The following is a 101178-nucleotide window of genomic DNA, read 5'->3' as shown; positions in this document are numbered from 1 at the left end:
TAACATAATGTGGAAAAAGTCAATGGCTTTGAATACTTTGAGGGCACTGTACATATCCCCAATAATATGGTGTGAACAGCTGCAGTGATTGCTCTCTATCCAATAGCATAGACTGATAGACCTGGCCAGCAGCCTGTTTACATAAAACACGTTGCACATTTTTCACTTGCGAAATACTGCACCAAACCTGAGATTTAAAGATGTTATTAGCAAAAGAAACGCATGCCAATTGGCGGGTTCGGTGGCTCTTTAATAAGCTAGATGTTTTTTTGTTGTTGCATGGGCTGCGGCTCAATCCACCGCACCTGCCGATTTTGGCCATCCTCATTTGCGGTGAAGGATAGCAGAGCTAAAAGTGGTGTTTGGCAGACCAAAACATCCCAAAAATCTGCCAACTTATGTCTGTAGCATCCAAACAGTTTGGGATACACACTAATATTTTAACTAGGCAAGTCAGTTAAGAACAAATTCTTATTTACAATGACGGCCTACCCCGGCCAAACCCTAACTATGCTGGGCCAATTGTGAGCCGCCCTATGGGACTCCCAATCACGTCCGGTTGTGATACAGCCTGGAATCGAGGGGGGGGCAGAAGTGCATAGAAAGTTCAGCATCCTCCCCTAGGGTATATCCATAAACCATAGCCGCCCAGAGTCAGACAAAAACATGACTCATCCATTATTTATTATTGTACTATAGTGCAGCTCAACACAAAATGGTTTTCCCTACCGAAGAACGAAAACTGAAATATTTGAAACAATTTTATTTCACCTCAGTGACACACAACTCCCCTTCATAAGATAAAATATTTGATAAGGAAACTATAATTAACCAAAAAACATGTCCTTCATTTAACATGACATTCATGTAAAAAAAAACAAATCCAAAACTAGAGTACAGATACAAATTTTGGACGTTAGTCGGGAATGGGATGAGAGTTATGTGCTAACTGGTATTGTTTGCATTGACTTTCAAAGTATTACTACTGGTTACCATTACTACGGCTGGTAGAACAGAGTGCTTAGTATCAATTTTGATATCAACTAACATTGTACTAACCAATCTTACAATTCCTATGTACTGGATTCACTTCCCCATCACCTGTTCAAGCACCACAATTCCTATACTGAAAATCAAGATGATCAACAATGGGTATTATGACATCAAGAAAAAAAATGGCTTTGACTTAAGGGGTTTGAGTGACAGTATTTTTATTTTAATGACAGAAAACTGTCAGAGGCTGGACCATTTTGATGTTCACAGAAAGTGATGAACCCAGGCCAGAGGGCAAAACATACATAAAAATCGAGCAAAAATGTCTATCAAAGTAACACTCAGTCGGCTGATCAATGGCTCTGTAGTGCTTCGAGAAAGAACGATATACTAACGCTCACTTACTAATGCTAGGTTGTGCCTGCAGCAATGAAACATGATAATAAGCTTTATTATACTATGTAGCTGTGTTCTTGAAAGAGTTTGTAATATACCACATTTTTGATACATCTTAAAGCAGGTTTATTCTGGAGAATAATAATTCTTGTTCCAAGAGACTATAATACATTCATGTTTCTCATTTGCATAGAGAAAATGGCATATGGGGCAGTAGTAACTAAGCGTAAAGACATTGAAACAAACCTACAAGCTAGCTGCTTAAAAAAAAAAAAAAAACTTTGGGATGGCCATTGGGTGGAGATGCTGAATTCTCTACTTCCAACCATTTCTATTTCCTGTTCTACCCCAATTGAACCAAATTAAATCACTTACAACAAAAAAAAACATACAAAATAAATCTCCTGTCCCTTGTCCAGTTTCCATTAGGTTGTTTGTTCCTCTTATGGAATGTGCTGCAGGTTAGGTTGTGTGCTGGAGTGAGGGACATCAGATCAGTGCTGCATCCTGATTGGCTCAGAGTCCAAATCAGTGCTTCCCGATTTTAGCTCAGTCAAAACGGAACAAAGTCCCTCTTTTTGTCGTGGCTGTAGAACATGTCCCAGGTCAACTCAGCCTGCTGGGAGCAGCCTCCCCGCTCCAGGTCACATGTGTATCCCACGGGGCAGCAGTGCCTGGTGTCCGCGCAGCATATGGCCTGTGAAGAGAAAGCGAGTTTAAAGGATTAGTTCAGGATTTTACAAATTGATGGATCAGTAGAAAATAATCCATGGTTATGTTCTTTAAAACAGCCACCAAACTTCAACTAACTTTAGCCACCCCAACCTAACAATCAATGGAAGTGATGGGGTCATTTGAATATATAAAAAAAAAAATACAGCATCACCAGACTCTGACGTCTCTTTCTGATGGCTAAACAACCTTCCGTGCATTTGCTACTTTATGCACAATTATTTTACATACAGTGCCTTGCGAAAGTATTCGGCCCCCTTGAACTTTGCGACCTTTTGCCACATTTCAGGCTTCAAACATAAAGATATAAAACTGTATTTTTTTGTGAAGAATCAACATCAAGTGGGACACAATCATGAAGTGGAACGACATTTATTGGATATTTCAAACGTTTTTAACAAATCAAAAACTGAAAAATTGGACGTGCAAAATTATTCAGCCCCTTTACTTTCAGTGCAGCAAACTCTCTCCAGAAGTTCAGTGAGGATCTCTGAATGATCCAATGTTGACCTAAATGACTAATGATGATAAATACAATCCACCTGTGTGTAATCAAGTCTCTGTATAAATGCACCTGCACTGTGATAGTCTCAGAGGTCCGTTAAAAGCGCAGAGAGCATCATGAAGAACAAGGAACACACCAGGCAGGTCCGAGATACTGTTGTGAAGAAGTTTAAAGCCGGATTTGGATACAAAAAGATTTCCCAAGCTTTAAACATCCCAATGAGCACTGTGCAAGCGATAATATTGAAATGGAAGGAGTATGAGACCACTGCAAATCTACCAAGACCTGGCCGTCCCTCTAAACTTTCAGCTCATACAAGGAGAAGACTGATCAGAGATGCAGCCAAGAGGCCCATGATCACTCTGGATGAACTGCAGAGATCTACAGCTGAGGTGGGAGACTCTGTCCATAGGACAACAATCAGTCATATATTGCACAAATCTGGCCTTTATGGAAGAGTGGCAAGAAGAAAGCCATTTCTTAAAGATATCCATAAAAAGTATTGTTTAAAGTTTGCCACAAGCCACCTGGGAGACACACCAAACATGTGGAAGAAGGTGCTCTGGTCAGATGAAACCAAAATTGAACTTTTTGGCAACAACGCAAGACGTCATGTTTGGCGTAAAAGCAACACAGCTCATCCCCCTGAACACACCATCCCCACTGTCAAACATGGTGGTGGCAGCATCATGGTTTGGGCCTGCTTTTCTTCAGCAGGGACAGGGAAGATGGTTAAAATTGATGGGAAGATGGATGGAGCCAAATACAGGACCATTCTGGAAGAAAACCTGATGGAGTCTGCAAAAGACCTGAGACTAGGACGGAGATTTGTCTTCCAACAAGACAATGATCCAAAACATAAAGCAAAATATACAATGGAATGGTTCAAAAATAAACATATCCAGGTGTTAGAATGGCCAAGTCAAAGTCCAGACCTGAATACAATTGAGAATCTGTGGAAAGAACTGAAAACTGCTGTTCACAAATGGTCTCCATCCAACCTCACTGAGCTCGAGCTGTTTTGCAAGGAGGAATGGGAAAAAATTTCAGTCTCTCGATGTGCAAAACTGATAGAGACATACCCCAAGCGACTTACAGCTGTAATCGCAGCAAAAGGTGGCGCTACAAAGTATTAACTTAAGGGGGCTGAATAATTTTGCACGCCCAATTTTTCAGTTTTTGATTTGTTAAAAAAGTTTGAAATATCCAATAAATGTCGTTCCACTTCATGATTGTGTCCCACTTGTTGTTGATTCTTCACAAAAAAATACAGTTTTATATCTTTATGTTTGAAGCCTGAAATGTGGCAAAAGGTCGCAAAGTTCAAGGGGGCCGAATACTTTCGGAAGGCACTGTAGCTGCCGCTTCCCCCTCCTTTCCTGTTCTCACTAACCCCACCGTTCTCACTAACCCCATAAAGTTGGTTAAGATGATGTCTCATGGAAACCTAACATGCGCAGTTTGAGCTACTCCAGGAAGAGAAGTTGCAGGCTAGCTCAGTCCTGCCCCCTCATTGAGTAACTTAAATTGAAGGCAGACTAGAGTACTGCAGGATGCCATGAGCAACTCAATTATCGGTATAACACCCTTGTATTCAAAGTCGGGGGAACTGCAGTGGGATCACCCAAAAAAATACAACAAATGTTTTTTTAACCCAAAAATTGAGTACAGATTGTATGGGAAGAATTTTGTTTGAAAAATAATAAGAAAAATATGTTAGAGTAAATGTATTAATTGGTTTCTTTTCATTTGGATAAGAGATGTAATGAATTGAAGTATTATTTGACGTAACAATAGAAATGTAATGATTTTAAGATTGTCATATTTGGTGTGGGGTGATGAAAAACAAATTGGGTTCTGAGCAATTCTGATGGGAAAGAAAGTATCCCTGCTGAAAAAGTTTGAATACCAAATGGTATAACACCTTTTCTGTGTGTGATTTTAAAATAATCCGTTCATGCATCTGGTGGATATTTTTTATTCATACAATTGACCACGAAGATTGACGTTTTTCCATTCACTATAACAGGGATCCTTTTTTCTGCTAACAATGTCTGCAGTACCACAGTTGGCCTTGAACTTGTGTCTTAGGGGCAGTCATTTGAATGAATTTCAAATGATGTGCTGACCATCAAATCGTGCAGTGTTGCATGATCATTGAGATGCGCAGTAAATTGAATGTTAGTTATGGTTGAAATGCCGATGGCTTTGCCTCAATGCATCGTGTAGACAGTGTAGGCTACACGTTACATGTAGACTAAGTATGTTGACATATAGGCAGGAGTGTAGTGCAGCTGGAGCGTACGGAACGACGCCATGCCACTTCTCAGAATGTTACTGGTTTCAATAAGTCGGAGCAAAGTTTCAATAAATTGGGAGAAAAGTTGAATCAATGTCTCACGAGATCACTTGATGACTAATTAATATCAAATACCAATATAACAGCATAGCATAACGCTTATGTTAGACAGACATCAGGCGATTCCTTATGCGATTTTAGGAGGACTGTGGTCATGTGCCGATTTCTCTTTCATGCAGCCAAAACTCAGTGCACACCACTATGTGGTTTGATTGAAACAAAATACAGATTTGCTAGCTTATTCACACCATCGGCTCTAAGTCACTCACGAAATAGTACTTCTACATCATGAAGGGGGGAAGCAGCTGCTATGTTAAACAAAATAATAAAAAGTGGGTAAAGTAACAAATGTACAGAACGTTTTAAGGTTGTTTATATATGGGGAAGAGGTGTCCTGGGGGACAGGGCAGTTCGATCTGGTCGCGCATCCTTACAAAAAAATAAAAGGCTACATTTCCTTTATGTACCAAATATGGAGTTGATTAAAGAACATCTCAACTTGTCAAATGTACACACATTTCTCATCTACATCCAAAGTCAAAGTTCATTATTTCAAGTTAGGATTTTCATTCCAAGTAGCCGTTTCACTACCTTTGGTGCAGGGCAGCAGGACCATTCCGTGGGTGAAGTCTTGCAGCAGGTTTCCAGTTTGGGACAGCTGTACTCTCCAGTGCTGTCACAAGTCACATCTATACTCATCTCTGCTGCCCTCTGCTGGGACTCTGCTACCTTTGTCAGGGGCACCGTACGGAGGAGTATAGCCTCTACCAGTTTCTCACAGGTCCCAGTCTGCATGTTGCAGCTGTAGCCTTGGGGGCAGCAGTGCTCATGGTCTGTACAGCAAACAGCCTGCAGATTGGGGACGATAAGGAGAGAGTCAACAAGATGTATCTGTGAGGCGAAACGGGGAAGTAGTCAGACCCCTTCCCCTTTTCCACATTTTGTTACATTACAGCCTTACTCCAAAATGGATTCCATTTTTCCTCATCAATCTACGGTACACACAATACCCCATAATGACGACAGGTTTAGATTTTTTTGCAAAAATATATATTTTTAAAACTGATAACTTATTTACGGTAAGTATTGTCTTTGCTATGAGACTCGAAATTGATCTCAGGTGCATCCGGTTTCCATGAACCATTCTTAAGATGTTTCTACAACTTCATTAGAGTCCACATGTGGTAAATTCAATTGATTGGACTGTTGTTGGGTATGTTTTTCAGCAGCAGGGACTGCGAGACTAGTCAGGATCGAGGCAAAGATGAACAGGGAGCAAAGTACAGAGAGATCCTTGATGAAAATCTGGTTCAGAGCGCTCAGGACCTCAGACTGGGGCGAAGGTTCACCTTCCAACAGGACAATGACCCTAAGCACACAGCCTAGACAACGCAGGAGTGGCTTCGGGACAAATCTATGAATGTCCTTGAGTGGCCCAGCCAGAGCCTGGACTTGAACCTGATCTAACATCTCTGGAGAGGCCGGAAAATAGCTGTGCAGCGAAACTCCCCATCCAACCTGACAGAGCTTGAAAGGATCTGCAGGGAAGAATGGGAGAAACTCTCCAAATACAGGTGTGCCAAGCTTGTAGCGTCACAACCAAAAAGACTCAAGGATTTAATCGCTGCTTCAACAAAGTACTGAGTAAAGGGTCTGAATACTTGTGATAAACATATTTTTTATACATTTGCTAAAAGTTCAATTTAAAAAAAATCTACTTTTTGCTTCGTCACTACAGACAATAATAATAATAATAATAATAATAATGTCTGTAGATTGAGAGGGGGAAAAAACAATTTAATCCATTTTAGAATAAGGCTAACGTAACAATGTGGAAAAACTCAAGGGGTCCGAATACTGAACGAATGCACTGTATATAAATCCAATCCATTCTCAATGGAGACACACCTTGACCAGGGGACAGCAGCCCCATTCGCCTGTGGGCAGCTTGCAGCAGGTGGCCCCCGAGGCACAGCTGCTCTTGTCGTCACACTTTACGTCTTTCAACATGGCTCCCTCAGTCAGGGCCTTCACTTTGCGGTACCAGGGAATGGTCAGGGGGCCCTTAGTGCAGGAGGTCTTGTGGCCATCACAGCTGTAGCCGCTGGGGCAGCAGTGGTCTCCGTTGGCACAGCACACCGCCTGGGGAGGAGCAGACCATTTACATAGAGGTCATACAGAGATGACTACTGTATAATCACTATAATTTCAGCTGCAAATTCTGTTACATTGCCACTGCTTTGTTCATCATCATCATAATAATATCTTGAAAAGTTGCCACGGCCTAAGTCCCCAGTGTAGCCTACTTACCTTTGGCAGGGGGCAGCATCCCCACTTGCCAGCCTTGTTCATGAAGCAGCAGGTGGTATATTTGGGACAGCTGGTGTGGGGGTCACACATGTTCTTGGCTAGGGGGAAGGAGGGGGCAATGGCCTGAGGAAGCACTCTGTGCAGGAGCAGGGCTGGCACCCTGGGGATCCAGGGCAAGCTGAGGGTCCCGGCTTTGTCACAGGTCTGCTCGGCCATGTTACACGTGTAGCCTTTAGGGCAGCAGTGCTCATGGTCGTCGCAGCACACCGCCTAAGGGGCAACAATAACATTATTTCAAATTCCTGAGTTAAGAGCCCTTGTTTTGCGGTCACCAAAAATCGAGGCTGGTATTCACAAAGAGGCCTGCTGAGCCCACAGGAGGTTTGTGGCACCTTAATTGGGGAGGACGGGCTCGTGGTAATGGCTGGAGCGGAATAGAATGGTATCAAATACAGCAAACACATGGAAACCATGCGTTTGATGGCATTCCATTCACTCCGGCCATTATTAGGAGCCGTCCTCCACTCAGCAGCCTCCTGAGACGGTTTATGAATATGGGCCCTTATCTACAGTATATGGTGTCTTAAATTGCAAAAACATAAGTTATGTTTCTGTAATACACACCCAGAGCCAAGTCGTAAAACAAAAGTTCCTTCAGAATTATACATAACTCTTCAATTAATCTCAGTCTACGAATAGAGTCCTTAACCAGGTTTCCAGCCAACCTTTTTGAGAGTAAAGCACATAAATGTCATGACAGGCCTGGTGGAAAATGCATTTTTCAATAAACTTCTGTGCAAATATTGATATAATAAACATCATATCAGAGTAAACTTGGAGTCAGGAGATGACATGTGTGGTCCTCCCACTACGGCTCGTCGGGAAAGCATGCAGTTTATTAGGCTACAGATTAAGTTATGGTGAACTTCACAGGGTGGTGAAAGTGCAAGGTGATGAGCTTGATGTTCCTTTCCAATAAATATTGAGGGTGTTATTCTGGTAACATGATCATCGATGCTTGGCTGCAGTTTGGCAAACAAAAATTATTGCGCTCTTTCGTCCATAATAAATCTCATGTGGGCTATACGTGTATCTGTGCGCTGTTGACTGGAACGGACGTGCCATTACCAGAGTGGGCACACTCGCTATATAAAACACTTTTTGTGAGAGAACCAAAATAGTTAAATGCAATGGAAACCCATTTAATACATACATACATACATACATACATACATACATACATACATACATACATACATACATACATACATACGAAGTCTGACAGTTTACATTAACATAGGTTGGAGTCATTAAAACTCATTTTCCAACCACTCCACAAATGTCTTGTTGACAAACTATAGTTTTGGCAAGTCGGTTAGGACATCTACTTAGTGCATTTTTGCAAATAGTTTACAGACAGATTATTTCACTATCACAATTCCAGTGGGTCAGAAGTTTATATGCACTAAGTTGACTGTGCCTTTAAACACCCAGAAAATTCCAGAAAATGATGTCATGGCTTTAGAAGCTTCTGATGGGCTAATTGACATCATTTGAGTCAATTGGAGGTGTACCTGTGGATGTATTTCAAGGCCTACCTTCAAACTCAGGGACTCTTTGCTTGACATCATGGGAAAATCAAAAGAAATCAGCCAAGACCTCAGAAAAAAAATTGGAGACCTCCACAAGTCTGGTTCATCCTTGGGAGCAATTTCCAAACGCCTGAAGGTACCACGTTCATCGTTACAAACAATAGTACGCAAGTATAAACACCATGGGACCACGCAGCCGTCTTACCGCTCAGGAAGGAGACGCGTTCTGTCTCCTAGAGATGAACGTACTTAGGTGCGAAAAGTGCAGATCAATCCCAGAACAACAGCAAAGGACCTTGTGAAGATGCTGGAGGAAACAGGTGCAAAAGTATCTATATCCAGAGTAAAACGAGTCCTATATTGACATAACCTGAAAGGCCGCTTAGCAAGGAAGAAGCCACTGCTCCAAAACCAACATAAAAAGCCAGACTACGGTTTGCAACTGCACATGGCGACAAAGATCGTACTTTTTAGAGAAATGTCCTCTGGTCTGATGAAACAAAAACAGAACCGTTTGGCCATAATGACCATCGTTATGTTTGGAGGAAAATAGGGAGGCTTGCAAGCCAAAGAACACCATCCCAACTGTGAAGCACAGGGGTGGCAGCATCATGTTGTGGGGGTACTTTGCTGCAAGAGGGACTGGTGCACTTCACAAAATAGATGGCTGCATGAGGTAGGAAAAATATGTGGATATATTGAAGCAACATCTCAAGACATCAGTCAGGAAGATTAAAGCTTGGTCGCAAATGGGTCTTCCAAATGGGCCACGGCTCCAAGCATACTTCCAAAGTTATGGCAAAATGGCTTAAGAACAACAAGGTCAAGGTATTGGAGTGACCATCACAAAGCCCTGACCTCAACCTATAGAACATTTGTGGGCAGAACTGAAAAAGCGTGTACGAGCAAGGAGGCCTACAAACCTGACTCAGTTACACCAGCTCTGTCAGGAGGAATGGGCCAAAATTCACCCAACTTATTGTGGGAAGCTTGTGGAAGGCTACCCGAAACATTTGACCCAAGTTAAACATTTAAAGGCAATGCTACCAAATACTAATTGAGTGTGTGTAAAACTTCTGACCCACTGGGAATGTGATGAAAGAAATAAAGCTGAAATAAATCTCTACTATTATTCTGACATTTCACATTCTTAAAATAGTGGTGATCCTAACTGACCTAAGACAGGGAATTTTTACTAGGATTAAATGTCAGGAATTGTGAAAAACTGAGGTGTAAGGTGGCTAAGGTGTATGTAAACTTCCGACTTCAACTGTACATACATACTTTTTTATGCGGATTTGAGAATATTCGCATGAAAATCTGTCGCCAATTGAACGGTAAGATCGTTATTTAAACCACCAGATGGGGGAAAAAAATTAACTCACATGAGGTAGAGGACAGCATGCCCACTGTCCTGAGTTCTGTCTGCAGCAGGTGGTGCCCCCGGGGCACATGGTCTGTTCGTCACACTTCTCAGTGGCCAGTTGTGCCTGCGTGGTGAGTGCTGCCACCTTGGTGACCCACGGCATGTTGAAGCCTGAGGGGTCATCGCAAGTACTGGCCTCCAGGTTACACACAGTGCCGTGGGGGCAGCAGTGGAGGTGGTCATCGCAACACACTGCCTGAGGGCCACAGAGAATGCATGGAGTTGTTATTACTGATACAACAGCTAGGCTACCTTTAGGCTATAAACGTGATGCTTATATGCCTCGGATTTAATTAAAATGACTCGCCGAGATGATTGGAAACAAGGACTATTCATAAGTGTCTCAAATTAGCACCACTTGGAGTGACTGTACCAGGGACAGTAGCGGTTTCCCAATTAGTCAATTCAAATCCAGTCACTTTAGGAATGTAATTTAACATGGACGTCATTTAATCAAATACAACCGGAGGTAAAGTTACCTAAAGTGAACTAAAAGGTTAGACTCTTAACAAGGACTGGACTTAGCAAATAAGTCAGTGGGGGAGAGGGGGGTAAATGTGGAAAAGTTCATACATTGGGCAGGGGGCAGCATGCCCAGTTTCCTGTGGTGGTCTTGCAGCACGTGGATTTGCCCGGGCACGACGTGGATTTGTCACATATGCTGTTGGGCAGCGGCTCCTCCTGCGACACATAGCTAAAGGCGGGCTCCTTGTCCAGCATGGGTACCAGGGCAGAGCCCGAAGTGGGGTCATCACACGTACTCTCTGCCAGGTTACAGATGGTCCCGTGGGGGCAGCAGTGGAGGTGGTCATCACAACACACAGCCTAGAGGGAAGTCAAGTGAGGGCGGGGGGGCGCGGGGGGGGAGTCTACAGTGTTTCTGTTCTCATATCTGTAATGCTACAAGACAGATGTAACACCACTGACTGAAAAAAAGAGCGGCACTCACTTTCAACATTGATAAATGAACCTAATAAATCAGGTCAGGATCTCAAGGGCTGAGCACTACTGTCAAGTGTGGCAGGAATTATGGCTGACACACACATACACAAATTGTTTACAGTACCTTGGGTAAGGGGCAGCAGGCCCAATCTCCATTTAGTAATTTACAGCACGTGGTTCCATCAGCGCAGGCCACAGAGTCGTTGCAGGGCACAGCATTGACTGAAGGGCATAGAGCGCACACATTCACATGTTAAATGTTTGGACATTACACTTCTGTCGCTATGCAACTTTTCATCTTGAATATATCCCCACTCTGGGTCTGTTGCAAATCGATGTTAACATCATGCGCCAATGTTTGATGTGTAACTTTGTCTCTGACCGGTGCTTTGTAGGGATGTCGTGGTCAATGTGGCGGGGAATTTGACAGCCATGGAAGTTTGGCCGTGTTTAGACACACAGGTGCTCCGTTCCAGGTCACAGGTGGTTCCCCCAGGACAGCAGTGGAGGTGGTCCGGACAACACACAGCCTGAGGAGAGCAAGAGGGGTCTTGATACAGCTGAATCCTGCAGGAGCTGATATTTCCTGGCAGCTGAATATGGATGTGTGGTGAGTTATTGGGTTGAGAGCAGATGACTCACACTTGGCATAGGGCAGCAGCCATAGCTCCTATCCCCCAACAGGCAGCAAGTGGTCTCATCAGGACACGATGACACCTTGTCTGGGCAATCCACTAAAAAGAGATGCACATTAAAAATGATAAATAAATATCAACATAATTCTTATTCTTTTCTTAGAGGACTACAAGACTGCATAACCACCGATTCAGCTGGAAAATTACAGGTTTACACTACAAAATCAATTAGTAACATTCAGTAGCCAGGGATTAGGGGGAGAAGCGGTTGTTGTTAAGTTCATGTTTTAAAATGGTAAATTGTAATTATTTCACCTCCATGGCCTATTTATTGCCTTACCTCCCTATATTTGCACACACTGTACATAGATTTTTCTATTGTGTTATTGACTGTACATTTGTTAATGTGTAACTGTTGTTTTTGTCACACTGCTTTGCTTTATCTTGGCCAGGTCACAGTTGTAAATGAGAACTTGGCCTACCTGGTTAAATAAAAGGTGAAATATATATTTTTAAATTATCCATGTATTTATGTTATCCCGGTGCTACAATGTGACACCTCGCTTCGACAAGAAGAGGTCGTATGAAAGTGTATGAACAGTGTAATTGGAATCTGGACACGGGTAACTAACCTGGACGACAAAAAGAGAGTACTTGCAGTGGTATTATCGCTCAAGGGAAGAGCGAGAGACACAGAACTGGAAATATCCCTGGAGGATTTGAACAAGGATGACGGTGTGTGAACTTTGATCAGAGCACTGGGCCTGTGTTTCTTAAAGAGAAAGACAGTGCCTACATAGAATATTAAAAACTGGCAGTGTTAGAGACATTTCAGTTGCAATGACAGACTACATAATTGCTTACAATAGGATGCGCAAGACAGACATGGTTCTCTCGGATGCAGTGTTCATTTTCAAGTTGCTAGATACTACCTGGATGTTAGGGAGAAAGAGTTGGCGCCATTGCCCGGCACAAATCCACTGGACAGACATGGAAGGACCTCAACATTTTCTATTTGTCAAAGCACTTACCATTGGGTTAAAGACTGTCCTCATAAAAATGAAGTTAAACTAACAGAGGAAAATGTAAACAGAGAGCAGTGTAACATTACACTGTTTTCAAACAAATCTGCTTCTAATACAGAGCTCTTCATAGTTGAATCCTTAGGATCTGCTGTGATTGATACTGCATATACAAGCACAGTGTGTGGTGCAAAATGCCTTGCTAGCTATGTCAAATAACTAAATATGAAAGGAGTACAAAATATGATTGACACACCAAGCAACAGAGCGTTCAAATGTGGATATGGGAGAATCGTCCATTCTACCAACAGAGTCAAGATACCAGCAAAAATGGGTCTGACCAAGAGTCACATTGAAACATAGGTGGTCCCTGCAGATATCCCCTTACTATTGCATCACTGCCTGGTATGGCAATAGCTCGGCCTGTGACCGCAAGGCACTACAGAGGGTAGTGCGTACGGCCCAGCACATCACTGGGGATAAGCTCCCTGCCATCCAGTACCTCTACACCAGACGGTGTCAGAGAAAGGCCCTAAAAATGGTCAAAGACCCCAGCCACCCCAGTCATAGACTGTTCTCTCTACTACCGCATGGCAAGCGGTACAAAAAGGCTTCTCAACAGTTTTTACCCCCAAGCCATAAGACACTCCTGAAGAGGTAATCAAATGGCTACCCGGACTATTTGCATTGTGTGCCCCCCCAACCCCTCTTTTACACTGAAGCTACTCTCTATTTATCGTATATGCATAGTGCCTTTACTATACATTCATGTACATACTACCTCAATTGGCCCGCCAACCAGTGCCCCCACACATTGGCTAACCGGGCTATCTGCATTGTGTTCTCGGTCACCCACCAACCCCTCTTTTACGCTACTGCTACTCTGTTTATCATATATGCATAGTCACTTTAACCATATCGACATACTACCTCAATCAGCCCGACTAACCGGTGCCTGTATATAACCTTGTTACTGTTATTTTTCACTGTCTTTTTTACCCTTGTTTTTATTTCTTTACTTACCTATTGTTCATATAATAACTTTTTTTGCACTGTTGGTTAGAGCCTGTAAGTAAGCATTTCACTGTAAGGTCTACACCGGTTGCATTCGGCGCACGTGACAAACTTTGAATTGATTTCATTTATTCAGCAAAGCTTCCCTCAAGAAGGCAGGGGCTGCACTAGACATAAAAAAATGACAATGAAGTGATGTTTAAACAACCAGTGACGCTTGAACTTACTACCTCTGTCTAAAATGTTTACACAATAGTAGCCTAAGACATCACACAGAGTCCATGTAAAAATGAGATTCTGACAGACACAGAGCACATGGAGATTGACAGTCCCAGAGAACATGAACACACTGGAAAAACAAAGTATTAAAACTTCAAAACAGTTTTGACATGCTACAGTTGAGACTTCAGAAATGACTCAGCAGTTCTGGGAATAATGAGTGTATTTACATTCTACGGCAGATAGTTAAGTTGTGAGACATGTCAGAAATATACAGCAAACCTAAACTGTTAGTTTGCCACTGGCTTCCAAATACAATGAAACGGTGGCTGTAGATCTATATGAGCTTGGACCAAGTGTGTGGCACCTTCACATTGTCGACCACTTCACACGCTTCAGCGTTGGAAGCATTGTGAATACAAAGAAACCCAATGAAATCATCCAGCATTTCATTCATTCCTGGATAAGTGTGCCTGGCCCTTCCCATAAATTGTACAGTGACAATGGAGGAGAATTCAATAATAAGGAACTAAGAGAAATGGCTGAGAAATTCAACATGGAAGTAAAGACAACTGCTGCATACAGTCTATGGAGCAATGGACTTCTGGAAAGACAATCAAAACACTCACAGATATCGTGTTGAAAGTGCATGGGTGGGACAGCACCTTTCAGTACCACATGCAACGAGAAACACGTTCACTAAAGCAGAGTGTTCAGAGAGAATTCGCAAAGCTCTGCGTAAACAGCTTCGACCAACCGATGAGAAGTAGGACACTGGAAACAAAGTGTACTACAAACGAGTTGACTGTCATGAGTGGAAAGGACCGGGAGTAGTCATTGGCCAAGATGGTGTGGTGATATTTGTGAGACACGGAGGCACCATTGTCCGGGTGCATCACTCAAGACTGCAGAAAGTAAAAATGGTCAACAAGATGGAGGGGCTGTTGCTGAGAATCAGCCTCCTACTGAAAATGAGGACACATTAAAAAAAGACACAAACCTACCTGATATCGCATCCAATGATATGGACACAAACTGACACAGGAAATGGAGCACAGACCTTCAACTATGACAAAGGTAATACTGTTGAGGGTTCAGAATTAGGAAAATGTTCAACAGCCACATGTGTTAAGGCAACATGGTTATTCCATTCTGAAATGGCCAGAGAAAGTGGTATTCCACACAAAGCAACCGTCATTGGACAAGCAGGAAAAGCCAAAGGAAAACACCAGAACTGGTACAACCTGTAGTACTCTGAATCTGGAGGGAGTTTCAATGCACTGGCAGAACAGTGATGCTACAGAGAAGCTACGCCTGGTAAGACGAGGGGTGGGGGTGTGTCTTTTTGTCAATAACAGCTGGTGCCCGATGTCTAATGTTAAAGAAGTCTTGAGGTATTGCTCGACTGAGGTAGAGTATCTTATGATAAGCTGTAGACCACACTATCTACCAAGAGAGTGCTCATCTGTAATATTCATAGCCGTCTATTTACCACCACAGACTGATGCTGGCACTAAGACCGCACTCAACCAACTCTATAAAGGCCATAAAAGCAAAGAAGAAAATGCTCATCCAGAAGCAGCGCTTCTAGTGGCTGGGGACTTTAATGCAGGCAAACAAATCAGTTTTACCTAATTTTTACCAGCATGTCACATGTGTAACCAGAGGAGAGGGGGGAAAAAAATAAAATAAAAAAAATAAAAACTCTAGACCAGCTTTACTCCACCCACAGAGATGCATTCAAAGCTATCCCTTGCCCTCCATTTGGTAAAACTGACCAATATTCCATCCTCCTGATTCCTGCTTACAAGCAAAAACTAAAGCAGGAAGTACCAGTGACTTGCTCAATACGGAAGAGGTCATATGGCGCGGATGCTACGCTACAGTACTGTATTGCTAGCACAGACTGGAATATTTTCCGGGATTCATCCAATGGCATTGGAGTATACCACCTTATTGATGAAGCCAATGACTAAGTGCATCAACGACATCGTCTCCACAGTGGCCGTACGTACATATCCCAACCAGAAGCCATGGATTACAGGCAACATCCGCATCGAGCTAAAGGCTAGAGCTGCCACTTTTAAAGAGCGGGACACAAATCCGGACACCTATAAAAAAAAAAATCATGCTATGCACTCAGACGAACCATTAACCTGTTGAGTGTAGGGGGCAGTATTTTGATATTTGGATAAAAAACATACCCAAATGAAAATGCCTATTTCTCAGGCCCAGAATATGCATATAATTGTCAGATTAGGAGATAAAACTCTAAAGTTTCCAAAACGGTCAAAATATTGTCTGTGAGTTTAACAGAACTGATATTGCAAGCGAACCCCTGAGGAAAATCCAACCCGGAAGTTGTTTTTCCTGAAAGCTCTCTGTTCCATAGCCTGCCTTCGCTCCATTTAAAAGGCATATCAACCAGATTCCTTTTCCTATGGCTTCCCCATGGTGTGAACAGTCTTCAGACATAGTTTCAGGCTTTTATTTTGAAAAATGAGCGAGAAAGATCACATCGCGTCATTGGATGCTCCAATTGAAGAAGCTACAGTCCCAGTTAAAATATTATCGATGATATATTGCAAAAACAAACTGAGAATTGATTATAAAATACGTTTGACATGTTTCTACGAACTTTACGGATACCATTTGGAATTTGTCTGCCCGGTCTTGACCGCTCGAGCCTGTGGATTTCCGAACATAACGCGCCAACCAAATGGAGGTATTTTGGATATAAAAATAATCTTTATGGAACAAAAGGAACATTTATTGTGTAACTGGGAGTCTCGTGAGTGCAAACATCCGGAGATCAAAGGTAAGCGATTCATTCTATTGCATTTCTGACTGTTTTGTCTACTGAGAGATGTCCTTACATAAACGCTTGGTATGCTTTCGTCGAAAAGCTTTTTTGAAATCTGACACGCCAGGTGGATTAACAACAAGCTAAACTGTGTTTTGCTATATTGCACTTCTGATTTCATGAAAATTAAATATTTTTTGTAATTTAATTTGAATTTGGCGCTCTGCAATTGAGTGGATGTTGACGAAAATGATCCTGGTAACGGGATGGGTGCATCAAGAAGTTACAAGCAAAGCGTCAATACAGGATTAAGATTGAATACTACTACACCGGCTCTGATGCTCGTCGGATGTGGCAAGGCTTGAAAACTGTTACGGACTACAAAGGGAAACCCAGACGCGAGCTGCCCAGCGACGCAAGCCTAACAGACGAGCTAAATACCTTTTATGCTCTCATCGAGGCAAGCAAAACTGAAGCATGCACGAGAACACTAGCTGTTCTGGATGACTATGTGATAATGCTCTCGGTAGCCAATGTGAGCAAAACAGGTCAACATTCACAAAGCCGCGGTGCCAGATGGATTACCAGGACGTGTACTCAAAGCATACACGGACCAACTGGCAAGTGTCTTCACTGACATTTTCAACCTCTACCTGACGGAGTCTGTAATACCTACATGTTTCAAGCAGACCACCCTAGTCCCTGTGCCCAAGAAAGCAAAGGTAACCTGCCTAAATTATCGCCCCATAGCACTCACGTCAGTAGCCATGAAGTGCTTTGAAAGGCTGGTCATGGCTCACATCAACAGCATCCTCCCGGATTACCTAGACCCACTCCAATTCGCATACCGCCCCAACAGATCCACAGATGACGTAATCACACTCCACACTGCCCTTTCCCACCTGGACAAAAGGAACACCTATGTGAAAATGCTGTTCATTGACTACAGCTCAGCGTTCAACACTATAGTGCCCACAAAGCTCATCACTAAGCTAAGGACCCTGGGACTAAACACCTCCCTCTGCAACTGGATCATGGACTTCCTGACGGGCCACCCCCAGGTGGTAAGGGTAGGCAACAACACGTCTGCCACACTGATCCTCAACACTGGGGCCCCTCAGGGGTGTATACTTAGTCCCCTCCTGTACTCCCTGTTCACCTACGTCTGCGTGGCCAAACAACTCCAACACCATCATTAAGTTTGCTGACGACACAACAGTGGTAGGCCTGATCACCGACAATGATGAGACAGCCTATAGGGAGGTCAGAGAAATGGCAGTGTAGTGCCAGGACAACAACCTCTCCCTCAATGTGAGCAAGACAAAGGAGCTGATCGTGGACAACAATAAAGTGGGCCAAACAAGCCCCCATTAACATCAACGGGGCTGTAGTGAAGCGGGTCGAGATTTTCAAGGTCCTTGATGTCCACATCACCAACGATCTATCATGGTCCAAACACACCAAGACAGTTGTGAAGAGGGAACGACAAAACCTTTTCCCCCTCAGGAGACTGAAAAGATGTGGCATGGGTCAACATATCCTCAAAAAGTTATACAGCTGCACCATCAAGAGCATCCTTACCGGTTGCATCATCGCCTGCTATGGCAACTACTCGGCATCTGGCCATAACTCGCTACAGAAGGTAGTGCTACGGACCAGTACATCACTAAGGCCAAGCTTCCTGCCATCCAGGACCTATATAATAGGAGGTGTCAGAGGAAAGCCCATAAAATGATCAGACTCCAGTCACCCAAGTAAGACTGTTTTCTCTGCTACCGCACGGCAAGTGGTACCGGAGCGCCAAGTCTAGGACCAAAAGGCTCCTTAACAGCTTCTACCCCTAAGCCATAAGACTGCTGAACAACTAAATCACATGGCCACCGGACGATTACATTGACCCCCCCTCCATTTGTTTTGTACACTAATGCTACTCGCGGTTTGTTATCTATGCATAGTCACTTCACCCCTACCTACATGTACAAATTACCTCTAACCCGTACCCTCGCACACGGACTCAGTACCCCCTGTATACAACCTCGTTATTGTGTTACTTTTTACTTGAGTTTATTTGGTAAATATTTATTTAACTCTTTCTTGAACTGCACTGTTGGTTAAGGGCTTGTAAGTAAGCATTTCATGGTAAGGTCTACACTTGTTGTATTCGGCGTATGTGACAAATAGTTTGATTTGAGACATTGGCCAAAAATGTGTCTCAGCAAAGCGGGTGTGTACTCTTAAAGAATCCTTAACTTGAAATAGTGCCAAAAGCACATCTAGAGGTTGAGGAGCTGGCTGCTAAACAACTCCCAAAAGACTCACCGACATGCACCACAGAGTCACTCAGATTGCTGCTGACAGCAGGGAACATAGCTGAATTTTTTGCAGGGAACATAGCTGGTTAAGGGATATTCAGATCTGACCTCCGCCTGAAGCTAAGATTGAAGGAACACAAACTAAAAAAAAGTGTGTGTGTATGACCTGGCAGGTGCATCACTCTACTGGTACAACAAAGTCAAGCCAACAGTGCTGACTACAGGTGGAAAAATGTCACAAGTGGATCCTGCAGTCTTCTATTGGCTTGATCAAGACTTACATGACTGGAGTACTTGCCTGTCATGTTGATGACTTCACATGGGGTGGCTCACAGACCTTTGCTACAACTGTGAATCCACACCTCAAAGTTGTTTTTCAGGTCGGCCGTGAGGAGCATGATAGTTTTTGTTATGTTGGCATTGAGTTTATTATTGTTGATGGAAAAATACTGATGCAACAAAGTAGATCTGATTTAAAAATGTTTGATGGCTACAACTTGGCATCCAACACAAAACACGCCACTGTACAAATCATTCATGAGGCAAACAAAGTAGTTTGTAAACTGATATCACAACAAGTGACTAAAGTTTCAGCATGTTCCAAAACATGACTCTGAAATGAGTTGTCTTCTGTGATGCTTCGCTAGGGAACCTTACAGATGGTGGCACACAAGGTGGACATCTAATCATGTTAATGGGTGAAGGATGAAGATTCTCACCTTTCTATTGGCAGTCAAAAAGGATCCGAAGGATTGTCTGAAGCAAACTTGCTGAAGAAACCCTTGCTTTTGCGGATGTAATTGACAATGCCATGTTTCTGGCAACTCTGTTCTCAGAGCTTACCACTGGTGAGACAAAACAGCACATTCTACCTGTAGTTTGTGTCACTGACAACTACTCCTTAGTTGATGCTGTGAAGTCAACCGAGTCTGTCACAGAGAAAAGACTTTCGTCTCGAGATTAGTAGCATTAACAATCGTATTGAAGTAGAGAATCCAGCAGATTCTGTGGTCGGCTTCAAAAGGAACAGCTTGCTGACTGTCTGACTAAAAAGGGAGCATCTGGTATTGTGCTCCTAAAGGCACACCGTAATGGAAAGTTGCAGCTTGAATAATACAAAATGGTTAACCTTCTCACACAAATGTTGGTCAAAATTGTCATCCGGTGACTGTCAAGCCAATAACTGTGTCTCATGGTAATTGACCGTTAATAAACGTCAACACATTTAGCATCTCCTGGCTTCCACACACAGCATACAAGCCACTGATGCATGATGCGACTAACGATGATTTGAAAAAGGTAGCTTTAAAAAAGGCATGAGCTCTGCTTATTTTTTTTGCGCAGGCTGTACACACTACAGCATTCATGGCGGCATCCCCTTTGTGTGGCTGTAATGCACCCTAAAAAAAGCCATGCCTTTTGCTGCCAGTGGCCATTGGGCTCGGAATCACCTCACTCACATGGCTCTCCAGCACGTGATCGGGTCTTTCTCACAAGCTACAAATCAAGAGACACGTTGGGGACTCAACTATGCGCGTCCTTGTCCAACTCCGAGGTGCATATTGAAGATATTGGAAGAACTGTCCACATTTACATGTCGTCAGCCAACAAAATGTGTAGGCCTAACGAACAACAAAAGCAATCTACTTATATCAATCTACTATCCAAGTTCACCTATTCTATTCAATAAATAAATATTCCAAACATAGTCTGGGACAGTTGTGCGATAGTTCCCAACTTAATACAACCACTAGCATCCCAAAAACGTTTTTACGCAATGTGGCTGACGCAATAGATCAGAACGTTTAGCCTAAAATGTTGATAAACTATTAGGCTATTTCTTCACATTATAAACGCAGCAATGCACACTTGGTAGGAGGCTATAAGTGCGGGGGGGGGGGGGGGGGGGGGACATAATTGACTGCAAAAGCAATTATGCATGTAATGCTTTTATTATAAAGGTGCATTTTTTTATGGTGAAAATTATCTTCCCAAACTTCAAACTCACACACTGCTTGTATTAGAGGTCGACTGATTTTTCAACGCCTATACCAATACCGATTATTGGAGGACCAAAAAAGCAGATTAAATCGGCAGATTTTTTATTTTATTTAATTGTAATAATGACAATTACAACAATACTGAATGAACACTTATTTTAACTTAATATAATATATCAATAAAATCAATTTGGCCTCAAATAAATAATCAAACATGTTCAATTTGGTTTAAATAATGCAAAAACAAAGTGTTGGAGAAGAAAGTAAAAGTGTAATATGTGCCATGTAAAAAAGCTAACGGTTAAGTTCCATGCTCAGAACATGAGAACATATGAAAGCTGGTGGTTCATTTTAACATGAGTCTTCAATATTCCCAGGTAAGAAGTCTTAGGTTGTAGTTATTATTGGACTATTTCGCTCTATACGATTTGTATTTCATATACCTTTGACTATTGCACTTTAGTATTGCCAGTGTAACAGTATAGCATTCCGTCCCTCTCCTCGCCCCTACCTGGGCTTGAACCAGGAACACATCGACAACAGCCACCCTCGAAGCAGCGGAACAACTACTCCAAGTCTCAGAGCGAGTGACGTTTGAAACGCTATTAGCGCGCACCCCGCTAACTAGCTAGCCATTTCACATCAGTTACACCAGCCTAATCTCGGGAGTTGATAGGCTTGAAGTCATAAACAGCTCAATGCTTGAAGCGCACAAAAGTGCTGTTTGAATGAATGCTTACGAGCCTGCTGGTGCCTACCATCGCTCAGTCAGACTGCTCTATCAAATAATAGACTTAATTATAACATAATAACACACAGAAATACGAGCCTTTGGTCATTAAAATGGTCGAATCCGGTAACGATCATTTCAAAAACAAAACATTTATCCTTTCAGTGAAATACGGAACCGTTCCGTATTTTATCTAAGGGATGGCATCCTTAAGTCTAAATATTGCTGTTACATTGTACAACCTTTAATGTTATGTCATAATTATGTACAATTCTGGCAAATTAACTACGGCCTTTGTTAGGATTAAATTGACTTCAGAGTTCACAATGAGCCAGGCGGCCCAAACTGCTGCATATACCCTGACTGCTTGCACGGTTTCGCAAGAGAAATGACACAATTTCCCTAGTTATAAGAAATTCATGTTAGCAGGCAATATTAACTAAATATGCAGGTTTAAAAATATATACTTGAGAAAGGCATTGATGTTTATGGTTAGGTACATTGGTGCAGTGCTTTTTTCGCAAATGCGCTTGTTAAATCGTCACCTGTTTGTCGAAGTAGGCTGTGATTCAATGAGAAATTAACAGGCACCGCATCAATTATATGCAACGCAGGACACGCTAGATACACTAGTAATATCAACCATGTGTAGTTAACTAGTGATTATGTTAAGATTGATTGTTTTTTATAAGATAAGTTTAATGCTAGCTAGCAACTTACCTTGGCTTCTTGCTGCTCTCGCGTAACAAGTAGTCAGCCTGCCACACAGGCTCCTCGTGGAGTGCAATGTAAGGCAGGTGGTTAGAGCGTTGGACTAGTAACCAGAAGCTTGCAAAAACGAATCTCCGAGCTGACAAGGTAAAAATCTGTCGTTCTGCCCCAGAACAAGGCAGTTAACCCACCATTCCTAGGCCGTCAATGAAAATAAGAATGTGTACTTAACTGACTTGCCTAGTTAAATAAAAGGTGTAAAAAATATATATTTTTTTTAATTAAAAAAATCAGTTACCAAAAATACCGATTACCGATTATTATGAAAACTTGAAATCGGCCCTAATTAAATCGGCCATTGTGCACTCTTCAAACAATAGCATGTTATTTTTTCACTGTAATAGCTACTGTAAATTGGACAGTGCAGTTAAATTAACAGGAATTTAAGCTTTCTGTCCATATAAGACATGTCTATGTCCTGGGAAATGTTCTTGTTACTTACAATGTCATGCTAATCACATTAGTGCACGTTAGCTCAACCGTCCCGAGGGGGGGGTGACACAGTGATTCCGTAGAAAAGTTGGGAGATTATGTTAATGTTTTAAGTATCCCTATATTTCTGTTATTACGGTGCCATTACTCTGTTATTAATACCCATGCGCAGTAGTCTCACTGTATATGGACCTGCCCTGAGTGCAATGGCAACTATGTACTGTGGAAATAGTGACGTAAACGTTGTTCAACTGGAACCTAGTCGCGTCATTTTGCGTTAACAGTTGGTGCCTCACCATCGTTGGAGATGGCAGGGGTCTTCTTAGCCAGTGGGGTCTGTGTGTTGGGGGAAGTGCACATATCATGCTCCAGGTCACAGGTTGTATTGCCAGGGCAACAGTGGAGTTTGTCGGTACAGCACACAGCCTGTACAGAATACACATTGATTAAACATGTAGTTCATCAGTTTTGAAATGCTCAACCTCTGCATGTCCCCATCTCTCTTTAGCTACCCTTTCCTCATGTTGAAACTCAGACTAAGAACTGTCTGTCACATGTATCTTACACAGACTGTGTGCAACACATATTGTGCAATTTGTTGTGTAGGAACAAAATGCTTGAGATTATGTGACCCAGGGTCCTCTGTACTGCTCCAGTTCCACTCACCTCCAGGTAGGGGCAGCAGCCATAGTCGCCACTGGTCAGCAGGCAACAGGTGGTTCCATTTGGGCATCTGCTCGTACCACCTGGGCAGGTCACTGCTTGTCCAACCACCAGGAACAGAGACACATGGGGAAAATTAATATTAAAATGGATTAGGCCCAAAGAGAACGGTGTTCATTAGGCACCAAAACAAAGGCAACAGACTGAAAAGTTTTTTTTCATTTGTAGAATTTAAATATTTTTTATTCCCATTGTTTGCCCTAATGGAGACAAGCCTGGAACATAAATCAACAACAACTTCACAATGATCTTGTTGTTTATTTCTGTCTGTTCCTTCAGTACCCGTCTGCTTCTTCATTGCAGGCCCCTTTTCCCTCATGACAAATGTCTCCAGGGTGGGAGACACACACTTGGAGTGGGCTAGGTCACACTTGGTGCCCTCTGGACAGCAGTGCATCTTGTCCTCACAGCACACTGCCTTGAGAGAGAGAACAGAAAACAAAAGTTTAGAATGCTTCAGAATAGGGTTATTAAAGAGCAAATCCAACTCTGCCATTAGTTTGGTGTGTATTATGCAGAGATGGCAAAGATACATTTTAATGCATCTTATTACAAAATAAAGTCTTCAGAGCTTTGTGGCCAGCAATTACCCACCCCAAAAAAATGTTTGGGGCAGAATTGGTATTAGAAATGAGATCCTGTGTTACCATTACGTAAATCAGAGGTGCAATGGAGGCGCAAAAATGTGCGTGAAAGAAAGTTGAGGTATAGGACTCACTTCCCGAGTTCACTTCCCCCTTTTGGAACAAATTCACTGAAATATCCTCGCTCTGGAAGCGCATCCTTGTGCTTCAACTTTCTTTTCATGGTCTTTCACCAACACCTCTCATGTCTTCACATAATAGTGCCATAAGACTTCTAAGATCAGGGGTGGAAGTATTAATTGATTCCCAGTATGGTACCCCCCTGAGTGTGCACCCTGCAGTACTAAACATAGATTTACACATTTCCCTCTTCATTTAATAGGATCTCTGTGCGCCAAACAGTAAAAATTTGTTGTTTATTACCTTTTAATGTTGCAATAACATTATAACTGGCTATGTTGTCATCTGATTGTCAAACAATCACTTCAGCAGGCTCCTCCTGTAAGCCTGGCTACCTGCGCATGTTCGCACACTCTAAAATAATTATTGAATCCATACAGTGCACCCGACATTTGACGAATGAAAAGAGACGTCTAACAAGACACCAAGAAGGTGTGACTGCCATTCATTTGGCCTACATTTGAAACCTGAATTGATGCGCCCACTGTCCGCGCACGCCTCTGTCACTCACCTCTGCCTTATTATTGTCGAAACACACCGCATTATGGATCGTATTTCACACGTTTTTCAAGTCCATTTGGAAATGGTTCATGCAGGTGACATGCGGTAATGATAAATAGAGTACAGTTCTTGGCATCTTTGTTTAATTGTCGTCATAGGCTCAACATAACGTTGATGATGTGGTTGTTACAAGGAGCACATGAATGAACTCTAAAAATCACCAGTCCTATTCGACTATTCATGCCTCATTGTCCAACATTTACTCATCTCCCACCCCTTCTAATTCGACTAGCCCCGATGCTCCTCCCTCTTTTCCCCCTGCCCAGCTACAAAGTTCCTCCTTGCAGGTAGTCACTGAGTCGCTAAAGGAGCTCTTTAAACTTGAACCCCCCCAAAAAACATCTGGGTCAGATGGTTTAGATCCTTTCTTCTTTAAGGTTGCTGACCCTATCCTCACCAAGCATATCTCCTTTCCATTGCTTGGAAGGCAGCCACGGCTCGTCCTTTATTTAAAAGGGGAAGATCAAGCTGATCCTAACTGTTATAAGCCAATTTCTATTTTGCCCTGTTTATCAAGTGTGTTGGACAAACTTGTCAGTAATCAACTGCCTGGCTTTCTTGACGTCTATAGTATTCTCTCTGGTATGCAATCTGGTTTCCGCTCACGTTTTGGATGTGTCACTGCAACCTTGATTCTAAGCAATGTTGTGCTGTTATTTTTATTGACTTGGCCAAAGCTTTTGATAGGGTAGACCATTCCATTCTTGTGGGCACGCTAAAGAGTATTGGTGTCTCTGTGGGGGTCTTTGGCTTGGTTTACTAACTACCACTCAAAGAGTCAGAGTGCAGTGTACACTCTTCTCAATTTACATCAACATAGCTCAGGTATTAGGAAGCTTTCATCCATTTATACGCAGATGATACAGTCTTCTAATCAGCTGCCCCCTCCCCGGATTGTGTGTTAAACACTAATTGCTTTCTCTGAGGGTTTAGAGCTTGAGGTAAATCAAATCAAATTTTATTTGTCACATACACATGGTTAGCAGATGTTAATGCGAGTGTAGCGAAATGCTTGTGCTTCTAGTTCCGACAATGCAGTAATAACCAACAAGTAATCTAACTAACAATTCCAAAACGACTGTCTTATACACAGTGTAAGGGGATAAAGAATATGTACATAAGGATATATGAATGAGTGATGGTACAGAGCAGCATAGGCAGGATACAGTAGATGGTATCGAGTACAGTATATACATGAGGTGAGTATGTAAACAAAGTGGCATAGTTAAAGTGGCTAGTGATACATGTATTACATAAGGATGCAGTCGATGATATAGAGTACAGTATATACGTATGCATATGAGATGAATAATGTAGGGTAAGTAACATTATATAAGGTAGCATTGTTTAAAGTGGCTAGTGATATATTTACATCATTTCCCATCAATGGGAAGTCACCTCACACAAGTACTTGGGAGTATGGCTAGACAGTACTGTCCTTCTCTCAGCACATATCAAACCTGCAGGCTAAGGTGAAATCTAGACTTGGTTTCTTCTATAGTAATTGTTCCTCTTTCACCTCAGCTGCCAAACCAACCCTGATTCAGATGACCATCCTACCCATGCTAGATTACGGAGATGTAATTTAACTGTAAACTGGTAATCTCTGTATACCTGTAGCAAGACCCACTTGATGCTTATTTATAAAACCCTCTTAGGCCTCACTCCCCCTTATCTGATATACCTACTGCAGCCCTCATCCTCCGCATACAACACCCATTCTGCCAGTCACATTCTGTTAAAGGTCCCCAAAGTCTCCGCTTTTCAGTTCGCTGCAGCTAGCGACTGGAACGAGCTGCAAAAAAAACCTCAAATTGGACAGTTCTCTTCATTCAAAGACTCAATCATGGACACTTGCTGCGTGATGCATGATGTATTGTTGTCTCTTGCCCTTTGTGCAGTTGTCTGTGCCCCATAATGTTTGTTCCATGTTTTGCGCTGCTGCCATGTTGTGTTGCTGCCATGTTGTGTTGCTACCATGCGGTGGTGTCACGTGTTTCTGCCATGCTGTGTTGTTGTCTTAGGTCTCGCTCTATGTAGTGTTGTGGTGTCTCTTGTCGTGATGCGTGTTTTGTCATATATTATTATTATTTATTTTGTATCCCAGCCCCCATAGGAGGTATTTTGGTAGGCAGTCATTATAAGTAAAAATTTGTTCTTAATGGGCTTGCCTAGTAACATAAATAAAATAAACCGGTACGACGTACCACCACTATTACGTACCGGACAGTACCGGCTTACTTTCACCCCTCTTTCTGATACCAATGCAGAAAATGTGGGTGATATGGGACCACAAAATTGTGAATTGTTATAAAACTTAAAGAGTACTTAAAAAAATACAAAGTACCCTTCTCTGAAGTATCGTGTTACAAATTACATGGTGACTTATTCCAACGCCTTCAAATACAAATGTCCCAAAAAATTGCGGAATATTTACTCTATGCTTATGGTAAATCATATATTCATGTTAATTCTTAATCTGAACAATAAATGAACTTTTGCTGAATAGTAAAATGCTTATGATCGGTAACTTGAGGGTAACCAGCTTTGCAGAACTACCAGAGGAACCAGGCGAAAACATGATGTAGGGAGGGTAATTGGCAGAAAGCCCAGAATATTGTGTGTTTGACTGAGAACAGGTGCTGTGGGAACACAAACAGTTTCTGCAAGAAATAGACACTCCCTATAACTGTAGAGCATGAACAAAGGTTTACGCAGTCCTACTTTAGATGTGTCTGGAGTGAGTCTCCCTTGCTGCAGCTTGTAATAAAGTAAATGAACAGCTCTTTCTGATATTTGCCACAACACTGTATATGCATACCCAAATCAACTACATTTGCCACCTGGAACAGGGTAAGCCGTTTCAAATGATTAATACCGTAATACAATAAGTAACATTTTGCCCCCTGAAGTGTTAAGCATTACAATCACATATTTACAATAACAATTCTGAGACAGAGCGAGTACTACACAAAGAGAGCCCACTTTTGCAAGTACTGTAGAAAAAGTCAAACCTATTCTATATTAACTGAATGTAGCCAACTCATTAACCCCTTGATTCCACTTAGTGAAAAACCACTCCAGCAGCCACGGTGACTCACTTCATTAACTATGTTTAATCTGTTGCCTCGTAGTCAGGTCAGGTCACTTTCTACGCAAATGTACGTTCTATTAATAGCTGAAGCAAAGCATAAGGGGGCATTGAAACTTAACATGTTATTTATGACGCTCAAGAAGACGAGAGGGACTTGAATCAATTCTCTCAAAAGGGTCGCTGGCGTATTTTAGTGTGCATTGTCGACAGTTGCAGAATCATCTGAAAGATCTTTGCAACACATTACAGTGGTGGTTCCGGGTGAACATTGTACAACCATAGGCAATGGACCCGAGGCAACAGTTAAACGCAAAGATCCTCATTTTGACAGCGCTAAAATATGCAAACCTCTACTGTATTATTCACATCACCTACAGACATCTCTGCAATTTAAGACTGTCAAAATTGCACTCAAAGGACTTCCAGATAAGGAATAAGGGACAAGTGTGTAACGTACCTTGGCCAGCGGACAGCAGCCCCAGGAGCCTTCTGGGAGTTGACAGCAGGTGGTGTCGTCCGGACACTCCGACTCGCCGTCGGGACAAATTACTGCCCTCACTCCCTCCACCATCTAAATGGAGTGACAGGCAATGCATACCAACGAGGGTTGGGTTGACACATATGTCCCATTCACGCAACTAGTTAAATAACATTGTTGAAAAGGCTTAAAAATAATAATTAAGAAATATAATCTATATTAAACAAAACAGACACTATAGTTTATAATACACAGAGATACAGAGAATAATGTTGCATTCCCTTTACCAGAGGGCTGATGATGTGTTGTGCGGGGACTCTTCTGACCCACGGCAGAGAGACTGTTTTATTGAGGCACTTGGAGTGGACTAAGTCACACACTGTCCCCTCATAGCAGCAATGCAGGTGGTCGGAACAACACTCAGCCTGGAGATGGGTTTTAAGACAGTGTTATCTTTGAAAAAGTCATGAGTTGACAGTAAAACAGTCCATTTTATAGCTATGTTACAACATTCAAATGAATAGAACCCCCACAGAATTAGCAATACCATCAAAACACTGTGTTGCTGATGATGATGTTGCTGGGCTATGGCCATAAAATTAGCTTTGTTCTTTCACACTATGGTGCTGAATAAGCATTTTCACACTACTAGTTCAAAGCAGGGTCAGCTGGACCGAGACTGTCCTGCATACCTCATTTAACCAAGCAGTCACTCAGATACAAACTTTAGACGACTAGGCACTAATCACTTACATTTGGTAATGGACAGCAGCCATATCCACCACTGGGGGTCTTGCAGCAGGTGTTGCCATCGTCACACATCCCACCATCGGGACAAATCAGGGCTGAGGTCAGGCCTAGGAGGGCCAAACACACCACCCCTATCTGCACAGTTTTGAGAAGAGGGGTTAAGAAAACCTAAGGCCATGTGCTCGCGTTGTTGACGAAGTTGGCTATTACCCCGTGCACATAAAAAGTTTTCTTGAAGCAAGGTACAGTTTAACTCCAAAAATTTTTAATTTATTTAAATAAAAAAATACAAATGACGGGTTAAAAATCAGGCTTTGATCTAAAAGGCTAAAAACAGGGATAAGTTCAAAAAGTTAAGAGCATAAAATGTAGCAAACAAATGCCCTCCCTCATTGCTGGCCCTATAACAAATAAACAAACACAATAAGAAATGTATGAGTCTTTAGGTGAGGATGTGCCATCATCCTCACACGGGTGTATATTTGACTTATTCTGCTACGTCAATAGGTGGTGGTGATGAATAACGTTGTGCACATGGTGAACTATTGTTTCAGCAGTAGGCCTATATACAGTAGACGAATTTGCCCAGTCTAGGAATGCAGAAATCTGTTCATAACTCCATACATTTGCTCTGTGGTTCATGTACTTTCAAAGCAAATATTTATACATACTGCATCACACTGAAAATGAAATCGCCAATCTAGGTCTTTATATCTACATGGCACAAAACGTTCACATCTAGTTTGTTATCTGTGGATGTATTAACCTGAAATGGCCTACTTCACTCTGATTGAGTGTTTAATAGTCACATGTACAGTTGAAGTCAGAAGTTTACATACACCTTAGCCAAATACATTTAAACTCAGTTTCACAATTCCTGACCTTTAATCCAAGTAAAAATTCCTCATCTTAGGTCAGTTAGGATCACCACTTTATTTTAAGAATGTGAAATGTCAGAATAATAGTAGAGAGAATGGTTTGTTTCAGCTTTTATTTATTTCATCACATTCCCAGTGGGTCAGAAGTTTACATACACTTAATTAGTATTTGGTAGCACTGCCTTTAAATTGTTTAACTTGGGTCAAACGTTTTGGGTAACCTTCCACAAGCTTCCCACAATAAGTTGGGTGAATTTTGGCCCATTCCTCCTGACAGAGCTAGTGTACCTGACTCAGGTTTGTGATGGCCACGCCAATATCTTGACTTTGTTGTCCTTAAGCCAAAGTTGTGGCAAAATGGAAGTATGCTTGGGGTCATTGTCCATTTGGAAGACCCATTTGCAACCAAGCTTTAACTTCCTAACTGATGTCTTGAGATGTTGCTTGAATATATTCACATAATTTTCCTTCCTCATAAAGCCATCTATTTTGTGAAGTGCACCTCTCCCTCCTGCAGCAAAGCACCCCCACAACATGATGCTGCCACCACCGTGCTTCACGGTTGGGATGGTGTTTTTTGGCTTGCAAGCCTCCCCCTTTTTCCTCCAAACATAACGATGGACATTACGGCCAAACAGTTCTATTTTTGTTTCATCAGACCAGAGAACATTTCTCACAAAATTACGATCTTTGTCCCCATGTGCAGTTGCAAACCGTAGTCTGGCTTTTTTTATGGCGGTTTTGGAGCAGTGGCTTCTTCCTTGCTGAGCGGCCTTTCAGGTTATGTCGATATAGGACTCGTTTTACTGTGGATATAGATAATTTTGTACCCGTTTCCTCCAGCATCTTCACAAGGTCCTTTGCTGTTGTTCTGGGATTGATCTGCACTTTTCTTACCAAATTACGCTCATCTCTAGGAGACAGAACCCGTCTCCTTCCTGAGCGGTATGACGGCTGCGTGGTCCCATGGTGTTTATACTTGCGTACTATTGTTTGTACAGATGAATGTGGTACCTTCAGGCGTTTGGAAATTGTTCGCAAGGATGAACCAGTCTTATGGAGGTCTCCAATTTTTTGGCTGATTTATTTTAAATTTCCCATGATGTCAAGCAAAGAGGCACTGAGTTTGAAGGTATGCCTTGAAATACATTCACAGGTACACCACCAATTGACTCAAATTATGTAAATTAGCCTATCAGAAGCTTCTAAAGCCATGGCATCATTTTCTGGAATTTTCCAAGCTGTTTAAAGGCACAGTCAACTTAGTGTATGTAAACTTCTGACCCACTGGAATTGTGATACAGTGAATTATAAGTGAAATAATCTGTAAACAATTGTTGGAAAAATTACTAGGCTTCGAGCTCCTACATGCAGGACTAAGGGAAACACAATGAAGGACTAAGGGAAATACAATGACAACAAAACAATATAAATAATACCATATACATAACTGTGGCAATGGAGAATAAATAAATGGCTATTGGGGGGAGGCAGAGTAAAGACTTGACGGGATGGGGGATCATAGGGGAGCAACTTAACCATTGAAGGGGTGTGGGGACCTACTATCACATACCAGAAAAATTCTATAGCTTGAATGTTATCAGTGGATTTTCAGCACATTCGTCTCATTTCAAAGTAATGCAGCTAATTTAGTTAACTAGTAAGCTAGTTACAATTATTTTAATTGTCTAAACCAACCAACATCTATTGATCCAAAGAATCTCGTACCATTGTGTTCAGAGAATCTGAGAAGAGTAAGAGGGTAGATGAGGGAATATCGTCAGATGTGTTATTCAAGTTGGGAACTGCAATGCATAGTCTTCATATAGTCTAAAGATAGAGGCAAAAAAACAAGTTCATCATTATTAGCTGATCAAAACAATGAATGACAGAGCTGACAGTTGTCGCTAGCTAATTTAGCTAGCATAGCAAGTTAATAAACATAAAATAAAATGGGTTAGGCGTAACGCCAGACAAAATTAATTACATGTGTTATTTACCTTCGTTAGTGTGCGAAGTAAAAGCTCAAACTAGTTAAATTATCTTTCATTCGAAGCGACGCTGGAGTATTTTGCAATCTGGAGTGATTTCACATGTTTTTTCTCCCAGCAACGGTTATCACATGATATTCGCACCTTATGACCAATGGCCTGTTCCAGGGTCGACTTTACATCAGGCGCGCTGCACATAATGATCAGCTCTCTCAACTCTAGAGAACTGACGTCTCAGGAACATCAATAAAATAAATTATTGCTAAATATCTTTGTCAATAGTGTAGCTCAGGGTTGCCCAAACTCGGTCCTGGGCCTCTCCCTGAGTGCAACTTTTGGCTTTTGCCCTAGCAATGCACAGCTGATTCCACCCTGAACACACTGGAGAAGATGTTTGACATGCTTCTAACCGATTGGGTTTTTATGTTCGTTTTTTTGTGTTGTTCGTAACTTATTTTTTAAACTTATTTTATACATAATGTTGCTGCTATCGTCTCTTATGACAGAGAATAACTGCTGGACATCAGAACGGCGATTACTCACCACGAACTGGCAGAAGCTTTTTTTTTCCTTTAACAATTCCAACATGAACGACATACTGCTTTCCCGGGGACAGGCCAAATCCCCGTCATTTGTTTGAAGAGATGACAGAGGAAAAAGAGGACAAAGGTCAACTGCCTTCTGAGAATTCGCAGGCGATCGAATAAACTCCCACTGCCTTCAATTCTTCTAGCTAACGTGCAATCATTGGAAAATAAAATTGACGACCTACGAGGAAGATTAAACTACCAACGGGATATTAAAAACTGTAATATCTTATGGAGTCGTGGCTGAATGAAGACATTATCAACAGACAGCTGGCTGGTTATCCGCTGTATCTGGTAAGACAAGGGGTGGCAGACTATGCATATGTAAACAACAGCTGGTGCACGATATCTAAGGAAGTCAAGGTTTTTCTCACCTGAGGTAGAGTATCTCATGATAAGCTGTAGACCACACTATCTACCTAGAGTTTTCATCTGTATTTTTCGTAGCCTAATTGAGTGCAGTCTTTTCGAAGACTGCACTCAATTAGCTTTATTTCACCATAAGCAAACAGGAAATGCTAATCCAGAGGCGGTGCTCCTACTGGCCGGGGGACTGCAGGGAAACATATCTGTTTGACCAAATGTCTATCAGCATGTTAAATGTGCTACCAGAGGGGAAAAAAACTAAAGACCACCTTTACTCCACACACAGAGACGCATACATAGCTCTCCCTCGCCCTCCATTTGGCAAATCTGACCATAATTCTATCCTCCTGATTCTTGCTTACAAGCTCAAAATGACTCGGTCAATAAAAAAGTGGTCAGATGAAGCAGATGCCAAGATACAGGACTGTTTTGCTAGCACAGACTGGAATATGTTCCGGGATTCTTCCTATGGCATTGAAGAGTGCACCATTGGCTTCATCAATAAGTGCATTGAGGACGTCGTCCCCACAGGGATTGTACGTACACACCCCACCCAACCAGAAGCCATGGATTACAGGCAACGTCCGCACTGAGCTAAAGGCTAGAGCTGCCACTTTCAAGGAGCGGGACTCTAACCCGGATGCTTATAAGAAATCCCGCTATGCCCTCCGACGAACCATCAAACAGGAAAAGTGTCAATACAGGACTAAGATCGAATCACACTACACTGGCTCCAACGCTCGTCGGATGTGGCAGGGCTTGTAAACCATTACAGACTATAAAGAGAAACACAGCCGAGAGCTGCCCAGTGACACGAGCCTACCAGATGAGCTAAACTACTTCTATGCTCGCTTCGAGGCAAAAAAACACTGAAACATGCATGTTCCAGATCACTGTGTGATCACGCTCTCCGCAGCCGATGTGAGTAAGACCTTTAAACAGGTCAGAATTCACAAGGCCACAGGGCCAGACATTACCAGGACGTGTACTGCGAACATGCGCTGACCATTTGACAAGTGTCTTCACTGACATTTTCAACCTCTCCCTGTCCGAGTCTATAATACCAACATGTTTTAAGCAGGCCACCATAGTCCCTGTGCCCAAGAACACAAAGGTAACCTGCCTAAATGACTACCAATCCGTAGCACTCACGTCTGTAGCCATGAAGTGCTTTGAAAGGCTGGTCATGGTTGATATCGACACCATTATCCCAGAAACCTTAGACCCACTTCAATCTGCATACCGCCCTAACAGATCCACAGATGATCCAATCTCTATTGCACTCCACACTACTCTTTCCCACCTGGACAAAATAAACACCTATGTGAGAATGCTGTTCATTGACTACAGCTGAGCGTTCAACACCACAGTGCCCTCAAAGCTCATCACAAAGCAAAGGACCCTGGGACTAAACACCTCCTCTGCAACTGGATCCTGGACCTCCTAACAGGCTGCCCCCAGGTGGTAAGGGTAGGTAACAACACATCTGCACACTGATCCTCAACACAGGGGCCCCTTAGGGGTGCGTGCTCAGTCTCTTCCTGTACTTCCTGTTCACTCATGACTGCATGGCCAGGCACGACTCCAACACCATCATTAAGTTTGCTGATGACACAACAGTTGTTGGCCTGATCACCGACAATGACAAGACAGCCTATAGGGAGGAGGTCAGAGACCTGCCGCCGTGTGGTGCCAGGACAACAACATATCCCTCAACGTTATTAAGACAAAGTAGATGATTGGAATACAGGAAAAGGAGGCCCACGCACACCCCCATTCTCATCGATGGGGCTGTAGTGGAGCAGGTTGAGAGCTTCAAGTTTCTTGATGTCCACATCACCAACAAACTAACATGGTCCAAGCACACCAAGACAGTCGTGTGGAGGGCACGACAAAACCTATTCTTCCTCAGGAGATTGAAAAGATTTGGCATGGGTCCTCAGATCCTCAAAAGGTTCTACATAAGACTGCTGAACCTTTTACCTTTTTCACCTGCTCCACGACGGAGGCCAGCCTGCCCAGCGCCAGGCCGCACTCGTCACCACGGGTTACCACGGCGCTTCCCAGTTTGACCACAATCCTCTTGGCCTGGCGCAGCTCCCCACGATGAGCAAAGGAGTTACCGTTGGCACGTGCCAGGGACACTGAAAGAATACAAGTTACTACCCTGCCTTATGGTGGTGCCAATCTGAAGCACTGATCGAGCACTTTATAAAATGTATGCTTATGCCTCCCCCCTTTACACCGCTGCTAATTCTACCTACATGTACATATTACCTCAATTACCTCGACTAGGGTACCCCTGTATATAGTCTCGCTATTGTTATTTTACTGTTGCTCTTTAACTACTTGTTACTTTGATATAAAAATAATTTAACTGCATTGTTGGTTAGTGGCTTGTAAGTAAGATTTTCACTGTAAGGTCTACTACACCTGTTGTATTCGGCTCATGTGATTAATACAATTTGATTGGATTCAAATAATCAAAGCTTGATGATGAGTTGATTCATTGAAACGGCTGTGTTGTGCTAGGGTAAAAAATTATAACGTGTGAGATGTGAGGGGGTGGTGGTTCAAATGAAGATAACCTGGAACGCGCCCAGTCTTTGCGTAGAGCTGATTTCTGACCAATCACTGCGCTAGGTGTATGGCTCTGTAACTTCCGTTTACGCCAAGCTATTCGTTCCCAATGCCTCCCCCCAACTGTTATTGTTTCCCTCTCACCGGCCTGAAAGAGAAGAGAACACCTGTAATTTCCATCAACTAAATCACTGCGCGCGTACTGTAACGTGTGAGTGTGTTGTGGCGGTTGAAGTTTAGCAAGAATTTGCAACGAATTCTGGTGGTGAGTGAGTGAATGCACACATAGCCACCTGACCTGTATAGTAAGTAACGTTAGCTAGCTATGCTGGAACAGCCATGTGGTGGTGCCGGAGCCTCTGCTGCCTGAGCATGATACAGATCAGTCTGTCTTGGGCTACTCAGTGACAAGTTGTTGACAATGACAGCTTTGAGTGGGTGATATGTTTTGTTTGAACTATCATCTGTCATTCTTGAGAAAACACCGACATGTGTTGCTCTGCCTTTTTTTCCCAATAAGGGGCACATAATAAGTGATCCTGCAAGGAGCAGGGCTGGTTTCATCAGCAACATAAAAGCACATGAAAGGGAGGAGTTTCTGTGATTTAGACCGGATTCAGCTCTCCTATTGGTTGAGGGCAGGCCTTGTTTATACTGTATGGAATGTGGAATAGAAAGGTTGGAGAGTAGTCCTTTTTTAAACGACATGGGCTTGATAGACGTGGCTGCATAACAGACAAACAGGACTTGGAGATTAAGCAAGTATTACTGTGAGTTTTTCTGTTCTTTATCCAAATGCAAAAAATACTGACATTATGCCGTTTTATTTATATATATATATGTATGTATGTATGTGTAAAACTATATAACCTTTTATTTAATTATGCAAGTCAGTTAAGAACAATTTCTTATTTACAATGACGGCCTACAAAAAAATGTAATCCTTTTGTGACTTTTAAATGTTGAACTGTGATTTGAATTCTTCAAGTGCAAAAAATGAAAAAAAGAGAACTTGGAACATTGAACATTTGATAGTGATTAAATGATTCTCTCTCCTCTCTAGCTGTTGGAAGTGCGGGTCAGTTGACCATGCTGCTACAGAGGCTGTCTCTGTGTGCTGGGCTCCCCTTGGGCCCTAGGACTCGAAGCACCTTCATCTGCCCTCGTCTTGCTAAACCACTGACACAAGGCAAGTGGGACTGGCAAACATGCATACATTCACATACCCACACACATGCATGCATACAATACAGTAGGCTACACCAGCGATTGAGGAGTGGTATAGATATCTATGTAGGATACATTTAGAAAATAGTAGGCTATTATTCCAGTGATTTTCAATAGTTTCTGTAGCTTGAGATTTTAGTAATGGCATGATAACTGCATAGCATATGTATGGGACCACAAGCCAGTGATGTATTTGTTTGGTTTCTTCCCTCACGCAAGAAGGATAGTCTAGTTCCCTAAATGTATCAAGTCCTAATTGTTTAATGCTATCATCTTGCATACCTGTGCATACTTGTTTATGCTCCTGTTGCAGGATAAACCAGGTTGATTGCATCAAGATAATGGAGGCCTATCCCTTTCTGGCCATCCTCTCTCTTTGTTTCTGTTACCCCAGACTTTGACTCTCATACTCACTCACGCACGCGGTTGACTGCACTTTAGTGGAGAGATGTGTGCAGTCAGCGATGGCTTTGCCGGTTGCCGTGCTGATGTGGCAATTTGCACCCTGCGTTTTTCATCTCCGTGGATACCAGGGAATTTAGGAGGGGGGTGAGGGGGTCCTGGCTGCTCTGTTTGTCTAACTCTTTATATAATCAATGATGGAACAAAACCGAACCCAGCTCACACCCACTTACCACATGATCATACTGGTAGGAGATGTACTGATGTGTGTGTGCGCTAATGCTGGTTAGGAACAGTGTTTATGAACATTGCCTCAAGTTAAACAAGGGAAGCCATAAGCATACATTTTATAAAGTGCTCGACCAGTGCTTCAGATTGGCACCACCATAAGGCAGGTTAGTAACTTGTATTCTTTCAGTGTCCCTGGCGCGTGCCAACGGTAACTCCTATGCTCATCGTGGGGAGCTGCGCCAGGCCAAGAGGATTGTGGTCAAACTGGGAAGCGCCGTGGTAACCCGGGGTGACGAGTGCGGCCTGGCGCTGGGCAGGCTGGCCTCCGTCGTGGAGCAGGTGAGGAAGGTCAAAGGTAAAAAGGCTGAAGGGAGAACAGGACCTTCACTCAAGACATGGCTTAAAGCTTGTATTTTAACAGCTGTCTGCTTACTGTAGTTTATTCGTTGTTGCAAGGCTACTTGAGAGGCTTTAAATGCGGGTCACTGAGATAGTTTGTGTTTGGTTGCAGGTTGCCATGCTACAGAACCAGGGCAGAGAGATGATGATCGTCACCAGTGGGGCGGTGGCCTTCGGCAAACAGAGACTGAGGCACGAGATCCTGCTGTCCCAGAGTGTCAGACAGGCCCTGCACTCTGGACAGAACCAGCTCAAAGACATGGTGAGACCAGGGCCCATTATCCACAAAGCCTCTGAATAGGAGTGCTGATCTAGGATCAGTTTTTGCCTTTTCGATCATAATGAATAAGCTTATATGGAAAGATTAGCACTCCTTTCTGAGACCCAAGTCTTATACAAACTGCTCCAAAATATGGTGAAATCAACTTTATTATAAAACAAATCTATTCATATCATTCCTTTCTCTCTCTCAATCTATCTGTCGGTTTCAGTCAGTACCTGTTCTGGAGGCACGGGCCTGTGCGGCAGCCGGACAGAGTGGCCTGATGGCCTTGTATGAGGCCATGTTCACCCAGTACAGCACATGCACTGCACAGGTATGCACACCTTCTCTATGTATTTGAATTCACACTGTTACCCAGGACAATTACCTCTCAATAAAGTTGTATTGAATCGAAAAACAGGATTTGCTCTGATTTAATCCCAGGTACTGGTTACAAACTTGGACTTCCACGACGACCAGAAGCGGCAGAACCTAAACAGCACATTACAGGAGCTGCTCCGCATGAACATTGTGCCAATCATCAACACCAACGACGCCGTGGTGCCCCCGCCCGAGCCCAACAGCGACCTCCAGGGGGTAAACGTGGGTACAGAGCACAGGGGTGGTCCGGAGAGGGCAGGACAGGGGCAAGGGGTGTGTATAGCGGTGTAGTGTTAGCAGCTAGCATACTACCATACGGCTGGTACTCTTCACTGGCTCGCTCTACCCCCCCCCCCCCCCCCCCAAAAGGATGTGCGTGCAGGGAGGGCTGGGGAGATGGGAGAAGGTGGCTGTCTGGTCTCACTCCTGGAGGTAGACGCATGCTTCTTTTCTCCTTCCGCAAGCTTAGGCGGAAACGAGCAAGTTCTTCCGGTGTAGAAAAACACATTAGTACTAAACAACTAAAGATTGTAGTGCCAGTAGCTTTGCTAACCCACACAATCGGAAAACCAATATCAACGATAGCCAATCTAGTAGTGCTTCACTTTATAATAAAATGCTTGGATTTCAATCGCACCTTTTCTTTTACGCTGACCTCAATTTCGACTGACAACACTCTATTACTTTACCCCGATCTTTTTCGATGTCTTTCTGTGAGACTTAGTCGGTGTTTTCCTCCACGTTAGGTCATCAGTATAAAGGACAATGACAGTCTGGCTGCACGCCTGGCTGTGGAGATGAAGGCAGACCTGCTCATTGCGCTCTCTGACGTAGAAGGTAGATTGCTAACACAGCTACACATTAACACCCATTAGGTAACGCGCCATCTGCCTGCGCTCTGGCTCAAAACAATACACGGTAATTAAGGAGCATTACTGTAAGAGGGGGAACTACAGAGGGGTATACTGCAAAGTAGGATCAAGGAGTTAGCCAGCTAACTTTCCTAACTATTATGAAATAACTTTACTTTTTTTTTGAAAGATACAGTAAGCTTGAAATGGGCATAGTCTTATTGACTCAACTAAAAACACGTATCCAAGTTTAGCTTTCTTAATGAACCAGAAATCAGTAGTTGTTTATCCTACTTCGTGGGTATACCCCTCGGGTCCTTTTGGTTGTGTTCATTAGGCACTGAATGGAAGAAAACAGACTTAAACTGGCCGTGACTACCTGAACTTGTACAATAGGAAACACTCATTTTTGTTTTCTGTCAGTGTTCCATTAAGTACCCTAATAAACACGACCCTGGTTGTATTTGGAAATCACTGATGGATTGGGCAGGGAGGGAATCTTTGTGCATGTTAGGCTAGCACCACAGGAAACAATCATGTAACCATAGTTACCTCCTATCTCTTGTAGGACTGTACGACAGCCCTCCTGGATCGGATGACGCCAAACTCATTGACATCTTCTACCCTGGCGACCAGCAGTCGATCACCTATGGGACAAAATCCAGGGTGGGTTTAGGAGGCATGGAGGCAAAGGTAATTACAAAGACACGTGTAGATTAGAATAGAAAACTGTGTCGTTCAATACATGTAAGAGTTGAGGACTACATGTAAGAGTTGAGGACTACACATCTGTAATCAGGTTTTAAGAAAGTCTTTGTAATTAGTTACAGACTTTGGAACTCTGTGTGTCAGAGTGATATTTGGCATCAACCCGCAGTGCAAGTCTTTCCATTTGGGGCCAAATCCTTACTCGAGAAACAAGTGGGGAATTCAAATAGCCTACGTGTATCCCACCTCTACCCTCAGGTAAAGGCTGCCCTGTGGGCCTTACAGGGGGGCACGTCAGTAGTCATCGCCAACGGCACCCACCCCAAGGTGACGGGCCACGTGATCACTGACATCGTGGAGGGCAAGAAAGTGGGCACCTTCTTCTCCGAGGTCAAACCTGCCGGTGAGTTCTTCTGGGGTCATCTCTTTGGGACGGACACCGACGATGAAGGTTATTAGAATGATGATGATTATGACAATAATGAGCATAATGGTGATAATCATGGTGAGGATCATGATGATTGTACTTCTTATGAAGACAATTAGGATTATGATCACGCATGCTCATGTCCAATAGTCCCTTTTGCTATTTTGTGTCTGTTGTCATCTCATCCGCGGTATTGTGTCCATCTCCAGGCCCCACCGTGGAGCAGCAGACTGAGATGGCCCGGAACTCCGGCAGAACCCTGGCAGCCCTGCACCCGGACCAGGTCAGACACTCATACACAGTTATATAGTATACGTGATCCCAGGTGTGTCTGTGGTTAGTTGAATCTTTAATGAATCGTTCCCACCCCAGAGAGGCGCGATCATCTGTCACCTGGCAGACCTGCTGGTTGAGAAGAAGGAGGAGATCCTTGCTGCCAACAAGACGGACATGGACCTAGCAGCCAATGCGGGTAACTATTCCCGTCACGTCCATCTTCTCTCTGATTGAATCGATGGTGTTTGTCAAAACAGGTCCTACTCGTCAGGGCGTTTTACTTACCAACATCCCGTTGTGTGACTGTGATAGGATGTTGATCATTTGAGGGTGCTGTTGCATATGAAGGTGTATAAGAGCATCACTTGAGTAGTTGAAGGGATAGTCAGGGGTTTTCAACTACATTTAATTTCTATGTGTTCTCCATCCTCCTATCAGGCCAGTTGTCGTCAGCCCTGCTCAATCGTCTGAGCCTGTCCCCGGCCAAGCTAAATAGCCTGGCTATAGGGCTGAGACAGATAGCCTTGGCCTCTCAGGACAGTGTGGGCAGAGTCCTGCGCAGGACAAGAGTAGCCCACAACTTAGAGCTGGAGCAGATCACTGTGCCCATAGGAGTACTTCTGGTCATCTTCGAGGCCCGCCCCGACTGCTTGCCGCAGGTAATGTGTTTGTGTGTGCGTTTGGGCTCGTCTATGTGTGTGAGAGTTGTGCTTGTGCATCGTGGACCATCTTTTGGTAACGTGGGGTGGTGTTCGTGCTGGTGGTTATGCAATTCTGTGGGTAAAAGGCTATTGTTCTCATTTGTGTGTAGGTATCAGCTCTAGCCATAGCCAGTGGTAATGCTCTGCTGGCGAAGGGGGGTAAGGAAGCAGCCAACACCAACCGCGTCTTACATGAGCTGACCCAGGAAGCACTGGACATCCACGGGGTCAAAGAGGCTGTACAGCTGGTAATCATAGCTGGAAAAAACATCCCATTTAAGAAAAACGGCATGGAAGATATTTAAATACAATAATTTATACTGAAATCATAGTATTCAAAATCGTGGAACACTAGGTATGAGTGAATTCTGTGTTACTCTGCCAGTAGTAAATATAGTCAGACACCATCCAAAAGAATCCTTTCATTCCTCCTTTCCTAAGGTGAGTGCTGTCCTGTACGTACTCAGCGGAGAATTGAATACAACGTAGCAGTGTATTCCCCCTATAGAAAAAATAAATCCCAGAATGCAGTAGGGTTTATTTTGCGTGCTCCAGGTGAGTACCCGTGAGGAGGTGGAGGACCTGTGTAGACTAGATAAGATGATAGACCTGATCATCCCGCGAGGCTCGTCTGCGCTGGTCAGGAACATCCAGAGAGCAGCCAAGAGCATCCCAGTGCTGGGCCACAGTGAGGGCATCTGCCACATCTACGTCGACTCGGAGGCCGCCATCGACAAGGTCATCAAGATCGGTCAGTGGGAAAATACGCGCAGACACACACATTTTAATTTACTACCAATGAAGGAGAAGGAGTGATTGATTGATGTTTTCTCTCTCCAGTCAGAGACTCTAAATGTGACTACCCTGCGGCCTGCAATGCCATGGAAACGCTGTTGGTGCACAGGGATATCCTCAGGACCACTCTGTTTGACCAGATCATAGACATGCTCCGCACCGAACGGGTAAGACCACACACACACGCACTCAAATACGCAGGTACAGACACATTGACATAAACAAGTGATATTATCCTCCTCTTCATCTCCTCTTAAATACAGGTTCAAATCACTTGGCTAAATAAGATACAGTAAGGACCGACTGGCTGCTTGTTTGGTGGAATGGTTGGTTACATTTGACTACAACTTCAAATCAAATATTTATTTTCTTTCACTGAGGTTGGATTGAGGTGGATGGGTTTAAACATGTTGATTAAGTGCATTTTTCATGTCTCATTGTTGACGGTTTATGCTTCTAAAACCCAATTCACAAAAATGAACATTAACAATTTACAATCCAATTGATCATAATCATAACAAAAAGACTTCCAAGTATCACTAAAACTTTTGTTGTGATTCGTTATGACAGATCTATCTATGGCAATCTATGGAAACTTTGGTAATTTATATTCTTAACTTTAAAAATAAAAAAATAATCTATTCATATAAAATATTCATTTTTTTTCTTGATCTGTAAAACTGTGTTCATATTGCCTAAGAGTCTCTCTAGCAGATAGATCATATGGTTAAAGAGAAAATAGCCTGATTATTGAAAAAATAATCTCATCAACATTGACAGCATTTGCAATTATTTCTGCAACTCTTCCAACTACTGACTTTTCACAACTGCCAACGGTTTGGCGTCTAAACATTTACAAAAGACATATAGACATCGTAAAATAAATGAAAGCATGTTCAAATATAAAGGATATTCCATGCTGAAACCCTCATATTAAACACTAATGGTATTCACTAAATTGATGGGTTACATTTAGGATCATGTTTTACAGCTTTGTCATTCTATTCTTTTAAAAAAAAATTAAAGTCATCTTATTTTATTATCTTTGTCATGTTGTGAAAATTGTGTCTAGTTTACTGGTAAACTTAAAAGTTACCGGTAATATACCCTCCCTTTCCAACCCTAGATGCAATCAAACTCCCCGATTTGATTGATTAATTGACCGATCGCCGTATGTAATGATGACCCCCCCCCCTTCCCAACCCCTTTAGGTGAAGATTCATGCTGGCCCCAGGTTCGCCTCCTACCTGACCTTTAGCCCATCTGAGGTCAAGTCTCTGAGGACAGAATACGGGGATCTGGAGTGCTGCATCGAGGTGGTGGACAGCATGCAGGAGGCTATAGACCATATCCACAGATATGGCAGCTCCCACACCGACGTCATTGTGACTGAAAACGGTAGCTATGACTGTCTGGTAATATAATAGTTGTGAGAAGTTTCTCTCTCTCTCTTTTGTCTTCACTTTGATTCACCCAGGTTAGTCTCTCTTTCAGGAGAGACCTGTCTGTCTCTCTTTTTCACCCTTGTCCCTTTCTTCCTCTCTTTCTCTAATAAGTAATGACAGCATTTTTTGGCTTCGTGTAAAACCTCCCCATGAGACTACTTTGAAGAGGACAGAACTGATTTGAATGTAAAATAGGTTTTGCTAAGGGTTCTTTGTTATTAATTTATATGTAGTTATATGATTGATATTCTTCTTGAATGTTTCTTGAATGTTATTTTCCCCTCAAGTTTTATAATACATTTTGATGGAGTACTTTACTGACAATCTCTAAGATGGGTTGAATTATAGATAGATTTTGAGTTGGTTCCGTACAGAGGACAGAGCATTTTCTGTCTTTGTTCTACCATCTAGTGGCCACAGATTGTATAATATGTTGATCTAAATTGAATGATCCATTGTGTGCATTAGAGGAAATATAGCTGAGAGATGATGACAGTGACAATGATGGTAGCTGTGATGATGATTCTTACAGAGGACACAGCGGAGCAGTTCCTGCAGCAGCTGGATAGTGCTTGTGTGTTTTGGAATGCCAGTTCACGTTTCGCAGATGGCTACCGCTTCGGACTGGGTATGCATCATTTTTATTTTTATTATTTTATCACTGACTTCCTGTTCAACTATCTCACTCACTCCCTGTCTCACTCCCTCTAGGTGCTGAGGTAGGCATCAGTACAGCTCGTATCCATGCCCGGGGCCCCGTGGGCCTTGAGGGTCTCCTCACCACCAAGTGGGTTCTGAGAGGAGACGGTCACACCGCAGCAGACTTTTCTGAACACGGCACCTTGAAGTACCTCCACGAGAACCTGCCAGTCACACAGCCACAGCCAAGACAGATGACTGCCCAGCGTGAGGACTGACCGAGGACCTCCGAATAAGAGACACGCTCAACCATTTCCCCGAGAGCAAAGCTATCCCCTGGTACCAAAAAAACACTCCCATTGTCTTATTCATTCAGTCTGGATCAGAGTTTACATCGATTTTTAATTCTAACTCGGCTCTCAAAAGTTTAATTGCGGTGCTTACCTCACTCAGTATTCCAGTCACTGCTTGTTCGTGGGCCCTTCCTGTGACCAAGCGGTGAATACACTCAATATTGGTTGCATTGACCCTGTTGGAATGTAGAAGGTCTCACATCCTTGGTTCAGGCCTTAATTGGTCTAGAAGATATTATACGCAATTGTTGCTTAAGCTAGTTTACATCAGCGTTATTATCACTATCAAAAGGTTTCCCACTTGGTTTTAGTTCCTTTTGATTGGTCTGTCGTGCTGTACATTTATGAATGGCTGCTCAATCAGGTCAGACCCTTACCCTGAAAGTATTGATTTGGTCTCACACCAGAGACTAACGTGTACATTTACTCTAATTAGAAGTGATACAAGTGCATAACCAAACCAGCTAAACCTAATTTGGGAAAGGTACTGATGTGTAATTTTATATAGTGCTGTATGAATTGCTGTTACCATTACTACTAATCCTTATTTATATGTGGTTAAATGACTAGTGATGAACCACTGGATAAACAATATTTAAGTCTTAAATGTATTTTGTCATAAAAATATGAGATTGATGAATAAGAAATTGACCCGATCTGATTTGTAAGCCTTCAAGTTAGATTTTATATATAAGACTTTATGTTCTTCTTTTGAATGCAAATGATTTATTCTCCTGCTTTTGCTTTTTTTTCATGCTGTCTATTAATGTGGAATTTACAGTGCCCAGAGCCTCTGTCAAACACAAGAGCAGTAATTGACAAGCTGCTTCCCATCTCATCCAAGGGACTACTGCCTTAAGATACAGTGCCGCTGTAACATTCCAGCCTATGAGCTTTTATATCTGATGTCAAGTAACGCACTCTACAGATCAGTTCAGGTTTTTTGTCATTCATAGACCGTATTGTAGAATAAAAGTTTTTGTTGAATATGAATTGGATTGATTTTGTATGGGATTTTACATGCATACCACCACTCTTTCTACTTCCACAAATAACAAATTAGCACCAAAGAAGTCATACTGATCTGAAAACAAACGTCTAAAAAGACTTTTTAATGGTTCTCATCTGGGAATAGGATTTTGCTGTAAGTGGGGCATGGAAGATTGAAGACAATACTATAGAGGTTTAATTATCCAGCTATCAGGAAAGAAAGCGGGAAAGAACTGAGACTAATAATGGAATCACAGAGTATTTTCTTCTGTGGTTTTTCTACTCGCAAATAAAGAATTCATCCTCCAAAATGCACTACTTACCCTTCAATCAGCCTCCCATCACAAATACAAAGGGTTCATAGATGAAGAATAGACAGGGTCTACTCAGATCTCACTCTTTTTTTGTACTCTTTCTTTGGAAGGAGCTTGATATTTGTAATGCGAAGAATGACTTGCAGAGGTAGAGAGTCTGATACATGGATGTTGAGGAATATTTAGCAGGTCTAGAATGGCCAATTGAGGGATCATGCAGCTTTAGGCCTATTAGAGAGATGTAGCTTTTGACCTAGTAGGTTCCTATACGTTTTTATTTCATTACCATAAAGAGGTAAACATACTGAAACACATACAGCACATAATGTACTGATACTAGATTGAGATCACTGCATCATCATGACCTCCAGCATGAACTTCCATTTACGACAGACGTCAAGCACCCTGTGAATCTCCTGTCATCTTTTCTCTGGCGTTTCTCCGTTTAGGCAGTGCCAAATCCCATGTTGCACCCTGTTGACACACTGACGACCGTGGGGATTGGAGTCCACATATATCAGAGGACGCAGGGCAAATGACTGGACTTTTACTGCAAAGTCGACAGTCCTTTAATTGAACATTACTCAAGGCCAAAACTCATATTTCTTATTTTGCTTGATCTTAAGAGACTCTCAAAAGTGTTCCCTGCTGAGCTTCACATTTTTTTGAATCAATAATTAACAGTCAAAGTTATTTATTCATGTGTATCTTTGCCAATTATGGGCGTCTAATTAACAATTTCAATAATTGATATTTATTTCTGAAAGGGTTTCGTATCTCTGGCTGATGAAAAATGCATGAGCAGGGATGCAAACGTGGTTTTGTTTTTTTGGTTCTGAGAGGGCTTGATGCTCGGGGCTAGTACCAGGACACTTTGACTCTTCCTCTTTGAGTTGACGCTATCCCTGTGATGTGGGTCTAATACGGGCTTCTTTCATGGACCCCAAGCGCCTGCTCTGTACCATGTGATCTCATAAAAACTCCTACAAGCCTATCCTCATATAGCCTTTTTTTTGTTCTTTAATAACCGGCTTCAAAGAATAATATCAGTTTCCATGATCATTTTGCTTTGTGTATGGGGGGGGGGGGGGTGGAGAAAGATCTCATATCAGTCTGCAGAAACTGGTTGAGTTGGACCTTTTTCCTCTGTGGCTATCCAACTCCATGGCTAATGTTTGAAACTCCAAAGAAAGATCGTTAACAAAAGTATGCATAAAAGTGTGTTCCTGTAACCTCTTTTGATAATGAGGGTAGTTAAGAAGGATCGGACCCTTTTTTAAATTTTTGCCTAAATCTAACTGCCTGTAGCTCAGGACCTGAAGCAAGGATATGCATATTCTTGATACCATTTGAAAGGAAACACTTTGAAGTTTGTGGAAATGTGAAATTAATATATAACACATTAGATCTGGTAAAAGATAATACAAAACAAAAAACATGCGTTTTCTATATATTTGTTCTGTCATCTTTGAAATGCAAGAGAAAGGCCATACACTGAGATAGGATCTTAGGTGTAAAATAGATGTTGTCCACAATATGAGATCAGTGTGTGCAAAGTTTCAGTGAATAATTACATCGCTACACAATATCTGCCAGGAGTTTGCCCAAATGTGCCAAATTGGGTATGGAGCCAGAGACAGCGGTGGAGTCAAACTGTTGAACCCAGTTCCTACATTTCAATATAAAAATAGATTTTTTTTCAAACAAAACTACACTGCATTTTATCTCTGGCACCTTCAGGGGTGAATCTTTCAAACCATTTGCATTATAAAAGTGTTTTGTTGTTGTGCACTATCCTCAAACAATAACATGATCTTTTTTTGGCTGTAATAGCTACTGTAAATTGGACACTGCAGTTAGATGAACAAGAATTTAAGCTTTCTGCCCATATAAGACATGTCTATGTCCCGGAAAGTTGGCTGTTGTTTACAATGTTTTCTAGTCACATTATTGCATATTGAGCAACAACTGCCCCGGTTTAGGGACACCGATGTCGTAGAGGTTAATAACAAAAAAAGGCCCTTTGGTTGACTTTGATCAAATTTTCATTTATTTTGCTTATAATAGGACAGGAGGTTGAGGACTGGCAAAGCACATCATTCTGCTCTGTAACAACAAAAGCCAGAGAGTCCATCACTGTTACCATACGAGCATCGCCTGAGCCCCGAGGTCTACTTTCCCAGTCTAAGCAAAGCAGCAAAGACCCAACACCAACTGGTCCAAAACCCCCAATCACGCTAATGTGATTTCAGGGTCAGAAGACCACAGTAGATACACCACAGTAGATACACAACAGTCAAACAATGCTAGCAATAAAGGGTAGGGGTACAGTACAGGATTTATAATCGGATTGCATTAGGAGAGGATGAGGGGGTCTCAGTTGACCTTCAGGGGATCTCGGTGACCCGTCTCAGGGAGCCGATGGTGGGGCTGGAGCTTCCCCACTCGCTGTGCCTCCTGTACTCGCCAGGACGAAGGAAGTACTGACGACCCCTGTAGTGGGGGTGCTCGTGGAGGATCCAGTAACCCTCTATGACGTTGGCGGAGGAGATGTCTCGGCTGTGGAAGCGCTCGTGAAGGTCGGGGCAGTCCTCCATCACCTCCATGTTCTGACCACCGAAGTCAGAGCGCTCGTAGATCTTCATCCTATAGTTTCCATGATACTGGGAAAGAAGAAGACAGACAAAATGGAGAATGGATATAGTTAATGATACTGTTGACTTGACAAACAATATATAGATGGTAATGTAAATGTTCCATAATGAGAATGAAACATAACTTCAACCATGACATTTGTGAAGAAGAAATGCACCATGTGTTTTAAAACAAGGTTGGCTGGCCCTCGCTTCATGCTCGTCGCCAAACCCACTGGCTCCATGTCATCTACAAGACCCTGCTAGGTAAAGTCCCCCCTTATCTCAGCTCGCTGGTCACCATAGCATCTCCCACCTGTAGCACACGCTCCAGCAGGTATATCTCTCTAGTCACCCCCAAAACCAATTATTTCTTTGGCCGCCTCTCCTTCCAGTTCTCTGCTGCCAATGACTGGAACGAACTACAAAAATCTCTGAAACTGGAAACACTTATCTCCCTCACTAGCTTTAAGCACCAACTGTCAGAGCAGCTCACAGATTACTGCACCTGTACATAGTTCACCTATAATTTAGCCCAAACAACTACCTCTTTCCCAACTGTATTTAATTTATTTATTTATTTTGCTCCTTTGCACCCCATTATTTTTATTTCTACTTTGCACATTCTTCCATTGCAAAACTACCATTCCAGTGTTTTACTTGCTATATTGTATTTACTTTGCCACCATGGCCTTTTTTGCCTTTACCTCCCTCCTCACCTCATTTGCTCACATTGTATATAGACTTGTTTCTACTATATTATTGACTGTATGTTTGTTTTACTCCATGTGTAACTCTGTGTCGTTGTATCTGTCGAACTGCTTTGCTTTATCTTGGCCAGGTCGCAATTGTAAATGACAACTTGTTCTCAACTTGCCTACCTGGTTAAATAAAGGTAAAATAAAAAAATTTAAAAAATGATGAAGTAAATGCTAAGATAGAACAAATCTGTAGACACTGCGGCCCTCAACTCAAGGGACTGAAAACTATGTGGGACTGAGGACACCTGATGTAGTACACTCACAGGGGGCACCATACGGCAGGAGCGGATGCAGTCGTTGAAGCCAGCCCATCGCTGGTAGTCAGGGTACTCGCCCTTGTTCAGCATGTATTGGTAGCCAGTGTAGTTGGGCTTCTCGTAGGCCACCCAACAGCCACTGTCCACCTTTATGGAGTTACAGCGGCTGAAGTGGTTGTGCATCTCAGCACAGTCGCTGCTGCACTCATAGTGCCGGCCCTGGAAGTTCTTGTCCTCGTAGAAGATTATCTAGAAGAGAGAGATGGAAACTTCAAATCAAAATGATACACGCATATTGAGGAAATGTTTTACAACATATCACAGAATAAAAACAGAATTCCATTTTCATTCAAATGATTTTTATCATGAACTCTATTCCAATATACACCATTTATGATGTATAATTGAAATAAAACAAGCTTATCATCATAATATATATTTTTAGTACATGTGACTAAGAAGAGAGTGTTATTGGACCAATAATAAATGATCCACTTCTCATTTTCATATCCCAAAAACCACACATCCTTGAGGCCCTAAGCCCTGCCCACAGGTGATGCTTCATTGTTGCGTGCACTTCACCCGTCACAGGTGGTGATGCTGCTCTTTACCACGTGACCCATTTGATGTTCATTGTTTTTGATAGGCTAGAAAGTATGCCAGCAATTTAGTAAAATCATTTTTAAACGGCAACAGAAAGCAAGCAAAAGAACCCGACAAGAGGAGCAAATTACTTCCGTCTTCTGGTTTCGTTATATATCTGGAACATTTTATTGCTGACAAGCAAAACATTTGGGGATTATGTCATCAATGGACTAATGAAAAAAACAAAGTTTTCCTTTAAGTTTAACTGCAAGACTGAACAAGTGAAAAACGTTTGTAAAATGTAAAAAGATACGCTACTTACACAAGTAGGCGCCTAGCATTTATTGAAGTCCACATAGGTCTAAATGTGAATTAAATTCATCTGTTAATTTACAAAGTGTTAACATACCAAAAGTGTTCATTTTAAAATACAAGAATAATCTACATAATGTGTTGCACAATGTAAATGTATTGTCGGGCCACAGTTAACCCATTCATAGATGCTGGTTGGGGGAGTTTTGTTAAGTTCCCCGACGCTCATTCTGAACTTTAAAACGCGTTACTTGTGATACGGTTTTGGAAATATAAGGAATATATATTTCATATCAGCGAGAAATAATGATACAAAAAATATTCAATTACTACACACCTTTAAAGGGGCCATTAGGGTTAATGTTTTTTTTTTCTCTCATTAGGGTTAATGTTTCCACACGGCCATATCTCACGTTACATCACTTGTTTACGGAAGACCACCTATGCTAATTAGCTATCTAGCGAGCTCCGAACACCTGTGTGGAAGCGCAAGGGACACGCTCTTTTCACGCCACTTTGATACAAAGTAATTTTCCTAACCATAACTTCAGTCTCCTAACCTGCTAAGTTAATTCTCCCACGTTAAGCTGTTATGAAAAAGTTACTTCAGTATCGAAATATATATTTCACGTAAGTGTAACTTGGGAGGAATTGTAGTTTGTCAACTGGAGGCACACACAGTTTGTGGCTCTGTGCTAAACTGCTACAGTGAGTGTATCTTTATTATTAGACAATTATTTCTCGCAGATATGAAAGATAAGGGGCATTGCAGCATATATATTTCGAAAAAGGTTTGAAAGCGATGATTATTGACGTTTCTAACCGCGAAACAACGTCGGAATTGAAGTTGACATGGTGCTAACGGTGGCGCGAATGTAACCGCTGAAAACCCTACTGACGGAGAAGAATGGTTTTCGAGAGCTAGGTCGCAGTGTGCAATTAGCAGAAACAGAAATCAGGTGTGCCAACTCTCACCCCAGTAACGTTATGATTCAACTAAGTAACCAACAGCAGCAAACAAACACTATTTTGCCCATATAGTTGATTATTATTAATAATAATAGGTATGTTGTCTTGGCTAAACATGCATTATGTAGGGACATTGCTGCCTTTGAGGCATTTGTGTGGCCCTCCTCTGTCCAGTCCACTCATGCTTGCACATTAGTTTTGAGCCTTTGACACATTCTATTCAACATCTCCTAAAATCCCCATCCATTATCATTAATGGCCATTAATTTCTGCATTAATTGCAAGATGATTAGTTATTTATAATAGTATCCAGCAAATCTAAATATGAAACGTATTCTGATGACGGGTTTATCATAGAAAATAGTTAATTGAGCCTCATTCCTGTATTTCCCTGTGTAACGCATAGTGTGTTCATGCTTACCTTTCCCATTGTGACTGTGTTTAGTTCGGACCGGACTAGGTAGCGAGCATTACTGGACCTCTTTATAGACCCTGCAGGGATCAGGGCTTTGAAATTGTGGCACAAAGCTTTGTTGCGTCAGCACAATGTGCTCTACAGACTACAGAATACTATAGGACTGGCCCACAGCAGCAGCTCTTTGTCTCTGTCAAAAGCGCTCTATCTCTCTCTCTGTGGAAAATACTATAACTGCACTTTCCCGAAGTCCCACAATAAGAGTTGCCACATCTGCCTTTATTGGCATTGAGGTTAGCAATGTATAGACAGAAAATTACTATGGCCTCCTAAACAGCTTTTGAATAGATTTGAATGTGTTGCAATGAGTTTCTGATTTGCAGTTAATTCAGTCAATCAGTTAGTTAATCAATAATATACTTAAGAGTATATTTTGTATGTTGATTTGGTTGTGCTTATGACATGCTTGTTCACAACTGATTTGTCCAGAAAACATTTAATGAGGGTGCAGATGACTTTTAGTGCATCTAATTTCCCTGTCTAATAACCATACAGTTTATCCAACACTGAAACTGAAACTTAATTATTAACACACAAGGTAACTTTGCTATATGTTTTTCCAATGATTTTAGATAGAAAGAAAATCACACAGAGAAGCCATGTTTTAAAACCAGCACGTTTAATCACTTTGTTACAGTCCATAGGTGAGAAGCTTACAGGCCACTCCTCATTCTCCTGAAGGAGCCCACCATGGGGTTGTGGCAGCCCCAATCGCTGCAAGCCCTGTACTCGCCGGGGCGGAGGAAATACTGACGACCCCTGTAGTTGGGGTGCTCATAGAACACCCAGTAGCCTTCCATGACATTGGAGGAGAAGATGTCACGGTGGCGGAAACGCTCGTACACGTTGGGGCAGTCGTCCATGAACTCCATCATGTGACCAGACATCTCGGGCCTGTTGTAGATCCTCATCCTGTAGGCTCCTCTGTACTGTTGGCGGAAGAGAGAACGGCGGGCATAGAGAGGACAAGAAGGGATTTGGGGTAAAATTATCACAGCGGGTCACAGTAGAGTTTTTTACACTGGGTGAACTAAGCAGAGGTAAACATACATACATTTCTACACATCAAATAATACCAGAGACTTGCTTCCCTTAGAAACAGATTTTCAGTCAAACTGTTCAAAATAGCAGCATAATATATTTTTTCTTAACTGACAAAAACACTGAGCGATGATGAATAGAATGAAAATGAATAAGTCTTTTTTGGGGGGGGGGGGGGGGGGTGTAGCCCATTCCTTTAAAAAATGACTGGATCTCCTTGTGGACTTCGCCACGGAGACTTTCATGCTTTGACTCCTCCTTATCTATCAATGACATCAAGAGGCTGGTGATTGATGCTGATTTCTAAAGCACTGTTTGATGTGTGGCAGGGTTAACCCTATCAGTTTGATTGACTTACGGGGGGGAACATCTGGCAGGAACGGATGCAGTTGTTGAAGCCCATCCAGTGGTGGTAGTCTGGGTACTCGCCCTGGTTCAGGATGTACTGGTAGCCGTTGAAGTTGGACTTCTCGTAGGCCACCCAGTGACCGCCGGTCACCCTGATAGAGTTACAGGAGTTGAAGTGCCTGAAGGTGTCAGCACAATCGCTGTTGCACTCATAATGACGGCCCTGGAAGTTGTGGCCTTCGTAAAAGATAATCTATGAAGAACAGAAATGTATAAAATTGTTTATATATAGAGTTATTTAGACTGAGTCAAGGATGATGATAGTAAAAGGCGAATGGCTTGACTGAAAGCAGTACTCGTGCATGTGGTGTTGATTGGCCAATAGGGGACACATTTCACTTTACCTTTTATATATGCTGTAAACTATGTAAGTGACGCAGGCAACTTCACTTTTGAGAAAGTTAATGCAAGGCACAACAGTTCAGTTTAAATTAGAAACCAACATTACTATACTAGTACTAGTATGGTCTCCATAGGTTAGTGCCCCAAATCAGAGATTTGAGAGCAGTTTTTTCTCCATTAATATTTTAAAGATGCACTCTCAAACGTTTTTTTTGTGTACAACGTCATACAATTGTGTACTACGTCATTCATTTTGTGTAATATATTACGAAATGCTTTCTATGATATCATACAAATTTTACAATTGCCGTGATATGTTACAAATCCAATTTGTACAATATGTTACGAATTTGTTGTGCTCCTGGACTGCATCTAAGGATCTACGGGATTGGTGTCCCTATACCGGGACGGTTGTTAATGTGACAAGAATGACGTTGTAAGTAACAGCAAACTTTCCAGGACATAGACATGTCTTATATGGGCAGAAAGCTTACATTCCTGTTAATCTAACTGCACTGTCCAATTTACAGTAGCTATTACAGTGACAAAATTGCCATGCAATCGTTTGAGGAGAGTGCACAACAACCAAAACATTCTATCACGGCAACTGGTTTGATACATTCACCTCTGACGGTAAATAATGTACTTACATTCAGTAATCTTGCTCTGATTTGTCATCCTGAATGTCCCAGAGATAAATGGTAGCATTGTTTTGTTTGATAAAATCAACTTTTATATTCAAATATAGGAACAGTTTGAAACCCTGCTGTCTCTGGCCACACACCCACCTCGCCCGGCCATCTAGATGTGTGAAGGTTAGTGTTTTTTTTTCTGTAGGGAAGCTAACTATCCATCATGTATGACATTCCTGGGAGTATGTAAACTTAAACTTTGTATTACCGTATCATTTTTGTATGTTCTCTATACTTCAAAATGTATCAATTGACCAATTCAGCACATTTGGGCAAACTTGATAGAAAATATTGTGCAGTACTGCAATGCTTCACAGGACCAGTCTGAAACTTTGCACACACACTGCTGCCATCTAGTGGCGAAAATCGAAATTCCACCTAAACCCCTAACACAGAACCCAAACCGGCTGCGCGTGTGTGCCATCGTGCGTGCCATCGTGCATACGTTTATTTTGTCCCCCCATACCAAACGCGATCACGACACGCAGGTTAAAATATCAAAACAAACTCTGAACCAATTACATTAATTTGGGGACAGGTCGAAAAGCATTAAACCTTTATGGCAATTTAGCTAGATAGCTTGCACTTGCTAGCTAATTTGTCCTATTTAGCTAGTTTGCTGTTGCTAGCTAATTTGTCTTGTGATATAAACATTGAGTTGTTATTTTACCTGGAATGTACAAGGTCCTCTACTCCGACAATTAATCCACACATAAAACGGTCAACCGAATCGTTTCTAGTCATCTCTCCTCCTAGGCTTTTTCTTCTCTTGACTTTATATTGCAATTGGCAACTTTCATAAATTAGGTGCATTACCGCCACCGACCTCGTTCGTCTTTCAGTCACCCACGTGGGTATAACCAATGTGGAGATGGCATGTGGGTACCTGCTTCTATAAACCAATGAGGAGATGGGAGAGGCAGGCCTTGCAGCGTGATCTGCGTCAGAAATAGAACTGACTTCTATTTTAGCCCTTGGCAACACAGACGCTTGTTGGCGTGTGCGAGGAGTGTGGGTGTGCAATAATTGAATAATATATATTTCTACATTTTGCAACGCGAGCGGTGTAGTCAGCCTGTAAGCGATATTATGGCCTTTCTCTTGCATTTCAAAGATGACGGAACAATTATTTTTCTGAAAACGCATGTTTTTTTGTTTGTATTATCTTTTACTAGATCTAATGTGTTATATTATCCTACATTAATTTCATATTTCCACAAACTTCAGTGTTTCCTTTCAAATGGTATCAATAATATGCATATCCTTGCTTCAGGTCCTAAGCTACAGGCAGTTAGATTTGGGAATGTCATTATAGGCGAAAATTGAAAAAAAGGATCTGATCCATATTAACTACCCTCATTATCAAAAGAGGTTACCTGTTCCCTTTTTCCCGATCCTTAAGGTTAATTGACCTTTTCTTTGGATTCCTGTTTTATCCTATGGAGTATAGATGGGATTTTTAAAAATATATAATCCAAGTAATACAATTTTGTGGAAAAAAGTATCTCGCATCCTTCCATGTATTGGTATTAGTTCCACGACTGAAATCTTAGACAAATCTTTGACAGCTTCATAAACTGTATGCGTAGCTTACTTGCCAAATCGCTTCACTATACGCCTTGATAGCATTTGGTGCTCTACATAATTTTATCAGCAGTCATCAAACAAGTAACCGAAATGTGTGTTAGCTCATACCTTTCCCATGGTTGGAGGGCTTGATCGTGGCACCGTAGCCTCCAACAGGGTCATAGGGCCTTTTATACTCTTCTACTGACAAGAGTGCTCTGTTGCGTCATAGTGACTAGATGTTACCTTTTTAAACGTCACTGACCATTCCCATTGTCTCTCAAACCATAGGCTAATCTTTTTCCCCCGCAAGTGCTAGTTTACCTATACAATATATAACATCCACCCCATATAGCTGCCCCATTCTATGTTTTCTGTACACAGACCCTTGTTCAGCCATGGCCTAGTGATGCACCCATTGAAACATCACACAAAAGGCCTTTAGGTATGTAGTGTGAACAACAGAACCTTTAACGTTTACAGGAGGTGAGACGGTTCATGTACTCTCTAGTAAACAAAACAAAGCCATATCTTCTACAAATATTTGGGGTTGATGTGAAAAAGATTATTGAACGTTGGTAATAGAATGTTATGAAAATGCAAATGGTTTATCAGAGTTTATTTTGGTGTGGGTTCATGTTTTCCCTCTCCCTGATCGCAGGTCACGAAGTCTCGGTTGTGTTCTGTTCATAGACCTGTGTGTGTGTGTGTAAGTGATTCTGATGATATTGATTGAATCAAGCTCTTGTGTTGATGTAATCTAGAGTGATATGTTCTCTTTTTGCTTCCATAGCCTGCAGACCTACTCTGATGCCATGTACAGATAACAGTGTTCTGTGGTGTGTGTGTGTGTCAAAAGGAGGGCATAGTTGTGTGTCTGAGTCTATGTGAAAAGCAATAGTGCTTTGGACTTCTGTCTTTGGCTTGTAAAACATACCCCAGAGCGGAAGGGAAAAAGCCAGAAAGAGTTGCCCCTGTGTGTTCTGTTCCCAAAGCCCAGCTGATGCTAGAAAGGTCAGTCTCATCCTTTAACCTTTCATGAGGATAAAGAGCCCATGTCCTCTCTCTAAAATTGTATGCTTCTTTCTGCTTCAACTCTGCAGAAAGACAATGCTTTCTGAAACACAATAGCCTTTCGGTTCCCGGGCAAAAACCTGCTACTCTGGTAGTTTCTCTAACCAAATGTGACTCATGTTGATAAGCTTTTATTTTTTTAATCAATCATTGCCTTGAAATTCCCATAGGCTTCAATAGATTTAATGTTTCAAGTAGCTCTCTTTTTCCACAACTGAAGTAGCTCATTGATATCCTTTTATCACATTGTGCAGTGTAATTTATCTGATTTATCAGATGGTTTGTCTTCTTTGTGTTTTTTTTAACGTTTTTGGGCAACAGAGTAGAAAATGTGACCAAATTGAGGTATTGGGTGTATAATATATATATATGAGAGAGAGAGAGCCACTGCCCCAGAGAAGCCAGTAAAACAGCCACCTCAGACCCGGACCACAGCCTCAACACCACAGTGGGACAGACAACACAGGACCCAGCAGATAGCCCCTCTGACAACCCCCCAACACCCAATGAAGACACACAAAAGCCAGAGATTGTGCTTAGACTCTAATGGGAAATACATTGATGAAAATAAATTATTTCCCAAACACAAAGTGGATAAACTCTGGTGCCCAAACAGTTGACACCCCTACAAACAAACCCTGGCCACACCCTATATAACCCCTTCAAATCAAATGTAATTTGACACATCCGCCGACTACAACAGGTGTAGTAGACCTTACAGTGAAATGTTTACTTACAAGCCCTTAACCAACAATGCCGTTTTAAGAAAATACCTATAAAAAATAGTAAGAGATAAGAATAACAAATAATTAAAGAGCTGCATTAAATAACAATAGTGGGGCTATATAAAGGGGGTACCGGTACAGAGTCAATGTGTGGGGGCACCGGTGTTAAGGTAATTATGTACATGTAGGTAGAGTTATTAAAGTGGCTATGCATCGATAATAACAGAGAGTAGCAGCAGAAGTGGGGAGGCAATGCAAATAGTCTGAGTAGCCATTTGATTAGCTGTTCAGGAGTCTTATGGCTTGGGGGTAGAAGCTGTTTAGAAGCCTCTTGGACCTAGACTTGACGCTCCAGTACCACTTGCCGTGCGGTAGCAGAGAGAACAGCATATGACTAGAGTGGCTGGAGTCTATGACAATTGTTCAAGCCTTCCTCTGACACCGCCTAGTATAGATGTCCTGGATGGCAGGAAGATTGGCCCCGGTGATGTACTGGACCGTACGCACTACCCTCTGTAGTGCCTTGCGTCCGGAGGCCGAGCAGTTGCCATACCAAATATTTATTTTGTGCCCTCTTCATGACTGTCTTGGTGTGCTTTGACCATGTTAGTTTGTTGGTGATGTAGACGACAAGGAACTTGATGCTCTCAACCTGCTCCACTACAGCCCAGTCGATGAGAATGGGGAAGTGCTCAATCCTCTTTTTCCTGTATTCCACAATCATCTCCTTTGTCTTGATCACATTGAGGGAGAGGAAGTTGTCCTTGCACCACACAGTCAGGCCGTCTCATCGCTGTCGGTGATCAGGCCCACCACTATTGTGTCATCAGCAAACTCGTTGTGCCTGGCCGTGCAGTCATGAGTAAACAGGGAGTACAGGAAGAGACTGAGCACACACACCTGAGGGGCCCCCGTGTTGAGGATCAGCGTGGCGGATGTGTTGTTTACTTACCCTTACCACCTGGGGGCGGCCCGTCAGGAAGTCCAAGATCCAGTTGCAGCTTAGTGATGAGCTTTGAGGGCACTATGGTGTTGAACGCTGAGCTGTAGTGGCTATGAATGAATAGCATTCTCACATAGGTGTTCCTTTTGTCCAGGTGGGAAAGGGCAGTGTGGAGTGCAATAGAGATTGCATCATCTGTGGATCTGTTGGGGCGGTATGCAAATTGAGTGGGTCTAAGGTTTCTGGGATAATGGTGTTGATGTGAGCCATGACCAGCCTTTCAATGCATTTCATGGCTAAATACGTGAGTGCTAAGGGTCGGTAGTCATTCAGGCAGGTTACCTTAGTGTTCTTGGGCACAGGGACTATGGTGGTCTGCTTGAAACATGTTGGTATTACAGACTCAGACAGGGAGAGGTTGAAAATGTCAGTGAAGACACTTGCCAGATGATCAGTGCATGCTCGGAGGACACGTCCTGGTAATTTGTCTGACCCAGCGGCCTTGTGAAAGTTGACCTGTTGAAAGATCTTACTCACATTGGCTGCGGAGAGCGTGATCACACAGTCGCCCGGAACAGCTGGTGCTCTTATAAATGTTTCAGTGTTACTTGCCTCAAAGTGTGAAGTGATTTAGCTCGTCTGGTAGGCTCGTGTCAGTGGGCAGCTCTCAGCTGTGCTTCCCTTTGTAGTCTTTAATAGTTTGCAAGCCCTGCCACATCCGACGAGCGTCAGAGCCCGTGTAGTACGATTCGATCTTAGTCCAGTATTGACGCCTTGCCTGTTTGATGGTTCTTCGGAGGGCATAGCGGGATTTCTTTTTCTTACGCTTCCAGGTTAGAGTCCCGCTCCTTGAAAGTGGCAGCTCTACCCTTTAGCTCAGTGCGAATGTTGCCTGTAATCCATGGCTTCTGGTTGGGGTATGTATGTATAGTCACTGCGGTGACGATGTTCTCGATGCACTTATTGATAAAGCCAGTGACTGATGTGGTGTACTCCTCAATGCCATCGGAAGAATCACAGAACATATTCCAGTCTGTGCTAGCAAAACAGTCCTGTAGTTTAGCTTCTGCTTCATCTGACCACTTCTTTATAGACCGAGTCACTGGTGCTTCCTGCTTTAATTTTTTATTGTAAGCAGGAATCAGGAGGACAGAGTTATGGTCAGATTTGCCAAATGGAGGGCGAGGGAGAGCTATGTACGCGTCTCTGTGTCTGGAGTAAAGGTGGTCTCAATTTTTTTTCCCTCTGGTTGCACATTTAACATGTTGATAGAAATTAGGTAAAACTGATTTAAGTTTCCCTGCACTAAAGTCCCCGGTCAATAGGAGTGCCACCTCTGGATGAGCGTTTTCCTGTTTGCTTATGGCGGAATACAGCTCATTGAGTGCGGTTTTAATGCCAGCCTCAGTCTGTGGTGGTATGCAGACAGCTACGAAAAATACAGATGATAAGATGATCTTGGTAGATAGTGGTCTACAGCTTATCATAAAATACTCTACCTCAGGTGAGCAAAACCTTGAGACTCCCTTAGATATCGTGCACTAGCTATTGTTTACAAATATGCATAGGCCCCCACCCCGTGTCTTACCAGAGGCTGCTGTTCTGTCCTGCCAATAGAGGCATGTATCAGATGCTCAGCATACTCTGCTCAAACCTAATCCTCCGAACCTAAACCACAGAAACAGCAACACTGGACACTATGGAACGCAAAGCTTTTACTAAGCTGGAATATACAAGGTCTGAGGTCATCTGCCTTTGGCCTAAAGAGCAGGAGCCCAGACTTTACCAAAGGAATCAGAAATACAGACATTGTCATCCTACAATAAACATGGAAAAGAAGAAATGGGCCCAAAGGTTGCCCTCTAGGTTACAGAGAGCTGCATCCACCAAACTACTAGGTGTGAAATCAAGGAAGAGAATCGGGGGTATGTTAACTTGGTATAGAGCAGAGCTAATTTACTTTTAAATTAATCAAAACAGGAGCATTTTGCATCTGGTTAGAAATAAGGAGGGGGGGGGGGATTACGTGACCCTTGAACGAGATGCATAAATTGTGCACCACACAAGTAATTTCCAAATATTAATCTTACCTCCACTTTGAGTTAAAACCCACTAGCTTTATTCAAAAAAAGTAATGGCAGCTACGAAAGGCGACATTGCGTGACATTTTTACCCGGGCTCGAACAAAAGCTGCAGAAAATGCTAGCGCCTTTAGTCAGGAGCAGGAGGACTCAACATTTCCCGAGGCCCAACAACTGCGAATCACATCAAATAAATGATTTCCCGAGCTGAGATCCCACCATACAGAACTCCACGACAAACTAGATGGCATTAACTCCCAGCTCAGTGAGATAGGGGGAAAAGTGACAACCCTGGAAAATGCCCTGCCTGCCATCAACAACAAGATAGCCCTCAACGCGGTTCGCCTGGTTGAGGTAGAGAGGAGAATCCTATCCTTGGAAACTCACTAATAAAGACTCAATAATCCATGCTTTCTGACAATGTTATGAAGTCCAGAATTTGTGGACACAGCTAGAGAGTTGGCTGTCAGAAGTATTACAATGTAAACTTACTTTTAATCCATCTGTCTGCATTTGAAGCATGGCATAGTGAGATACCCAACGGGCAGGACGATTCTCTTCTCATCACTCATCTTGAAAAAACGTATAATAAAAACGTGGAAATCAATCAGCCATCATTATCACAATGGAAAACTTTAATGATTTATTATAGAAATATTGAAATAGCATGGGCGACTGAGAAAAACAATTGATCAAATGTAAGGCCAAGTGGCTAACAATAATGCAGGCACTAGGGATGGGGGTGTGAGCATGCCGGTCTGGGCAGATGAGATGTATAAGTCTGTATATGGAGTAAAAATAAATAAATATATATATACAGTACCAGTCAAAAGTTTGGACACGCCTACTCATTCAAGGGTTATTATTTATTTCTATTAATTTCTACATTGTAGAACAATAGTGAAGACATCCAACTATGAAATAACACCTATGGAATCATGTAGTAACCAAAAAAGTTAAACAAATCCAAATGTATTTTAGATTCTTCAAAGTAGCCACCCTTTGCTTAGATGACAGCTTTACACACTCTTGGCATTCTCTCAACCAGCTTCATGAGGAATGCTTTTCCAACAGTCTTGTTGGCTGCTTTTCCTTCACTCTGCAGTCTGATTCATCCCAAACCTTCTCAATTGGGTTGAGGTCGGGTGATTGTGGAGGCCAGGTCATCTGATGCAGCACTCCATCACTCTCCTTCTTGGTCAAATAGTCCTTACACAGCCTGAAGGTGTGCTGGATCATTGTCCTGTTCAAAAACAAATGATAGTACCACTAAGTGCAAACACGCAGCGCAAAATTGGGAGGATATCCACTATCTAGAAAAGAGCCGTTAAATTCTACAACCAGCGATTACCAAACCTTCCATAAAGCCATAACCTATAGAGAGATATACCTAGAGAAGGGTCCTCTCAGCAAGATGGTTCTGGGAATCTGTTCACAAACAGAACCCACAGAGCCCCAGGACAGTCCTAAACAAAGAGACACCGTGTCAAAATACCTGACCAAAATATTTGACCACATTAGAGACACGTTTCCCTCCGATTACACAGTTCCACAAAGAATTAAAAAACAAATCAAATGTTCATAAATTCCCTTATCTATTAGGTTAAATACATCCTACAGGGAGTAGGTGAGGGCCCTGGAAGTGCGGTGCCAGGAAAATAAACTATCACTCAACGTCAACAAAACAAAGGAGCTGATTGTGGACTTCAGGAAACAGCAGAGGTAGCACCCCCCTATCCACATTGATAGGACCGCAGTGGAGAACAAGTTCCTCGGCGTACACAACACTGACAAAATGAAATGGTCCACAACAAATGGTTCACCACACAGACGGTGTGGTGAAGAAGGTGCGAAAGCGCCTCTTCATCCTCAGGAGGCTGAAGAAATGTGGCTTGGAACCTAAAACCCACACAAACTTTTACCGATGCACAATTGAGAGCATCCTGTCGGGCTGTATGACCACCTGTTACGGCAACTGTACCGCCCGCAACCGCAGGGCTCTCCAGAGGGTGGTACGGTCTGCCCAACGCATCAATGGGGGTAAACTACCTGCACTCCAGGACACCAACATGCACCCAATGTCACTGGCAGGCCAAAAAGATCATCAAGGACAACAACCACCCGAACCAATGCCTGTTCACCCTGCTGTCATCCCGAAGGCGAGGTCAGTGCATCAAAGCTGGGACTGAGAGACTGAAAAACAGCTTCTATCTCAATAGCCATCACTAGCACATTAGAGACTCCTGCCCTATATACATAGACTTGAAATCACTGGCCACTTTAATAATGGAACACTAGTCACTTTAATAATGTTTACATATTTTGCATTACTCATGTCATTTGTACAGTATATACTGTATTCTAAACTATTCTACTGTATCTTAGTCTATGCTGCTCATCCAGATATTAATTCCATTAATTTAATTTGGGTGTATTTTGTGTATTGTTGTGAAATGTGTGGATATTCTTGTTAGATATTACTGCACTGTTGGAGCTAGAAACACAAGCATTTTGCTACACCTACAATAACATCTGCTAAACACGTGTATGTTATCAATAAAATGTTATTTAATTTTATTTGAAATACCACAGTGTGCCATCACAGCAGCAATATGTGTTACCTGTTGCCACAAGAAAAGGGCAACCAGTAAAGCACAAACACCATTGTATATGCAATCTTTATCTGTTTATTTATTTTCCCTTTTGTAGTTCAACTATCTGCATATTGTTACAACAATGTGCATAGCCAATAATATAACATTTGAAAGTTCTCCATTGAGGAAAGGGGGGAAGGGTTGATCTGCATCTCCATCTTATCCAAGGATCACATATATATTTATTATTTAACCTTTATTTAACTAGGCAAGTCAGTTAAGAACAAATTATTATTTACAATGACGGCCTTCCTCGGCCAAACCCTCTCCTAACCCGAAAGATGCTGGGCCAATTGTGCGCCGAACTATGTGTCATGAGGTTGGCCTGGGGGTAGGTTTATGACAGTCATAAATACCTCTTTCCCCCTTTTTCCTCTCTCTACCCTACTGATGTTATATTTGCAAAACTCTTGGTTAACATAGAGATTCTGGGAACATCAGAAGGTGGGGGGGGGAAATGAACTATATTCTGATAATCCGACCAATGGAACATATGCGGTGGTACTTAATGAATATGTCAGTTCGGTTGTCATCTGAGACATTCTCAACAATGATAAGATGACATAAACTCTACAGTGGAAAGTCTACACATCAGAGTTATCGGATTCACATGGAATTGTTGTTCAATTTAAATGTTTGAATATGAAATTATTCGTGATGGGATGAAATGTGATTTTAGCTTCTAAAATGTGAGATTTGGGTTTTCATAAGATAGGGAGGGCTCTGCTCAAACAGTGGCCCGCCACTGTGAAGGGACATGGGCTATAAAACTTTTCAAACACACCCTCCTCTCCCTTCCTATATAAGCCCTTGACGACAATGTAACCTCCTGTTACGAGGACGTGAGGACGATGGTCCGATGTCAGAATGGTTCAGATAATAACTACAGAACGAAGCCAACATCAGCGTGAGCTTTGGTTGCGAATGGTATGAACTTTGAACTCTTATTCAGTACAGAAGTGATACCTCCTAGCCGTTGAGTTAGCAACAGCCGCTGCAAACGAGGGTTAGGAAGGAACAGACAGAGTATCCCGTCTACCACACAACGACGTTACTACAACGTATTCAATTTACCAGCAGAGACATTCTTCAAAAGAACAAAGGGCTCAGTTGGGCAACACGGCCTTCCATCTACCACCAACCTACCGAAGCGCAGCTCAGAGTAAATATTTATTGCATTTTCCTTTTCCAAATGGGCGGTAATTTAGAATGCATAAGATACTGTATTTACAACAGCACAGCTTCGCCCTTTGTTCCTCAGTCTTCCTGCTCTTCCACTCAAACCCAGACCCTTTTCTTTTGTGTAACAAGCTGTCATATCTGTTCCGCCCGCTAGCGACGTTTTCCTTTATGACGTAATTTGTAATCAAGTTATGATTTAATTATGTGTATGTGTAATTCTGTGTGATTAGTTAGGTATTTAGTAAATAAATAACTCAACCCAATTTTGTATTGCTGGTTCAACTTGTTAGCCAGGGTTTGTGCAGATAACCAAGAATTTACAACTTTCAGATAAGACTGAATTAAGATGACGATTAATATTGACTGCTATTGATGTAAAATATTACTAGGTCTTTAAGAGTTTATTCGGAAGATAACAGCTCTATAAATATTATTTTGTGTTGCCCGACTCTCTAGTTAATTACATTTACATGATTAGCACAATCAGGTAATATTAATTACGGAGAAATTATTTTATAGAATAGCATGTCATATCACTTAATCCGGCATAGCCAAAGACACGACATATGGGACTCCCAATCACAGCCGGTTGTGATACAGGCATCTGTAGACCACTGCGCCACTCGGGAGGCCCATACATATAGTGCAATATGTTTAATCACATAGGAGATGACAACACTATTAGCCTACTGACAGTCATAAAGGGGCCTTGGTGATTGATTTGCACCCTGCAGTTCTGAGAAATCAAAATGTTGACAGACGTCAGCCTAATGCTGGTTAACTCTTAATTTTTTTTGTTATCTTACAGGCTTGGGAAAGAAAGAGCCATACCACATAGTTGATACCTAATTAAAGTGAGACTATAACATCCTGCAAAACAGATTAGTAAAAACAAAGAGACATTGAATTGCACACAAAAAATGAATTTGGCTTCAAATTACAAATCATGATGTATTTAACTCCCTGTCAAAAATCATCACAATAGCCTAACCACAAAATATTGCAGGCAGAGATAGGACCACTTAAGTAGGCCTCCAATGTGGCCCTTTCTAAGCAGTAATTTAAAAAAACGCTACCGTGCTGACTCTGCTGAGGTGTAAACAAGGGGTCTGTATGAATTTGATGGAGTCTTCTCTTCAGAATTCGCTAATCTGGTGTTGAAAACGCAGCGTGATCAGACAGTGCTAGCCAAAGCCGCCCACGTCGGGAAAGAGAGCGAAGACCTGTTTTGCTGAGAGATCATCCTCCCCATTCTTCCGTTAAAAAATCTCCAGGCGGATTCTCTCTCTCTCTGTCACTGCCAGCGCGCGCTCTCTATCGGAATTGCCAGACGCGGACGCAGGAACTGCTATGAGCTCGTGCCAGAGCCGGGATTTACCGATGCGTCTGATGTGCTCCATCTTTTTGCTTGGGGATAATTAAAAGAGGAAATGGTACTGGAAGAACAGAACAGAGGAGGAGATGGAGAGGGGGCTGAGCAAATGTATGCAGCTGTCATTTATTTTAAGTAGTTCACGTGTTTTTCCCTCAGTGTGACTTTGTTTAAAACTTTTCTCACCTGAGGATTTTGTCCAAAACAACACATACGTGGACATTTTAGCCAATGTGTTTTTGTTTTTTTGGGGGGGGGGGGGGGGGCTTAGGCCAAAATTAGGCTTAGGCCTAAGCTTTATTATAGGCTTTACAATGCAATGTTCCTGAAATAACCATGTAATTACATGACTACTTGGAAAGGCCTAGTCTACAATCCAAGCACATAGCTTGAACCTTGTACCATGAACTAGGCTAACTGAATAGTAAACCTACTTCTTCCTATCCAAACATTCACATCAGTTTCACCTGAAGGAATATATCCTAAAAGGATCCTGGTCTCTGAAAGTGTTTCCCCATCTCTAAACTCTATAGTTTTGATGTGACATGTCTCCCATGACCCAAAGCTGACAGTAGCCTATAATGAACAATGTTTCTCCGTTTGATCCATGCACTGTTTTGTTAGGCCTAGCCTAAGACATGACCAAAAAGTTGAAATGCTCTTTATATCTCCTCTTACAATACACCTCACACATCTCTAACTTTCACCAATCCCTAAATGTATAATCACATGTGATGCCATTTCTTTCTTCCCCAAAAGTTGTCTTCAAAGCAAATGTGTTCTGACAACAGTTAGTGACAAGTGCGTCAACGGAGAGGCGGGAAATCAGCCGTTGGCCTTGCTATCAATTATTGATTGCGTCGCCCCTGACCAGCCAGCAGACTTCTTGTGATAATGAAATACATGAATAAAAAAATACAAAATGGACAAAGGTCAGCCCCATTGTTGTGTGAAGGCTTATGAGTTTGATTGACTGCCTGCACATTTTCCTAATTCGATAGTGCGGCAGAACAAAGGAGGGCCCTTCTTATTGCCCAAGGCCACTTGCAATTTATTTAGAGGGGCTGTGCCGCTGTCCCAGCAGGTAACAATACTGAACCAAGCCACTCAGGATAATCATAGCTTTGAGGTGTCCGCCCACCCACCCCCACCTCCATAGGCCACACAAACACACACACATGCACAATTAAGGGGAACATCCATATTAGGCTGATTAGATTCAATTGGTACACAAGGGTGTATTTTGCACTCACATTCTGAATAGCCTCAAAGGAATACCCACCTTACCTAGGCCAAGTTTTTGTTTTATATCATTTATTTATAGTTCATTTCGAACCCATGTTCTGATTTCCAATAGGCCCATATCTGCTGAAAATACCACATGTCAATTCTCCCCCCTAATTAAATAAAAATGATAATTCGTTGTTTACTTTGAATACAGTAGCCCTGGCCTGATAAATTACTGGCTGCCCGATACTAAGCAGTTGAATAGCATAACCTGGCGTTAGAAAAGAAGGACAAAACGTTCAGTGTCACAAGAAAAAAAGATTATTGGATATTAGAAATGAAAGGAAAATGCTTTCTATTGAAAAAAAAGTTATTCACAACGGAATTCTTGGAATAGGTTACATCATTTAATGGGGGTAAACATATTTGAGCAGGTGCGAGACATATCTGGAAGTGGAAAACAAGTTCCATTTTCGCAGGAGCATAGTGTTTTCTTTGTAGTAGGCTACATCTGCATGGCACCTTGATACGTTATTTTAAAAAGTGTGTTTGAAAACCCGTCCTGTGTGCCGCATAAATAATACACGACAGATAGCATATTGAAAGGTGCTCATATTCTGCATCCGGATGCACTCCGGTGCTTACGAGCATGTGCCAAACACAATAGGGGTCTCAGATCTCTTCCCTATAGGAACCCGTCAAAAAACAAAAGGATGAAATACCCCACCAGTTTTACTCGTATCTTTTATCTCTCAATTTCCAAATTACAGTTAGGCAATTATTTCAGAACTGTTTTTAATAACCAGAACCCAAGAGAGACAAATATTTGAAAATTTTTGCAAGCACTGCTTTGAGTTCAGGTAGCATGGATACACTATTGTATTGCATTTTGTTGTATTGTGTTATATGTAATATTAGTATTGTAAATGTAGTCTGCCTACATTATAAGCATAGCCTAATTGGCTGCGTTGAAACAGGCAGCTCAATGATGATCTTTTTTTCCCCCACTAATCGGTATTTTCACCAATCGCATCAGATCTTTTCAAAACAGATCTTTTTCAGAGCTGATCTGATAGGTCAAAAGACCAATTAGTGAGAAAAAAAGATCATAATTGGGCTGCCTGTCTAAGCCATATTGGTCAAAATTATAGCTCTAGGATTACTAGGTGTCATGGTTTGAGAAGAGGTACAAACTTAACAACATTGTAAACAGTCTTCCTTTTTGCTTGCATGGTAAAACATCTGTTTGTTTTTTATTCACTTTTTATAATTTTATGCAAATAGGCTAATTTACTATCATTTATTGGGTAATATGTTTCATAGGACAGGAGATTTAGGATTCAGTAATGTAGCCTAATATTGACTGATTGCACAGCTTGTGACACATGTTTTGCTATTAAATAGGTATATTTGGGTCAAGACTTTCCTTCTTAAAGCACCGTAAAAATATAGAATGTTTTTTTTGTCTCATACTAAGAGGAAGATGGAATATGTAGGCTAGGCTACAATCAATTTATTTTAAATAGAGGTGAATTTCAGAATCATGGTTATCTTACCTTGCTGCTGTCCTCCCATAACTGTGAGCTATTCAATCTCTTTGTTTTAGAGATTGAATAGTCTCCGATTAATTCATTCAAAGTCTATGTGATGTGGGATCACTTTCCTCTCACTGTTTTTTTTTTTTTTTGTCCTCTCATTTGTCGAGCAGAAACACTTGATGTGGAGGGGTGAATAATATAATAATATTGCTTTTAGGGGTTTATCTTTTTTGGTGAAAATGACAGATGAGCCAGACCATGTGTTTCACTCAGTACTCAGCGCTCAGTAAAACACTACCTACTGCATCTGTATGGAACCTCCTCTTTTATGATATGTTTTTTTTTTTTAAGTACATTGGTCAACGTTTTATTGCTCATTGTAGAATTCAATGACATAATCCATTTGGGATCTATGTGTCATTAAGACTCCAATGCTGTGCTGCAATTTATGGTTCCAACTTGTTAGAACAAGCATTCTTTACCATTAGAGGGCACTAGAACCCAAAACATAGGCCTTTCTCAGAAATCTGTCTCCTGCCTTTATACCTGAGGCAGTTTATGGAGAGAGAGTGAGACTTTGGGCACTCAGTCACAGATGTATATTTGCTGAGTTAGACATGGAGTACATATATGTGTGTCCTCCAGGGTAGATGTAGGGACCACACAGCACAGATCTGTGTTTACTTGCTCTGTGGTCCTTCTCTTTGCACAAAATCCTATCAATGTGTGCAGACACGGTTTTGCTCAGTGGAGGTGGCACCAGATCGTTTTAACCAGCCACTGAGAGAGGTGACCTGTCACAAGGAATATAACAAGCAAACTTTTGCTGTCACACTGGCTGCCACAAGACTGTTTATCTATGGTACAGTAGATGTTCACCAGACCTGGGTTCGAATGCTATTTCAATTACTTTAAATACATTTGGAAGTAATTATTTAGATATTTTTTATAAAACAATTGTTGGATATTGGAATGTATTTGGAAATATACTTGGAAAATACTGAAATACCCTGTCTCAAATACACTCCCATACATTTACCCTAGGTAAAATACTTTCAAAATAGTTGGCTATATATCTGAAATTATTAGAAAATACTTCCAATAGAGCCACATTATTTGAAAATTTTAAAATACACAGAAAACAAGTATTTAATAACAAATACGCAAATACACATGTATTTGCAACCAGGTCTGACTCTCACCTGATGTATACAGTCACCTCCAAAATTATTGGCACCCTTGATAAAGATTAGCAAAAAAAGACAGTATAAAATAAATAATACAAATACTGAGCTATATTGTATGCTCAAAAATGTTGTAAAATGTTATTATTTTATACTAATTCAAATGCACAGATAAAGAGATTTTGTTTAAAAATAAAAATAAATAAAAAAGGGTCAATATTTTTGGCAACCCTAAAGAGTCTTATCAATAAAATCTGACAAAATGTAATCTGCATTAAGTTAAAATTCTACTTTGTTAAGTTTATTTCAGTTTAAAGAACTGTACTGGGGTATACAAATTAGGTAACACGTGTAAAATCTATTTGTCATCCATCAACATGGGGAAAGGCAAAGACCTCACAACCGAAAATAGACAAATGGTGGCATTGGCAATGGGTTCAAAAAATAGCTAGACTAAAAAAGAAATATACCACTTATCACTATTAGGGGAACAATTAAGAAGTTGAAAACCACTGTGGTAAACTTGGCTGTTAGAGAAACAAGTGGATGTTGTCCCCACGTTCAATGAGGAAGATCGTTCTGGAGGCAAAGAAAAATCCAGGGGACACAGTTGGAGAATTACAAATCTTGGTCGCATCTTGGGGTCACCAAGTCTCTAAATCTACAATTAGATGCCACCTCCATGTCAATAGGCTCTTAGGAAGGTTTGCCAGAAAAAAAATGCCTTTAGTGAGAGCAACCAACAAATGTAAACGCCTGGAGTTTGCTAAACTGCATTGGCACTTTGATTTAACCCGAGCTCTATGGTCAGATGAGACGAAAATAGAGGTCTTTGTCCACGCAAACTAGCGGTGGGTTTGGCGTTGAAAGGATGCATATGCAGAAAATAATACCATACCTACTGTAACAGATGGTGGTGGTTCTTTAATGTTGTGGGGCTGTTTTGCAAGTTAAAGGTCCGAGGCAGTGGTTTTTATCTCAATATTAAATTATTTCTGGGTAACAATTAAGCACCATACTATGATTAAAATTATGAAAATGGTTAAAAAATAAATAAATAGCTTCTTGGCAAAGAGGAATTTCTCAAGCAAAAAATGTTGCCAGGACTATCTGGGAGTGGGCTGAGTAGGGAGGGGAAAATTGAAAACTAGCTGTTATTGGCATCAGTCTAGTAACTAATTTAACGCCTGGTGATGTCGTCCCACTAAAACAGGCTGACAATTCAGGGGGCCTTTTCAAACAGCTCTTACAATAAAGGAGCATTATCATGATTTTCACAATTTCTCAGTATTATTCCAACCTCAAACTATGGATACATACAGTTGAAGTCGGAACTTTACATACACCTTAGCCAAATGTATTTAAACTCAGTTTTTTCCTAGTAATAATTCCCTGTCTTAGGTCAGTTAGGATCACAACTTTATTTTAAGAATGTGAAACGTCAGAATAATAGTAGAGAGTATGATTTATTTAAGCTTTTATTTCTTTCATCACATTCTCAGTGGGTCAGAAGATTACATACACTCAATTAGTATTTGGTAGCATTGCCTTTAAATTGTTTAATTTGGGTCAAATGTTTCAGGTAGCCTTCCACAAGCTTCCCACAATAAGTTGGGTGAATTTTGGCCCATTTCCTCCTGACAGAGCTGGTGTAACTGAGTCAGGTTTGTAGGCCTCCTTGCTCGCACACGCTTTTTCAGTTCTGCTCACAAATTTTCAATGGGATTGAGGTCAGGGCTTTGTGATGGACACTCCAATACATTGACTTTGTTGTCCTTAAGCCATTTTGCCACAACTTTGGAAGTATGCTTGGGGTCATTGTCCATTTGGAAGACCCGTTTGCGACCAAGCTTTAACTTCTTGACTGATGTCTTGAGATGTTGCTTCAATATATCCACATAATTTTCCTACCTCATGCAGCCATCTATTTTGTGAAGTGCACTAGTCCCTCTTGCAGCAAAGCACCCCCACGACATGATGCTGCCACCCTGGTTGGGATGGGATTGGGATTCTTCGGCTTGCAAGCCTCCCCCTTTTTCCTCCAAACATAACGATGGTCATTATGGCCAAACAGTTATATTTTTGTTTCATCAGACCAGAGAACATTTCTCCAAAAAGTACGATCTTTGTCCCCATGTGCAGTTGCAAACCGTAGTCTGGCATTTTTTATGGCGGTTTTGGAGCAGTGGCTTCTTCCTTGCTGAGCGGCCTTTCAGGTTATGTCGATATAGGACTTGTTTACTGTGGATATAGATACTTTTGTACCTGTTTCCTCCAGCATCTTCACAAGGTCCTTTGCTGTTGTTCTGGGATTGATTTTCACTTTTCGCACTAAAGTACGTTCATCTCTAGGAGACAGAATTTGCCTCCTTCCTGAGCGGTATGACGGCTGCGTGGTCCCATGGTGTTTATACTTGCGTACTATTGTTTGTACAGATGAACGTGGTACCTTCAGGCATTTGGAAATTGCTCCCAAGGATGAACCAGACTTGTGGAGGTCTTCAATGTTTTGGCTGATTTCTTTTGATTTTCCCATGATGTCAAGCAAAGAGGCACTGAGTTTGAAGGTAGGCCTTGAAATACATCCACAGGTACACCTCCAATTGACTCAAATGATGTCAATTAGCCCATCAGAAGCTTTTAAAGCCATGACATCATTTTCTGGAATTTTCCAAGCTGTTTAAAGGCACAGTCAACTTAGTGTATGTAAACTTCTGACCCACTGGAATTGTGATACAGTGAGTTACAAGTGAAATAATCTGTCTGTAAACAATTGTTGGAAAAATGACTTGTGTCATGCACAAAGTAGATGTCCTAACTGACTTGCCAAAACTATAGTTTGTTAACAAGAAATTTGTGGCGTGGTTAAAAAGCTAGTTTTAATGACTCCAACCTTCCGACCTAAACTGTATATAAAACACAGGAAACCACGTTTTTGACTGCACTGGGCCTTTAAGGTCAACAGCATCATTAACCTTTATTGTTTGTTGAGTCATTGCGTTCTAGGAATATGGGACAAATACTAAACTTTTGATGACTTTAACACACATACAGTCCATTTGGAAAATATTCAGACGCCCTAAAATGTATTAAATATTTTTTTCTCTCTCATCCATCTACACACAATAGCCCATAATGACAAAGCAAAAACAGTTGTTGTTTTTTTGGTGCAAATTGATAAAAAATAAAACATTTACATAAGTATTCAGACCCTTTACTCATTACTTTGTTGAAGCACGTTTGGCAACGATTACAGCCTTGAGTCTTCTTAGGTATGATGCTAAAAGCTTGGCACATCTGCATTTGGGGACTTTCTTCCATTCTTCTCTGCATATCCTTTCATGCTCTGTCAAGTTGAATGGGGACTGTCGTTGCACAGCTATTTTCAGGTCTCTCCAGAGATGTTTGATCAGGTTCAAGTCCGGACTCTGGCTAGGCCACTCAAGGACATTCAGAGACTTGTCCCAAAGCCACTCCTGCATTGCCTTGGCTGTGTGCTTAGGGTCGTTGTCCTGTTGGAAGGTAAACCTTTGTCCCAGTCTGAGGTCCTAAGCACTATGGAGCAGGTTTTCATTAAGGATCTCTCTGTATTTTGCATCGTTCATCTTGCCCTCGATCCTGACTAGTCTCCCAGTCCCTGCCACTGAAAAACATCCCCACAGCATGATGCTGCCACCACCATGCTACACCGTAGGGATGGTATTGGCCAAGTGATGAGTGGTGCCTGGTTTCCTCTAAACATGACGCATGGCATTTAGAACAAAGTGTTAAATATTGTTTCATCAGACCAGATAACCTTGTTTCTCATGGTCTGAGAGTCCTTTAGGTGCCTTTTGGCAAACTCCAAGTGGGCTGTCATGTGCCTTTTACTGAGGAGGGTTTTCTGTCTGGCCACTCTACCATAAAGGCATGATTGGTGGAGTGCTGCAGAGATGGTTGTCCTTCTGGAAGGTTCTCTCATCTCCAAAGAGGAACTCTGGAGCTCTGTCTTAATTTGGCCGGGCTGCCAGCTCTAGGAAGAGTCTTGGTGGCTCCAAACTTCTTCCATTTAAGAGGCCGCTGTGTTCTTGGGGATCTTCAATGCTACACTACTTTTTTTGGTACCCTTCCTCAGATCTGTGCCTCGACACAATCCTATCTCTGAGCTCTACGGACAATTCACTCAACCTCCTGGCACTGTCAACTGTGGGACCTTATATAGACAGGTGTGTGCCTTTCCAAATCATGTCCAATCAATTGAATTTACCACAGGTGGACTCCAATCAAGTTGTATAAACATCTCAAGGATGGTCAATGGAAACAGGATGCATCTGAGCTCAATTTAGAGTCTCATAGCAAAGGGTCTGAATACTTATGTAAATAAGGTATTTCTGTTTTTTATATTTTATAAATTTGCTAGCATTTCAAAAAAACAGTTTTTACTTTGTGATTATGGGGTATTGTGTGTAGATTGATGAATAAAAACATGTATTTAATCCATTTTAGAATAAGGCTGTAATGTAACAAAAAAAGGGAAGGGGTCTGAATACTTTTCCAATGCACTGTATAAGTGAATTTGTCCCAATACTTTTGGTCTCCTAAAATGAAGGAACTATGTAAAAAAGTGCTATAATTTCTAAACTGTTCACCCAATATGGATAAAAAATACCATCAAACTAAAGCTGAAATCCAAAGTGATGAAGTAGAGAGATAAAACGACAAAACATTTGTCACTGTCCCAATACTTTTGGAGCTCACCGTAGCTCAGTATTTGTGTCATTGATTTTATACAGTATTTTGTTTCTTGTCTTTATTAAGGGTGCCAATACATTTGGAGGAGACACACACACACACACACAAACACACAGTCAACCCTACAACAATGGGTGGTTGGCTTTGTACCAGTATGCAGCTCAGTGTGTTTTTGAACTGTGAATGTGGATGCTGATTGAGAGATCTGTGGAAAACCTGCAGGACTGCAGAGATGGCAGTTCTCCCATGGAGAAGGGCTCTGTCCAGGCCTTTGTGCTGTTGACCGTTTACTCCATTCATTTTGCTTCGTTTTCTCACATGTGCAAAAGCACCAGTATGGCCAATTCATCATTCAAAAGTATGTCCTCTAGCCAGTTTATCTGTGCTCATAGCATGCCATATGTACTGTGTGCCATATGCATTCAGTCAAAATTCTGGATATGGAATAGCTGGCTAGCAAGAATACTCTTGTCGTACATCATTGAGGACCACATGATGTATCTGAATTAAGTCATCCATGTTCCCTCAGGATGCTCCCTGCATTGTTGGAAAAGGACCCGTAAGTAAGCATTTGCACTGTTTACATCTGTTGTCTACAAAGCATGTGGCAAATAAAAATTGGATTTGATTAATTGCAAACTCACATACTCTCTTGTATAGTCTTTTCTGTAACAAAAAGGCACATTAAATTGGTTGTTGTATGTGTTTGCCGGTGGGAATCAATTGTCGGCTCGTGCCTTAAGATGGTAAGATGGGGTAAAGCAATTGTCATTACATTAGTGTGTGCAGTTGTTTTGTGTCTGTCGATATGGTAATGAGATGCACAGGATGCCTGACTACATGCGAGAGAGAGGTCTCAGAGGAATTAAGAGCAGCGCTCCCCATCCCTGGACTAAAGCTGATAGAGGTCCTCAACACAATCCCTGGAAAACACACTGCTCCACTCACTCACTAGGGACTTTCAAACAAATTAAGAAAGCAATGGGACGACGAGGGAGAATCCAATGCCTATTCCCACCATCAAGACCCACATTCCTCTTCTTGTGCTTTTAACTTTTGTTTTCTCTCACTATCTCTCTCTCTCTCTCTCCCTTTATCTATTTTTCCCTCCGCAGTGTTGTTTCCTTAGTTTGCTTTCCACTCGTACTCCTCTGGCAGTCGCAGAGCGCTGCAGCCACTTTCAAAGGCTCGGCTGTCACGCACCGGCTTTGAGTCGCGTTTGAATTTTTAACGTACATGTTGTCAGGGTGCCGTCAGGAGTGATTGACAGGTTCGTCCCAGAGCAGCACCGGGCTTGGCAGGCTGGCTGTCTTTTGTCAGAAGCAGTTGAGGAAAAGCAACAAAGGAAGGAGCATAGGAGGGAAAACACACATAGGCCTGAATAAAACACTGCTCTTACCCATTTCTCAATAAAGACCAAATTAGATTAAACTTAAGGCAGGCAGTCGTCAGGCAGACTTGATATTTTCCGTCCGTTGTTCCTGTAGTATTGTTTTGATGGTAGGCTCAATAGCTCTCTCAACGGGACACAAACGGAGCTCAGAAAGAGTTGCTTATCGGAATGGATGATGTTTACGCTGTTTGTTATAAGGAATGCGCTATATTGATTTACTTGACTGATTTCAGTTCAGCCTACACTCACCTCGTTTTGTAGATATGAGCTATAGCCTCAGAATGGCCTTGTTCTGAATAAGAGACTGCTTAATACTTTGATACGGGATGTAAAGCTGTTACTAGGAAACAGAAATATAAGACTAGTTCCTAGGAACATGATGGCACCCGCTTTACCCATAGGCCTACTAAGAAATAATCAATGGTCAAAGAGTTTATTGAATCGAGGGCCACAACAGCAAGCATAACATGATTGCTCAATAGCCTGTATACTTGGCATCAATAAGATGGAGAAAGTCATCCAAAGACAGCCAGCCATGCATTGTAATGTTGTCAGGGGCAGAGATTAAGCAGGAGGCAGAAGGTTCAGGTGCATACGTGTCCATATTTATTTACAATGCTCAAGTACAGTAGGTGATAAAGACGATGAGAAATACACCTAGACAAAATACCTACTTGCCTTCATTACAAAACAACAAAACTAGCTGAGCCTCAAGCAGGTGAACCCCGTAGCTTCCATAGGTATTACAGGTTGGATGTGTACCTGGCTCGATCCGCACTTGAATTCAAAACCAGAACTGAATTGTCACCTAAAACAGGCTCATGCCCGAGGACACTCCCTGGAAGATATCAACAGGCACGGCAACATGTAACACCAAAACTGGCAAATTATACAAATGCAACTGGCATTCTCATAATAAGCACATTACATAATATTGCATCTCAGTAGAAACACGTTCTCTGGAGTGATGAATCACGCTTCGTCATCTGGATACCAGCAGGACACTACCTGCCCCAATGCATAGGTGGTGGAGGAGGAATAATGGTCTGGGGCTGTTTATCATGGTTCGGGCTAGGCCCCTTAGTTCCGTGAAAGGAAATCTTAACGCTACAGCATACAATGACATTCTAGAGGACTCTGTGCTTCCATCTTTGTGGCAACAGTTTGGGGAAGGCCCTTTCTTGATTCAGCATCACAATGCCCTCACGCACAAAGCTAGGTCCATGCAGAAATGGTTTGTCGAGATCGGTGTGGAAGAACCTGACTGGCCTGCACAGAGCCCTGAATTCATCGAACACCTTTGGGATGAATTGGAACAGCGACTGCGAGCCAGGCCTTATCGCCCAACATCAGTGCCCAACCTCACTAATGCTCTTGTGGCTGAATGGATGCAAGTCCCCGCAGTAATGTTCCAACATCTAGAGGAAAGCCTTCCCAGAAGAGTGGAGGCTGTTGTGGCAGCAAAGGGCGGACCAACTCCATATTAATGCCCATGATTTTGGAATGAGATATTCGACATGCAGGTGTCCACACACTTTGTCATGTAGTGTATGATCCGTGAGCCGTATATGATACAAAAACATACAGTAATTATACTCCTTATAGTGTGCTCTAAATTATGGAGTATGTCTAGATTCTGAAATACACATTTTCCAATTAATTTATTCAACATTAAACATATTGATATGAATATCTCAAAAGTACCCTTTTTGATTTAGCTTTTTTTTTTCATATATTCAATATACTCTTCAAAAATGTCAAATTTCCAGAGTGGGCTCTATGGTACATTTATTAACCAATCACAGCTCTCCTTTAGGATTGCATATTCAGCATATAACCAGCAGAGGGAGTTCCCTTTTGAAATATTTTTTTCATTGGTAGTTTAAGTTATCACCATTCAATCTACTCATAACATTAGGAATAGTAGGCTTGCATTTGTCTGCAAATGCGATGATAGAGGCATGCATACATTTGGTATAAAGGTTCCTTTTTATGATGAAAAATAGCTTCCCCAAAACTTTAAACTCATGCGACACATGCTAGTTGCTGGACTACAAGCTATCTAGCTAGAAAATGTTGGCTAGCTTAGTGTTGTTGTTAACACCTGGTTAGCGTAAAAGCTAAACTAGACGTGAAATTGATCTGACTTGACTTACCCGTGATGAAATGATCCAGGCAGACCTGTTACTGACAGCTGTCTGGGTTCAAGTCTTGACGGGTTAAAAGGTTTCTTTGCTTTTCTGACAGTTATTATCTTGGTGTCACTAATGGTGTTTCGTGTTTGCGGAGAATCTTTAAACATCTTTTTCCCCGTTGTATTTCCTGCAGCCAAATGCTCTACAGAAAATGACCATGGTGATGAATCAGTGTTAGGCACTGTTGTCATGCAGTTTGGGGTAGCCACTTGGCTGTTGTTGTCAGAAGAATGAATGCGGTAGTCTTCCAACATGGCCATCAGGAGGCATCGTATGTCAACTGCTATTCACTGTGTTGGTGGTGCAGATAAAATGAATTATAACTTCAAAAGTAGCAGAAAGCCGGCTCTGGAAATGTGATGTACTTGTAAAGTATAGTGTGTCAAATGTAACAAAATCAAAAGGGGTACTTTGGAGATATGAATATGAATATTTAAAATTTTGTATACATTTATGGGAATTTTTTATTTCAGAATCTAGACATACTCCATATTTTAGAAGACACTATAGGAAGTATAATGACACCAAGATGTTGTCTGAATTATGTACGGTTCACGGATCATAGGGTCTTACAGAAGGCATGTTTTGGTCTAAACAGGCCAGAAATGGCCACTTTCATCACGATAAAAAAAGAACAATTGTGATACAAACTTCGGGATCGGTGTCCCATCCACGGGACGGTTGAGCTAACATTGGCTAACGCGATTATTATGAGGTTGTAAGTAACAAGAACATTTCCCAGGACATAGATATATGTGATATTGGCAGAAAGCTTAAATTACCTACACTGTCCAATTTACAGTAGCTATTACAGTGAAATAATACCATGCTATTGTTTGAGGGGAGTGCACAATTTTGAACATGAAAAGTTATTAATAAACAAATTAGGCACATTTGGGCAGTCTTGATACAACATTTTGAACAGAAATGTAATGGTTCATTAGATCAGTCTAAAACGTTGCACATACACTGCTGCCATCTAGTGGTCAAAATCGAAATTGCACCTGGACTGGAATAATTTCTCTTGCATTTCAAAGACGATGGTACAAAAACAATACAAAAGAACAGTTGTTTTTTTCTTTGTATTATATTTTATCAGATCTATTCTTTTGAGCTACATGCAGTTAGATTTTGGTATGTCATTTTAGGCATAAATTGAAAAAAAGGGGCGGATCGTTAAAGGTTTTAAAAGCTAGTCAAACATACTTCCTCACAATTAAGTTTCTATGTGAGAATTGACAGAAAAATCTGAGATAGCAAAATTATTTTCGGCCCACACTGGCATGGAATCACCCCATGGTAGCCAAGGACTGTGCCATGATTGCTGCTGTTTAGTCTTGTCAGTGCTGCTGAGTGCTGCTGAGCCACATCATCACATTTCCCCATGCTTTACAAGCGTTCTGTATGAGAGGAGTCCAAGCAACATCAGTGTTTGCTGGGGATTTAGTTGTGAACAAGTTGTTCCTTTCAGCCAGTCCAGGCAGATGGGGTGTTGTACATGCAAGCATAATGTGGGAGCTACTTTGTAGTGTCAGACACGTGACGGGGGGGGGGGGGGGGGGGCCTTGAGCCCCATCAGTGGTGAGGAGAACCATGTGACGAGAGGGGAGGAGGTGGGGCAGGGACGGCATAACTAAGACCCCTCTTTGCCAATTGTACAATGTACAGTATTTAGACTGCCATTTTTGTGTTTATTTCATGTTTTATTATTGGCCTATCCACCAACTCCCCTCTCAAAGTACATTTGTTTTAAATCAAATCAAATCAAATCAATTTATATAGCATCAGCTGATATTTCAAAGTGCTGTACAGAAACCCAGCCTAAAACCCCAAACAGCAAGCAATGCAGGTGTAGAAGCACGGTGGCTACGAAAAACTCCCTAGAAAGGCCAAAACCTAGAGAGGAACCAGGCTGTGTTTTACATTTGAGTTTTTTACAGGTATGTTGATACGTATACAGTACGAGTCAAAAGTTTGGACACACCTACTCATTCAAGGGTTTTTCTTTATTTTTATTATTTTCTACATTATAGAATAATATTGAAGACATCAAAACTATGAAATAACACATATGGAATAATTTAGTAACCAAAAAAGTGTTAAACAAATTGAAATGCACTACTGTTCAAAATGTTAGGGTCGCTTAGACATTTCCTTGTTTTTGAAAGAAAAGCTAATTTTTTGTCCATTAAATTAACAACAAATTGATCAGAAATACAGTGGAGACATTGATTGACAGTTAGTCAATCCGGAAAATTTCTACCTTCAAATGTCAAAGTTTCTTCAATTGCAATTGTAAAAACGATCATTCACTATGATGAAACTGGCTCTCATGAGGGCCGCCACAGGAAAGGAAAATCCAGAGTTACCTCTGCTGCAGAGGATAAGTTCATTAGATTTAACTGCACCTTAAATTGCAGCCCAAATAAATGCTTCACGGAGTTCAAGTAACAGACACATTTCAACATCAACTGTTCAGAGGAGACTACGTGAATCAAGCCTTCATGGTTGCATTGCTGCAAAGGACACCAATAAGAAGAAGAGACTTGCTTGGGCTAAGAAACATGAGCAATGGACATTAGACCAGTGGAAATCTGTCCTTTGGTCTGATGAGTCCAAATTTGAAAGTTTTGGTTCCAACCGCCGTGTCTTTATGAGAAGCAGAATAGGTGAACGGATGATCTCTGCATGTGTGGTTCCCACCGTGAAGCCTGGCGGAGGAGCTGTGATGGTGTGGGGGTGCCTTGCTGGTGACACTGTCAGTGACTGAGTTAGAATTCACATTTAACCAACATGGCCACCACAGCATTCTGCAGCGATACGCCATCCCATCTGGTTTGCGCTTAGTGGGACAATCACTTGTTTTTCAACAGAACAATGACATAAAACACAACTCCAGGCTGTGTAAGGGATATTTGACCAAGAAGGAAAGTAATGGAGTTCTGCATCAGATGACCTGGACTCCACAATCACCTGACCTCAGCATATGTGGGAACTCCTTAAAGACTGTTGGAAAATCATTCCAGGTGAAGCTGGTTGAGAAAATGCCAAGAGTGTGCAAAGCTGTCATCAAGGAAAAGGGTGACTACTTTGAAGAATCTACAATATAAAATATATTTGATTTGTTTAACACTTTTTTTGGTTACTACTTGATTCCATATGTGTTATTTCATAGTTTTGATGTCTTCACTATTATTCTACAAAGTAGAAAATAGTAAAAAATTGGTTGGTGTGTCCTAACTTTTGACTGATACATTATTCATACATCTTACATACACATAGACTGCTGTTGTAACATTAAGAAAAGTCTGAGAACTTTCTGAGAACATACTCTGTAATAACTTACTCTTACTTGGCAATTTAAGTAAAATGTCTGGTGTATCCCTTCTATTGCAAAATGCATGCGTTTCTTTCTTTTGTGGTGAAAGTCTTTTTTTTGTGGCCAGGCAGTGAATCCAACCAGTCAAGTGTCTTTATAATTTGGAAGCATTCCATGGTGTGGATTTTTGTCCAAATGGATTTAATCATCTCAAGCGAATCATCTCAACAGTCTATGTCAACAGCCGTAGATTTCAATTAGCGGTGAAAGTGTACGCCTGGTAAAAAGGACGTGTTTTTTCTTATCTATTCTAGAGGGCCGCACATGATGGAGAAAGAGTGACTTCCACTCCCTCACTGAAAGGTTATGCTTTTCGTTCTCCCGGCATCTTTCTAAAAGAACACATTTCTGCCCGTTTGATAACTCCTTGACATTTGACAGTCTTTTCAGACCAATCAGTCAGCGCTGACAGTTTTTTTTCAATGCTACCCGTCTCGAGGAGTAGCACTTGGGGAAAAACCGTCCTGCCACTTTTCTCAAGCCTATCAAAGGCAGCCCTTCGCCACGACGATCAACATCTGATACCACCACCACTGCCATCAATGTTTTTGGACTTCTTTCATTTTTATTTATTTCATTTTTTCTCTTAAACCAGTCTTCTGAGGCTTCATCACGAACATCAGAGCTGAACCCTGATGGAATGAAGTGCCCCACTTTCCAGTGTCAAATGGTGGCAGATTATTCTCGCCGCCCTAACCTTCTCCCAGTGTTGCCAGAACATTACAGTGACGTGGTTTTCACCAGAGGCCTCACGACTCAACTAAACTCTTCCATATTGGCGCTTACTGCTTTTATTCTCAGACGATCATTTTCCCCATATATTTTCTATATAGTCATACAATTAGACCTACTGTGCATTATCTACTGTATAGCCTATTATCCCGGAGGAGAGCGAGGGCTATGGGAACGCAACAAAGCTGTCAGTCTCTGGTTACATAATTCATATCAGCCACATTCAAACAAAATTTAACATTGTCATTCATCTAGGCAGGCGTGTGTGTGAAAGCACAGATAACTCCAAAGTAATAAATTAATAACGCTCTACCATGGGAGCATGTGAATGAGCATGTTTAGTCATTCTGTTTGACAACAAAAGGAAACGGCCTATTCCGGGGAGTGGAAATCAAATTCACACTGATATTGTTGCCTCCTCCAAATGAGTCTGAGCCTGTACTGGCAGTAAAATGGCTCAAATTAACTGTATGGGAGCAATTTTTGTTTGCCCGGAAAGAGAGGAAGATATTCAAGGAAAACAGTATGCAGTCAGAGTGTCCTTGTTCTTAGAAAGCATTGTTTGTTGAAGAAAACATGAGTTTATGATTGCTTATAAAACTTGATAAAGGATTGGGAACCTTGAATCTGGAGGTAGCAGGAAGTGCATGTTTATTTGTTGATGCCTAGCATTGTAAACAACCAGCACAATTATTTGAGAAAAGTTGCTCTGATACACTCAGGTGCAACCTCAGTATGAGCAATTTTCGGCTTAGCCAAATACATTTAAATGCAGTTTTTCACAATTCCTGACATGATATACCAGTAAAAAGTCCCCATCTTAGGTCAGTTAGGATCACCACCTTATTTTAAGAATGTGAAATGTCAGAATAATAGTAGAGAGAATCATTTATTTCAGCTTTTATTTCTTTCATCACATTCCCAGTGGGTCAGAAGTTTACATACACTTAATTAGTATTTGGTAGCATTGCCTTTAAATTGTTTAACTTGGGTCAAATGTTTTGGGTATCCTTCCACATGCTTCCCACAATAAGTTGGGTGAATTTTGTCCCATTCCTCCTGACAGGTCTGGTGTAACGGAGTCAGGTTTGTAGGCCTCCTTGCTCGCACACGCTTTTTCAGTTCTGCCCACAAATTATCTATGTGATTGAGGTCAGGGCTTTGTGATGGACACTCCAATACCTTGACTTTGTTGTCCTTAAGCCATTTTGTCACAACTTTGGAAGTATGCTTGGGGTCATTGTCCATTTGGAAGACCCATTTTCGACCAAGCTTTAACTTCCTGACTGATGTCTTGAGATGTTGCTTCAATATATCCACATAATTTTCCTACTTCATAATTCCATCTATTTTGTGAAGTTCACCAGTCCCTCTTGCCGCAAAGCACCCCCACAACATGATGCTGCCACCCCCGTGCTTCACGGCTGGGATAGTGTTCTTCGGCTTTCAAGCCTCCCCCTTTTTCCTCCAAACATAACGATGGTCATTATGGCCAAACAGTTCTATTTTTGTTTCATCAGACCAGAGGACATTTCTCCAAATAGTACAATCTTTGTCCCCATGTGCAGTTGCAAATCGTAGTCTGGCTTTTTTATGGTGGTTTCGGAGCAGTGGCTTCTTCCTTGCTGAGCGGCCTTTCATGTTATGTCGATATAGGACTCGTTTTACTATGGATATAGATACTTTTGTACCTGCTTCCTCCAGCATCTTCACAAGGTCCTTTGCTGTTGTTCTGGGATTGATTAGCATTTTTCGCACCAAAGTACGTTAATCTCTAGGAGACAGAACGTGTCTCCTTCCTGAGCGGTATGACGGCTGCGTGGTCCCATGGTGTTTATACTTGCGTACTATAGGATGAACCAGTCTTGTGGAGGTCTACAATTTTCTTTTGATTTTCCCATGATGTCAAGCAAAGAGGCACTGAGTTTGAAGGTAGGCCTTGAAATACATCCACAGGTACACCTCCAATTGACTCAAATTATGCCAATTAGCCTATCAGAAGCTTCTAAAGCCATGACATCATTTTCTGTAATTTTCCAAGCTGTTAAAGGCACAGTCAACTTAGTGTATGTAAACTTCTGACCCACTGGAATTGTGATACAGTGAATTATAAGTGAAATAATCTGACTGTAAACAATTGTTGGAAAAATTATTTGTTTCATGCACAAAGTAGATGTCCTAACCAACTTGCCAAAACTACAGTTTGTTAACAAGAAATTTGTGGAGTGGTTGAAAAATGAGTTTTAATGACTCCAACCTAACTCCGACTTCAACTGTATGTACTTACAAATGTGGCTTAAAAAAACAGTATCTTAACTTAACTGAAGTGAACTGAATCAACTGTTTATTGGCACAGTAAATTCTCACGGAAACACGTCATATGACGCAACACATTTTTTCCGAAACTTTCCCTGGCTGACACTACCATTGCTCAACTAAAAATGTTATCTGTCTCACCTAAATTGTTTAGGTCACTCTAACAAAACCATTCTGAGGTATGTTGATAAAACATTTCTTCATTTTGAACAAGTTATATAGATAATCTAATTAAGTCAGATCTATTCACTTTTAATACATCTACTATAAGGGGAGCCTAAGGATACATAGATCCATAATCCACTTGTTAAGAGAATTAAATTGTAAGCAGTAAAATAAAGCAGTAAAATGTAAGTTGATTGTGTTGGGGGTAACTGCCCCCCACCCCTCGGTACTTGGGAAAAACACCCCTTTTCTAAAAACAACATTTAATTAAATAACTAAATAAGTGTCAACCGTAGACACTTATTTCCCTACATGGTTCGTTCACTTGAACATGACCATCATCCACATACCAATTTTTACCAACTTTGCTTTTTTTGTGTCAGTAAATGGACATTGTTCTTCGGGGGGTTACTCCACCCTATACAAAAACGTTTACTCTATACACGCACACACACACACACACACACACACACACACACACACACACACACACACACACACACACACACACACACACACACACACACACACACACACACACACACACACACACACACTCACTCACTCACTCACTCACTCACTCACTCACTCACTCCCTCCCTCCCTCCCTCCCTCCCTCCCTCCCTCCCTCCCTCCCTCCCTCCCTCCCTCCCTCCCTCCCTCCCTCCCTCCCTCCCTCCCTCCCTCCCTCCCTCCCTCCCTCCCTCCCTCCCTCCCTCCCTCCCTCCCTCCCTCCCTCCCTCCCTCCCTCCCTCCCTCCCTCCCTCCCTCCCTCCCTCCCTCCCTCCCTCCCTCCCTCCCTCCCTCCCTCCCTCCCTCCCTCCCTCCCTCCCTCCCTCCCTCCCTCCCTCCCTCCCTCCCTCCCTCCCTCCCTCCAGACCTGGGTTCAAACACTATTTCAGATATTTCAATTACGTTTTAATACATTTCTAAACAAGTATTTAGATAACCTTTATTTGAAGAAACTAGTAGTTTAATATTGGAAAGTATTTGGAAATACACTTGGAAAGTACTTAAATACTCAAATACACTGACTCAAATACACTCTCATACATTTAACACGGGTATTTGAAAATAGTATAATACATTCAAATACAATTTGGTTGACTATTTGGTTTCTACAAATAACCATTCAAATACTCAAATTATAGTACTTGTTTTTGGCTGTGTATTTGAAAATATTCAAATACACAGAAAAAAATATTTAAATAACAAATACTCAAATAGTCAGACACAGATACAGATACTGACACGGACACGGACACGGACACGGACACGGACACGGACACTGACGGAATTTGAAATTGTCTGAATGCTGGTTTGCACTTCATGTGAGGTGTGACTGAAGATTTGATTAAAAAAGACCGCGAGGGAGCCTACTTCCACTTATCACAGACTCTGAAGACAACCAGGTGGCAAATGTTTCTGAGAAGTCATATGAAATCCTTGTGAGAGACAGAGTGAGAGGGAGTGGAAAAGGGAGACTGAGCTAGTGAAAGACTCTCATCCCTCCCAGACAGAACGGTTATGAGTAAGAACAATGAGCTACAGATAAACAAACCTTGCCATCTCAAACGGGAAGTCTCAAATGTGTACTGTACATTTGATATTTTATAGCATCAGCAGTGTTTTTGCTCTTATCGGCATGAAAGGCATCTTTCAGTGCGCTCCCCTACCATAGACAGCCTACCACCACATGTTCTTACATACTTCATGTGCTCTTGTTTGGATGAGTGCACTGGATAATGGAGCAATGGCCTCTTTCTAAACGGAAGAAACTCTTCCTCTCCTTTTCTTTCTTTCCCTTTTGTCTGAGGCTGCTCTGACCCGTCTTGCACCAGGTGTAGATTTCCTTGATCCCTCTCTTACCTCTCCTGATCCCCAGCCCACCACCCGCAATGAATGATTCACTTGGAAGACCCCCCCACCCCCCCACCCCACCCCCGCCTCCTATCACAACCAACCATACACTACAGCCAAGCTTCTGCCTCTCTGATCTCATTGTGTTGTGTAACACTTGAAAAACCTTTGCGTTCCTCACACTCTCTCTCTCGCGCGCGCTCTCACGCTCACTCCGAGTTACATTCAGTATTGACTGTTTATGCTTTTTAATGTTGTGGAGAGGGCCCCGGGCCTGCGGATGGGGGGGAAAGCGTTCGTCTTGACACACTTACGCCCCCGTACTGAACTCTAGCTGCCAGCGCTCTCGCAAGTGCACAGACCCTCTTTCTCTCGCTCTCTCTCTCTCTCTCTTTCTCTCTCTTTCTCTCTTTCTCCAACTGGGAGTTCTTCTCAACATCGACACCCGGCGTTCCTCCTCTCCAAAGATCACCCAACGGAAGATTAAGACGCACAAACACTAGCACAGAATATTCACACAATAACCCCTTTTTGCTTCAAAGCGGAGGCAGTTGGGTTTTGCTGAGTTTTCTCAGGGGGGCTTGTAAAGGCTTGTATTGTAGAGTCACCCAAGAAAAGGCCAGGCCTCGGTCAAACCTGACTGGGAACAACAAACGGTGGTCCTTCTTCTTCTTCCTCTTCTCCTTTTCTATCCGTCTGTCCGTCCATCTTTGTGTCAGTCTTTGAGGCATTTTCTCTTACTCTCCATACTTCATCTTATCGATCCGCTGTGGTATCTTTGGACCAAGTCTTGTGAGAAATACGCCAGACCTAGGATTAGACATTTTAACCCACACACAATCATGAAATGTGTATTAGGCTATTTGCAAACACAATTTCATTTTTTTTGGTCCGTCAACATGCATCATGCTGCATTAGAGAAAGCATCAACTTGCGTGGGCTTTCTAAGAGAATCTGAGTGTGGCGAAATGAAATGTGTAAAGATGACTTTGTTAACTTCCAGCAAAGTATGACCGAGCCATACATACAGCACTGTGGGCTGCTTGACTCTGGTTCTCTGGTTCTCGAGACTACACATTTATAATAGCAAATTCATCCTAATTTGACCCCCAACTGTTATCATATTCCTCAGCGTAATATGCACAGACAGATGGTAACTCGCTTAACGCACAGCGTTTGCTCTTGGTGTCGAATCAGTCCACCATGGCCAACATGAAAGGCAGTCTGAATACACAGCCCATGGTTGTTGTATCGTTGGGTTGTCTTGTACTGTACCCGGGCGCTTTGATATCCAGTGATTGGCTCCTAACTGGCATTTCAGAAAGAAAACACTTTTCAAGCCCCTGCACATATGCATAAAAAAAAAAACATTTGATAGTAAGATCTGGTGTGCGTCCTTTACGGCAGAACAGAGGACAGCCTCTAATGGAGTCGGTTTGAAGGCTACTTGGTGTGTGTCTTAATGAACGCTGGTACACAGTCAGATCCATCAGTGTGGCACTTTGCGGTGACAAGGAGATGCTGTAATGTCACTGTTCAGAGATTATGCTACAAATTAAACAAGCGCTTCTGTCCTGTCATGCCCACAAGGGAATATATGTTACAGCCCAACAACAACAAAAAAACATCTCCATCTATTATAGGACCAGATAGATTCAGTATGTTCTAACTAAGTGGGATTCTAATGTGAAAATAGCCAGGGTCTGTTTTGCTCCTTCATCATCGAGTGTGATGACAGACGAAAGACGATGCTTTCACAGACAGACAAAGGAAAGAGGGGTCCTGTTCTGTGGTGGCCAGTGGGGTGCCACCAATGCTTCCCCACGGCCACCCCCTCTTAAATCAAAGGAAGACATCATTATGAGTCAATGACATGAGGCAGTTAATGCCCCTCCCTGCCTCCACCCCCAGGACTCCTTGCCCTCCCAGCCCTTGTTACTGCTGGCCACCGGCCTTCTAAGCCCAGGCCTAGACTGCGACTCAAAGGGATGGCCACTCACGCATTATCGATCTGCCGCTCGATAAAAAGGTCACGGGAGCCCTCCTCTGCTGTGGGGTCCAGCTCTGGGAGTAAGCCCTCTCTCCCTCTCTCTATACGCTCCTCCACACACACACACACACACACACACACACACACACACACACACACACACACACACACACACACACACACACACACACACACACACACACACACACACACACTGTTGTCCCCCCTAGTCCCTGCCTCTGCCTCAGCCACCTGGGGGATAAGCAAACAAGCTAATCATCTTTCTCTCCACACAAGCACACACACACACACACACCTCATGACTAGCTGACAAATGTCAGGGTGACTTGTATGGGATTTTAATGAAAATTATTTATTAATTGAACTGGTTAATTAGGTCCCTGAGGCCTGCACGCTAATTGCGAGCCACAGAGTGGGCAAGTTAAGAAAGCCCAAACAAAAGAGGATGGCTCAAACAGACAAGCGCTCAAGAGTTAACAGACACACACATACACACACACACACACACACACACACACACACACGCATAAACACATTAATCCACACATAAATTAGCACACAAATAAACACACACAACTTTTCATTTTCTACTCTTCTAGGGCTTCCCCTTCTCCTCGCATAATACTGTGACCTGCCAAATGTTCTCGCCTTCTTGATGTGCCGAGGAAGGAGAGAGACACGCAGCCACTGAAATCTGCCACATTGCACAAAGCATCTGTCTCCACACAACACCCTGCATTCATTAAGTTTGTACCAATTAGCGGCAATAACTTTGCACAAACATCAATTTGTGCTTCCCACTTTGAAAACCCTCCTAAAGTGAGAGTGTCCCTCAATGTTTCCCTTATGTCACCCAACTTTATCTTCCACAAAGTCACTTTTTAGCGCATAATTAGAGGAGAAATCTATTTCTTCTCCCATCTTCTCGCTGGCTCTGTCTTTGTCCTTTTTTATGTAGAGCACAGGAGTGCACCTTGAGAAGCAGCGTGCTTTGTCAAAAAATCACACCAAGGTTGTCTGAAAGACTTGTGAGAAGGAGACAGAGGCGGAGGTTGATTTTAGGGACCAGAACACAGACCTGTTTCAACAATTATCCCACACTCTGATAAGGAGCTGAACTCCTTGGATCAGTGTTTGGTTGAGTTAACAGAAAAGTTTGAGTCTTTTTTTGTTTTCTCAACTTTCACGCCTCAGTAGTATAACAGTAGCTGAAGGGGTGTTGATATTGTCAGAAAAGGGGCTCCCGAGTGGCGCAGTTGTCTAAGGCACTGCAGCTCAGTGCTACAGACTTCACTACAGACCTGGGTTCAATCCTGGTCTGTATCACACTCGGCTGTGATTGGGAATCCCACAGGGCGGTGCACAATTGGCCCAGCTGTCTTTGTAAATAAGAATTTGTACTTAACTGGCTTGCCTAGTTAAATAAAGGTTAAATAAGTAACTCCTTTGTTTGTTATCCTTTTAGCCACTTGGTAAGAAATATATAGAGCTATCGGTCATAGAGTAGACAAGACGTGGAATAGTGTAAACTCACTCGGTGAACTGCTGTTGCAGTTCTATGTCTACCTTTCTGATTATGAGCAGCACCTTCCCCAGTATCTGTGCTTTAGAGATGTCGACGATGAGTATGACGTGTCTCCTCTCTAACGCCGAGGAAGCTCAGATTCAAACTCCCATTAGACAGCTCTGCGAGCGTTATAATGTCAATAAGTTAATTACTCAACAAATATGAGGTTTCACTGAGCAACTATCGTCATTTAATCCCGTTACGGCTGGGACGTACCTCCAAAAAATATCTTAATAAAAATGTACAAGCAACTGAAAAAATTCCTCTTCGGCACCTCCAATGTGTTGAACTGGGGCAGCAGGTAGCCTAGTGGTTAGAGCATTGGGCCAGTAACCGAACGGTGGCTGTATTGAATCCCTGAGCTGACAAGGTAAAAAATGTGTTGTTCTGCTCCTGAACAAGGCAGTGAATCCACTGTTCCCAGGTAGGCTGTCATTGTAAACAATAATTTGTATTTAACTAGGCAAGTCAGTTAAGAAAAGGTCATTTAAAAAAAATTTAACAATTAAAAGCTGTTGAAGACACCACTGCGTGGCAGTAAGATTAGTGCTATCTGGGATCCTTGGGACGTGAGTTCTTGGAGGTGCCAAATAGGCATTTTTTCAGTATCTTGTACATTCTTATTTAGACCTGTCTTAGAAGTACATACCGGCTGTAACGGGAGTATATGTACACTGTACAGTCGTGACCAAATGTTTTGAGAATGACACAAATATTCATTTTCACAAAGTCTGCTGCCTCCGTTTGTAAGATGGCAATTTGCATATACTCCAGAATGTTATGAAGAGTGATCAGATGAATTGCACTTTTTTTTTTTTATTCCCTCTTTGCCATGCAAATGAACCGAATCCCCCCAAAACATTTCCACTGCATTTCAGCACTGCCACAAAAGGACCAGCTGACCAGTGTTGACGAGGACAGGGCTGGAGATCACTCCCATGCTGATTGAGATTGAATAACAGACTGGAAGCTTCAAAAGGAGGGTGATGCTTGGAATCCTTGTTCTTCCTCTGTCAATCGTGGTTACCTGCAAGGAAACACGTGCCGCCATCATTGCTTTGCACAAAAAGGGCTTCATAGGCAAGGATATTGCTGCCGGTAAGATTGCACCTAAATCAACCATTTATCGGATCATCAAGAACTTCAAGGAGAGCGGTTCAATTGTTGTGAAGAGGGCTTCAGGGTGCCCAAGAAAGTCCAGCAAGCGCCAGGACTGTCTCCTAAAGTTGATTCAGCTGCGGGATCGGGGCACCACCAGTATAGAGCTTGCTCAGGAATGACAGCAGGCAGGTGTGAGTGCATTTGCACACACAGTGAGGCAAAGACTTTTGGCCTGGTGTCAAGAAGGGCAGCAAAGAAGCCACTTCTCTACTGTAAAAACATCAGGGACAGACTGATATTATGCAAAAGGTACAGGGATTGGACTGCTGAGGACTGGGGTAAAGTCATTTTCTCTGATGAATCCCCTTTCCGATTGTTTGAGGCATCCGGAAAATAGCTTGTGAGAAGACAAGGTGAGAGCTACCATTAGCCCTGTGTCATGCCAACAGTAAAGCATCCTGAGCCATACATGTGTGGGGTTGCTTCTCAGCCAAGGGAGTGGGCTCACTCACAATTTTGCCTAAGAACACAGCCATGAATAAAGAATGGTACCAACACATCCTCAGAAAGCAACTTCTCCCAACCATTCAGGAACAGTTTGGTGACGAACAATGCCTTTTCCAGCATGATGGAGCAACTTGCCATAAGGCAAAAGTGATAACTAAGTGGCTTGGGGAACAAAACATTGACATTTTGGGTCCATGGCCAAGAAACTCCCCAGACTTTAATCCCATTGAGAACTTGTAGTCAACCCTCAAGAGGCGGGTGGACAAACAAAAACCCACACATTCTGACAAACTCCAAGCATTGATTATGCAAGAATGGGCTGGAATGGGCCATCAGTCAGGATGTGGCCCAGAAGTTAATTGACACCATGCCAGGGCAGATTGCAGAGGTCTTGAAAAAGAACACCTGCAACACTGCAAATATTGACTCTTTGCATCAACTTCATGTAATTGTCAATAAAAGCCTTTGACACGCATGAAATGCTTGTAATTATACTTCAGTATTCCATAGTAACATCTGACAAAAATATCTAAAGACACTGAAGCAGCAAACTTTGTGGAAATTAATATTTGTGTCATTCTCAAAACTTTTGGCCACGACTGTGTGTATGGTGATTTAGTCTTCTTGTTCAAAAGTAAGTGAATATGTAGAGTAAATACATTGGTAGAACACTGGTTAACACTGGTCAACATTGGTAGAACACTGGTTAAAAATGTCAAGCAGCACTCAACGCAGATAATGTTAATCTCCTGAATATGAACCAGTACCACAACAAGGTCAATGTTTGATTTCAGGGGTAATTTTGGAGCCCTTTGTAACAACCCTCCTTAACATTCATAAGCATGCATGATCCCAGAAACAAGCGCTATCACAGTGTGATAGCCTGGTGAACACTTCTGCGTTATTCAAGTCGCCCCCACAGCGTTTCCACGGTGCCCTCTGCAAACTCTGTCTCTGACCCACAATCCTTTACTCTTGAGGGAGCGGCCATGCTCTATTTCTGCAAGAAGAGAAGGCTGATGGAGCAAGGGTCATGTGCCAGAGAGCCGGAGAAAGAATTTTCAAATAAACGGATGAATAAATAAATAGAAAAATTAACAGCTAAACAGAAGTCATCAGGGAAAACCAGAGATTGCATTGTAGTAAAGGAAAATGGAATAAATTACACATTTAAATGTGATGTGTAAAATTTCTCTTCCGGTGTTTTCATGAAATTTTGAGATACTTTGATTCTCATAGTAACATGCCCCAGGCACAAGAAACACATGTTTTTTAAAATTGAGGATGAGAAAGCACAGAGAGAACCTGCGCTTAATTTCTTCTCAGTGTCTGTTTCTGTTCATCACTCTTGGGAAAGGGCCTAGCTAGAATTTTTCTCTGAAAATAATGACACATAATCTTGAAGCAATGAAAAGCTAAAAGAAACTGCCGATGGTATGTGATTGACATTTCAGTGGCGTAGTCCATCTGCAAAGCCCAGTTAATGATGTGATTTGGCTTTGAATGCGTGGCGCCTCAGAATCCTCATACAAAAAAAAAAAAAAAAAAAAATACACAAGTCCCGCTGTTCCAATCCCCCTCAGACTAGCGCATATCGATCAGGTTGTTATTGACATGACACCTGCCGAGCCAGGCTTTAGCTAATGATAATCAATGCTATTTCTGCTGCAGATCAAAAACGGCATGGCGGCTTTCATGTTTGTAAACAGTATTGATTTGCATAATGACCTCAAAAATTAGTAGCCCAGATTAGGCAAGGACAAACCTGTTTCAGCGTTTTGTTATGATGTATGCTCACAAGACTATGATTGGCATGACAAGTCAGAGCATCGCAGGCGACACCTTTTGGAATGCCACTGTTAATAAAAAACATTTTCAAAATGAAATAATGAAGTGACAGCGTAAAACAAAAAAACAACCCCCAGATCTTGGAAGGCAAAGCGCTGATGCGTCCCTTTTTACACCGATGCAAATTATCGCGGTGTGTCACAATCGTGTATTCATGAGAGGGCTGCCTTCCTCTATGGTGAGTTCACCTGTATGCACGGCATTTGCTTTCTCCTTCTCTCCCATCACACTGCTGTGAAAGAGATGTCAGCCTCCAGAAGTGATGAAGAGACCGAGTCACTAAAGAAACGGCACAGCGCCTTTCTCCGTCCACGAGACTGGTCCAGTTAAAACCACTGAATTATGCATCCTCTGCCTGTCAAGAGTCACAACATTACACGTATCACTGCATATCTCCATTTTCTGTCCTAATAAACACATGACCTCGCTGGGCTCCTGTCACAGCATAGTATGAAGTAGGCAGCTTGGGTATTGTGTCTGTGCCTCACAGTAGACACCATGGTGTCTGTTCAGCATGATCACTTTATTTGAAGGAATATCAACCGGGGTCTACTGTAATGTTAGCTTTCTTTTGGCATGAATTAAACGTGGATGAATTAAGACAATTACTCTAGTCACCTGTGATTGGAGGGAAATCCTCTGGTTAATTTCAGTTTATTGTAATGCCTTTTGGACTCCATCTAGGCATCGCTAAAAAAAAAGCATCACATAAAAGATGCTTCAACAAGGGTGAGATGAAGGCATATTTCGCACCAAGTCCCAGTTGTGGACCGTTATTTTATTATACACCTCAGCATTTCAGAGTGAAGAATTCCCCAACGCAAGATACTAAATAAAAACCCTGGGTTTATGGGAAAAATAGAGGGCTTGTGGTGTCTGACAAGCTCTTAAATCTAGGACAGCCATCCCAAAGAGGGGTGCACTATACTCATTGCAGAAACATAAAAGCCCTTTTTAGTATGTTAGAGAGGGAGATGATGCACTATCAGTTGTCTGAGGTTCTTAACCACTAAAGCCTTCTTGTGCTCCCTGACACTTGTAAAGTGTAGCTCAGATGGATAGTGTTGACTTTATAGGCAAGTGAACCATACATGTTTATTCATTGTTAACATGTCATGTGACAGAAAAGCATTTGGAGGGATGAGGCTGCATTTCACATCTGGGTAAATTCAGATCAACTGTATGACAGTATATATGAGCGAGTGGGGTAAGTTGAGCCAAACGGGTTAGTCCTCTTCTAGGAAACCATACACAAAATGAATCATGTGACCAAATATTTAGGAAGAGGTCATCATTTCATGGAGTCTGTGAAGGAAGAAACCACATGGAAAAAGTGGTAAGCAAGCTATTGCCAGAAAGTGAAATGAATGTATTGTGTTAAGGTATTAATGATGCTTGTATCTAAACCAAAGCAGATCGTTTTAAGATTCTTTTATACATCAGTTGGGGTCTCTGTACACTACAATATGAGACCCTAAACCTAGCATGAAAGTGCATCCTTGTAGCTGTATGGGCTAATATATTCATAATGTTTGCCTTGGGGTAAGTTGAGCCAATGGCCACCATATCCCATACAAAGTACTATTACATTTGGTTTGTTTCATGCATAATATGCATAGTCTTTTTGCAATGTGTCATGCATATGAACTCAATATTTTGTATTATTACATTATCATACCCTGTGAATACAAACATAAAACAAGCAGAGGTCTAGGTTCTTGAGAGAGCAGCCTAAGAAGTCCATTCAAACAGCAGCGAGGGTTGAAGAAATAGACTGAATGACACTGAAGGGGTACATTGACAAACCTGTGCGAAAGAGAGGCTATGATAGAGTAGCAGAGGCACACAGGGTTTAATCTGATGACATGGAGCCTGAGCTTGCTAAACAAGAATGTCAAGATACCACTTTCATGGGCTTAGTAGCCTCAAATGCAGAGAACTTGCCTCCGAATTGGCAAATCGAAGCAACATCCCCTTTCCCAGACAACTGGTCAAGAAATGGAAGGGTAAGTGATATTGAACAGAGAGAGCTATATCTGAAGATACTGTATACTATATAACATACCCCCAGTCCATGAATTAAACGTTGATCTACCAGCACCATCATCCACTGTCACAGAACACCCACTTACCTTAAAGGCGTCTCAAGACCACTTTTTTTTGGGAGAAGCTTTGTTTTCAAAACTTTTTATGTTTATATTCATTCAGGTTTATTCCCAGGGATATGCAACGTCATGAAATATATGTCTTTGTTAGAAAGAATACACTATTTCCCTTGACGTAGTGATGCTGAATGTAAAAAAATGTCTCAACTTACCCCACTCACCCCCTATGTCAAACCGTACCAGTATCTAATCAGGTCATATTACTGTTTTGAATGACCCCACCAGGCTCGTCTTCACCATAATGCTAGCGGTTTTGTAGCCAAGGGTAGCCAGTTAGCAATGGTAAAACACTGTGTCTGGAAGCATGCACCCCCCCCCCCCCCCCCCCCCCCCCCCAAAAAAAATGGGAAGGAAAATAATGTGGAGAAAAGGGGTACGATACTGAGGGCCAGACACAGGGCCAGATGCTTGAAGGAGGGCAGAGGCCTGGAATTGGGAAGCCTGAAGAGTCGATATGAAGACATGATGGAGACAAGAGGAGATGGGGAGACTGGAGGGAGAGACAGCAAGTGATTAAGGCTGGGGAGTGGGAGGAAAGAGTTGGCGAGGTTAGAGAGGGAGGCAGAACAAGGGAGACAGAGTGTCATAACGTCACTCAAAAAGACCATGTGTCGATACAGCAGATTGCCACAGCGAAATGGCTCTCCCAGACCTGCCTTGAGAAAACAATACCATATGTGCCTGCTTATTTACGAAGTGCTGACACGAGGGCCTGAAAGAATTAGTATTCTGTTAGGTAAATGTTTTCCTCTGGGCTCCCCTCTCTGCAACAGCTTACAGATGTTTCAGCCATGCAGAGAGCGTGAGCCTTTCCCCACTACGCTATGAATGAAAAAGCATGTAGAAAGTTCTCCCCTGGCCAAATTCTGACTGTGATCTATGACTTATAGCTGCATACACTTCTCTGTACTACCCCCAGCATCAGCATCAGAGTTTTGTCTGTCAGATACAATATTTAGTGCTGCTTCTACAGACCCCATTGCATATTTTTTTATGCCACAAAGTTTTCAAGTATTATGTTTAGCTGGCATCTGTCCAACAGCAGATGTGTTGGCAGCGATGCAACAGAGGGAGAAAGAGCTGACACCCCACGGCCCTGTAAACAGAATCATGCTAGCGCAGGTGACAATGGCGTTTTGAGCTTTGTATGCAACGTAAAATGCTAGGAATGCACCCACCGTCCTGCAGGCTTAGATGGATCTGAAGACGTCAGTAACTGGCAACATGGCTGCTAAACTCTGTTGAGGGGAATTATGGAGACATAAAGCACTTTTACTATTTTTGTGTTGACACACAAAGGAATTTAGCTGATTGGTAATATTTGGCTTTTTTGTCTGTGACATTGGAGATGGAAAGTACTTTGTAAGTAACAGACACAGGCGCACGCTCACACACACACACACACACACACACACACACACACGCGCACACGCACACGCACACACACACACACACACACACACACACACAACACACACACACAGAGGAAACGTAAAAGCCAACGACCCAATCTTGTTTATGAGAGTAGCGTTGGTCTTGCCAGACTGCCGGTGAAGAGGCTCGACTCCCATTATTAATAATAACTGAGGGAGTCAGGCAGGGAAAACATTCTTATCAGCAGGCCAGATAAAACCCCTCCAGAGGTACCAGGGATAGAGAGCAAGTCTGCCGCTGGCCAAATACAAAGATAATATCTCTTTGCACTGAGCTGAGCCAATCGGCCAATCAGACCAGCAACACAAAAACGTTCTACCAGGGATATCTGGGAGGCAGAGCCAGCTGACCTAGTCTGGTTTGGAATGGTTTTTGAGGGAAAGTGGATCTTTTCTGGCTTTTTGGACACTGTCGAGTGGGGATAGACCAGGTCTGGTTTTAAGAGGATATGGAGAGCACATAAACCGGACCTTGCTTTGAGAAGGTTCTAGAGGTGATAGTACTGTAGACCAAGTCTGGCTAAAGAGGTCTTCAAAGAGCATAATGTGGATTGAGTAGTGTTAGCAGGTGGAAGGTATTGATTTAAAGGGATATACATAGTAAATAGATGTTGATAGAGCAGTTAGAAGCCACCGGGCTATAGCCGATATGGATTGGCTGTAGCCGATATGGATTGGCTGTAGCCGTTTAGTGAGGAGCCACCACAGAGCAAAATCATAAGCATATTGAAATGAGAATAGGCTGTTCAGCCTACAGCATGTAACATAGGGTACACTCTTAGAAAAAAGGGTTCCAGAAGGGTTCTTCAGCTGTCCTCATAGGATAACCCTTTTTGGTTCCAGGTAGAACCCTTTTTGGTTTCAAGTAGAACCCCTTTGGAAAGGGTTTCACATGGAACCCAAAATGTTTTTTTTACCTGGAACCAAAAAGGGTTCTCTTACAGAGACAGCCGAAGAACCCTCGTCTTATAGGACAAGATGTGGCTTTCAATTTAAGCACCAACACTCCCGATCCAGTCCATGCCTTTGGGTAGCTTGCTTGCACCATAAGTCTCACAGTATTCTGCTGCTCCAGTAGTACTTTTCAAGGAGGACTTTTTGCTTCTTGGTTTTTGATAGAATTTGTAAAACGCATCTCTCTCTCTCTCTCTCTCTCTCTCTCTCTCCCTCTCTCTCTCCCTCTCTCTCTCTCTCTCTCTCTCTCCCTCTCTCTCTCTCTCCCTCTCTCCCTCTCTCCCTCTCTCTCTCTCTCTCTCTCTCTCTCTCTCTCTCTCTCTCTCTCTCTCTCTCTCTCTCTGTAATTGTAATTTCCATATTTCTTTTGGTTGAAGGAATTTTTTACAGTTTATTTTTCATTTCTGGGAAATGACTTTTTCGGATGTTCGAGTAGTCCTAGATTTTTTTTAATTGACCTTGTCTTTTTCACGGTCCATGCTGTAATTCGGCACCAGGACTTGACGAGGTGTGATGAGTCAAATGCACACTGTACGGGATGGATATATATATATATATATATATATATATATATATATATATATATATATATATATATATATATATATATATATATTAAAAATCCAATCTCTCCTCCTCTCAGGGTTCCTGTTGTGTTGTCTAAGTCTATCGCTGTCTGTGCTATTCCTCTTTCTACTTTCCCTCTCCAGGTTATTGTGGTTTGCTTATTTCCACTGCGCTCCACCTGTCTTTGAGGGTTTGCCAGAGATGAGGGAGGCAAGATGTTCTCTCTCTCCTCATGAAACAATGGGCTTAGTCCTCAGGGTATACCAAGGGAGAGTCAACTGAACAACAGAAAAGACCATTCCACTGCACAGATATCTATGTGTCTGCCTATGTCTCCAACATGCACCGCACAGCGTGATTCATGGTGGTGGTGAGGGGCCAAAAGCCCTCTGACAGACAGGATGCAGGTTTATACGCTGATTTGAGCGATGTGGGGTGAAGAGGCTACACCTGTCATCACTAATCACAATGGCCAGGATTAAAGAGCAGGAAATGTGGAGGCTGAGCAGTACACATGATGAAAACGCACAGTCACACGAACACGCGCGAGTACAACACGAATACGTACACGCACGCAAATAACGCACACGGGCGCGAGCGCGCGCACACAGGGCATTGCCTGTGACATATGTTGTCAGGAAGAAAGCACTTTCATTTCTTTCCATTCTTTTATTTTTAAATGTCTATAGCCGTACACACTGTGGCCATGTCCCTGTATCTTCCTCTTTTTACCTCCTGATGTTTAAAAAAATAAAATAAAAAATTGTGAAATTGAAATGGAATAATTTGTGCCAACCAAGATTAGAAGGGAACCGGGAAAACGGGGGGACATTAGTAAAGATGTTGTTGTTTTTTTTCCAGTAATGAGCTTATTCTGTGTATAGCGCAGGCGAGAGAGGGGGTCTAATGATAATGTTAGTACAGAGAGAAGAATGGACTCTCAGGAGTCCACAGCCAGAAAAACCGCAGCTTTAGTGATCAGCGTCACTCTGTTGCTCTATTTAATTATGCAGATTATCCCATTGGGCCCCCATCGCCTTCACTTTAATGATGACGTGGTGCGTAAACAGACATGCCGTTATTTTTCTTTAAGATTCTTTCTTTCTCTCCCATAGCCTTATTTCCTACTTGTGAGAAAGTTAATTATCTTAGTCGTTAAAAAGAGGTTTCACTGTCATGCAACTGACTAAAGGAGAAAGGGAGACTGAGGAGGATATGAAGACACAAACAAGGAGAAAGGTTTATTTTTTGCCTTCTGGGCTGAATCTCTAAAATGCAATCATCACATTTGATGAAGGATAAGAACTCAACTTGCCAAACTCTCATGTGTGCTGTGCAACATGATATCATTGAAAAGCGTCAATCTGGTATGTTTGCAAAAAACTTACCTTAAAGAAACATGACGCTTATGTGGATACATTTCATTCATTGGGGGGAATATTAGTATCACAATTTGATGCCTAGAGATAAGCATCAGAGACATGATGCCGAAGTGAATACATTGCATTCAAAGAGATTTATGCATAGACATTCATAAAGTCGTTGATACATTAGTCAATTGCATTCTTGTCTGTCGGTTTTCTCTCCCGCACTCACTCTCCATTCTCTAATCCCCCTCTCTCTTTTCTCTCTCTCCCTCCCTCCCTCCTTTTCTTTCCCTCTCTTTGCCTCCCTCTGTCTCTCCCTTAACCTCCTCTTTCTCCCCTCTCCTTATCTTCTCTCCCCCGCCCCTTCTTTCACCCCTCCACCCTCTATTCCCGCTCTCTCTTCTTAACGTAACTACTTGAAACTCAGGACATTGTTAAGGAGTGTCCCCAGGAGGCGGTACATTGTGAATACAGGAAGTGACTTAATTGGGGATCATGGG

General features: G+C 42.1%; 4 protein-coding genes and 1 non-coding gene across 35 annotated transcripts; 2 read left to right on the top strand and 3 right to left on the bottom strand.

The window, feature by feature from the left end:
- Positions 1-748: 748 nt before the first annotated feature.
- LOC110499061 (progranulin) lies at positions 749-32801 on the bottom strand. 2 transcript variants are annotated; one of them, XM_021575936.3, is made up of 17 exons: positions 32442-32801; positions 32170-32271; positions 29567-29698; positions 29101-29238; positions 28793-28906; positions 24199-24334; positions 23860-23951; positions 23490-23619; positions 11898-11989; positions 11638-11785; positions 11380-11477; positions 10887-11138; positions 10273-10509; positions 7296-7565; positions 6894-7127; positions 5577-5834; positions 749-2086 (listed from the first exon to the last, which is right to left on the bottom strand). In XM_021575936.3, exons 2-17 carry the CDS (start codon positions 32170-32172, stop codon positions 1943-1945), a joined length of 2478 nt encoding a protein of 825 aa, XP_021431611.3. In that variant the 5' UTR covers positions 32173-32271; positions 32442-32801; the 3' UTR covers positions 749-1942. The 2 variants fall into 2 exon arrangements, with proteins under 2 accessions (XP_021431611.3, XP_021431610.3); XM_021575935.3 differs by having other exon boundaries at positions 23860-23954; positions 32442-32644.
- A 3225-nt stretch (positions 32802-36026) lies between these two features.
- Positions 36027-46055, top strand: LOC110499060 (delta-1-pyrroline-5-carboxylate synthase). Of its 28 annotated transcripts, none has more exons than XR_016489379.1 (19): positions 36027-36230; positions 37029-37154; positions 38013-38164; positions 38337-38486; positions 38716-38820; positions 38931-39083; positions 39614-39704; positions 40287-40411; positions 40685-40829; positions 41063-41136; positions 41226-41325; positions 41568-41788; positions 41941-42078; positions 42386-42581; positions 42671-42792; positions 42889-42951; positions 43837-44023; positions 44603-44698; positions 44782-46055. XR_016489379.1 is itself a non-coding variant. In XM_090212567.1 (18 exons), the coding sequence occupies exons 2-18, from the start codon at positions 37055-37057 to the stop codon at positions 44985-44987; spliced, it is 2361 nt and encodes a 786-aa protein (XP_090068693.1). In that variant the 5' UTR covers positions 36027-36230; positions 37029-37054; the 3' UTR covers positions 44988-46055. The 28 variants fall into 28 exon arrangements, 13 of the variants coding, with proteins under 13 accessions (XP_090068693.1, XP_021431605.2, XP_021431603.2 ...); XR_016489377.1 differs by having other exon boundaries at positions 38931-39089; positions 42889-42917; XR_016489380.1 differs by having other exon boundaries at positions 36033-36735; positions 42889-42917.
- LOC118942476 (small nucleolar RNA SNORA15) lies at positions 42186-42316 on the top strand. Its single transcript, XR_005038412.1, has one exon. It is a non-coding gene; the product is annotated as a small nucleolar RNA SNORA15 (small nucleolar RNA).
- Positions 46056-48393: 2338 nt separating the features above from the next.
- Positions 48394-52490, bottom strand: LOC110499586 (gamma-crystallin M2-like). Its single transcript, XM_021576717.3, has 3 exons — positions 52305-52490; positions 50024-50266; positions 48394-49029 (listed from the first exon to the last, which is right to left on the bottom strand). The coding sequence occupies exons 1-3, from the start codon at positions 52311-52313 to the stop codon at positions 48754-48756; spliced, it is 528 nt and encodes a 175-aa protein (XP_021432392.1). The 5' UTR covers positions 52314-52490; the 3' UTR covers positions 48394-48753.
- Positions 52491-52958: 468 nt separating this feature from the next.
- Positions 52959-66454, bottom strand: LOC110498755 (gamma-crystallin M2). Of its 3 annotated transcripts, none has more exons than XM_090212565.1 (3): positions 66143-66454; positions 53758-54000; positions 52959-53287 (listed from the first exon to the last, which is right to left on the bottom strand). In XM_090212565.1, exons 2-3 carry the CDS (start codon positions 53800-53802, stop codon positions 53012-53014), a joined length of 321 nt encoding a protein of 106 aa, XP_090068691.1. In that variant the 5' UTR covers positions 53803-54000; positions 66143-66454; the 3' UTR covers positions 52959-53011. The 3 variants fall into 3 exon arrangements, with proteins under 3 accessions (XP_090068691.1, XP_036811791.1, XP_090068692.1); XM_036955896.2 differs by lacking the exon at positions 66143-66454 and adding an exon at positions 56537-56640; XM_090212566.1 differs by lacking the exon at positions 66143-66454 and adding an exon at positions 56537-56603 and having other exon boundaries at positions 53758-53899.
- Positions 66455-101178: the final 34724 nt, after the last annotated feature.

Source organism: Oncorhynchus mykiss, chromosome 20 (assembly GCF_057628025.1).
Source record: "Oncorhynchus mykiss isolate SJ-2025 chromosome 20, ASM5762802v1, whole genome shotgun sequence".
Classification (NCBI taxonomy): domain Eukaryota; kingdom Metazoa; phylum Chordata; class Actinopteri; order Salmoniformes; family Salmonidae; genus Oncorhynchus; species Oncorhynchus mykiss.
The sequence above is the reverse complement of the archived record's forward strand: the minus strand, read 5'-3'. Positions and strand labels throughout refer to the sequence as shown.

Coding starts and splice junctions, on each gene's coding strand:
- LOC110499061 (XM_021575935.3), bottom strand. Junction 11,990..23,489: donor CCCTGCCATCTCCAACGATG/GTGAGGCACCAA, acceptor ATCTCTTTTTAG/TGGATTGCCCAGACAAGGTG. Junction 11,478..11,637: donor GACATCCCTACAAAGCACCG/GTCAGAGACAAA, acceptor TATGCCCTTCAG/TCAATGCTGTGCCCTGCAAC.
- LOC110498755 (XM_036955896.2), bottom strand. CDS start 56,590: ATGACCCTGTTGGAGGCTACGGTGCCACGATCAAGCCCTCCAACCATG. Junction 54,001..56,536: donor GCCCTCCAACCATGGGAAAG/GTATGAGCTAAC, acceptor TGTTCTTCATAG/ATTATCTTTTACGAAGGCCA. Junction 53,288..53,757: donor CCTGCCAGATGTTCCCCCCC/GTAAGTCAATCA, acceptor TTCCGCCAACAG/TACAGAGGAGCCTACAGGAT.
- LOC110499586 (XM_021576717.3), bottom strand. Junction 49,030..50,023: donor CCTGCCGTATGGTGCCCCCT/GTGAGTGTACTA, acceptor CTTCTTTCCCAG/TATCATGGAAACTATAGGAT.
- LOC110499060 (XM_021575930.3), top strand. CDS start 37,055: ATGCTGCTACAGAGGCTGTCTCTGTGTGCTGGGCTCCCCTTGGGCCCT. Junction 41,137..41,225: donor CAGCCCTGCACCCGGACCAG/GTCAGACACTCA, acceptor TTCCCACCCCAG/AGAGGCGCGATCATCTGTCA. Junction 42,079..42,385: donor TCAAAGAGGCTGTACAGCTG/GTAATCATAGCT, acceptor TGCGTGCTCCAG/GTGAGTACCCGTGAGGAGGT.